This window comes from Falco rusticolus, chromosome 4 (assembly GCF_015220075.1).
Source record: "Falco rusticolus isolate bFalRus1 chromosome 4, bFalRus1.pri, whole genome shotgun sequence".
NCBI lineage: Eukaryota > Metazoa > Chordata > Aves > Falconiformes > Falconidae > Falco > Falco rusticolus.
Window position 1 is genome coordinate 48,897,788 of NC_051190.1, and position 104,325 is coordinate 49,002,112.

The 104,325-nt window shown below is 57.6% G+C and overlaps 9 protein-coding genes across 27 annotated transcripts in view; 3 read left to right on the forward strand and 6 right to left on the reverse strand.

Moving 5' to 3' along the window:
• The first annotated feature begins 292 nt into the window (after nucleotides 1-292).
• On the forward strand, nucleotides 293-5,977 carry MPND (MPN domain containing). Of its 3 annotated transcripts, none has more exons than XM_037385065.1 (13): nucleotides 293-357; nucleotides 1,099-1,325; nucleotides 1,593-1,823; nucleotides 1,908-2,070; nucleotides 2,142-2,226; nucleotides 2,322-2,418; nucleotides 2,569-2,641; nucleotides 2,720-2,796; nucleotides 2,870-3,038; nucleotides 3,116-3,186; nucleotides 3,282-3,371; nucleotides 3,611-3,703; nucleotides 3,813-5,977. In XM_037385065.1, the coding sequence occupies exons 1-13, from the start codon at nucleotides 351-353 to the stop codon at nucleotides 3,897-3,899; spliced, it is 1,470 nt and encodes a 489-aa protein (XP_037240962.1). In that variant the 5' UTR covers nucleotides 293-350; the 3' UTR covers nucleotides 3,900-5,977. The 3 variants fall into 3 exon arrangements, with proteins under 3 accessions (XP_037240962.1, XP_037240963.1, XP_037240964.1); XM_037385066.1 differs by having other exon boundaries at nucleotides 2,879-3,038; XM_037385067.1 differs by lacking the exons at nucleotides 3,611-3,703; nucleotides 3,813-5,977 and adding an exon at nucleotides 3,481-3,596.
• Nucleotides 4,388-34,221, reverse strand: SH3GL1 (SH3 domain containing GRB2 like 1, endophilin A2). 3 transcript variants are annotated; one of them, XM_037385068.1, is made up of 10 exons: nucleotides 34,020-34,221; nucleotides 15,210-15,278; nucleotides 15,027-15,099; nucleotides 14,216-14,359; nucleotides 12,321-12,454; nucleotides 10,905-11,063; nucleotides 10,242-10,345; nucleotides 8,549-8,673; nucleotides 8,019-8,075; nucleotides 4,388-6,364 (listed from the first exon to the last, which is right to left on the reverse strand). In XM_037385068.1, the coding sequence occupies exons 1-10, from the start codon at nucleotides 34,062-34,064 to the stop codon at nucleotides 6,168-6,170; spliced, it is 1,107 nt and encodes a 368-aa protein (XP_037240965.1). In that variant the 5' UTR covers nucleotides 34,065-34,221; the 3' UTR covers nucleotides 4,388-6,167. The 3 variants fall into 3 exon arrangements, with proteins under 3 accessions (XP_037240965.1, XP_037240966.1, XP_037240967.1); XM_037385069.1 differs by having other exon boundaries at nucleotides 8,019-8,072; nucleotides 34,020-34,220; XM_037385070.1 differs by lacking the exon at nucleotides 8,019-8,075 and having other exon boundaries at nucleotides 34,020-34,220.
• Nucleotides 34,222-35,346: 1,125 nt separating this feature from the next.
• CHAF1A (chromatin assembly factor 1 subunit A) lies at nucleotides 35,347-51,019 on the forward strand. Of its 2 annotated transcripts, XM_037384339.1 has the most exons (15): nucleotides 35,348-35,509; nucleotides 35,940-35,990; nucleotides 36,226-37,043; nucleotides 39,649-39,705; nucleotides 41,846-42,087; nucleotides 42,657-42,717; nucleotides 43,236-43,304; nucleotides 43,716-43,939; nucleotides 44,441-44,609; nucleotides 44,816-44,896; nucleotides 44,972-45,061; nucleotides 45,298-45,559; nucleotides 46,160-46,647; nucleotides 48,929-49,022; nucleotides 50,535-51,019. In XM_037384339.1, exons 2-15 carry the CDS (start codon nucleotides 35,942-35,944, stop codon nucleotides 50,630-50,632), a joined length of 2,802 nt encoding a protein of 933 aa, XP_037240236.1. In that variant the 5' UTR covers nucleotides 35,348-35,509; nucleotides 35,940-35,941; the 3' UTR covers nucleotides 50,633-51,019. The 2 variants fall into 2 exon arrangements, with proteins under 2 accessions (XP_037240237.1, XP_037240236.1); XM_037384340.1 differs by lacking the exons at nucleotides 48,929-49,022; nucleotides 50,535-51,019 and adding an exon at nucleotides 46,716-48,917 and having other exon boundaries at nucleotides 35,347-35,509.
• A 539-nt stretch (nucleotides 51,020-51,558) lies between these two features.
• Nucleotides 51,559-56,838, reverse strand: UBXN6 (UBX domain protein 6). The gene is made up of 11 exons (XM_037384341.1): nucleotides 56,661-56,838; nucleotides 56,127-56,281; nucleotides 55,745-55,806; nucleotides 55,480-55,611; nucleotides 54,847-54,944; nucleotides 54,380-54,455; nucleotides 54,209-54,293; nucleotides 53,742-53,961; nucleotides 53,508-53,638; nucleotides 52,710-52,855; nucleotides 51,559-52,175 (listed from the first exon to the last, which is right to left on the reverse strand). The coding sequence occupies exons 1-11, from the start codon at nucleotides 56,741-56,743 to the stop codon at nucleotides 52,047-52,049; spliced, it is 1,317 nt and encodes a 438-aa protein (XP_037240238.1). The 5' UTR covers nucleotides 56,744-56,838; the 3' UTR covers nucleotides 51,559-52,046.
• A 2,107-nt stretch (nucleotides 56,839-58,945) lies between these two features.
• Nucleotides 58,946-70,917, forward strand: HDGFL2 (HDGF like 2). Of its 7 annotated transcripts, none has more exons than XM_037386196.1 (16): nucleotides 58,946-59,099; nucleotides 62,215-62,291; nucleotides 62,373-62,511; nucleotides 64,414-64,593; nucleotides 65,008-65,124; nucleotides 65,299-65,370; nucleotides 65,579-65,750; nucleotides 65,961-66,036; nucleotides 66,133-66,418; nucleotides 67,138-67,232; nucleotides 67,741-67,811; nucleotides 68,202-68,272; nucleotides 68,504-68,605; nucleotides 68,701-68,914; nucleotides 69,627-69,750; nucleotides 69,970-70,917. In XM_037386196.1, the coding sequence occupies exons 1-16, from the start codon at nucleotides 59,028-59,030 to the stop codon at nucleotides 70,061-70,063; spliced, it is 1,962 nt and encodes a 653-aa protein (XP_037242093.1). In that variant the 5' UTR covers nucleotides 58,946-59,027; the 3' UTR covers nucleotides 70,064-70,917. The 7 variants fall into 7 exon arrangements, with proteins under 7 accessions (XP_037242093.1, XP_037242095.1, XP_037242098.1 ...); XM_037386198.1 differs by having other exon boundaries at nucleotides 58,947-59,099; nucleotides 65,603-65,750; XM_037386195.1 differs by having other exon boundaries at nucleotides 58,948-59,099; nucleotides 69,967-70,917.
• A 2,521-nt stretch (nucleotides 70,918-73,438) lies between these two features.
• Nucleotides 73,439-76,106, reverse strand: LOC119147223 (perilipin-3-like). 2 transcript variants are annotated; one of them, XM_037385896.1, is made up of 8 exons: nucleotides 76,055-76,106; nucleotides 75,847-75,945; nucleotides 75,425-75,620; nucleotides 75,088-75,170; nucleotides 74,698-74,995; nucleotides 74,367-74,557; nucleotides 74,162-74,284; nucleotides 73,439-74,086 (listed from the first exon to the last, which is right to left on the reverse strand). In XM_037385896.1, exons 2-8 carry the CDS (start codon nucleotides 75,895-75,897, stop codon nucleotides 73,742-73,744), a joined length of 1,287 nt encoding a protein of 428 aa, XP_037241793.1. In that variant the 5' UTR covers nucleotides 75,898-75,945; nucleotides 76,055-76,106; the 3' UTR covers nucleotides 73,439-73,741. The 2 variants fall into 2 exon arrangements, with proteins under 2 accessions (XP_037241793.1, XP_037241794.1); XM_037385897.1 differs by having other exon boundaries at nucleotides 75,847-75,904; nucleotides 76,055-76,095.
• Nucleotides 76,107-77,065: 959 nt separating this feature from the next.
• LOC119147222 (perilipin-3-like) lies at nucleotides 77,066-81,153 on the reverse strand. Of its 3 annotated transcripts, none has more exons than XM_037385895.1 (8): nucleotides 81,060-81,153; nucleotides 80,120-80,178; nucleotides 79,850-80,045; nucleotides 79,513-79,595; nucleotides 79,193-79,424; nucleotides 78,406-78,593; nucleotides 78,208-78,321; nucleotides 77,066-77,779 (listed from the first exon to the last, which is right to left on the reverse strand). In XM_037385895.1, the coding sequence occupies exons 1-8, from the start codon at nucleotides 81,148-81,150 to the stop codon at nucleotides 77,357-77,359; spliced, it is 1,386 nt and encodes a 461-aa protein (XP_037241792.1). In that variant the 5' UTR covers nucleotides 81,151-81,153; the 3' UTR covers nucleotides 77,066-77,356. The 3 variants fall into 3 exon arrangements, with proteins under 3 accessions (XP_037241792.1, XP_037241791.1, XP_037241790.1); XM_037385894.1 differs by lacking the exon at nucleotides 81,060-81,153 and adding an exon at nucleotides 80,324-80,556 and having other exon boundaries at nucleotides 79,850-79,964; XM_037385893.1 differs by lacking the exon at nucleotides 81,060-81,153 and adding an exon at nucleotides 80,324-80,554.
• Nucleotides 81,154-82,012: 859 nt separating this feature from the next.
• LRG1 (leucine rich alpha-2-glycoprotein 1) lies at nucleotides 82,013-83,679 on the reverse strand. 3 transcript variants are annotated; one of them, XM_037385899.1, is made up of 2 exons: nucleotides 83,568-83,679; nucleotides 82,013-83,407 (listed from the first exon to the last, which is right to left on the reverse strand). In XM_037385899.1, exon 2 carries the CDS (start codon nucleotides 83,396-83,398, stop codon nucleotides 82,388-82,390), a length of 1,011 nt encoding a protein of 336 aa, XP_037241796.1. In that variant the 5' UTR covers nucleotides 83,399-83,407; nucleotides 83,568-83,679; the 3' UTR covers nucleotides 82,013-82,387. The 3 variants fall into 3 exon arrangements, with proteins under 3 accessions (XP_037241796.1, XP_037241795.1, XP_037241797.1); XM_037385898.1 differs by having other exon boundaries at nucleotides 82,013-83,490; nucleotides 83,568-83,649; XM_037385900.1 differs by having other exon boundaries at nucleotides 82,013-83,402; nucleotides 83,568-83,643.
• A 1,531-nt stretch (nucleotides 83,680-85,210) lies between these two features.
• The window catches only part of SEMA6B (semaphorin 6B), a 20,991-nt gene continuing 1,876 nt past the window's right edge, over nucleotides 85,211-104,325 (reverse strand). Inside the window, exons 1-17 of one of the 3 annotated variants that reach the window (XM_037386821.1) lie at nucleotides 95,945-96,384; nucleotides 92,289-92,437; nucleotides 91,887-92,016; nucleotides 91,519-91,579; nucleotides 91,364-91,426; nucleotides 90,867-90,968; nucleotides 90,638-90,728; nucleotides 90,435-90,554; nucleotides 90,241-90,329; nucleotides 89,917-90,134; nucleotides 89,660-89,791; nucleotides 88,827-88,976; nucleotides 87,817-88,011; nucleotides 87,013-87,153; nucleotides 86,672-86,749; nucleotides 86,408-86,466; nucleotides 85,211-86,307 (exon numbers count right to left, since the gene is read on the reverse strand). In XM_037386821.1, coding sequence (XP_037242718.1) covers nucleotides 85,319-86,307; nucleotides 86,408-86,466; nucleotides 86,672-86,749; nucleotides 87,013-87,153; nucleotides 87,817-88,011; nucleotides 88,827-88,976; nucleotides 89,660-89,791; nucleotides 89,917-90,134; nucleotides 90,241-90,329; nucleotides 90,435-90,554; nucleotides 90,638-90,728; nucleotides 90,867-90,968; nucleotides 91,364-91,426; nucleotides 91,519-91,579; nucleotides 91,887-92,016; nucleotides 92,289-92,437; nucleotides 95,945-96,039 — 2,862 coding nt within the window. In that variant the 5' untranslated portion in view covers nucleotides 96,040-96,384 and the 3' untranslated portion in view covers nucleotides 85,211-85,318. Of the gene's footprint in view, nucleotides 86,308-86,407; nucleotides 86,467-86,671; nucleotides 86,750-87,012; nucleotides 87,154-87,816; nucleotides 88,012-88,826; nucleotides 88,977-89,659; nucleotides 89,792-89,916; nucleotides 90,135-90,240; nucleotides 90,330-90,434; nucleotides 90,555-90,637; nucleotides 90,729-90,866; nucleotides 90,969-91,363; nucleotides 91,427-91,518; nucleotides 91,580-91,886; nucleotides 92,017-92,288; nucleotides 92,438-93,853; nucleotides 94,092-95,944; nucleotides 96,385-104,325 lie in introns of those variants that run through there. The other 2 variants (XM_037386823.1, XM_037386822.1) reach the window with 2 other exon arrangements.

The window sequence follows — 104,325 nt, forward strand, 5'->3', positions numbered from 1 at the left end:
GTGTGTGTGTCGCCTCCCCCGGTGCCGGTCCACCCCCCCAACATGTGTGTGTGCCCACTCCCCCCCGGCCCCCGGTGCCGGGTCCCTCCCCCCCCCCCCCCCGTGTGTGTGTGTCGCCCCCCCGATACCGGTGTCCCCCCCCGCTCCGATGTGCGTGTGTGTCGCCCCCCCGGTTCCGGTGTGCCGCCCCCCTCGATTCCGGTGTCCCCCGTCCCCCCCCCCCCGATGTGTGTGTGTGTCGCCCCCCCGGTGCCGGTGTCGCTCCCCCAGGCGGGGCGGGGCGCGCGGGGCCGCCCCATCACGTGGCGCCGCCGCGCGCACCGGGGAGGCGGGAGCGGCGCGAGCGCAGCATGGCAGGTAGGGGCGGGGGGCACCGGGCACGCACGGGCACCCCCCGGCCGGGGACGCGCGCACCGTGCGCGCACACGCACACATGCGCGCGCACCGCGCCCCCGCCGCCCCCCCGGGGTACGCGCCCCCGCGCACATGCACCTGCGCGCGCGCGCCTCCCGCACACACGTGTGGCCCCGCGCGTGCTCACAGCCACGCGCACGCGGGGCACGGGCACGCGGGACCCTGGGCGCGCGCCGGGCCCGGGACCCCGCGGGTGGGGACAGCCCCGCCCCCCCGCCCCCCCCCCCCGCCCCCCCCCCCCCCCCGGGCTCCCGGCGTCGGGGGACACGCGGGGCTGGGGGGACGAGCCCCTGTCCTCTGTGTGCCCTGGCCCCCAGCCGTGGCCCCACGGCCCCATGTCTCACAGCCCCCATGTCCCACACCCATGTCCCCTTGTCCTTTGTCATCATGTCCCTGTGTCCTCACACCGCTGCATCTCCCCCCCGCCCCTGGCAGTGTACCCCATCCCCCTGTCCCTGTGCTCACCCCCTGCTGTGACCCTGTGTCCCCTCTGTGTCCCTGCATGCTTGTGCCCCAACATCCCCATGGCATCATCTTCATGCCCCCGTGTCCCTGTGCAGCCCTGTCCCGGTGTCCCCACCTGCAGGCAGACATGAGGGGGACACACCCAAGGGTGCTCTTGGGGGGACACCCAGGGGTGCTGCCCCCAGGGAGGACCCCACATGGCATGTGTCCCCCCCGCAGCGCTGGTGGCCACGTCCCCCGGCGGGGATGAGTGCCTGGAGGAGGACGAGGACGAGCTGGAGCCGGGGCTGGACGAGGCGGAGGCCGAGCCGGAGGCCGGGAGTGGGGCCAAGGTGGCAGGGGACACCCGGGGCGCCGTGCTCACCCGCCGCGGCATCACCCTCCGCGTCCTGCTCCGCGACGGGCTCCTCGAGCCGGCCCGTGGCGTCCTCTCCATCTACTACCTGGTGAGCCTGACCGGCGCGGGGACACAGCGTGGGGATTGGGTTGGGGGACAGCGCACAGGGGACAGGGATGGGGGACAGGGCACAGGGGTGGGGGACATGGGACAGGGAGGGGGGACAGGGCACAGGGATGGGGGACAGGGATGGGGAAGAGAGATGGAGGACAGGGTGCAGGGACAGGGGACGGGGGACAGGGGTGGGGCATAGGGCATGGGGACGGGGCACAGGGCACTGGTGGGTGCCCCCCCCGGCTCACCCCACACTCCCCAGGGCAAGAAGTTCGTGGGGGACCTGGGGGCGGACGGGACCATCACGTGGCAGGAGACGGGGCAGGTCTTCAACTCGCCCAGCGCCTGGGCCACCCACTGCAAGCGCCTGGTGAACCCCGCCAAGAAGTCGGGGTGCGGGTGGGCGTCCGTGCGCTACAAGGGCCAGAAGCTGGACCAGTACAAAGCTGCGTGGCTGCGCAAGCACCAGCCCAACGTGCCGCCTGCCGAGGAGGTGGGTGGGCTGCCCCCCCCAGCCCCCTGCCAGGGACCCCCAGTGTGGGTGGCAGGATGGGTGCCAGCCCTGTGCTGCCGGCAGAGCCTGGCCAGTGAGGGCGAGGAGGAGGAGATGCCTGAGGATGAAGAGGAGGAGGCGACGAGGGAGGGTCGGGCGCCTGTGCCGGAGCTGGCGGTTACCAAAAAGCTGGAGGAGAGGAGCAAGAAACAACAATGCAAGAGCCTGGCGGAGCCGGCGGGGATGGGTAAGGTGGCACGGGGGTCCCGCGGGACCCCAGGCAGCTCGGCGGCGGTGACGGGGCATTGTGCTTCGCAGATCACGGCCCCCCGGCGAAGCGGTTGGAGAGCAAACCCCGGGTGCCCGTCCGCTACTGCACCCTGGGCACCCGTGACTCGGCCAGGTAGGGTGTGACAGGGACCCCAGCCCCACGGGTGCCACCCACAGGCACAGGAGGGGCTGGGGGCAGCGGTGGCAGAGGGGTTGCGGCTCTTCCAGGAGCCCCCAGACCCTGGTGGAGGTGACATCGTTCGCCGCCATCAACAAGTTCCAGCCCTTCAACGTGGCCATTTCCAGCAACGTCCTGCTGCTCCTGGTGCGTCCCCTCCCCGGGGAGGGGAGGACAGGCTGGGACAGCTCTAATGGCACTGGGGACACCTGCAGGGAGGGGGAGTCATCCTGTGCCCCCCCCCCCGTCCCCGTGTCACTTCGGGGCCAAACTGTTGATTTTAACCTTTTCCTTTAGGACTTCCATAGCCACCTGACGCGGAGCGAAGTGGTGGGCTACCTGGGGGGGCGGTGGGACACCAACACACAATGTAGGTAGCGGGGTGGGGGGGTCCCCCCTTGCCCAGCCCACAGCAGAGCCACCCACCCCTGTGCCCGCCCCCCCGCAGTGCTGACGGTGCTGCGAGCCTTCCCGTGCCGGACCCGCCTGGGCGATGCCGAAGCTGCCGGTGCCGTGGAGGAGGAGGTAAAGCAGCGCCGGGGGGTGTGGGGTGTGGGGGTCCCGGGGGACCCGTCCCCACGGCACCTGCCCACCCCAGATCTGCCAGAGCCTGTTCCTGCGGGGGCTGTCGCTGGTGGGCTGGTACCACAGCCACCCCTTCGGCCCCGCACTGCCCTCCCTGCACGACATCGACGCGCAGATGGATTACCAGCTCAAGCTGCAGGGCAGCGGCAACAGCTTCCAGCCCTGCCTGGCTCTCATCTGCGGTAAGCGCCCGGTCCCCACCATGCCGGGGGTGCTGGGGCTGCGGCCCCCCTGTGTCAGCCCCACCTCTCCCTCCCAGGACCCTACTATCATGGCAACCCCGGCGTGGAGTCCAAAATCGCACCCTTCTGGGTGATGCCGCCGCCAGAGGTGGGTGGCTGCCGGTCCCGCGGGGCAGGTATTTGGGGTGGGGGTGGCCCCAGTGCCGTGGGGTGACCCCTCTGCGCCGCTCCTCTGTCCTCCAGCAACGGCCCAACGACTACGGCATCCCCATGGATGTGGAGGTGGCTTACATCCAGGATGGATTCCTCACCAACGACGTCCTGCAGGAGATGGTGAGTGTGGGGTGGGGGCCCCGAAAACCCCGTCCAGCCCAGCAAGGACCCCGGCCCCATTGGGGGCTGGCTGAGCTTCTGCCACCCATCATCCCCCTCCTGCCCTTAGCCCCAGTGACGGTGACAATCCCTCCTCCATCCCCACGGTGCTGCCGAGGTCTGGGTGCCGGGCGGGAGGCACGTGCCCAGGCTCGGGGCAGCCCCGGTGCCTGCAGCCCCTCTCTTCCCCCCCACCCCAGACGCTGCTGGTGGAGTTTTATAAGGGAGCCCCCGACCTGGTGAAGTTCCAGGAGCTGTGGAGTCAGGATCAAACCTACCTGGACAAGCTAAAGGTGAGCAGGGGTCTTCCTCCGCTGGGCTTGGGGGGAGGGGGGCTGGAGCTGGAGCTTGAGCTGTGGCCACCCCGGTGTGTTAATTAACCGGGCTGCGTCCCCATCTCAGGGCTCCCTGGCATCCCGCACCCCCAAAGACCAGAGCTTCACCCACGTCCTGGAGCAGATCTACAGCCTCCTCAAGCTCAGCAGCTGAGGGGCTGGGAGCCCCCCCTTCGGTTCGGACCAGGTGCCTTCCCAGCAGCCAGGGCTCGGCTCGGCAGCCCCCCCCCCCAGCCCCAGGGGCTCACCCAGCCCTGGCGTGGGGCAGCACTGCGGGGACACCGCATCGCCTGCTGCTACAGGGGACTCGCCCGAGGGGTCCCGGGACCCCGCTGGCTCCTGCCCTGCCCCCACGGGGCAGCGGTGGAGGGGAGGGTGGTGGTGGTGGTGGGAGTCTCGGCTGTTAAGTTGTTTGTGGAAGTGGTAGTTGATTAAAGAGCAGTTCCTGAGAGGCGGCCGGCGTGCGGCTCTGCTGGCTCGGGGACATCTTGCTGGGATGGTGCCAGTGGCCTCATGGGCTGCAGTCACCATCCAGCTGCCTGTTCTGGGGGGCTGAACCAGGGGGACATTGATCCAGGGCTGCTCCTCCAGCCCACTGTGCCCCCCCGCAGCCCCGTCTCGCAGCCACAGAGGACGCAGTCATTAGAAAGAAGAAAACATTTAATACTTTCATTCAGAGATACAAGTCGAGATTTGTGGGTCATCTTTTTTTTCCCCTAAAAACCAGGAGAAACCATTACAAAAACCCCAAACCATCTAGCAGGTTGTCCCAACTGACAAAACGCATTTCAATCCACCTGAGCAGGAGCCAGTGTTCCCAGGATGTGACCCCTGTCCCCACTGGGAAGGGGACAAAGGTGAGGGCCCTGGGGGCACTGGTCCCTTGGGCTCCCTGTGCTGTTGGGATCAAGGGGGGAGCTGCCTTGTGCCCCCCCCAGTCTGGGACTGGGGTCACTGGTCAGCCCGCTCGGAGCACAGTGTGGCAGGGGACTGGACACACATTGACATGCACGGTTAAAATCATTAAAAAAGGGCTGTGGAACTGTGACGGGAGCCGGGAACAGCAGGGACAGGGATGTGCTGCAGCATGGGCCTGGTGCGGAGCTGGGGCTCAGCCCCCGGCCAGGTGAGGAGGAGGAGAGATGCTGGAGCCCGGCCAAGGCTGAGGAAGAGGGAAAGAAACCACTTTTCTAGCAAGGAAAACCACGGAGTCAAGAGAGATGGGGCGAGCGCTGCTGCTGCTGGACCCCACCCTGACCCTCACAATAAGGAAGATGCAGGGATGCTTGGGGCTGGCAGAAGTGGTGCTGAGATGTATGATACCTTTTCCCACCAAACACAGTGGCCGAGGGGCACGTTGCCCACCCCCCCCAGGAGGGTGGCTGTGGGGCAGAGACAGGGGGCACAGCAAAGGCACGTGAGGATCAGCCGAGCTCCAGTCCCACAGCCACGATCCCTGGTCCTGTGGCACGGGGTGCTGGTGGCTCCCTGGGGATGGTGCAGAGCCTCAGAGAGGAGACACAACCTACTGTGCCCCATGGTGGGCAGACCCTGGGCTGCGGCCCAGCTCCCACCACCCCCAAATTATCCCCCAACTCTGACAGACTCGGTGTAGAGTTTGTAGTAGGAAAAGCCCAAGGTCCAGATGCAACCTGGCCTAAAATACTTAAAAATCAAGGGCAGAAGGGAGCAGCCACCCCCTGTGGAGCTGAGCTCTGCAGGGAGGGGGCACAGGGCCAACAGCAGGCAGGGGACATCCTTGCTGTGTCCCTCTGGGGCAGGCAGGGACTGCACAGAGCCCCCGACAGGGCTCAGCACCCGCACCGCGGGGCTGGCTTAGTGTTTGATGGGTGGTGTAGTGTTGCTGTGCCACAGCATCCCTCCCTGGAGCCCCCAGGAGCGAAAGAGCCAGGTCCTGCATCGGTGCTGGGCTGTAGGGAGGCTGGGCACCCGTGGGGGAGGGGTAGTGTCAAGGTCTCACCCCTTGGTGATGCTGGGGGTTGCTTTGTCCCCTGCCACTGTGCCACATGTCTCCGTGCGCTGATGCTCAGCGTGAAGGACGCATCCTGGCTCTCCCACCTGGCTCATCCGGATGCTTGACCCAAAGGAAAAACAAAAACTGGACAGGGAGAGGCCTGTGACAATCGTACAGCCCGGGGGGGGGGGACACCTGGCAGGGCGCGCAAAGTACCGAAGTTCAAGCACCAGAAGGACAAAAAAAAAAAAAAAAAATTAATTAAAATAACCAAATTCAAGGGGCTGGGGGGGGCCATTTGACCCTTCTGGCTTGTTCCCTGGTGGCAATCTCGCCCCGAGGTGATGCAGAGATAGCACGGCCCCACTGCCGAGGGCGGGCCGGTGTCGGGATGGAGGTGGAATGGAGCTCGGCCCGCGCCGGGAGCGGGGACAGAAGCCATGCCGTTCACTGAGGTAGCGGAACCAGCACTTCCACGTAGTTGAGGGGGAAGAAGCCCGACTGGCCATTGATCATGCCCTCGTACCAGTTCTCGTCGATCTGGTTGGTGAGGGTGATGACGTCCCCTTCCTTGAAGCCCAGCTCACCGTCGTTCTCAGGTTCGAAGTCGTAGAGAGCCTTGCAGCAGGGCTGGTCCAGGGGGGCTGTGGGGAGAGGCGAGGGGCAGAGGTGAGCCGGACCCCCACACACCATCCCCTCAAGCCCCCAGCTCCGCCGATGCCAGGGATTCCTGCCGGGGATCAGCGGCTCCGCCAGGGCCGGGCTCCCACAGCTGGTTTCACAGCCCAGCTCTGCCCTGCGCGGGGAAACTGCCCCTTCGCCCTGCCCGGCGCTGCTAGAGCACTAACTCAGCACGAACCCCTCACCGGCTTTCAGCCCACAAGCTCCTCTGCTGTCTTGCTCCAACCACCTCCTTCGTGACCTTCTCCCAGAGCAGCCCCCTGCCCCCAGCCCCCCATCCTGCCTGCTCCTGCTCCGAGCTGTTCCCACCGCCACGAGACCACCACGCTGGAAACCAGGCGGCGAAAAGCCGTGTTTGTCCCCAGAGATGAGGGAAGCTGCTGGGTCAGACATGAGGACATGGAGGACCACCCCGGGGGTCCCTCTGCTTTACAGGGGTCACCTTGACTCTGTGGGCGACGGGAGGGAGAGGACTACCCCTGCCTCCCTGAGCACAGAGCTTCAATTAGCAGCCCCCCTGCCCCCCCCCCCAAAAAAATGGGGAGAAACCCAGTCTTCTTCCCCCATCTCAGCTCCACGATTTAAGCATCAGACTTTCTGACTGCAAAAGGGATTTTTTTGTAGCCGGGAAAGCTGCTGCTTGCTCTGTCTTTGTGCTAACGTTTTGGGATGAGCAGGCACTCGGCTTTGCACCTGCAGGGATCCTGCTGGAAGGGGACCAGGCGAATACAGACCACCAGGGTCTGCAGGGCCCCCGCTCCCCTCCCCGTTGCCCTGTGGCTCTGCACTAGCACTCTCCCAACCAGGGCAAGGGGAACGGCACGACCAGCAGCCAGCACATCTGCTCTGCTGAATACCCACAGCAAGAAAGGACCAAGCATGAGAAGAGAACTCTGAAAACACCGAAAGCGGCAGCCAAGCAGATTCACGGTTTTGAAACAACTCCCCAAAATACCAGGCTGGTCCCACCACTGTGGCTCTTTCCCTATACCAGGCTCCTCAAGTCCTCCTGCCTCCTTGCTGCGCCACCACGAGCTTTCCCCACCGCAACGGCTCTGAGCCACAGACCCAGCCTGGCCTTGGGACCCCAAGGGGTCCCTTCAGCAGGAACGCTGACCCACGGACCCCACGTCATCCCAGGAACCCATCCGAGGCTCCCTGCTGCCCAGCTGGGACCACCAAACCTGCTCAGCATGCTGAGGCTCTGCCTGCTCCCCCCAGCCCTCAGCAGCAGGGTATGAGGGGCAGCACGAGTAGGGGTGGGAGAGATCCAGGCTGGGTGCTTGGAACAAGAGTGGGGTAATCCTCAAGGTGTCTGATGCCTCATGGAAAAGCATCTGATCACTGTGGCCTCACGCAGGACATGCCTGTGTGATGGTAGCTGCTACAGCTCCTCCGGGTGAGTGACGACCCCAGCTTTGGCGTGGTAAATACCAGTATAGCGTGGCTGTTTTAATTTGGGGCTTAGCTTAAGGCTTAGCTTAGCTTAGCTGTTCTGCTGGCCAGGCTCAGCACGGAGGTATTAGCGGCTCCAAGCAGCAGCATCACGGAAGGAGAAGCGAGGAGGGATGGGGAGAGATGGTCACACATCATGCAGTGCAGAGGGAGGAAACTCACGGATACTCCTGACGGAGGCCCGGGACGGCTTGTCGGATCGGAAAGAGGAGGAAGCTGCTTCCAAACAAAAAGAGACATGCTTAAACCAACGTGAACTGGAGAGAGGGAAAGGTAGGGCCCAAAGGGAGGATCTGTGAGGAGAAACAGGGCAGCCCACATGCTGTGTTAGAAACCTGCCTGCCTCGCTGGGACCAGGGAGGGACAAATGCAGCATGATGGAAGACAGGGAGGGAGCGAGAGATGATTCATTTTTGCTGTCTGCCACTGCTGGCACTGACCGGGCACCACACGCCAAGTGGCCTGGGCTGCAGACCCCGCTGGGACATCCCCAAGCCAATATAACAAAGGCTGCTGAGCCCCAAGAGAAAACAGCCCAAGTCTAGAGGCATTTCTGACGTTTTTCAGAGCCACCAGCTCGTGCAGGCACATCCAGCACACCAGAAACATCACTTCCAGGCAGAGCAGCTCCCCTCCAGCCCCAAGAGGCTGCTCCAGAGGCACCCGTGTGCGCACGCAGGGGACAACTTTACCTGAGACTTTGGGGGTAGGATTGCAAGAGAAGCCCCCGTTAGATTGGTCAGTGTCTCCAAAGTCGTATGTCTCCCTGGGTTTGGGCTTGTACTCCCGCTTGGGACGTGAGGAGGCCTCCCTCATTCTGGAGGAAGGAAAAGAAATGTGGATAAAGTGAAATGTGAAACAGAATATGATATCAACGTGGTATCTATCCTCCTCAGTGGCCATGCAAAGTTGCAAATTGGTTTGTTGCCAAGAATCTGCACAACACACTGCACTGGGGTGTTCTGAAGATGGATCTTGCCCAGGGTTTGGGACCTTGCCCTTGGAGAGGGCCACATGCCCCAGGCTTCGCTAAGGCATCCCAGGCAGTTCAGGCCAGCAGAGGACACCCGTGCTGCAGTTTGAAAGCTCACACTTGGCAGGATCCTCCCAGTTCTTCTTAATTCAAACCAGACCCAGCACCCACTCAGCAGTTTCTTCCACAAGGGAAGAACAGCAGTGCAGCATTGCCAAATTGCCCCAAGAAGCGGAGAGGCTGCCCTGGCTCTGTCCAAGCCACCCTGTGCCAGGTTGAGGAAAGCACGTCCCCGGCTCTGCAGGGCAGCCCCAGATGCAACAAAGCCATCTCTCCTTCCTTGGCCGGGGCTTGGGAAGACGCTTGCTCAGGTTTGACAGAGCAGCAAGAAGAACGACTGTGCGAGTCATGGCAGTCGTGTGAAACAGCTCACTCGGTATTTCAACAGCACCCCTGTGTTTCTTGGCACCTTGGCAGCAACCACACATTCCCCACGGCTGCTGCAGAGGTCAGGCACTCGAGGAGAGGCAGGGAGAGGAGCAAGACCGGGCAGCTCTCTGGCTCTCCCTGCTCTGGTGTGCCAGACGCCTGTCTGCCTTTCACCAACTCCTGTGGCTCAGAACTCCAGAGCACAGGTGGCGGGATCTGCCAGGAGACCACCATGCAGGGAGGAGGGAGAGCAGGGCTTGCTGGAAAACAAGGGTTCTGGTGGGGAGCTCACAGAGCCTGCCTTTAACAAGGTGATGGAGGTGTTCTTCCACTGGCCTGTGGCCACCACATCGTCCCACCACGTTACATTCACCTCCTGGTCTTCAGAACTACTGGGAGCCCTGGACAGGGCCACGACCACGGCCACTGCCCAGGTACGCTCCTTAACCACAGCTGAAGCTCATGGCACAGAGACTCTAGGCTAGGCAGTTCCAGGTGACACAGGGTGACAGCTGAGCCATCTGCTCCAATAGCACGATGCAACTTCTGACTCGATCCCGGGTCTGGCCACGAGGCACTTCGTGGGGGGCACTCCCACGCTCAGCACCCCCAGTGCCAGGAGCTGTGAGCCCTGCCATGAAGGGGATCCCACCCTCCTTCAGCCCTGCCGAATTCACCTCCAGCCGCGCCGGGAGCAGCGCCCCCGGATTCAGGCAGGGCTCAGCCCAGCAGAGGCGAGCTGCCCGTGGTGCAAGCACGGAGGTTTTGTTTCAAATGCCAGAATGTGCCCATCACTGAAAGCACGTTGTGCAGCTGGCATCGCTCCCTCCAGCCCAGAGGAGGTCTGTATTGAAGCTCTAGCGACTGCAGCTTTACCACCAGAGGACTGATTGAGGGGGAGAGTCAGGTATTTACAGACAAGCGTCACAGGGAGAGCTTGTGGCTGTGAAAACTGAGAGTGCCTTCAGCACCCTGGGACTCACCTGCGTTTGAGTTTTTCCGCAAGCTCATCCAGGATCTGCACTGCCTGCCTGTGGTAGTCCAGCTGGGCGTCCACCAAGGCTGAGAGCTGGCTCACCTGCTCGATCTGCGAGAATCACACCAAGGTGGGATGAATGGCTCTCCCCAGCTGAGAACAGGAGACTCCTGCATTGCGCATGGGGGCTGAGACCATACCGGGGAATGTGTACGAAGGGCAACTTCCCTGGGGAGATGAGGAGAAGGCTTGGGATTTCAGACACCAGAGGTCGGGCACTGGCTGAGCTCAGCAGGACAGAGGGCACCTCCTACCGCACTCTGGGCTTTGCTAGCTGTTCAAATCCTCCCCAAGTAAGCTGCATTACCTGCCCAAACTCTCTCGCACCAACACACTGAGAAGAGACCCACCTGGTACAAGCCACAGCCTCTCCTCTGGCCAAGGGCTTGATCAGGAATGAGAGACTACAGAAAGGATAAGAGGCCTGCCAAGCCACGTGCTGGGCGCTCAGATCTGGGTTTTCAGAGAGCAAAACCACACTTGCAAGAACAAGAGTGGAAATCAGCGTCTAACTTCTGCGTCCCTCAAGAGATTCCACCCTCGTGTACACAGGAACATGCAACCCACCCGGCAGCTCGCAGCCCGGGGCAGAGGAGCCCCATGCACTCACATCAGTTTCTAGGAGGTTGTGCATACTGGTCTCTGCTACTTCCTTGGACTCTTCAAATTTCTCCATGGCCTGTCGAAGTTCCTCATCGGGGATTTTGCCCTGTCGTTTCTTCTTGTAGTCAAAGTCCAAGCGTCTGCCTTCCAGCTTCTTGAGATGGTGCTGGGAAGAAGACGGTTATGAACAGTAAAGGAAAAGAAGGAAAAGCCAGAGACTGGCAGCAGCCAAGCTCTCCCGCTGGGAAGGCAGCTCTAGTTACAGGCCAACTTCATTCGCTTCAGAAACCTGATCTCGGAGCACACACGTCTGTGGCTCCCACCTTTGTTCAGACTCCGGAGAGGCTCCAGGATGTGATGGAGAGCTGCATGGCAGGGCTGCTGCGAGGCGGCAGGGAGGAGTGGACCATCCGGACTCAGTCTGGCAGAGGATTACTGCTGCAGAGGCTTATTACTAAGAAAAAACCCTCAACAAATTGGCACGGTGATGTGACTTCACCCCCTTCTAGCCAAGAGCTGGAGGAAAACACTGCAGGAAGCAGCCTGGGTCTGTTCCCCTACGCAAGCCTTTCGGCAAGATGAAGAGCTGGCCCACTACTTTCAGCTCCCCAGGAGCAACAGGGATCTCTGGAAATCAGGAACTGGGATGCAGGTTCTGCACACTGCATCCCCTGACTGCTTAGGGCAGAGCTGCTTAAATCAGCGCTATGGCAGCCTGCAGAATTGGAGTACAGGTAAGTACTAGTACTTAACAGCAGTTGGCGGTTATTTTATCTGGGCCACCACTGTAAGGAAAACTCAGTCGAGAGTGCTGCCTTGGGAATTAACAGCTTGGGATGGATCCTATTGCAAAGCCTGGCCCTACTTTGCAGTCTTGTCCCTACAACAGCACACGGGAGTTACCAAGCTCCATGTCTCCCCAGCGAGGCACCGAAGGGCCTTCCTGAGATGCTGCATAAGAGACCTAGAAGGAAGCTTGCTCACAGCTTGGAAGTTATAAAACCCAGGCTACTAACAGAACAGAGCCGACAGCTGTAAAGTTTAATGCCAGGCAGCCCAAATGTAACAGGGCTGGGAGCTCACAGCACAATGAACCAAACCCAGCAAGGCCAGAAGGCACATTGGGATGTACTCCCACAGCATCCTCCATAAAACGTGGCAAACGGAGAACCACTGAAACCTGCGTCCAGCCTTATGAGCTGCTCAGGAGCAGCAGCAGCAGCAGTGCTGAGCAGGGAGGAAATACTAGTGACCCCAGCGAGTCCCAGCGAGAGAAGGCACGCACAGGGCAGGCGAACAGACGTGATACTTACACGAGTCCTTGGTTCCCACCATGACAGAGCAAGCAGTTACATGCACTAGTAGCCAGAAGAGGCCAGAAATGAAAGAGATGATGAGGAGAGAAAACCACTGAGGTATTTACCTGGATCTCTTTCAGGTCTTTGTCACACAGGTTCTGAAGGGGATCGATAAAATTTTGTTTGACTTCAATATCCAGCGAGTCCTTCACTTCAGCCAACCGCTTCATAGATTCACCAGCATCAAGAAGCGCATCGCCTTCGAGTGAGAAAAGGAAGGGAAGAGAAGAGGAGAAGGGAGAAGGGGCCAGCCAGTTAAACAGAGCTGAAGTCTGTGGCGGCTGCATGCAGGGCCGTTCTGCCAAGACACCCAGCGAGTGCAAGCTCCGTCCCCTGTCCAACGCCCCCGTATTTTTCTATCTGGAGCAAATCCCCGAGCCTGGCACAGAGTGAGTGGTGCCCAGCGTGAGAGCAGGCAATTGCCTGTTGGTATTGACTCCACACAAGACACTTCACTAACACGCTTCATTTTTTAACTCTGAAAAACAGGAACAATCTCTACGACTAGAAGAAGGAAAAGGTAAAAATATTTTCAAAAGCAGTATTTTTAAGCTCCATGTTAGCTCAGGGAGTCACTGAACTGCTAATTGGCCATGCAGTGCTTTAACCTTGCTTTGCTCCTTGGCCACTGCTGGCAAGAGAAGCCCAGGGCAGAGGCGCATTCAGTCTGATCCAGCCTGGCTATCCTTATGTTCAGACAATTTTAAGCCCAGAGTGCTCTGACCAACTTTTCAGGTTTCCCCAGATGCTGGCAGCAAACCTGCAGCCTTTTCTTCCTTTTAGACACTAACCTGCACCTGGCCAACCTCATCCCTTCTCCTCCTCTCTCAATTAGAGAGCTCAAAGTTGCTCATTGAAACCTATTTAGTTTCATGCTTTTCTAAGGCTCCTGCCACAATGACAGTTAAGCCAGATGGACTTGAAGCAAAGCATATTTCGTCTTGGCTTTTTATTCCACTGGAAACCATTTATAGATTAAATTATTCCTGTGCAGCTCTGGCGAACCAGCCATTTCAGCACTACATCAGCACAGGGGAATACACCAGCGAAACAGAGGGTAAAGTGAAAACATCACTCTACTGTCCAGCTGGAAAAAAAATATAAAAGAAGAGTTATTTCAATTGTGATAACCCTAGATAACCTGTCCTAGGGAGGGATGCGGTACTAGCACAGAAATTTATCAAGTTAAGTGTTCCTTATAAGAGAGGCTATTAAAGGAAATCAGGTTTGGTGTGTTCTAAAAACTTCCTTCCCCCTTGCTCTCTGTAACAACTGCGGTTCCTACAAGCCAAGAGAGATATGCAGGGCTCTGAGTTGGCCAGAGGCATTCTCAAGAATCCTTCGTCACTCCTACAAAGTGGCCAGAGCTTTTTAATTTTCCTAAGGCAAGGCGGCTCCTCCCTGCGCTGGAAGCCATCAGACAGCTGTGCACTGTACCAGGTCTGTCACGTGCACAGGCTGATGTTTCAGTAGATTAAAATTGATGTCACTGAAGAACTTCACCCCCCTCCTCCCTGCAAGTCACACGTGGTTATGAGAAATTGCCACGCAAAAAAAGATTTCTTGGCTACCGCCTCCCTATAGCAGAGCTCTAGCTGGAAACTGCACCATAAAACTTGAAATCTCGCTTGATCTACTTTCCACATCACCATTGTTCAATTTACAAGCAAGGAAGCATTTTTTCCTACATGCAAATTTATCTCAGTGTTTAATAAGAAAGTATTAAGAGGTGGTTTTGCACATAATGCCATGGATCGGACACCTGGGCTCTGCTCGCCTCTTCCCTGCCGCCCTGGGTGGAAGTCTTTGAACGTCTTTTAAGAGCCCTCAGTACCGTTAGGTGATGCAAAGGGTCACACAGCCCTTCCAGAATTTAGAGTAACAGCTTGGAAATCTGGCAGCAGCCTTTGCCACCTCATCTGCACGCTCCTAGGGGGAGCTGGCCTGACAGGACACTCACCGAAGTTGGAGTCCTCACCCAGCTCCTTGCCGTATCGGATCATGCTCTCCCCCAGCAGCCCTTCCGATTGCGGGTAGCCGGGGTTCTTCACCTGCCCGCGGATCTTCGACATCGTGTTGAGCATGGTTAGCTTGGCTCTGGAAGCTGGCACAGAAACAGCCACAGCCGTGTTTGCAATTACTTGGACTTGCCAGCAGCAGCTGGCCACTGCCAGCTTTTTTTTTTCTTCAAGCTACACCCAAAGCCAAGAAGCCCTATTGTCTTCATCTACCAGAAATATCATTCACTACAAAAGGAGAAGTTTCTTTTCCAAGACAGCAAGCAAAAATAGTTCCCCAAACTCGCCAGTGAAGGCCAAAGGAGTTTCCCCAGCCCTCCCATAGTCCCTGGAGCGCTCTCTGAACGAGCTGCTTGGAAGCATGCAGGACAGCAGGCTTCAGAGGTGATGCCTACAAGCCAGCCACCCCTTCCTGGCCCAGAGACACCATTTTTTCCAGATATCCTGAGAAAAATGGGTCTCCTTCAGGGCCTCTGAAGGCAACTGAACTGAGCCTCTCTAGGTCCAAGGCAGAACATGTGTCTGTTCTTTCACTGCTCAACAGCAACAGCAGCGTTGTACAGCCCAGAACACGGCACAGGGCAAGAGGGGTATCTGAGCCTGCACCCGAGCCTCCTGGCCTCGGAAGTGGGCTGGTAACCAGTATCTCAGGGCCACAAAGGTTCTCTCTGACATCTCTTTGTCCCCTCTGCCTCTTTTCCCTGGAAAATGGTGGGGCAGAGGGAAGGGGACAGGGGAAGTTCAGGCACTCACCTGGGTTCGGCTGGAGGTACTCTATTGTTCTGGTCAATACTTCTGTAACTGCCTTGCTGGTCAGGTCCACTTTCTGTAGGTAAGACAAGATGACCCAGCAGCAGTGAAGCTCAGCTCAGGGCTTCGGCAAGGTCACAGAGGCATTGTATGGGCAGTTTTAGATTTCTCTTGTTCCTTACTCACCTTTTCCATTTCCTTGAAGTCATCGTCTAGCTTGGTCCCTTCAGCCCCTCCAACCTTCTCGCTGACCAGCTGCAGAAAAAGAACAAGAGAATAGGAATCAGGCATTGAACTAACTGCTTAAAGCTCCTTATACCTCGTGGAGTAAGTCTCTGGGACAGAAAGGGAAGGTCCAGACAGCATCTGCAGGAGAAAGGAGGTGGCAGGAACAACCCAAAGCACATCAGAAAGAGGTAGCTCTTTGCTAACACTGCCCACTGAAAATCTACGCATCTCCTACCCTCCCCAAAGCTTGGCTCAGCCAGGATATTCCTCACCCAACAGAAGCTACACAGCTCCTTAAATCACACCACACGGCTCCAACTCCAACGCTTGCTGGAAAAACCAAGCAGCAGAATTGTCTCTCGACTCCATTTTGAGCCAAGGCTTCAGTTTCACACATGGCAAAATGCAAGTAAACAGGGAACGAACACACTCTGCTCACAGCAGCCAGCACAAGAACAGAGTCTCGAGAGAGCAGAGACTTCTCAAAGCCCTAAATCATCACTCTTAGGGGAAATACTGGAGGAGCTCAGGATCTGGGGCACGGGGGTTTTGAATTCTTTGTAAGCAGAGGATAAAGAGATCTGCAAAAGCTACAGTAAAGTTTTCAAATCCATTTATCAAAGCATCTCTGACGCCTGTTCTAGAACTAGTGAAAAGGTGAGATGTTCGACAAGCTGTAAAGACAGGGCTGCTTTTGGCTGTTTGTGTGAAGGCTTATCAACTTAGTTCTAAATAGCACTAGGTCTAAGAAAAGACCCCTGCTCCCTAAACCTTGCCATTCAACTGCCAGAGCTGAAAGACAATAAGTGCCTTATTAAATCCACCTAAAAAGTGTCCTTTCCTGTAGCCCAAATGGAGAGGAACGCTTCCTTCCCAGCTCCACACCAGTGTGGCAAGGCAAGTGACAGTGCCTGGGGATGCAGGACAGATGGATTGGCCAAAATTAGTCATTATCTTGCCCCGAACTGGTCTAAACGGATAGCAAATTACCTACACAGACATCAAAGGCGGTCTAGGAAACAGGCGCTGACTCCCAAGTGCTTGATGCCTGCGGCAGGGCATCGCCAGGATTTCACATGTTTGTAGTCAAAACTCCAGTTCTGGATGAACAATACAGGTTTGTTTACTTCAACATCAAATACTTGATTTTATCAAGTCTTTCTTCCTCTGAACCCTCCTGCTCCCGTGGGGATTCAAAACGGTTCCTTACTTTTTTTGAGGAAGATGGGGGGAGAACACTTCAGCAAAAGCACTCGGAGGCACCGGGCCAGGCACTCTGCCCTGCCTGCTTGCACCGACCATGCGGGCGCTCAGCCCCCAGAAATGAAGTTATCAGGCAGGACATGCAGAAGTAATGCTTGTTATTACAAAGAACAAGATCTTCAGTGTTTCAGCAAAAATCCCATTTCCAGGCTCCAAAATAGAAAGGAGGAAAAAAAAAATACAGTACAGCAAGTGCCCAGCTTTGCTTCTGAGGACAAACATTGCTGCTCAGAGCACAGCCACAGCTGATAAGCTTCTTGCATCTTGGTGGGGAGACATCAGCAACCGCTCAACACTGCCGAGCAGCACGGACATTACGGAGGAGAGGCTGGGGAGCACGGAGAGCTCTTCCAACCGACCGCTCGGCACGGAGCTGTGCAAGGTCAGTCACTGCAGGGCCAAAACAAGGGTTCAACGAGGCTGACAAATGAGGCACAAGCCTCTCGGAGCCTTGCTGCACCAAGGGAAACTTTTTTCCTCTTTGGGAGGAAGCATGGCTCAGCAGAGGACCTGAGATGCCCAACAAAGAGGGGTGGCTGTAGTTCACCCGTGACATTTAGACACTGTGGGAAAGGAGAGGGTTGCTGCTCCCCTGGCTGGCCCAGCACAGCTCTGGATTTCATTCTCCGGTTTAACCCTCAGGTAAGGGCTTCACCAGTCCACAGGACCCAGCAAGAGCACGCCAGGATGTCCCAGCCCTGCCTGCCCCTGCCATGCTGCATCTGGCTAGCACACGAAGAGGCTCGAAGGGATATCATCACCCCCCCAGCTGCCCGCAGGCAGGCAGCCGATCCAAGCATGATTTTTTCGCTTTTTTTGGACCCCTGCTCCACGCCTGGGGTGCCAGCACACACCCCTGCAAGCCGGCTCCGAGATGGGGAGGCACACATTCCTCTCCAGACACACTGAGTCTAGAAAAAAAATCCCCACCAAGCAGTTGCTCTGCCTGCCAGGGCAAGCTCAGCGGAGCAAAGCTCGCTCCCAGCTGCCATTGCCTGTCCCCTGCCAAAAGTCCCACAGCCTCCACAGACAGAAGGGGGCATGGATCGCTTTCGCAAAGGTTGCACCTCTGGAAACCTCCTTTATTTTTTAATACACCTGGGAAGGGTGCAATTATCCCAAGCGATTCCATTCCTGCTTTTCTCCACCCACCCACCCACAAATTTGCAGCCCAGAAAGCTGCAAATAACCCTTCCGGCAGGGAGCTGGGCTGTCATCAGGGACTGCATGCCATGTCACAGGCATTGATCACCACAGTGATCTGGGAGGCTTAACACCCACCCAGAGAGCCCAGAGACGTGAAGGAGGTAAAAACCCCCTCACTCGCAGACTAATTTAATCCTCCTTTTGACGTCCAAGAAATGCTACTGCTGCCCTGCTGCGAAGGAATAATACAATTGAGGTTCTCTCCCTGCCGGCTCTAATTAAACTGGGAGGCTTCATCACAGGAGGAAAGGAGGTGGGATCATGTGCCATCCGCAGCAGCTCCATCCCTATCCCCACGCTCCCAAATCTGTCAGTCAGGAAGACAAACTAATGCTGATTCCACCATGGCGCTAGCCGAGACACGAGCCAGGAGAAGCCCTCGCCAGCTCCTTGTTTAACCTAGAGCTTCACGATGGAACTGGGAGCCAAGTTTCCAAGCGCCCATCGTGCGTCTCATCGTGCCGCCTATGGAGCTGGCGAGGGTTGGCAAGTAGGCGGCCGCCTTTCTCAGGGGAGCATGAAGTCCACAGGAAAGCTCGCCCCTTGCTTGCCGGACAGGAGGGGAAGGAAGCATCCACGTGCTGCTCGTAGCATGTGGCTTGGTGTAAGTGAACTGTAAGATGGTCAGTGAAATGCTGCCGGTGCACATCCCAGCACAGCTTCCTCCAGGGAGCAGCTCGGTGGCTTTTTTGAGGATGTGGTGACAATTTTCTGCATTTTTATTTCTTGAGCAGCCAAGAGAAGACTTGGGATACATCCATCTTGCCCTGGTCGGGGATCTAACCTCCTGTGAACATTGCAACCAAGACATATGTGAAGCCAGGGAAGGGACGGTGCAAGGCAAGATATGCAAATCGCTAATCAAATTCAGTGGCCTAAATACTCTCTTGCAGCCTTATGCTGAAGCACATCAGCTGGCTTGGAGTGAAAGATGAGAACAAGTCTATTGTCTCTGGTTTCTTTAATCTCCCAGCCCTACCAGGATGGGACACATACTAAAAGGTTAAACCCGAAGCAAGCCCTGCCACGGCTCAGAGAGAGGGGCAGGGTGCAGCCACTGGGCAGAAGCCCTCAGCCGCACCACTGCAGCAGCCGAAGCTGAATGCTTCCTAGAGCAAATATTAGCACAAGGCAATACAGTTGGGCGTCACTGCTTCAAAACGGGACGGCTGTTTACCTGGCATCGCAACCAAACCATGCCGCAGGGCGGGGGAAGAGGGCTGAAGCAGACAGTGCACGCAAATTCCAACAGAGAAGCCGGGAATCAATCCCTCGCTTCCCATCCATGTTTAATTAAAAGGATACTGGCAGTTAAAATATGCCCTAGATAGCTCCAACCTGAGATCAGAGTAGGGAGGTGCACTTAATTGAAGGCTGGTGCAGGGCTCCTGAGCTGTGCCGGGGTGCAGTAGCCCCCACCTCAGCGAGCATCACGTAGAGCACAGCATCCAGCCCGCTTCATCCACAGGAGAGCTGATCCAGAGGAATGAGATATGACCACTTCCCACCACCAAAGGGCTGCTCCCAACCACACTTTGCAGTTTCTGCAGCTTCATTTTAAAGAGCATCAGCTCACGGGGACTTCCGTCGGCTTCCTTCCCAGGGGCGTGGGAACGCGAACAATCCCGACTTCCCCTCGCTGTTCAAAACCCACCGGAGGGCTGCGTGTGGTGGAAGATTTTCAGAAATGAAAGACCTATTATTTAAACTAACTACTGCAGCAGGAGGTTGGCTACGGGGAGAGGCAGGAATGGTATGTGTACACAGAGAGGGAAGAAAGGCGTGATGAAGAGGGCTTCTCTTTTACAGCTGGGAGTGGGAGAGAAACAAGGGAGGGCTGCGCAGCCGCTCCCAACTTACTACACAAAATCCATGCACTACTCCTCAAAAATCCATCCTTCCTTCATCTCATCCACTCAGCTCCGGGACAACGTCAGCAGATCAAGAAATCTGAGTGTCCACCCCTTGCTGTACTGCATTGGGCATCCTTACATGGACCAGATGGATCAGACAGGTATCAATCAGTCTTATCAGTCTGCTCACGCCGTCACTGACGCCCAGACAGATCCCAAAAGCTTGGAGAAGGAACGTGAAACACCCACTCCCACCCCAAACCCGCATTTCTCTCATTGCTGGATGCAGCATCACCCCCATTAACATTCCTGCCAGGAGCATGAGGCCATGCCCAGCACGCTTTGCCATGCGGCAGGTGTGTGTGGCCAGGATGTGCCTGGATAAATTTAGGAGCGCAGAAGATCAGGAGAGGTTTTGTGAGCAGTAGACGAGGCTATACCCCAAGAAGAGATGGGCAGCCCCAGCTCGGAGCAGTGGCATGGGCTGTTCTGCCTGGCTGCATCGCTCCCAGGGGGTGCTGTTGGCAGAGGTGTGAAAGATGCCCAACACAAGAAAAAGGTTTTTGTACAGCATCAGCAGCAAAATTCAGGACGAGCCGAGAGGGAGGATGCCATCTGCCAAACTTCCCCCAGTCGAGAAGCACCTGCAAGGCCCCTTGACACCTGGAGGAGAGCAGGTTTGCAGCGCGTGCCACCCTGAAAGTCCTCGTCTGCCCAGCCCATGGATGTGGGAGACATAACTCGGTGCCATTTTCTGCTAATAAGCAGTTTTTCCATGTGACTTTACATGCCGGATTTTGATGTTCGGCGCTTTAGCCTTTAGATACTTTAAAATGGGAAATTATCGCTTGCTCAGCCTCAGACAAGCAAAACACAAAACTTTTTTTTTTTTTAAACTTGCTTTTTCCATAGCAGTCAGCCCTATTTATAACATATCAAACATGCCATCCTCACATTCAAAACAGCTGCCCACAGTAGAATGAAAACTTTATCCCTCCAGATAATGCTGTATCAAAGCTTTCCTCTTCCTCTCCGCTGCCCTCTGCCTCTCAATAGAAAGTTCCCTTCAAGAAATAATAAAAAAAACCCACAGACAAGCAAACACACAAGCAGCTCCACCCTGGCTCCCTTCACCAGGAAAGAGCAAGTCCACAATGGAAAAAGCCAGCCCACAAAATAATTAAAAAAGGTGCTGTAAATGTTTTGAACCCCAGACGAAAAGGGCTTGAGTGCAACACAACAGCCTGGTAGAGACATGAAGAAGCAGCAGTGAAGGAAAACCAGGGCTGACCGGGATCGCTGGTGCCCAGTTTCAATTGTGCCCAGCAGCACAGATCTGTGGGATGCTCTGTAAAACCTAGATAAAGCCATCACCACTGCTCCGGCTCAGCAAGGCGTGACTCCCTGGCAAGTGTGGTGTTTGGTCATCTTCACTGGTAGCTTCATCATCACAGTGCAAGAGGCAGCTGGGCGGTTGCAGCTCCACGGAGCCAACGTGACAATTTATTCTGTCGCTGCCTGTGTATTTAAGCTTTAAAATTGCTGGGTAGTGAATGGGTTTAGTCACTCAGCTGCAGCCAGCGGGACATGGCAATGGCAGGGCTGCAGAGCCCCCAAAAAGCCTCCTTGAAACACACTCCACCTCAAACAGCGTGCTCGGGAGAGGCAGGAGCTCAGCAGCACCACAGTCCAGCTGCAGCTCCTGGAAAACACCCGGGGGGGCTCCTCCCCGAGCACCCCACACGTCTCTGCCACCGCAGAGGCTCCTTGCAGAACCAGCTTGTACTGGGAAGTGTCTCAAGGCCAATGGCAATCCCTCGCAGATGTCTGAGCTCTGATGTGCTGCCTGTCTGTGCCACAGTGTCTCATTAAAAGTTAATTGTCACCTTCCTGGCATAATCCTTGGAAAAGAGGCAAGACTAGAAGGTGCTGGTCCAACAGCAGACACCAGTTGGGATCTGGAGCACATGTACGTTGTGTCAAGGCCTCGCTGCTGTGGACACGTCTCCGGCTCCCAGCCACAAAGGCAGCAAGCACACAGGGCTGGGAACTGGGACGAGACAACAAGACTCCCGTGGAGCAGCAGCGACTGATGAAAACCCACCGAGAGCTTTAACACTGCGCACACCCCTTTTCTCCCCAGCCAGCCTGCAGTTCTGTCTGTTCATGTTACCTTTGTAGGTCTAACTGTATTCTGCCTCTGTAGAAGCTTTTATGTTTTGGGTTTGGTGGTGTGTTTTTTTTTAATTAAAAATGGAAGGCATCCTTTCTTAAGGAATGACGCTGCTGAGAGGCAGCGGACACCCCAGTTTAAGGAGAGATCGGCATGCCCACAGCAAAGTGCACACTAATCTGAGCAACTTCTGACCTACTTTAAGGAGAAGAAAACAGATCAAAGTGTTCATTGTGCGGAACAGGGGATGAACAGTTACCACTAGACTTGTAACGAAGAGGAAGGCACATTTCCCTAGCAGATCCTCATGCTCCGAACCGCTGCAGGACTGGAGGCACCCAGCAGCTCATGCCCCTCATCATGCTAAGCACCATTGCACCAACTGGACTCTCTCACCCCAAAAGCTGCCACTCTAACGAGAGAAAACCAACAAGTGCTAGAAGAGGAAAGAGTGCGAGAGGAAGCGATTTGCCTACTGTCAAGGGCAGGTTATCAGCAGAGCTAAAAACAGAAGGTGGATGTCTGTCTCACCACTTCTCACATCCCCGTTGGGCTGTGGGGCAAACCAGAGAAGGAGGAACAGCAGCTGAAGCTCTCGCCCTCCAGAGCAAGACTTTGCTGCTTGGTCCTAACATCAGCCCTGCCATTGATCTAACCTGTCTTGGGGCACCTGACACTTCTACTGGCCACCAAAGTAATCTAATCTGCAATCTGCCCACCAAATAGCTCACAGGAGCATTTTTACTCTGTTAGCCAACTCTCAGTCTTCTCCTGAACTTTCTTTCCCTTATTTTTCATTAAAATGGCCAGTCCTATCCGAGACTCGCCACGCAAGCACCGGCGATGTACTTGTGCAAAGACACATAGAGGTGCTCTGCTGCCTCCAGACACGTGCAGCGGGAAAACGTGTCTAGAAACAAAACCGAGCACTCCACCCCCTCACCATCTGAGATGGGGATCTGGCCTCTCTCCACCCAGTGCCGGAGGAATTGCCTTGATTTTGAGCAGGAAGGTCAGCCCAGAACAATGAAGAGCTCCTTCTCTTCCCTTCCAACAAGGTAGAAAGCCTTCAAAGTGACCTCAGGTTGTAATCTTATTATACAGAAATCGCAAAGAAACAGCGGCTACATGCAAAGACAGCTTTCTAGGGAGCCACCTGTCAAATCACCTACTCAAAGCACTATCAAATGACTCATCTCCATCCAGCAGATGCACTCAGAGGAATGAGGACAGCATGATTTTTTTTTTTTTTTTAAAAAGTAACTTCAGCAGCAGCCAGCAGGTCACACTCGCAGAGCTCAGGCCAGAGAAGGGCATACGTATGCACTGCAATGCAGCCGCTCCCTGTGTCCTTGGGGGATTCATCCTTTCCTTGTCCGCAGCATGACAGCGTTTAAAATCCTGGTTGCGATCCCTGTTTACGAGGCTATGTGCTCGTCTTGATGCTCTCCAAGCTAACTCCTCCAGGAGGAGAAAAACGGTGCCTCCTTCCCTCCCCGAGCAGAAGCCAGCAGCTCAGCTTGCCCCAGCTAACACCCAGGCAGGAACGGGCCAGCCTGCTGGAAGGGCACAACGCTGCCTCAAAACCAGACTCACCCCAGAGGAGAAAGGTTTCGACATGCAGCTCTCACCACGGGGAGACCCTTGAAATGTTCTTGCTACAGGGAAGGGGGCACCTCCCAACAGTCGGCAACGGCCATTTGCATCATGAACATTTTCTCCTATTATTAGTCACCTCTCGCATGCTCTGTACCAAATGAGACATAATTTCTATTCAGCTGGAAAAAAAAAAATTGGGTCAAGTGAACAGGGAAAACAAAAACACGTAAGGAAGAAAGCAGCAGCTCTCCTCCCTCCCCCAGCAATGCCTTTCTCCTCACCCACTTGCAGTGACTACAGCAATTCAGAGGAAGCCCACTAAACCGAGGGGAAACGTGGAATATTTGCCTTGTATCCAGATTTCCTGCCCAACCTCCCTACGTCCTATCTCAGACGAGCCTCAGTGAATCACAGCCTGACTTTTACAAAGCTGCTGAGACATCATTCCTCAGCAACTCCACCTGACCTTTGCGGGCCCAGGGGAAAAAGACAAGCAGCTCCTCGCATTTGAGACTTGGAACTGCTCATTAAATGAGATATAAAAGTACAAAGCACTAGAAGTGCCTCCTAGTAATTGTGAACCTTGGTCTCCTCTTCTGCAAAGCTTCAATGACAAACCCAGGCAGGGCACCCAGCAGTCCTGTCCTCTGGTCGGCGTACAGATCAGCCCCAACTGCCTGCCTGCATGCCGCTCCTAGTGATTTCACAAAAAGGAAAAAAAAAAAAAAAAAGAAAAAAAGGGAACAGGGGGGCTTACAACACCTGCATATCCCTGGGGAAAACACCATGGCCACAGGACAGCTTGCAAAAAAGCAGCAGATGGGATTTCTGCTCCCCATGCAAACTGAGACAGATGAAAAAACACCTCCCCGAGGTGCATGACACTAACTGGCATCACCCAGAGAAAAATCTTGGACAACAACAGAGCCCAGGGACTACCAAAGAACTGGGAAGGAGGCAGAACCACCTGTGGATGTGCAGCATGAGGAGACCAAGTCAGACTGATGGGGCATGTAGAGCAATTACCTAAACAGTATAGTCATGGCTGCATTCAGTGTTGGGTGGCAGACAGTGCTAATGAGTTCAGGGAAGAGTCAAGGTGAGTTCCCAGGCAGGTTTACAGACAGAAGGGAGATCAAAAAAGGTGCTGAGCTCAGGCAGCAGCTCAACTCCATCAAAGGGAAGGCAAAACCTCCTCTTCCTGGCTTAACAAGGACAGTGTTGGCCAAGCAAAAACTCCAGGACAGACCTAGTGATATCTCAGTATATACAAACATCAAAGAGGGAAAGAAATAATTGAGAACACTATAAACACACGTTTTCCTTGTTAATTTGAATACTAGGAAAAGCTTAGCAGCTATCAGACCACAGCACGGCATCCTAAGGAAAAGGCGAGTGGGAACAAGTGAACAGATGAACGTAAGACTTCCAGGAGCGATCCAGCAGCAGGTGTTGGACCAGGTCAGACTCCTGCATCAGTTCCACCAAGAGCTCTGCACGGGGGCCTTCCCTACATCCAGGTACTCTGTCCTGCTTCCAGCCCACGCGAGATGATGCCGAACCCTTTTTTTTTTCTTGCTGCACATCCTTAACACTGGCTACAACTCATTTCAGACTGGTTTAAATGTGAACAAATCCCTCCCATCGCTCTGCAGTTTGCTTTTTACTCTGCAGACGATGCTATCGATGCATCACTAGCACCTTTCTGCCCTGCAGCCAGAGCAATAGGTGCAGCAGAAATCCTGGCTGATAACCTTTGGATTATGTTACCCCTGACAAGCACAAAAGTGCAGACTCCCTTGGTCTTTAAAATTCACCCAATACAATCAGAAGGAGCTTTACTATGAGAATAGCTACACCAACATTTGGCACTCCAGATTTGTGCCTGCCCAGTGCCCCCTAAGTCCACCCAAAAGCATGTGCACAGACACGTGTCACCAACAAACAAGATTATTTTCCAAATGCTCCACCATGGGGCTTACAGCGAGAAAACTGGGGGGGGAACAACTCCAGCAAGAACAGCACCTTCTTACACAGTGGATTTGCTTTGTATGTAGATGATTGTTCACCATTTTTCTGCCTTTTAAGTCACGAAAGTGGCAAGATCAAGTTTAAATATAGCTAGTCCTGTAAAGCCAAAACATATTTGGTCAAGAACGTGGTTAATAAATTATCATTGATTAATAAAGTCTGGGCCAAATGAGAAGATACAGCCTGGTTTTCAAGCTCTAGGATGAATTATGAAGCACTTTCTCAATTAGAAAAAGCCCTTTAAACCTTTAATCATGCAAATTTTATCTTCCATCTGAAAGACAGAATTTCATTATGGATATGCATTTAACTTGTCTTTTTTTTTTTTTTGAGCAGAAAAGCAATCTAATTAGTGACAGTATCATGCACTTCATTAATAGCCAGATATTAGGAGATAGGAAGATTCTAGAATTCCCAGTGGCTTTAAAAGAAAAAAAAAAAAAGACTACTTCTATTAATAAGGTATTGACAACGAAGGTAATTACACATGCCATGGGCTAGAAGGCTTTTCTTGGAAGCATGAGCAGCCCAGACTCTCCTTGATGGGCCTTATGTGCTGCAAGAGGAGTGGCAGGGCAGGTCCAGGAGCTCAGGGGGACCAGGAGTCCCCCCAGGAACAGCCCCAGTGCAACGGGGACACCCCTGCCTGTGCTCCAGCAGGTTGAAGGACTCACCAGCACACCCCCAGGCACTACGGGCAAAGCCACATCCAGCAACGAAACCACACAGCCACTGGAGAGGATCCCCAAAACAGCTTGTTTATCCCTCCAGCTCAGGCCAAACGTGACCCTTTCCCGTCAATGGGAAGTTGTTCCTGAAAGTCACAGGATTGCGGACCAAAGGGATGGGGGAGCTGAGGGGAAGAGGAAAAGGAAACATTGGGGAAAAAAAAAAATTCATTATCGCTTTTATAATCACAGGCTGAGGCCAAGAGGGGCTGAATACTGCACTAAGTCACGTCACACAGCAGCTTATGAAAAGAGAAGCTACGTGCTGCTGCGGGGCTTTCCCAGCCCAGTGAGCCCAAATCCTGCCCCATCCACTTCGGCTCTGCACAGAGCCTCAGCTGCTCCCTGGGGGAAGGCCGAGACACAGCCCTGGCAGTGCTGGGGGGACACAGCTCAGCAGGGTGCAGATCCACAGGAAAAAGTCACCCCCATTGACAGGAGCAACCTCCCACACGCTCCGGCTCCAGGCCCCTGACCTCATGGCTCCGGCTGATGATTTAATCAGTGCAATTAAGAAGATGGAAAGGACCACAAGTGCAGTCCTCTGGAACACGGGAGTCTTATGAAACAGCATCAGTATCTAGATACATCACCGAGTTTCCATGTGAATGAGTTCAGCTGGCATTACACACTCAAGACCTTCTGGATTATGGATTTATTTTATTTCTGGTCTTATTGGTAGTCTGATATCCTGCTTGGGAACAGTGCAAACCACCTTCTCCAGAAGGGACACCAACATCAACGCAGGCTGCAGCAGGCTCAGGTCTTGCAATAACCCCTCATACCCCACAGCACACAAATTCCCTCCCCGAGGGGCTCCGAGCCTGCTGAGGCAGCTCGCAGATTTGATTTTTTACATTGGTATTTCTGCAATCTCAGGCAGGAGGAGCTGCCCTGCTCCCAGCACAGGCTGCAGTCCCTCCGGTTTTACCACCTAGAGCTTGGATGGGGCTGCGAGCCCTGGCAAAAGGCACTGGCATATGTAGGGATGGGGGAAGAGAAGGAAGAAGGAAAAAAAAATATGTGCTGAAGAAATGAATCAGCTTTTACAAGCCAGCCTGCCTGATCTCATCCCTATTTTGCTCTTTCCCAGGAGGAAAGTATTGGCAGGGAGAAGGGGGAGGAAGGATTTCCTTCCACAGCATCCAGAAACCATCCCCCTTGGCATCGTCCACTTTCAACAGTTCACCCATAACCTGTGAAAACAGATAGATAAACAGACAATTTTAGACAGAGAGCCCCAAGGCAGATGGGCAGGCATCACTGCGCAGAGCGAGATGACGAGGAGGAATCAGCGCTCCTAATGCCGCATAATCCCCCCCCCAGCCCTGAGTCACGTATCCTTCCTGCGTCCCAGATTCCCCCAGCTGCAAACACAGGATAACACTTTCCCCGTTTGACGTTAGAAATGAGAAGGGGAGCAAATGGAGCAGGGTACAGAGAGCTGGAGTTTCCCACCTCTGTTTTCTGTCTTTGCCTTTCAAGAATCCCGAGTTCTCATTGCTATTGGAGCCCAATGGCTGCGAAAGCAATCTTAAAAGGGGGGGGGAAGCCAAGTTTAACTGATGCAGAGACATGAGCCATCCCCTGCCTGTGACTCCAGACAGGCTGAACAATACTGAGAAGAGCTGAAAACTGCTCCGTTATGGGGCTGCTCAGCTCAGCTCCATCAATGATTAACCAGCTGAACAATGTTGCTGTGGCAGGTGTTTCACCGACGACAAATCATGCAGGAAAAGGAGAGGGAGTTAATACGAAAAAATCCTGCACACAGTCATTTTAGCTAGATTGGGTAGAAGGAATCTCTACAAGTATTCAGTCATCATTGCCTAGGCTAGAAAAGGGATATGCTGAAGTCTCATCCCCTCCGCTAAGAGGTTTGTTGACATGTACCCTCCTTCACTTGTTCATCTGCTATACATGGATCTGCAAACACACCACACCAAAACACCCATCTCCAGCGACAGCAAGCTGTTGGGGGCTTGGGGTGTCAGGCTGGGATGCTCAGGCTGACTGCTGAGTACGACTCCCTCCTGGACAGACCCCGGCTGGCAAACCGAGTGGACGGGAGTCACGCTGCACTCGAGCAAATCCAGCTTTTCTCCAGCCTCGGGAGCAGATTAATATTGAAAGATAAAGTAGGGAGGCTACAGGGGACTCCGGCCCAGGTTAATATTAATAGAACAAACATCAGGTGCTGTGGGAGGGAAGGGCCAGGCTGGCAGGAATCAGCAAAATCCCTTGACTCCTCGATACAAATGCCCACTTATAGATAAGGAACTTAAGAGCCCGACACTGCCAACTACCTCCGCCAGGAATTACCTGCTCGCCGTGCCACAGCAGCACACAGTCCTCATTCTGCCTTCATCATCAAAGCACAGCCACTGCCACAGTAGAAAAGCCAAGGAGTGACCTGCTCCCAGGATCTCCTCCTGCTCCTCAGACCCTGCTGCTGAGGGACAGGCTGACTTGCTTGCTGGTGGCACAGCACAGTTATGCGAAATTCAGCAGAACAGCTCAAAAAAGAACACATGAGCCCAAAACAGCACCTCAACCCCCCCACCCCAGGTGCCTGGTTCCTCCACTGACAGCTCTGGGTGCTCTCCTGGGTGAAGTCTTGGTCCCAGTGGCCCAGCATGGGCTTCCCCAGGACTTCCCCCCACAGACGGGGCAGGTAGCCCCACTCCCTGCATATGCTCACACCTCTCGCCTCGGCTTTCTGGGAAAGCAGAAAAGCCACCACACAGAGCATCTCAGGTCCACCCTTGGCTTTACTAATTGCTGGAGGATTCGAGACAAGTCAGCATGAAGTTCTGATGCCACTGCAGAGCAGAGCCTGGCCTTTTAAAGGGGGGAGCTGTGCCCCCCCTTTAATGTCTCTGGGCACTGGTACTGTCCTAAGAGCTTCAACTGGCATCCACTGGCCAAAAAGCTGCAGCAAGTGAAGATCTAATAGATCTAGAAGACCCTAGATATAAGGAAGAAATTTTTTTATGCTGAGGGTGGTGAAGCACAGGCACAGAGTGCCCAGAGAGGTGGTGGATGCCCCATCCCTGGAAACATTCAAGGCCAGGTTAGACAGGGCTCTGGGCAACCTGGTCTGGTTGAAGATGTCCCTGCTCATGGCAGGGGGCTGGACCAGGTGGCCTTTAAAGGTCCCTTTCCACACAAACCATTCTGTGATCTCTGTCGCTGCGATAACTGCCCTGCCCCACAGTCGGCAGCAGGAGCTCAACCCTCTGCTCTCCCAGCTCAGCAGCTCCTCTCCAGCCTGACACCATCCACGGTTTAAACTTTGGCAGCAGTGAGTTTGAGTGAAAATGTGCAGATGAACTCGGGGTGTGTCAGTCTCTACTAGAGCAGGAACAAGTTAGAGCTGGAGGGCAGGCACGATCAAAACCATCTGCAGCAAGACAGTGCACCAGCTGACAAGCTCTGGCCAGGGAAAGGAGCCTTGTGGGTTTGGGTTTCCATGTGGAAGGTTATTCTGCATCCTACACTTTCCGTTTCTCTTCTGTGCCGCACAGTGCATCTACGATGTCCTGAACCCCCCCTGCCCAGCCACACACAGAGCAAAGGCCCTGAGTGGAAAGGCATCTCATGCCTACAAGAGAAAGCCCCAGAAAGCCAGACACTAGAGGGACTGACTGAACCTCAAAAATACCCCACCCCAAAACCATAGCTTTAAAAGGTATCATCTGGGAAAGGGAGGAGTTAAAACATTTGAAAGCACAGCGCAAAGCCACCGCAGAATGAACCTCACCCAAAGAGAAATACAGGAAACCTCAATCCAGTATGGGCCAGAGCAAATGACCACGAAGGCCAAAACAAAAAAGGAGAAAAGCCATCCCTGCCCACCGGCTGCACTCTGTCCCCCATCACCAAACGGTCCCTGTGCAGCGCGTCTAGGAGCAGGTTCCTCTGCCTCAGCCTTCCGAGCAGATGCCATCAAATCGTAGCACCTGGGAGTCAAGCTGCGGGGAAGGAAGCTCTTAGGACTCATTAACAACTGGCCGGAAAGCGCACATTGCCGACGTACAGAGCTTGGGAATGTGTGGTCCTTCTGGGCTGAAATGGCTGTCGGAGGCTACAGAGCACACCCCCAGCTCTCGGGCCCAGCGGAAAGTAAGCAGTAGCTATTCACGTTCAAAAATATCTTCAGAAGCCTTGAGAGTAGTCATCAAACTCAGGAAAGAGCGTGCATGTCAAGGGCTTGCTAGTCTTAATTAGCACTTGCCTCTCCCCCTCTCAGAAAATGGCTTTTGTACTTTGCCTGTGGAGGAGGCGGCTGCTGGTCTGTGTCTGGGGCCAGGGCTCGCCAGCCACGGCAGGGCACGAGCCGCCACTCACTACCCTGGCTCCGAAGCCCAGGCAGGCCTAGCAGGGATCAGCCTTGGACCACACAGGCTTTGGGAGCGCGTTAATTCTGTTCGGGATGACAGTGGTGCCCAGGGCTGAACACCAGCCCGGTTTGAAAAAAGTGATGCTGTCTTCCTCGACTGGGCTGAGTCCACTCCCCAAGCCAAACCGCTGGCATAGAACATCGTGTGTCCCCAGAAGGGCTCTGTCATACCCAAAATGACTCCTCACAGCTGCAGGGCAGCACCCAAAGTAGCCACACCAGGAGCCATGGCCATACCACATCAACATGGGCTACAGGTGAAGGCACTGCACCCCGCTGCCAGGATTAGACCTGGCGGTGCTGCTTCTCCTGCCTCCTCGATGCCAGGTGGCATACAACCCCAGGCAGGACAGTCCTGCTGTCACAGAGGGAGGGGACGTGTCTATCACCACCTTATCACTACAGCGCTGCCTCCACCCTAGGGCTTGTCCCTTCAAACCAGTAGGTGACAAGCTTGCCAGGGCCAGGCAGGGCTGCTGCTGCATGTGCCAGTGGTGACAAACCCACTAACACCCAGGCAGCATCAGATTTGCCCCGGAACGGCACAGGCAGGCGCCCTGCTTGCGCAGCCTGCCCTGTCCAGTGGTTAATGGAAAGTTTTGGAGGCTTTTAGGATGTACATGCATCCATATAAAAAGCAAACTATGCAAACAAAGCCATTTCTCCAGCACAAAGGTTCCTGCAAATTCTTGTGTGTCCGAGTGGCTGCTGATGGATCAAGGCTCGATGGAGCTCCAGGACCAGATGGTCTCGTACCTGCTGGCAGGGACTTCCCACCCTGCTCCCAGCTTGTGATGCTGGAGCTCAAAGCTGCCACTGTTGTTTCTCCTCCTTCCTTTTGTGAGAATGTTTTCTACAGTTGGGTTTTTTTAAAAGAACATTTTGCTGTGAACTAGCAGAACCTGTTCTGGAGCACACACAGAACTGCTCACCATCTGCAGTATTTGCCAGCGTGACTTTTTTTTTTTCAGGATACTATCTCAGCTCTCTTCTGAGTGTGGGCGCCTGGCTGCCTCACCCAGAGAAGATGTGGGCCTGCAGGAATCAGACAGCAGTAGCCCACAAGCCATGCCCTGCTCCCTCCAGCTACGAGCCTCCTCGTCGCACAGGGAGCATCCCAAACCTGCTGCTCCAGTGGTGCCGAGGTCCTTGCAGACCTTGGTCCTGGCTCCGTTTTCCTTCAATTAACAACAGACGTGGAATGAAACATAACATTTTAGGAAAGATCTTCCACATGTTTGGTTTTGGCAGCGTCCGATAGCTTTAAGGGAGCCAAAAAATAACTAATCCTCCTCTCCTTCAGCCAAGGGGCGGCTGAGGAGTGGGACCTGTGGAGGGAAAGGGAAAGAAGGTGGAAGGGGAAGGGAGAGGAGGAGAAGGCAGAAAAATGGCCACACTGGAATCAGCCACTCCCAATTTCCAGTCAGAGCATCTCTAAAATGTAGATAACTGTGTCCCCATCACCAGGGCACTGCAAAGGGGGTGGCAGCGCCTCCGAGAGAGGACTGCATCCCTCTTGGCCCTGCAAAGCATGTTGCTTCACAGACATTGGTGGCAAACCTCATACCAAACCCAGCTTCTTCGGATTAAATCAGCTCCCAAAACCCTGCAGCAACAAGAGCCACAAAAGAACTCACGATGCAGCTACAAATACACACGATGCAATTGCAAATACACCTTCTCTCCCAGTTTAGTATGCCACCAAACGCAGTCTAAGTGCTCAAGTGATGTACGTGCATGCACGCACAAGAGGCAAGCAGGCCACCAAGTCTGTGTGTTGGGCAAGTTATTTCTCCCTGGACAGCTGTGCCAGGTTTAATATTTCCACAAGCAGCCAAAGTAGTTCCTTTTAAGAAAAAAAGGCCCCTGTAACAAAAAAAAAACCAAACCCCACCAAAGACTGCATATTACTTCACATTACAATAACGCCTCCCACGAAACGTTTCATCAGGTGTTTTAAAATGATGGTTTTAGATTTCAGAAACACACTACTCCTGACTCACCGATGAGCTTTCACCTCTAATTGCCCTGCCACACCACCACAGCACATCCACGCCAGCAAAATCCTCCTACACTGAGTTTTCAGCACAACCTTCCCTCATGGAAGTGATAAAAAAACCCCATGATGCAGGGGTTTGTGAGAAAGGGGGTGGGGAATGACTTAAAGAATCTGTTATTTTGCTTTGCTGTTTAAGCAAAATGCTTTTTTGTAAACACAGCCAAGAAAGGAGGCGACACACGTAGCAAACACGCTTGGGCTGAGCTTAAAGGGTTTGAAACTTTGTGCCTGGAAAACACGGTCTGGCGGTACATCTGTACAAAATTTACCTTAAATTTAAAACAGGGTCAGAAAAGCAGCAACCAGGGGAAGCAGAGGAGTATCTGCAATTCCCAAATCGTTCCAAAACTACATTAAAAAAACATCCTGTTATTTTCAGTGTTCAGAGGGAAGGATAACTCTGCTGGGGGGGTTTGGACCAGCCACCCCTTGTGCGGAGGGCACGGGAGAAGGTGTTTATAAAACCCACTAAAGCAGATTCCCAGGTGTGGGGGGGAAGAGCTGCAGCCCCCCGAGCTGCGAGGAGCCCCACTTCACCATCTTCACTTTATAATGACAGAAACTCCCTGCTTACCACCGGAACAATCAATTAACTACAGGATCAATCTTGCTCGGCTAAAAATCGCACATCTGCCAAGTTTTTTTCCAGCATCCCCAGCCGTTTCCCGTGCGAGCCGGGGCCCCGGGCTCCCTCGCCAGCCCCCAGATCCCTCCTGGCCCTGCCGCCAGCTGCTCTCCGGGAAGCGGGATCTTCCTGAGGTTGGGATGCAGCTGCCTCCGAGGTTAACGGGGTCGGTGAATCCCACCTACGACCTCGACCCTTTCCAGGGCTTTCCTCCCAAAATCCCGCTTCACTTAGCACATCCAAGGGTGCCCTTGGCTGTTGGGGGGGCTTCAAGCCATTGCCAGGCTGGCTGGACCCGCTCCCCGCCACAGGCAGTTGGCAGGGAAGGGGGGGCTGCACATCCCACCCGTGACACCCACCCGGGCCAGCACCCCCACCTGGGCCAGCACCTCCGGTTTCTCCGCGGATGCCCCTTCAACAGCCCCAGCCTGGGGGGCCAGGCCCAACCCCAGAACCACCCCCCCCCAGCTCCCGTGGGGAGCACTGGGGGGGCTGCAGCAGCTCCCACTCCCCACACAGGGCCGGGTCCTGCCCTGCCACGGCGGGAGACGAGACACCGAGCCCCGGGGTGGCCGGGAGCCCCCCGCGAGGGGACACACACTGGGGGGCACCCGGGGAACCGAACGCGGGCAGGGAGGTTCGGGCAGGAGGTGCCGGGCTGGACCACCGGGGGGCGATGCCGGGGGGAGATCACGGCGGGGATCACAGCACCGCTGAGCCGGGGCAAGTGGCTGAGGGCCGGGGCCAGTGGGGGGGGCCCCGCGTAAGGGCAGAGCGGCCACCCCCAGGCCGCGGCGGCGGGAGGGATGGAGGGGCCCTGGTACCTCACCTGGCTCGCCTTGTAGAACTGCTTCTTGAGCCCCGCTACCGACATGCTGCTGCTGCTGCTGCCGCCGCCGCCGCCGCCGCCGCTACTGCTGCTGCTGCTGCTGCCGCCGCCTGGGTACGCCTGGGGCGGCGGGACGCCTCGGCACGCACAGCCCAGCCCAGCCCGGCCCGGCCGCCGCCGCCGCCGCTTCCGCCGCCGCCGCCGCTTCCGCCGCCGCCGCCAGGAAGCGCCCGCCCCGCCCCGCCCCCTGGCGGCCCTGCGGAGCGCCGCCAGCCGCACCACCGAGACACGCCTTCCGGCCGCCCAGAGTGCCGCCGCGCCCGCCACGTGGTGACCCCGCGCCCCCTGCTGGCGGGGCGGCGTTGTGACCCAGGCGAGGCGCATGGCAGCCCTCTGTCGCAAGAATGTGGTGTTGCCGGGCTGTGTCGGTCTACGACAGTCAGTCACATCTTTCTCCCGTACGCTGGCGGCCGGCCGGGCACGCACGGGAGCGGGCTCACAGGGCCCTGCAGCGCCGACAGGCCCGAGGGAAAGCCCCGGTATCACCGGCCCATGTCACCGCGCGGGCCCGGCGTGAGGCGGCGGCGGGGTGGGGGTGAGAGGCACCGGTGGCAGCTCCGCAGCGGCAGCGCAATGAAGCTTTCCACAGGCAACGGGTAGAGGCCCCCAGCGCGGGGACGGCCTGCCCTCAACCCAGCCTCGGTGCGGCGAAGCGCTGAACCTGAGGGAGCGCTGTCCCTGAGGGGAGCTGAGAGGTGGGGGAAGGCGGCCGCGGCCCCGGGAGGCCCGGCACAACCGGAGCCAGGGGAGCGGGACCCGCCGGTGTCCCCCGGTGCCCGCCGCCGCGCCGCGGAGGAAATGGGGGCGAGTACAAGTGACAGCGGGCTACTCGTCGCCGCACTACGGCTCCCAGAATCCCTCGCGGTAGCCGCCGTCCCCTTCTGCGGCTGCGCGTCGCAGCGGCGGCCCCTCATTGGCTGCCGCCGCCGCCGCCATTTCGCGCCCTGGCTTTGGTCCCTCAGTAGAGCGGTGCTGTGAAACGGCTCCTCCGGTCTCTCCGGAGCTGTCCTTGTGGCCGCGCCGACCCTGTTCCGGCTTCCGCTGGCCAAGCAGGCAGGCCTCGGGGCACAGGCGTAAAGACCCAGCGGCCTCCCGCTGACCCTCACCCCGCTACGCAATCAGCGCCTCTAGCGCGGCAGACTGACACCCGCTACGGCCAGTCAGCGACGGTTGTTCTCAGTAGCCAATCGAGAGGCGGCGGTGGGGCCGGGCGGTGAGCCTCCCTCCCACCCTCCTCGCGAGACGCGGTCCGGTAGGGGGCGGAAGGGTGGGTCACGTGGGGCGCGCTCCGCCTATCAGCGCGGCAAGACGCAGGGTCGCCCCGGCTCCCGCCAAATACGAGCGGGAGCCCCCGGGGCGGGACCGGGCCGGGCCGGGCCGGTCGCCGCCGACCGCCGGAGGAGCGGTGGGAGCTGCGGCCGCTGTGTCAGGTAGGACGGCGCCGGGACCGCGGTGCGAGCGGAATGCGATGTGTTTCTCGGCGGCGGTTGAGGCCTCGGGGTGCTTGAGGCCTTCCCGGGGTTAACAAAGGAGGCCCGACCGCCGCGCCACGGAACCAGGCCTGGGCCTGAGCCTGCGCCTGCTGCGCCCCGCCGCCTTCCTCCTGCCCGGTCCCCTGGCACTCGGCCTGGCCCTGCGGCGGGGTTCGGGGCCCGGCCGCCAAGGTCTCGGTGAGTGCGGAGGCCCCCTCAGCCCGGGTGGTGCCGACGGGGCTCGGCCCGGGCCCTTTGTCCGGCCTGGCAGTGCCCGCGCTCCACCCGGGGAAGCGCTGCCGGCGCTGCCGCGGCTCGGAGGTGGCAGGGGAGCAGGCAGCTCGTTGGGACCTTGTCACGGGTGTTCATTTGTGTTTTTCCCTCACAGCCATGGAGTGCAGAGACAAAGCAGCTGTTCCCCCGCGGAAGCTCGTCCAAGGTGAGGCTGCAGAGGGAGTTTCTGTCACCCAGCGCAGCTTCAGCGCACTGAGGTGTCAGACTTGATTTTGTGAGATGTTTTGGCTTTGTGGTAATAAACTGGCCCCAACTGACTAATTAGTTTCAACTCTCATGCTTAAGAGCTACTAAAATATCTTGATGTTCGATTCCCCCCCTTCCCCCTACTCCAGTGACTTGTATGATGCGACCAAGTAAATCAAATGTTGTTGTTTCAGCTCGGTTGCCGTTCAAACGCTTGAATCCTGTACCCAAGGAAAAATATGATACAGATTCAGAAGTTAAAAAAGTAAAGAGCTCACAAAGTGGGTTTGGTCCGAGTAAGGATTCCTCCGTAGATGTATCGTGTGCATCCCTGGACAATGTGGAGAATGACTGCCAGTTGGATTCAGATGTGAATTTTGCTCCAAAATTTGTTAACGGAAAGGGTCCATTAGACCATTTTATACAGAAAAACACAAAAGATAACACAGATGAAACTATAATTATTATTGATCTGACAAAGGGCTCTAGCCATAGACTAAGTGATGACGTAGACCAAACTGATTTTGATTCAAAAGCATCTTCATCCATAGCTATAACTAATGGCATGTTAGGAAAAGAGATGAACCAGTTGAGTTGCCTGGATTCCACTTGGAGCAGCCAAACACATGATTTAATGGAGACTGATGCACCATGTGAAACTGTAGCAAATAGAGATGAAGGTTTGGTAGATGGAATTCAGGTGCGTTCCAGGTTAACAGAGTGTAATAACGATGACATGATGGTCAACCAGAGCAAACTGAAGGATATCATCTTTGAGGGCAAGATGCCTGTAGTGCTCCTGGAGGATATTATGACTGCAAAATCTCCCCAAGTCGCTTCTCTTAGAAGCGTCACGTCAGAAAACGAGACCATGGAATCGTCTCATGAAGAAGACTCTGGACTTACCAATTCCTCACTAAGCTCTCACTCGGTCAGCTCACCCGAGGTGCAGCCTGCTGCAGAAACAAAGAGAAATACTAGCCCTTTAGCTGCCTCGACACCTGTTAGGAAGGTTGGTCTCCTTTTCTTTTTTTTTTTTTTAATAAAGCTGTTGTGTTGCAGATAGATTTTATGGTTTCCTGTACTTGTAGTGCAAAGGATAAATAGGATATTCACAAGCATCATGAGAAGCATATGGAAGGTGTTGTTGATTTATTAGTAACACAGCTGAATTCTTGCCCTTTTAAATCTTCCTTTAAATCCTGTAGCTAAAGGTTTTAAACCTTGGCTGGTTTTTTGCTGCTGGTGTATTTGCATTCTGTGAGTGTAGCTTTAAACTCTGTTACAGGTTTGGTTGGGGTTTTTTTGGGTTTTTTTTTTTAATGAACTGTTCATGAAGTGTATGCCTTGGGACTTAGTGTTTTGGTAATTGGGATAAGGACTGTGTCCAAAAGCGGTTTTGTTTGGTAGGTGTTATTTTACAACCTGTATTCTATCCTTGATGAAGCTGCTGTAATTATTGTGAGAGGGTGTTACCTCAGCGAGTGCAGGTACTTTATCAGCTCTGAATTTGTGCAACTGTGGCATAGAAAATGCTTCAAGTTGAAACTAAAGTGCCTCAGCAGAACTGCAGGTCTGTGTGTGAGGATGGAGGGACAAGTAAGATGAGCTTCTGTCTCATCACTGAGCATACAGAGCTTGTGCTCTCAGCCATCTTGTTACAGGCATACTTTTGAGTGCGGGGCGCTGCTTTGGGGAAAAGTCTCTGCACGTATAGCGCTCCTGGGGACGTGTGATGTTGTCAGGCAGCGAAGGCTGGAGCACAGGAGGAGGCAACACCTCAAAATGAGCTCTAACTGAGCTGGTTTATTGTGCTCTTAATTTCAGTTTAGTAGCTATGCTCCAGCAACACTGGAAACTGATTTTTGGTGCTGTGTTGAAGGGGAAGCTTCTAAAGGCAACAGTATCTGCACAGGTGTCTGAAACGTTCACACGGCCCAAATGCCTGTTTACCACTTACCATTTTGGGGAAGAGATCAGTGCGGATTTCTCTTGAGGGGCACGCACAGTTGTGCGTGGTGAAACCTGTGGAGCAGAGCAGTCCTGGTGGATGTGCTTGAGCACTGTAGCTAAGCCTCACCTAAGGTTAGGCTGGACTACCTGGCCCGTGCATTGTTTTGCTCAACTCTATTATTAGAGGGGAAAATGAGGAAGGTATTGAGGAGTGAGTTGATGTTGTGCTGCCAGAGGTGGAGAATTAAGTATGTGGATCAGGTAAATGAGGGTGAAGCAGCTGGTAGCCTTCCTGCTTATGCCATCTTGAGCCTTTCTTAAGAAAGACTTTTCACCAGCTCTCACCCCAGGGGTTAAGGAGAAGCTGCCCCACACCTCACTGGCCTGAAGGAGGTATGGATGAATTAGCTGGGGCTTGGAGCTTGTGATGCAATGGGTCTTCTGTTTCTTCTGCTGTGTGCTTATCAAGAAAATTGATCGATTCTTACACTGTTAAAGCTCGCAATCTAAAATAAATACATAAACTCAAGCAGAGCAGGCATCGAGTATTTCCAGGGTTGAAGAACAAACCAAAAAAAGTACTTGACTCTGATGTAATACAATAAAGCAAACAAGTTACTGGTTTCCCATGGCGTAAGGTAAGGCTGGAGCAGCTCATGTGCTCTCACCGAAATGACAGGTCTGCACCTTGACCTGTACGGTTGTCTGTCCTGGCACGTTTGTCTTCCTAGGTGGAAAAAAATCTGATAATCTAAAGCTCTCAGGTAAAGAACTCTTATTTTGTGTCAAATAAATACAGACTGGCCTGATACAGCTTTGCACTGTGTGAACTTAAATGTTTGTGGGTACAGAAAATAAAGGAGTTGGTCTGTGTTAGTCTTTTAATTGCAGAGTTTAAACTTTGTACCTTATACTGCAAATGGCAAGCTGAGGAAGAGGGGGATACAAGAAACCAAGCTGCAGTATGCTGAAATACTGACAAATTAAGCCTTTGACTTAAGTCTATGAGCAATGCTCTTAAACATAAATTATGGGTTTTTTCCCCTAAAAATAACAGTTTTAAAGGAAGTAAGTGTGACCTGTTGGGAACTTAGGGTTGGTGTGCTGGTACCAGTGGAAGAGCAAGAGGGATATGATGACAAGGAGAAACAGCATTAAGATACGGATAATAGTCCTTGTATTGAGGAAATTCTATCTAAACATCATAGCAAGAGAAAGTGGTAGGATGCAAAAAAACCCCAAAACAACAAACCAAACGAACAACACAAGTTTAACTCTAAGGAAGTGACTTTGCTATAATTAAATGTCCTCTGTTGTGCTCCTGTGATTTGGAGCAGCTTTAGCTTCTGTTTGTTTTTCTGCACATGATATTCCTTGCAAATGATACTGTAGAACTGGGTACACCAGAGGGACTTGTTTATGCAAAACTTGGTAACGTGAGGACTTAATGTAAACTGAAGCGTTTAGATGTATTCAGGCTCAAATGTAAATCAGTGAGATTAGATATGCTTGAACTGTATTCTTATATCCTATACTGAAGGAATACTTGAGTTGCTGAATATACTAATCTGCAAGAACAATGTTAATGTAATTCAGACTAAGCTTGCTGCTCTTCTCATAAGGGAATGATGCGGATCTCTAAAACTTGTGTTTTGTAATTCCAGGTGTCTCAAAAATTCCACAAAAGTTCGGCAGAGAAGGAGAAGCTGAGATTGCAAAGAGTAAGGCACTTTCACTGACATAGAAAGTTAACCTGCTGTGCTTTTGCATTGAATAGTAAGCAAAGCCCTTTGCGTTTCATCTTAGTCCACTTGAAACCTCTCTTTTCCTGGTTTTCCTCACTGATGAATATGGAAGAATCTTAATGTGCGCAGTTAAAATACTTGGCTCGATACAGAGCTTCTTAATGCATACGTAATGCGGTGTGGGTGGCCTGCACTGCATTTCTGTGCACTTTGGAAGGTATTAAGAAACTGTAAATGTTGCTGACTGCTTGTCAAAATGCTTTTGAGAATTTTTTCTGAACCCTTCCTGAGAGGATAGGTACAGCCTGCTAAGTGGACAGATAGATAGGAACTTTTCCAAGAGCCTTCTATTTAGGGTTGGTTCCTGCTTCGTTGTTCTCACCCTTCCTCCAGTTAAGCCAGAAAATGTAGGGTCTGTTCTTCATTAATATGTGAGGCAAATGGGCCACTGTGTCTGTGGGTTGCTGAAGAAGCCGTTGGATGTCACTGCTGGAAATGCTCAAGCTCCGGTCTCTGTTTGCTTGAATGCAGCTAGTCAGCAAAAGTGTTCTGTAACAAAACGGCGGTGTGGTAATTTTGCTGTCCATTCTGCTTTCAGTCATGAAGTGCTAAATATAAAGGAGGCTGATGGATCACATGGAGTTCTTGAACAGTCAGTGCTGTATGAGTGGGCTTTGCTGGCTGGAAAACTGGGTGTTATTTTAACTGCAGTTAGGAAGGCCTGGGCTTATGAATACTTACTGTGTTTCTTAGTAACTAGTTTATAAAGTTGGTAGGGGGCTGTTGTGTGTTTTATTTAAGCTATATGTGGCCCAGCCTGCTCCCAAGATGCTTGCTTTTTACAGTACCCATATAGAAGTCCAATCTGTTGTTTTCTTCCCTTCTATATGTATGTTAAAAATAGCGGTGATGTGAGGGAGAGATGAGAATGGAAGCTTTATTATACTAAAAATTAAATAGACCCGCCAATCCTGCTGTTAACTTCACACCATTTTCCAAACTATCCAGTAGGTTTTCACTGATTACCATGACTCCATTCTGACAATATTGTGTTTTTACCATTGGCACCATTTTGCATGTCAGTTGCCTTCCACAGTTATTTGTACGTGGTGACACTGTTCAGTAAGTCTTGATGTTGCCAAGAAGAGATGTGAAATAAATAAAATGAAACTGAAAATACACAGTGAGGATATTTGTATGTCTGAGCTCAGACATCCCCTTCTTTCCTGGTGAAGTCACCAATGCCTACAATGTAGGGAAGCTATCTTTCTTTAATTTGTCATTTTTTTCATAAGCGTGCTGCATTCTCCTTTGTGTCAGTAGACCCAAACAAGAATTTCAGTTGTTTTGGGATGAAATGCTGTGAAGGGTGACACTTCCAATGTAATCTTCCCCTCCTTGTTCCCATAGTACCCCTTAAATAAGCTTAGGGTGCCTAGTGTTCTCTGGTGATCTGAAATGTACGACACAAGTGACAGTGATTTTGCAAGCTCCAGGGTTTATAAAGCAGAGGCACAATCCAGAGTTCAGAGGCTTGTTGCTGCCTGAGATGGTGAAAAACATCGTCAGAAAATCCTTACGGGTTTATAATGCAAAATTGGGTCAAATTCACTTTTCAAATTTATACCATGGTAGCCCTGCATTGATATAAAAGCATGAAAGCTTAGCTCATGAGCTCTGTATTTCCAAAGTAAGTAATTTGGAAGCAATCTGAAATCTTATATTAAATTAAAATTAATTTATTTTTTTAATTGCCACATAATTTTCTGTAATGCTACAGTGGTAATGAAGGTGACTCTGATATAAAAAAAATGGAATACAAAGCTTTCCTTGATGCTTAGAAAATGGAAATGCCTCCATTTGTTAGAGGAAAAGAGCAATTAATGCCTTCAGAGAGACAGTACTGGGTAGCTCGGCTGCGGCAACAGCTGGCTGTGGTTAATAACCTTGTGTCCTCTGTCAGCTAGAAATGATGCTGCAGGTCAAGCGCTGGGTGGGCAAAGAATTTAGTATCCTGGCTGAAGAAGTGAAGTCCTTAATTTACTGGAGTTTTAATGCCAGCAGCTATTGCTGTGCACAAGAAGACAACTTGCTTAATGGTGTGTTTCTGAACCAGGATCAGGAGCGTGCAGACAAGCTGCAGAAGTTGCAAGCAGAAAGGGAGGCAAAGGGAAGGCTGAAAGAAGAAGCAAAAGCTGCAAAAGAGCGAGCCAAGGAGGAGGCAAAGAAGAAGAAAGAGGAGGAGAAAGAGTTGAAAGAGAAAGAAAGGAGAGAAAAGAAAGAAAAAGAAGAAAAGGAAAAAGCAGAGAAGCTGAGAGTGAAGGAGGAGAAACGCAAGGAGAGGCAGGAAGCTTTAGAGTAAGTGGGTTGGTTTATGCATGTCCTGGGGAATAACATGTAATGATGTGAGCACCTTTCCATACCCTTCTAGAGGCCATACGGGTCAATCAACAGATGCCTGTTTGTCACAGGATAGATTTGAAGTGCTTGAAAGACTTGCATACACCAGACCCTAGGGTCAGCGGTACTTTCTGCTTGCAGGCTGACCTGGGTTTCTGATGTGAAATGGCTGAAAAGAGCTGTCATGCTCTGCTGAGTTCTCCGTTCCTGACCTGTCTTGCTTGTACTTTGCAACTTTCTGGCACGGGTGCCCTGTTTGCTGAGGAAGTTGCTTGTAGCTTGGTAATATAAATGCCTTTTCCTGGTGTTGAGGGGAACTTGAAGCAGCCTAGCTGCTTCGTGGCTAAACTCTAGAAGGAATGAAGAGAGTGTTCTGTATCCTTAGCTTTATCCTTGGCTGAATTAAGAGACTATCTTCTTGCCCAGCATAATGGGGTCATAGTCAAGGTCTGGGGCTTCTCACCTCTTCGTCAGTGCAAATAAACACTTCATGATTTGTGGCAATTAAAATAAACTTTATATTAAAGGGCAAAACTGGAGGAGAAGAGAAAGAAAGAAGAGGAGAAACGGTTAAGAGAGGAGGAAAAGGTAAGTGCTTTCTCTAGCTTGTCTCTGAATTCTTCTGCTAGGGTGAAATGGTGTTAAGGGGCTCCCTGGGACCCTGCCGTCAGCCGCTGAGCTGTTCTCAACAGGGTTGCCACAGCTACTGTGGTTCTCCAGCCAGTGTACCCTGCTATGGTGCCACCTGGGAGGGAGCATGTCCATTTGGGATGTGGCCTGTCCGATCTGACCTGGTGGTGCTGCTCCACCAGTTATATCTTGCAGGTTCACATGTGTTGGTGTCTTTGCTTTTACCTGTTAAAGTCTTTGCTGTGTTTTTTCAATGCCCATGAGTGAACTCTATCCTCTGTCTTAGCAATGACTTTGGAATCCATGTAGCTATGTTAGAGAAGAAAATTAGTTTTTTGTTGAGTCATAGGAGCTGGTAAATGACTGAAATTTGCTTTATACCTCACTAGATTTGAAGTTGGGTCGTGCATGAGCTCATTTTGAATTTATAAGGCCTTGTCCTACCTTTATAATTTGCATTTTGATTCTGATTTCAGCGTATTAATGCACAGAAAGCAGAAATTACAAGGTTCTTCCAGAAACCAAAGACTCCACAAGCCCCAAAGGTGAAGTATTGCTGTTTCTGTGTTTTGCTGGTCTTTCATTAGTTATTGTCTAACAAATACACAGATTTCCTTCTAATCTGTCCCTTAGAGCTTCTTAGGGGGGGCAAAGCGTTAGTATTTCTTATTTCCTAATTTCAAAAGTGTAAAGGATTTTTAAAGAAGTCTGTGCCCGGAGCAGAGACTACAGAAGAAGTTTGTAGTTACTTTAGCCAAAGACAGAGCTGAGATTTTTACTGCGTTGGCTGTGAAGACCTAGATGCCCTTGAAGTTCTGTTGGAATCTCAGATAGTAAGGGCGTAGCCTAAATTTTTGCTCAGATCTCAGCACCCAGTATTGTTGTAAGTCTTGAATGTTTTGGTACTGTAGTTCCTCAGGTGTTCAGACCCTAACCATCCTCACTTAATATTTCAGATTCTTGCTGGCTCTTGTGGAAAGTTTGCTCCTTTTGAAATTAAGGAGAACATGGTCTTAGCTCCCCTCTGTCGTATTGCCCTGGATCCAGACTTCTTAGAACAGCTGGATAAGCTCCTGCGTGCTCAGGATAGTGAAGTTTCTTTTTTGAGGGATTTAAAGTGTCGTAAACCACGTAAAACTGGACCTACTTTTGTCAATAACAGCACTGACATAGTGAACAGGTTAGTCTGTGTTTTGGGGTTTTTCTTCACTTCCTTGTGTAATGAACTGCAGAATGGTTCTGAGGTAGTATTGCTCTAATATTGGAGATGATGGGAAGATGGAGCTTTTCTTTGAATACTCATTATTTTGTATAACAATTGTTTCCATGGGGCGCAGTACGTTATGATGTAGATTTCCTTTGTTCTGTACAGTGCCTCTCAAATCCTTCCCTGCAGGAAATCTTGTGCTTCAGGCAGCTGCCTTTCAGCACTGGACCCTACGGGCCTTTAGTGGTGTTCATCTTGGATAGTTTTAAAAAGGAAACCTGCCGATAGCTAAAATAGAGGAGGGAGGTGGCTTGTCTGGAACCCATGTTCTCACAGGAGGATTGGGAGAGCCTGTTCTAATGAACTCAAGCTCTGGGTTGGGATTGTGGCTGAACTGAAGCTTTCTATAAGATGCTTTCCTGAGCAGCAGGGGAGTCTTCTGTAAGTACTGAAGATGGTCTCTTGTTCTAACAGTGACGTGGTGGTAGTGGATAACTGCAAAACAGATGCTGTTCCTGAAAGGGGGAAATTTGGTAGAATGAAGCTTCTGCAGTTTTGTGAGAATCACCGTCCTGCATACTGGGGCACATGGAACAAGAAAACCACTGTGATCCGTCCCAGGAATCCTTGGTCTAAGGACAGTGTAAGCACCTCACGGGCAGTGTAGTTGGATTCTTTCTTTCTTTATGCTCTTGAACTGAATATGTGGTTGGTCAAGTTCACTTGTTCTCTGGGATTTCTGATCCACTTGCATGTTCCATCTTGCTGCTGGGTTTTGAAACCCTGAATGGGGTCTGGTGACTTGCTCTGAAATCATTTACAGAAATGGCATGTTGACATTTCTTCTAGAAACTACTGGACTACGAGGTAGATAGTGATGAAGAATGGGAAGAGGAGGAACCTGGAGAAAGTCTTTCCCATAGTGAAGGGGTAAGGATTCTGCACAGCTTTCTGAACAGATTACACTTGTCAGTGTAATTTCTAATAAGCAGAGTTTATTTTTAGGATGATGAAGAGGAGGGAGAGGATGAAGATGATGATGATGGTTTTTTTGTACCCCATGGGTACCTATCTGAAGATGAAGGAGTGACAGAAGTAAGTGAACTGGGTGTCACTGGATTTCCATCTCTGTTCCCAATGAATTGTGTAGTAAATATTAGTGGAAGAAGAAAGCACATAGTCTTGGCAGTGACGTAACCCATCTCAGATCTGCATAGTTCAGGAGCAGATTTCTGTAGCTCAGAGAGCATGGTAAAAAGCTGGGTTTAAAAAGCTTTTGTTTTTCCTGGAACGGATGGATGTATAGAGTTCTTTCTTGCCTGTGGCTTTAGGAGTGTGATCCAGAGAATCAGAAAGTTCGTCAAAAACTGAAAGCAAAGGAGTGGGACGAACTGATGGCCAAGGGGAAGAGGTTCCATGTTCTACAGCCTGTGAAAATCGGCTGCATCTGGGAAAGTGCAGAAAATGACAGCAGCGCAAACGCAGACCTAAAGGTTCTCCAGCAATTCACAGCGTGTATCCTGGAGTCACCTGTTGCAGAGGAAGAACAGCAGATACAGAAATGTAGCAAAAAAAGAGAAAAAGATCAGCAAAGTAAGACCTGAAGGGTAAATAGTTGTATGCACTGTGGTACTCTGCTTTCAAGAGAATAGACTTTTGTATGAGTGTCAAATTCAGAATGACCTGTTTATGACATGTCTGAAATCCAAGCAATCTCTACAAGAGCTCTTGGAAGGGAGTTTTCTGGGATTGCATCTAGTATGGCCATAGTTACGTTCTCCAAAAACTCTTGCTCTAGATAATCCAGGAAGTGAAGCCAACGAGACTTCAGCAGACTCAGGTTTAAGTTTGCTTGCTGGAAGTGCTTGAGCCCGCTGACCTGTTCAGGGTGGGAGGATTCAGTTTGTGTGTTGGGTTTCGGTAATGAGTATCTGCTGCACCCAATTAACATAAGGATGTGAATAATGCACATAAAGGCTAGAACAGGGCTCAAAGCTTTCACTTCAGGGTGCCGTTATTATTGGGGGTGAATTTTTCTACATCAAATTCAGCTCCTGTTACAATCCTGTATCTAAAAATTAATCTCAGCCTGTTTGTCTTCTTTCTGGAAATACTGATAGGTTATGTCAGCCTAGCTTTTCTCAGCCTTTAAATAGTTCTGCCCCACAATCTTTGTGCATCCTTTCTTTGCAGTTCTTGGCCAGCTTCTGCCGCTGCTGCATGGCAATGTGAACGGGAGCAAAGTCATTATCCAGGAATTCCAGGAGTGTTGCCGGCAAGGACTGTTCAGTGATGTGACTGCAGCCGCCGACTGTAGCGACACAAGCCCTGTGAGCCCCCACACCTCCTGGCTGCAGACGCCTGTTGGCGAGGACAGCGGGGTCCCTTCCAAAGCCAGGCTAAAGCGAATCATTTCTGAGAACTCTGTGTATGAGAAGAGACCTGAATATAGGATGTGCTGGTATGTCCACTCAGAGGTGCTGAAGAGTTTTGATCAAGAGAATCTCCCCGTCCCTTGTCAATGGAACTACGTCACTCAGGTCCCTTCCTCAGGGAAGGAGGAGGCTGGCAGTGTGCCAGGCATGGCTGTCCTGCAGACCACCCCCATGTCGGTGAAGAGGAGGTCCACCGGGAGCATGTCCATCACTAAATTCATGAAAAGACCTCGGGATGCTGAACAGGTGAGTGCCAATCATGGTGCTTTTCCCCAGTAAAGAATGATGGGAATTTAACTGTGCGTCTTCAGTAGGTGAGCATCCCTGGCATGCCTCCCAGATCAGCCTAGATGAGCAGAGTCAAAATATTAAGCTACAGACACCGTTCTCCACACAAAAAAACCCTTTTTGTGGGGAAAGGAGTGAAATTACGTGACTCTCAAGAGATGGATTTCTTTTGTGTGTCTCCAGCTTGGACTGTCTGTTCAGTTTGAAATGTTGCTCTCCTGCTGTTCTTCCATTTTCTGCTGTTTGGCAGTGATTGCATCCAAGCTGTGAATAGTTTCTGAGTGCTTGCCCTTGGTTTTACAGCTGTATATAATTTGTATGCAGGTTTTTATGTGTGTGTGTATGGCTGCCAGATGTATAGCCTGAGCTGGTGACTTACATCAGTTGCATATGTGCTGATTAAATGTGGTTCCTAAGTGCTGCAACTCAGCCCGTAATAGTCTGTAAAGCCTCTGGTTTATGTTGTCATATGTAAAGCTAAATTTCAAGAGCTGGTTTAATAAAACTATAATAATTCATAGGAACAAAATGAGAAGGATTTGGAGTAGTTGCTACTCCAGCTCTAAGCTTTGTTGTGGTCTTCCTGCTGTTTGCACCTGCTTTTCTGGGTAACCACAGGTAGTATTAAGAGTTAATAATCTGAAAGGATGACTGAAAAGTATGCAATGGATGCTTTAGCAGTGTGATGCTGTGTCGTGCATTTAAGACTGTAAGGATTTAGGTCCTGAAGCTTGGTGTTATCAACTGTTTGCTGCCGAACGTACAGATAGGACAGGGTTTGCACTGTCGGTGGATTTATTCTTCAACCCCTGTGGACAGGGGGGTTAGGAAGGAAGCCACAGACAAGGCTTATACTTTTCCTTCCCACTTTATTCTTGGCTGCTTTGGCTATTCTACTGAGAAAGCTCTACATTCAAGTATTGATAGGGATCAGATACTTGTGAGAAGCTGTTCAGCCCCCAAGCTCCATCTGCTTGGGTTTTTTCTTATACACTAAATAAAGGCAGAGATAAAAATCTCTGCTTGGCACCCACTGGAAATTCTGCTTATAACTGACTACTTGAGCAGAAAAAATACCAAAACAAAGGCTTTTAGTAGAATTAAGTCACCAGCCTGAATTCTTCAAAGCTCTTGAAAGCGTCTTAACAGCTGCCCTTGTGAGTTGCGGTGCCGCACAGCTCAGAGCAAAGGTGTCGGAGTCCTGAACGCCTTTCATGCCTGACGTCTAAATCAGCGCTGCTCAGGTATTAAGATCCCATCCTTCTTGTTGAGCAAGGCTGGGGCTTAGGGAGAGCCTAGGAACGATTGTAGGTCAAGGCTGCCAGGTTCCTTACCCCTGGCACGTGTTACTCTGCCATGAAGCTTCTGACAGGACTCGTGTGAGTATAAAGGTGCTCTTACATAAGCTGCAGAGAGAAGAACTCGGTGTTGAAGGGGGCAGTACCTGTACGCATGTAGGAGGGGAATACTTAATCTGAGAACTGTGACTTTAATGAAAGATGTAAATTTTAAAATTTCTCTTGGAACAGCTTGTAGGGGGCGGGCACCAGGTTCTAGGTCTGAGATTTTCATTCCATGGTTCCAATTGAGGGGAAAAAACCACCAAACTACTCACAGCTGTCCAATGCTGGGCAGCTTCAGTTTGTATCACCCCTTTCATTGATCCTCTCAATTCAAACTGAGTTGTTTGTGCTGCTCCCATAGCAGAAAATAGGGTCACCAAGAGAAGAACTGTCACCCCTCCCTAATTAAAAGCTAATAGGCAAAGGTGAGGAGGAGTCGCAGGGAGAACACACTTCAAACTTGACAAGCAAAAGTAATTTTCCATCTTCAGAAGGAAGAAAGCATCCAAAATAATCAGCAGAGTGAGGAGAGATTTCCCTTCCAAAAACCCAACAAAACTGAGTCAGATTTCAATTAAGGTTTGAACTGACTTTTCGATGTGTAGGCTGTTCATCGCATTGTGTAATAGCAAAATATCTTGGAGCAGAAGCTTGGCGTGCTTCCTGCTGAATGTGCCATTGCAGATGAGGCCTTTTATCAGAAGTCAGTGTCTGTTGGAGCCAGGGGTTGCTTATTTTTCTTCCCTACAAATACACCCAACTGATCAGACTGTGCTGCGAGTCCCAATCATGAGGAGTGCCCACTGTTAGTCCTTTACAGCACCAGCTGCGCTTGGTCTTGCACGTTAGCACCATCACCTTGCTGTTACACAGCTGGTACCTTTTTTTTCCTTAAGGCTGAAGCTGTGGAGATGGATGGCTTTCAGGCAGACACCGAGGAAGATGAGGAAGATGAGGACTGCATGATTGTGGATATACAGCCAGGCAAAGGTGGGAAAATAAAAATGGATAGTAGTCTCTTGGCAGACTCTCGCTCCCACAAGGGAGAGTATAACAGAGTGGGAACAGTGTGTAGTTAAACCTGTTGCAGTTTTTCTGCTACTTTCTCACCAAGCCTTGCGCTCTTCTCTCTAGATGTCTTATTCTAGGTGCTTCTCTGCTTATTATATTTTATTCCAGGTGCTTCTTTGGTATTTACAGTCTTCTCTAACTTGCTCTTGCCTTTTCTTCCCTTCTCCCTCTGACTGAAAGGCACAAAGTGCTTGTAACTAGCATTTGGCTGCCAGTGTTACCTTGGGTATTTTTTTTTTCCTGGTAAGGAAAGTGAATGCTGGGGTCAGTATCAGCAAATCCACTAACTATTGGCAAAATGCAGAGCAGGGCTGGCCTCCGAGGCATGCATACTTACGTTCAGAGCCCTTCAAGGACTGATGAGGTCTGGACCATAATTCCCCTCTGCTGCCTTCTTGAAGTTTTAGGTGCACACTGAATTGTCTGAAGGAAATAAGATGGGATAATAACCCAGCTCTCAGATGTTTGACAGGTGAGGGCTCTGATCAACACTCTGCAGCTTTGCTCTAGAATCTAAGCAGTTGCTTATATTTGTGTCCCAGTTACCCCTTGGAAAATGGCTTTCAAAGCTCTGCCGCTGTAGCGTATCCTTTCAGGCTGTGGATTCAGAAACTGTGGGATGAGGATATGGAGCAGCTTCTTTCATCTCCGTGAGGTTTTAACTATACATACTTGATCATACAGATCAATGACTTAACACCAACCGCATGATGTGCATTCAGCTCCTCTAAACCGCTTTCAAAACCTCCCAGCCCTTTCTTTACTGCTCTCACAATAGAGCTCTTTCACAATGCTACTGGCAGAACCTGAATTAAGGAAAGTGGGGGTTTTGTGTTGGGCAGCTCCACTAATTGATAGATAAGGGCTCGTGCATATTCCCGAAGCCTGAAATTCTATAGTGTTTGACCTATTCTAGACATATTGGGGTTCTCCTTTCTCTCTCAGCTGGTGCTACGTTCCTCCTCTTGCCTGCCGTAACAGACAATACAACTGTTTGACAAGAAGCTTTGCATTTAATCTTAAGCTGCTTTGGCTTATTACAAGGCTGCAGTGAGATGAAAGCCTTGTTCTGAGGACGGGGATGCTATTGAGTAGCTTGCCTTCCTCAGGCTCTGTTGCCATGCACGCAGCTGTATTTGTTTAACTCTGCCCGAGTCTAAAGCACTGCAAAGATTATGAAGATCCTTTTTATGGTTGAAGTGACTTTATTCTGGATTGATGTTAACCCAATACTAAAACCAATTTTTAAATAGTATGAAAAAGGAGACTTGCAACAGATGCGGGCAGACAAGCCAAGACAGATAAAGCATATAGTAGTCAAAGTCTGCTGGATTAATGAGGATATTAAAAACAAAAACCCCACCAAAACCACAAAAAACACCAACCAAACAACAACAAGACCCCAAGCCCAACATATTTTCTGCTTTGCAGGTTCTACGTTGGCAGTTACTGAAACAGCTCCAGAATCCAGTGGCACAAGAGCCACTCACCAGGACACCAGCATGGTCAGCCCATCTAATACCATTTGAGACTTAAATGCCTACTAACTTCTCTTGTATGTATGTAGAATGAGTTAGAAAATTTTAAACCATGCATATCTTTGAACAAGATACTTGAAAGTATTCCATATTTCTTGTAAAGAGAAGACAGCACTTTGTTCTGCTTTGGACCAGATGGAAGCTTAAATTTTTAGTTCTAGTTTTTAGCTTTAAAAAAACACTGCATATTAATCTGTCCTTAATAAAGCATTATTGAAATTTTGATACTTCTTTGTAATGGAAGGTATCGTAAGTTATCTCTAAAACTAGTGGAGGTATTTTGAAATAAGCTTATTGTGATGCCACTGGGGGAATTGCTCTGTTCATAATGTTGTATAGCATGGACTTGGGTATAAATGATGTACAATTATATTTGAATTTATGCTATCTGTATCATCCTGTTTGTGGTCTTACTCGCTACAGAGAACAGCAGCAGGGCTTTACCTTTGGAGGAGGAAAAAAAACCCCAAAACCAACCCACCTTGTTTCTCCTGTTTTGGGATAAGCCAGTATTAATTACATACTGGGGGTAGATTATTGGTCTCCTGTACACATTGCTGCAACAGCAGCAGTATACATAAAAGCTGGTCTCCACCCCACAGTGAAACTTTAAGATTTGAAGTACAAAGGACTTGAACTAGCATCAAACTTTTTTCATGTATGTAACAAACTGACTGGGGCTTTTAACTTCACATGGCTTGTGAGTTGATGAATCAGTTTTCTAAAATACTAGCTGTAGTTTGAGGCTTAATCTCTCATCAGGGGGCAGCATATGCCAGTCTCCTGGTGCATGCCATGAAGTGAAAAGGTGGGTAATGCCACAGCTGCGCCAGTAACACCAGTGCCAGCACTGACTGGAGCTTGTCTGTGTTACAAGCCTGTAAGAGCAATGCAATTCAAATAACTTTAAACAGAACTAAGTCTTTAAATACTCCATTTAATCAGACTAAGCATAATTTTATCTAAATATATTCTCTCCAATAGGAGTTACAGTGCACACAAAAGCAGAAGGAAAAGCTGAGTTTAAGCCCAGCCCAATATCCCAGCTCAATCAATTGCTAATCCAGCCTTGTACTAGCACCCACTGTCCCTCCTCCAGGGGAGGAGAGTGGTGCTTCATCACCATCTTTGAAACACTTCAAGCAGTCACTGCTCAAACTTGGTTTTTAAAGCTATGCAGAGCTGTCCTGCAACTGTCTTACCAGGCAAGACTGCTTTAGTGTCTGGCTGCTGGAGTTGTGGAGGGTGACCACGAGGTTGGTGTCACGTGGCAGAATCTAGACTCCCACTGCAGTGCTAAAACAAAGTCAGGTCTGAGGTCACATAGGTGGAAGCCCCAACAGTCTGTATGGGAAAATGAGGGAACAGTCTAAAACCACCAGCACTGAACCCACTGCCCTTTATTTCATGACAGTGTCTGGACTCTGGAGAGAATTTCTGGTTTCAGGGAGTTTGCTGGCTGCTCCTCTCCTGACGCTTCGATGTCTGCCATGACTGCCGCGTCCCAGGCGAGAGTCAGGAGGGCTGAGGGCACCTGGGACAGAAGAGGCAGAGTTACTAAGCTATAGCAATGTTATGCTTTGATGTTGTAACACTCTGTGTATGTTCACAGACTGGGAAGAACTTCAAGAGTACTTCAGCTGAAAAGAATGAGTGGATTTCTGCAAGAAGCCCCTGTTAGGGGATGCTGCCTTGGGCTTCCTGGTGGTCGCCCTGTGCTAGAGCCACACTTGCCTCCCAGTTGCTGCCTTCCCTCTTTTCCCAGCGTGAATGCTAAGCCTCTGACAGAGCTACTGGAAACTACTGCAGCCTGCATTTGCTACAGGAGGTTGGTCCTTGCTGTTCCTTCCAGTCAGACCTCCTAGCCTTGAGCCAGGAGCCTTCAAGCAGTTACTTGTTTGTGCTTAAAAAGAACGGGCCAAAGCACAACTTAAGGCACTGAAAGCAGAAGACATGAACTCCTCTAAGTTATGAGCTGCAGCTGAATTCTTGACAACTTGAAGATGCTTGTGAAAGTACCAGCTATGTGGTTTTTGGCATTTTGTTTGGTTTGGTGGTTTTTACTCACCAGCCCACATTCATTGAATGCCAAGTTCTCATCAGTCAGTTTGAGGCCTCCAGGTCCCAAGAGCTCAAAGGGCAGCCAGTCATCTCTGAGTGCTTCTCTCACAAAGTTGTAGAGCGCAGATAGTGACTCTCGTGCATAAAAAGTCCCTGCCATGAGAAAACAAGGTGAGATATTAAGAGAGAGAGTCTGGCATTTACCAAATCTAACCTTTTGTGGTAGGTTTCATGGGGCTCACGTACTGATACTAACTTTATGAACTACTTCAGTGACACAGAAACAGCCTGATTCAACTGAAGTATAAAAGCAGAATCCCCAAAGAAAAATATTAATTCAATTGTTGCAAGCCCCTGCCAGACTGTAACAAAGAGTTGGGAAAGCCAGAAATGAATTCCAGAGTTCTACTGCAAAATGTGAAGAGGATTTATACTGTTGTACAGCCTGACACCACGCAGGCAGCTTCATGCTGGTTGCTGTAACAAACTGATCTAATGAGTCCAGCTTGCTTGCAGTAGCCTGGGAAGAGCACGCTTTAATTAACAGCGCCTTGAGATTCTTCCCTCTCCACTCAACCCTGCATACAGTCCCAACCCTGCCTGTGCAGGTAAGGCAGGTGGAGGGCTCAGAGATGGGAAGAGTTATTAGAGAAATGTTACCCCACTCTGGTTTTTTTGGAGCTTTATTCTACCAGCTGTGTTCAGCACACCTCAAGCCTGCTTATGATTCAAGCTCTTGCATTACAAGTATTCTCAGAAGCTTTTGGAGGTGTACAAAGAAAGGGTGAGAAGTCTTTTTTTTTACCTTGGAGGATGTATCCATCGGGAAACCGGACTCGTACCAGGGTGTAGTTGTACTTCCGCATTTCCCTTTGTTCTTCTTTCTCTCGCATGGCTCTCGTCCTCAGCATGGAAGCCTTCTCCACCGCTTCTGTCCTTTAGAGAGAAAGCAGTTTTTCGCATGAAGGAGAGGTACAAGACTCCAGGCTGGTATCATGTACCCCAGGGCAGCTGGGGCCCTCCATCTCAGCCTACTCACCGGAGTCGCTGCTCTCGTTTGATCTCTTCTGCAGTGAGGTTGTAAAAGTCATTTGGTAGCTCAAACCGAGCAGCTTCAGGTGATGGTTTAAATACACAGAGCTGGCGATCCAGCTGTGCTCTCACAGGCTCAGAGCTTAAAAGCTGCTCTTTGTAATCCTTGAGTTCTTCCAGCTTGGTCAGCATTTCTTCCTTCAGTACATAGTACTCCTCTGTGGTCTCTACAACCAGAAGGACAGCGTGTGAGTCTCTTGTTCTGTACATGACTAACATATGAAAAATAAGGGCAAGGATCTCCAGAAAATGTAATGCCTTAACAGGGTAACCACAGGGTGAGTGGCTGTTTCTGTTACAGCCTGGGAGTAACAGCCTTTGTTACAGCTGTGGAGTGCTCTCCAGCCTCCCCTGGGATGTCCTACCACCACCACCCGACTCCTGACTCCAGTTTAATACACTTTGATTTCTTGCCTTGTCCTGGAACAGGCAGTGTTTTTGTCTCAAACCCGACAGCCTGGAAAAATCTGTGTATCCCTTCCAGACAGCTTATCCTTTCCTGGAAGAAAAGGAAAGAATTTAGATGTAGTCTACTGCAGGCAAGGACTTTCCTAGGCAGAGCACCTGCAGGAGTCTTGACGTCACCTGAAACACTTTGTTCTGCAGCTTGATTTTTCGGTACTTCTCCTCCTCTGGGTGGAGACAGATATTATCCAAGTACCTGCAGAAAGAGGAACACACTGAATGGATCGAAGCAGGATGTGCTACCCCAAGATGTAGGAGACTGAGAGGCCTCACAGTATTTCTCACAGAGAAAAGAGCTGAAAAACTGAGGAAAGTACAATAATACATGGGTGTCTTGTGCCCAAGCCAGACAGAAGATGGGGGTGGCTGATCTCAACCTGCAGCTCCCAAACCTCTTGGACTCGTGGACTAACTCTTTAATAAAAAGACCTCTGAGATGCTGATCTTATTTCCACTGACACTTAAGATGGTTCAGATGTTCAGCTTTGGTTTTCTTCAGACTTTGCCTGGAGCACAGCAAGAAAATCCACCCACCTGTCAGCCTTGCAGGGACAGGACAAGCTACCTGCGCCCTTGGTCCTGCTTACCTGGCCATGGTCTCCACACCCACTCGTACTTTCTCCCGGTCCTTATTGAAGGTGTGAATCTCCATGATCGAGGCAGCCACCGGGTCTACGGAGAAATACTGGGGGAGAAGGAGAGAAGCTGGTTGTGGGGGAGCTGATGCTGCTCTGCACAAAGTGCTGTGTGGGTCTGTTGTGGTTTAAACCTGACCAGCAGCTCAGCACCACGTTTGTTCCCCTCGCAGTGGGATGGGGGAGAGAACTGAAAGCCCCCATGGGTTGGGCTAAAAACAATTTAATAGGTAAAGCAGAAGTTCTGCACGCAAGCAAAGGAATTTATTCGGTACTTCCCAGTATAGCTGTTCCCAGTGTGTAATTAACATTTTTTCATCACTAGTCTGAGCTGGCATGAAGAAAATCAACTCTGTCCCAGCTAAAACCAGTACAGGGCCAGTTCCCAGTCCCAGCAAGCCGAAGGGAGGGTGCTGGGACAGGTGTTTGTATGGCTGCAGTGGAACAGAGCTGCCTGTCGGGAGATGGTGGGGACTTTACAGGGAGAAGGTGGAGGGCTGGAGAGGTCCAGCTCACGGGGACCTGTGCCACAAAACAAGTTGAAACAGGAAGGAAAGCTCTGCAGCCAGTGGCCGTGGTGCTTACCGACTGGATGGCTTCTCTGAGGTGCTTTTCCTTCTTGTCTTTCTTTACAACTGCACCGGTCAACGGGCAAATAAAATAAACCCCTGAAACAGAGGGGGCAGATGCCCCTTCCCTGGCTGGGGAGGCGAGGTCCTACAGGAGACAAAAGCAGGCACCGAACTGAACACAGGAGGGTTTCGGGGTGGGGGGTGGTGTTTTTAAATACAGGACAGTGACGGCAGCCCAAAGGGTGCTGGTCGGGGAGCAGCAGCAGCACCTCTTGTACCTTCTCCTCTGCGGAGACCCCTTTCTCGCTGGCAGCTGCCTCGGCCATCAGCTCTTTTCTCACTACAAGAGACAAATGCAGGTTATGCTGCGGCAGTCCAGCAGATTTCAGAGGGCTCCGGCACAGGCAGCGCTGCCCGGGGGAGCAAATGCCCACCCGGGTGCTCTGTCCCTGGCCTGAGAGCCCTCGGGCGAGTGACCATCATTTCCATGGTGCTGAAGCCACTGCTGAAGCCCGTTGTGCCCCAAAACGCCCTGTGAGCTGCACCCCAGCAGCTCCCAACCCGGGACCTGCCTCGGGGCTCCGCTCGGAGGTGCCACCACCCCCGCCTGCCCCCACGGTGGCCGCCCCGTCCCCACCCGTGACCTGCAGCAGCCCCTACCCTGGCTCCTGATGGCCTCCTGGGAGGAGGGCGCCTTGGTCTTGGGCCTCAGCTCCAGCCGGGCCAACGCCGCCGCCGCCGCCATCTGCGCTTCATCCGTGGGTCCCTGACGAGGCTTCGGGGCCACCTCGGCTCTCGGCTTCTCCTTGGGGGCCCTGGGCGGGACGAAGCAGCGGGGCTCGGGGGGAGACGGGCTCCGTGCCCCTGCCAACCGAGCCGGCCTGGGCCACGGCCACGGCCCGGCACCGCCTCCCCCAGGAGCCGGCCGCCCCGCTGCCCGGTGCGCGCGCTGGCCCCCGCGGGGCGGGTGGCTCGGCCACCGCGGTGAGCGCGGGGCCCGTGGCGCTACCAGCCCAGCACCCCCGGGGACCGGCGGCACTGCGGGCCATGGACACCGGGAGTGAAGCGGAGGGGGCCGGCTCTCACCCGGCCAGCCCCGCTCGCCGCCGGCTGCGCCCCGGCCCGGCCCGGCCCGCCCCACCATGGCGCCCACCCCCCCACCGCCCGTTACCGGAGGATTCCCCCACGCCGTACCGGGCCGGCTCCGACAGCTTCTGTCCGGGCCCTGCGGTCTTGAACTTCAGGTCGGCCTTGATCTCCTGGAAGAACTTCCGCATAGCGGCGGGACGGGGACCGGGACCGGGACCGGGACCGGGACCGGGACGGGGACCGGGACCGCCGCGCCCCGCCCGCGCTTCCGCCCCGCCCACGGCCCGCCACCGGAAGCGGCTCTAGTGCCACTCTAGGCTCCTGCCACTCTATTGTCTCCGCGGTCCTCCGGGCCTGAAGGGGAAGGAGTGGGCTGTGTGTGAGGCTGGGCCCGGGACCCCCACGGACCCCCCAGGGACCCTCACGGCCCCCAGGCCTGCACCCACAGGCCCCCAGAGACCCCTGGACCTGCACCCACAGCCCTCAGGCTCCCCCAGGCCTGCACCCACGGACACCAGAGACACGCAGGCCTGCACCCACAGCCCTCAGGCTCCTCCAGGCCTGCACCCACCACCTCTACTCTACAGCCTCAGCACCCTCAGGAGGAACCACCAGCCCCAGCACGACCAGTCCAGCCTGAAACAGGCTGCCTGCAGCACCGGAGCAGACCTGGGGTGCAAGCTGGGATGAGGGAGGCTAAAACACCAGAAGGTTCCCTGTGAGCTTTGCTTGGGCCCCACAACCCAGGCCTCTTACACCAGCCAGCCCCCCAGAACGGGCAGGGGTCTCACTGCCCACCCTGCCACCCTGCAGAACAGGTTTGAGATCAGCCAACGGGCTCAAAATCTGAGGACAAATGCACACCCCTGCGCATCAGGCAGTTTCATGAGGTTTATTTCCATGGCATGACTCCTCATGGGGCCACAGGACAGTCACTGCTGAGGAAGAGGCTGCCTCATCCCTGCCTCGGGGTGAGCGCGCAGTCGGTGGGATCAGGCAGACACCCACCCGTGCAGGCAGCAGCTGTGGAAGGAGCACCCTGGCATCGCACCTTCCATGGCACCAGCTCGGCTGACAGCCAGCATTCGCACTGGGACCGACACCTGAACCGCTGCAGCAGCACCGACAGCCAGAAACACACGGACAGAAGCCAGGCCCACGCCTGCATGGCCAGCAGGCACTCATGCACCGAGCCATGGCCCCACCAGCCACAAGGACCCCAGTGCCTATGGCACAGGAGATGCTGTGGTGAGCACAAGATCCCCCATTGTCCCAGCACCACTCGCAGGCTCTGCACCACCAGCAAGCAACGCACAGCCTGGGATATAGCACAGCCCAGCAGGAGGGAGTGCTTGCTTACAGGGTGACATGGAGAAACACAGACATTCCCCAACACCCCTTACTTCACAAATTCCTTTCCGAAAAGCCCAGAGGAGTTTCCCTTCGTTGTGCACATCCCCCTCGTGCTGCAGCCCACACACCAGACACCGTGGTTCATCCTTCCTCGCCTCCTCGCAGGGCCACAATCATCCTGTAAATAATTTCTCCCCTGAGCAGTTTGTGTTTTATAACTGCCTGGCTCTTGCCGGGGTGCTGGGTGCTCTGGCTGCCACCAAACCGCACGAAGCCACCTCAATGTCAGGCGAGGCCAGCGGCGAGCCCAGCACAGGCAGTGAACCATCTGCATTGCCGTGACCTTGCAGAGAAACCACATCGGGTTAAAACCAGGTTTAAAAACTGATCTGGCTTCCAGGTGGACGCCTCACACCGTTTTGCTCCGGCTTAGCTGGACTGAGATGAAGTTTTCGAACCAGAGGCAGGTAAAGCAGGTCTAACCCATCCCCCAACCTCGCCCCCAGCGGCTCTTGCAGGTGGGTTCCTCCTGTCCCGAGGACAATTCCCCCCAGCCCACCCCAGCCGGGACTCAGTCCGCCCAGGACGGGACGACACCCCGTGCGCTGGGGCTGAGAGCTGCGGCGCTTCAGCCAAGGTGGGGGCTGAGGTGGTGGCGCTGGATGGGGCAGGAGTGGTGCAAACCCCCCAGAGCCCCCCGGGTGCCCCCCTGCCCCAGGCCCTGCCCCGTCGTCCTCAGCCCTACAGCCCTAACCAGCTCCTCCGCCCGGCCCAGTCCCCGCCCTCTCCCTATGGCCCCCCCCGACGGCGCGGACCCATACCCTATGGCCGTGACCCCCTCCCCACTGCCCTGGCCCCCCAGCCCCGGCCCCCTCTGGCCACGCCCCTCAGCACCCCCCTCTTCGGCGCCTCTTGCTGGTGGACCCAATCCCGTTATCCCGCCGTGCCCTCTCCTCGCTCCCATTGGGCAAGACGACAGAGCGACGTTGCGGCGAGCCAACAGAAGGCGGTGTCGCGGGCGGAGGCGGGACATCCTGCGGGCCGGGCCGTCCCCGCCCCGCTGCCCGGTGCTGCCCGCGGCCTGGGCCTCCGCCGCCGCCGCCCCGCCCCGCGGCCGCCATGCCGCACAGCTTCAAGCCCGGAGACCTCGTCTTCGCCAAGATGAAGGGGTACCCGCACTGGCCGGCCCGGGTGAGACCGCGGGACCGCACCGGCGGCGGGGCGCACCGGAACGGGGCGGGGGGGGGGCCGGGCCGGGCATCCCGCAGCGGGATGGAGATATCGTCCCGCGGGGGGTGCCGGTACCGGGATGGGTACACGGACCGGTTCCTGTCCCGAGGTGGGGGCCTGTCCCGGGATGGAGATGCCATAGCGGTACCCGTACTGGCATGGGGACTCGATAACGGGTGTCCCGTGCAGGGATAGGGGACCCAGTGCCGGCACCTGTCCCGGGATGGGGACCCGGTACCGGCATGGGGTGTCCTGTCCCAGGACGGAGACCCAGTACCGGCATGAGGGACTTGTACCAGCACCCACACTAGGATGGAGATGCCATAACGGCACCCATTCTGGTATGGGGACCCGGTACTGGCATGGGGTGTCCTGTCCCAGGATGGGGGACCTGAGACGGGCACCTGTCCTGGCATAGGGGACCCAGTACTGGCATGAAGGGCTTGTACCAGTATCCATACTGGGATGAAGATGCCATAATGGCACCCATTCTGGGATGGGGACCTGGTACTGGCATGGGGTGCCCTGTGCTGGGATGGGGGGCCCGGTACTGGCATGGAGTGTTCCATCCTGGGATGGGTACCCAGTACCGGCATCTGTCCCAGGAGGGGGACCCAGTACCAGCATGGGGTGACCTGTCCCAGGATTAGGACCTGGTACCAGCATGAGGGACTTGTACCAGCACCCATACTGGGATGGGGACCCGGTACCAGCACCTGTTCCAGGATGGGAGACCCAGTACAAGCATGAGAGACTTGTACCAATACTCATACTGGGATGGAGATGCCATAATGACACCCATTCTGGGATGGGGAGCCAGAACTGGCATGGGGTGCCCTGCCCCAAGATGGGGGACCCGGTACCAGCACCTGTCCTGGGATGGGAGACCCAGTACCGGCATGAAGGACTTGTACCAGTATCCATACTGGGATGGAGATGCCATAACGGCACCCATTCTGGGATGGGGACCTGGTACTGGGATGGGGGACCCATACTGGTATCTGTTCTGGGAAGTGGACCCGGTACCAGCATGAGGGACCTGTACCAGCACCCATACTGGGGTTGGACATCCTGTACCAGGCTGGGAGGTCCTGTACTGGAATGGGGGACCCCATGTTGGCACCTGTACTGGGATGGGATGAGGGCTCAGTACTGGCACAGAGATCCCGTATGGGCACCCATGCTGGGATGGGAGCCCAGTACTGGGATGGGGTTCTGCACTGGGATGGGGGGGTGCCACACCAGCACCTGTACTGGAACTGGAGTTTGATCCCCAGAGGGGGGTGACATGTTGGCACCTGTACCAGGATGGAGAAACGCAGACAGGGACGGAGGTCCAGGACCGGAATGGGGGTCCCATACTGGCACCCACACTGAGGGAGGGGTCTCCCAGTGGTGCCTGTACCTGGCAAGGTATGGGGAGACCTGGGGGACCCCTCACCAGGAGGGTGGTTGAGAACCCCATGCAGGAGGACCCAGGACCCCTCTCCTGCCCTGATGGCACCCTGAGCCCTTCCTTTTCACCTGCACCCAGGGGAGACCCTGACCCCCTTGGGGTATGTGCATGGGGCCTCAGCCCTGTATCACCCACCAGGACCCCTGGCCTGGGGATCCTCTCTCCTGCCATGGTGACCACTAACACCCCTGCTGCACCACAGGACCCTGGTGCTTGAGGCACCCTGAGCCCATGGGGATGTCCCTCACAGCCCACCCCTGCCCCAGCATCCCAGAGGAGTCCTGCCCTTTGTCATCCATCCTCATCCTCCCACTGCCCAGCAGAGCCCTGCCCCTCCAGACCCCCCTTCCCAGCTCCCTGCCTGGACATCACCCACCCTGTGTCCCCCACTGAGGGGGGACAGAGCTGAGGTCTGGGGCTCTGTCCCTTGTTGGGGATGGGGGGGTGACACATGCTGGGGACAGCATATGTGATGCATGTGGGGGGCTGCTGCTGAGTGCTTGCCAGGTGCGGGGTTGGGGGGGTGCTGGTGCAGTTTCGGGGGTGCAGATGGAGCGTGCATGGTGAGGGATGGCTGGTCCCACCGGCCGGGTGACAGCGTTGTGCTGTGGTAGTGCCTGGAGGAGACCGGAGGAGCGGGCAGAGTGGGGGCCAGTGGAGGATGCGCTCACCGGGGCAGTGCGAGGCGGCGTGGGGGATCGGATGGGGGTCCGCGGTGGTCCCCGGTGGCAGCGGAGGGTGAGGCAGTTCGTCCGCTGAAGGTGTCTGATGGGAAGAGACTGGCAGGTGGAAACTGTGGGATCGGGGCCGGCAGGTACCGGGTAGGCTCAGGGTGCCGGAGACGACGATGCTTGGCTGCACCACGCCGTGAGATCTAGGATGCCGTCCCCGCGCTGTCATGGCTGGCCTGGCGCCGAGAGGACTCGGTCCTTCCAGGAGAGCCCTCGCGCTGCCGGCGTCTGCAGCCCCTCCTGCTTTAGCTCGCTTGCTCTTTTGGGGAAGGCTCCCCCCTGCCCCGAAGACCTCCCCAGCACGCGGGGCAGCCCCTGCGCTCCCCAAGGCTCCCACCTGCGGCTCTGCCCGCAGCCCAGACCACCTGGAGCAGACAGACGGGCGCTGGAGCCGGCGCGTGGGAAGAAGACAGGGTGGCCCGCGCGTCCCGCTGGCAGCGGGGCTTTTCCTGCGGCCGGTCTCCAGCCAGGAAGGACCCTCAGGCCACCCCGTTGGAGCAATCGCCCCCCACCCCAGGCTGGAGGGGGCTTCCCTCGGGCATCCCCCCCCGAGGCAGCTCGTGCGATGGATCTCTGGGGAGTAGCACAAGGCCCGCGTTTCCCCGGGCGTTGAGCCCGGTGGTGGAGAGATGACCTCGCGCCAAGCTCTAGCCATAGAGCATCCGTACCGGATCCCTTCTGTTACTCTTCTAGAGATCCTGCCGGGCCCTGACGCCGCAGTGGGACCCTTGTGCATAGCAAGGTCCCCGTCCGGGTGCTTTCTTGCCATGCTTGCCTCCAAGTGGGTGCGGGTGCCGGAGGCCGACGCTGCTAGCCGGGGCTGATGTGCCTCACAGAGGACGTGCTCAAGCCGCTCTCTGACCACCTCCTGCTTTGGGTTTCCTTTCAGATTGATGACATCGCGGACGGCGCTGTGAAACCCCCACCGAACAAGTACCCCATCTTCTTCTTCGGCACCCACGAGACGTAAGCGCTGCCTCGCTCCCCTCTCTGGGCTTTGTCCCACTGCCTGTGCTCCGGGCTCACCTCTGCTTTGTTTCTCTCCAGCGCCTTCTTGGGCCCTAAAGATCTCTTCCTTTATGAAAAATATAAAGACAAATATGGGAAACCAAACAAGAGAAAAGGCTTCAACGAGGGATTGTGGGAAATCCAGAACAACCCTCACGCCAGTTACAGTGCCCCTCCGGTGAGTGTGGCCTCGCGTGGCGGGGGGGCAGCGAGGACGTGGGCTGCCGGCGCCTCCATCTCTCCTTTCCTCCGAGTCGCTCTCCTCCTTTTTCTGCTTCTCATTGCTACGGTGCCTATGCACTTCCAGCTCGCAAATCGGCTTTCTCGGGGTTGAAGTAGTTTCCCTTCCCTGCCCTCTCCCTTCCTGAGGGAGTCAGCTCTCCTCCTTCTCTGGAGGAAGATGCCTTTGCCCCATCTTTGAGGTGGAACTGGGGATGTGCTTTGTGCTGCTTGCCCAAAGCCATGGAGGATTTCTTTGTCAGAGAGAGAACTTGAGGCTTGCTTGTCCCTGGCTCCCGGACATGCGCGCGGACTGTTGGGCAGTCCCCCTCTTCATCGGTTTCTGAGGTCATGAGCCAAAAGCCACTGGGCTGCTCCTTCAGCGGGCTTCGGAGCTGGCCAGGAGCTGGCTCTTTGCTGTCGATTGCTTGCGTGGGCATTTTGTAACCATAATTGTGTGATACAATTTATTGTATAGCGATCTTCAAAGAAGGCGTCCAAAGCAGCTTCATAGGCAGTTGGTCTGAAGAGGCAGAGGAAGGTTTTTAAGGTGAGCTACAAAGACAAGGTGGCCTAGAGGTAGGCAGGCTCAGGGAACGAGCCCCCTCGGCTGTGCTGCTGCCAGTGCAGGAGAGAGGATGTGGTTTGAGTAGCTGCGGGAGATGGTCGGACCTGAGACTGCAGATAGAGGGTGAGGTGAGCCCGTGGAGATGCTTGAGAACCTGGAGAACAACTTCAGCTCATTGGGTGGGAGATTGGTGGTGGTGAGGGAGGCAGCACGCACTTTGTCCAGGGACTCCACCGTCAACTCCCAGCAGGGGTAGGAAACCTGCTGGTGAGGGACCTGCTGTGACTGAGGGACCGAGGTGACACTAGCCACCCCAGCAAGGCTGAGGGTTCACCAACGTCAACTGCGTCTTGTGGCCAAAATGCCTGGAGGAGCAGAAGAAGAGATTGAAGCAGAGGTCTATCTTGTTTTTGAAACCTAAATAAAGTGAGGTGCCAGGAACAGTCAAGGACAAGGAGAGGCTTTCCAGCACTGGAAGAATCCTGGCTCTAGGGAATGCTGGTCCTGCCGTGCGCAAAGAGAGTGAAACAGCCCAGAAGATGGGAGCTCGGTTGCCTTCCCCTTGCGTGCCATGTCCTTGCATGGGGAACCTCCTGATGGACTGGTGAGAAGCCAGGAGACCTTCCCTGTGTGGGAGTGAGGGAACAGGACATGGGAGATCCCAACTGGAAAGAGTGGTGGCTACCACGCTGGACTCCTCGTGTGAACCTTTCCCATGGGGAAGGTGTGCAACATGCTGTGGGGTGAAGCCATCTGAGAAGGAAGAGGCCTGACCTGAGCTGAGGGCAGGCGGCCAGCACGCCGGGGGAGAGGCTGCACCGAGCCACCCAGCCCCACTTGTCTGGCGCCGTCAGGGCAGAGGAGGGCTGGGGTCTGCTCTCCCAGGGGGCTGTCAGGTCTGGGCTTTTCCGGGGGTCTTTGGCAGAACATGAGGATGGGGGGAAGAGGGGAGCGAGGTGGCAGCAGTGGGTGAAAGCCGAGCCGGGGGATCCAGAGGGAAGGTGTCGCTGGTGGTCTCGAGGTGGTGTGTCAGGGGCCTTGGGAAGGGGGTGCAGGGGAATTAGAAGGGGGTCGACTGAGCGTTCTCGTTGAAGGGCTGCTCACGTTGTGCAGAGCCATGCGGCAGGGTTCTGTGCCGGGAGGGAAGGCTGCCCCACGCTCCTCTGCACACACCCCTCTGCTCAGCGCTGCCATCCATTGCTTGTCACCCTTTTGTGCCCCTTCTCTTGTCCCCTGCAATGTGCCACAGGCCCCTCGGGGCGATAACATGGCTCTTGTCCCCACTGTCTTTAGCCTGCGAGCTCCTCTGACAGTGACGTTCCCGAGAATGACCCGATGGGGGGAAGCGATGCAGGTGATGATGAGGAAGATGCTGCCATGGCTGCAGTCGCTACGGAGAAAATGGAAAGTGATGAGGACTCAGATCGAGGCAGCGACCACAGCGGGCTAAAGCGAAAATCGCTGGCTATGAAAGTGAGTGTGGGCTGAGGTGGTTCCATGCCGTGAGGATGGGAGGGTGTCCTGGGCAGGAGGACACGGCCGTTGGGTCCACCACTGAGCTTTCATCCACCATGCAGCATGTCAAACCCACTGAGGCAGGAGGGGATGGAGAAACCAACTCCCTCTGGATCCACCAGTGGGAAATGGGGTTCAGCATGTGGCTGGGGGTCTTGCAGCTGTCTGTGAGGTGGTGGGATGTCCGAGTCCTGGTGCAGGTTGCAGCCCGGAGGAGAGGCCAGAGTTGCAGGTCTCTTCTCAGTGCACGTGGCTGCTCCTGCAGGGCCAGTCGAGAAGAGCTGGGCAAAGCCCCTTCCCACAAGCGCTGGCTTTCTGTTCTGGGTGGAGGGGGTGTGGGCTTCTCTCACATTGTCACTTCTCACATATCAGATGCCGATGGCAAAACGGCCTCGGAAATCCTCCAGTGACCTGGATCAGGGCAGCCCCTCCCTGACGGAAGAGGAGAACTCGGAAACATCTTCTGAGTCGGAAAAAAACAGTGATCAGGTGAGAGGGTTTTGCGATATGCTTGCAGGGAGGCTGGCAGGGTGGTGGGGAAAGGGCTAGAGGAAAAGCATCACCATCTGAGGGGGGCAGTGGCTTGAGGGAACCTGACTGGCTTCTGAAACCATCAAGAGACTTCTTGTTCCCCACTTCTTCATATTTTGTGTTTTCCTCCAGGACTTCACTCCTGAAAAGAAGCCAGTGGCCAGGGCTCCACGGAGGATGCCAGCAGGGGGGAGGAAGAAGAAGGTAAGACACCTCATCTGCAGTGCTGCATGAAGGAGGCTGGAGAGGAGTCTAGGGTCTGTACCGCTGGGAACAGGGGGTGGCAGGGCTCTGCTGTGGCCCGGAAGTAGGTTCAGCACCGGGAGGGACCTTGCTGATGCCTCAGTGACCTGGGTGGGCTCTCTGCCACTGTGGTTTGGGGCACGCTGCTGAGCTGCTGCCACCCCCCCAGTCCAGCCCTGCTCTGTGCCTGCAGAAAGTGGAGTCCGGCTCCGACTCAGACTCCAAAGTGGACTCAGATTCGGAAATGGGAAACGCAACTGTGGACATGACCAAGTCGGACTCCAATTCCAATTCAGACTCAGATATGTCTGTGAAGAAGGCTCCACGGGGCAGGAAGCCAGGTAACGCCAAGGAAGCTTCTTCTACCACTGGTGGCTTCCTCAGGGGACTGGAGAGCATGTGAGGCTGGGGGCTTCTGAGGCGCTGGGGTCTCCTTCTGTTGTGGACACATCCCAACCCATATCTGAGCAGCCCTGTGCCCCCTGATTTGGGGCTGTTTTAACAGAGGGACAACCAGGGCTCCTGCTGAACATCTCCCCGTTGTCTTGCAGCTGAGAAACCCCCGCCCAAGCCCCGTGGCAGGAAGCCGAAGCCCGAGCGTGTCCCCACCAGCTCCAGCAGTGACAGGTGAGATCAGCTGGAACACTGTCACCCTCGGGGCTGGGCTGGAGGGTCACCCACCGCCCCTGCGCAAGGGGTCCAAGCCTGCTCTGTCCTTCACAGTGATAGCGATAGCGATGTGGACCGCATCAGTGAGTGGAAGAGGCGGGATGAAGAGCGACGGCGGGAGCTGGAGGAGAAGAGGAAGAGGGAGCAGGAGGAAGAGATCCGTCGGCTCCGGGAGCAGGAGAAGGAGGAGAAAGAGAAGAGGAAGGAGAAAGTGGAGAAGGGTGAGGAGGTACACTCGGACTCGGACAGCAGCGCAGAGGATGAAGTAGCCAAAAAGGGCCGGAAAGGCCGGGCCAAGGCCCCATCCTCCTCAGACTCTGAACTGGAGCTGGAGAAAGAGGTGAGTGTGGAGCCATGGGGAGCTGGGGACAGCCAGCCAGCCCATCATCTTCCTGTCGGGTGGCCAGAGACCTCCAGGAGCAGCAGGGACCTGCTGTCTTGGTCTTGTGTTACCTGGGGTTGCTCACACAGCACCAGGAAGGGTTGTGTCTGTAGGCACATCCACACCTTGCAAATGGGAGCTCTTCCTCTGTCCCAGGATGCCCCATCCCCATGTGGGTCTTGCAGCTCTGTGGTGCTGTCCCTCCCACCACTGTCACTGGGTTTGCTCTGCTGTCCTCCCCAGAGCCTGGGGGACCAGCAGCCAGACTTGGCTGAAGCACAGGGAGGGCTTGCAGAGGACTCTTAGGTGCCACACTGCCTGTGGTCAGAGGCAGGTCTCCCTTTTAGCCTGGCGAGTCCCTCCCTGTGGAGGGGGCCCGGGAAAGCAGCACGAAGATGTTGAGGTCTGGAAGGGACGTGTGGGTCTGCCGGTTGGGTCCTGCAGGCTGGGTGGGCCACTGGAGGTACCAGGGTATTTACTTCGGGAGCAGCACACTGCTGCGCTGCAGCCCGAGTCCTTTTTGTCCCATGCCAGGGATGCCCCTGCAGCCAAACCCACTGACGGCACTGGTGTGACCGCTTGCATTACTGGAGTGTGCCCAGCCGTGGCTGTGGCACTGTCCCTCCTGCAGCTGGGAGGGCTCTGCCGCTCTCACTCGCATTGTTCTCTCCTCCAAGGTAAAGAAGCCAGCGAAGAAGCAGCCCTCAGAGTTGTCAAGGAAACCAAATCAGAAGGAGAAGAAGGGCCGAGCAGAGGAGAAACCACGGAACAAGTCAGCATCTCCCCTCCCCGCATTGGTGCTTTCTTTCCTTTGGGGACCGGGCCATTCCTCTGCTGCTGCCCAGCTGCCCCCGGCTGACACCCCAGGGTGGGATGGGGCTCCCACGGATCTGCCCCCGAGCCAGCAGCGCCCATGGAGAAGCCAGGCTCTTACCTCCCCTCCTGTCTCCTAGAGCTGAAGGGGCAGGAGGAGGTGCTGGGGGGCACCAGGCTGAGCTCCCCTGGTGTTCTGTGTCTCACAGGGGAAGATGTCTGGGGTATCGCTTTGGGGCTTTGCCTTTCTGCAATCCTGGAAAGCTGGGGTGTGAGGGAGCTGCTGTCTCAGGGCTCCTGTCTGCCTGTGAGCTGGGAGATGTGTGAAGGCGTGGGTGGAGCGTGGCAGGGCTCTGCTGCCTGGCTCACACTAGCGGGCAGGCTGGGGGGGTGCACTGGCGTGTGCCATCGCCCTTCTTGTTAGCCCAGCCAGAACAATCTTAACCTCTCTCCTTGTCCTCCTGCAGACCTTTGAAGGTGGAACGAGGCCGGAAGAAGTCTGACCTGATCCCTGAAAGGAGGATGGAGAAGAAAAAGGGTGAGAGTGCTGTTGCTTGCCATCACAGAGGGGAAGAGAGGGAGAGAAGGGAGCCAGGGTTGGTTGCCCCATCCCAGGGAAAGGGAGGAATCTTTCCCACAGGGATTGGTGGTGTGCTGGGACCCTGCCCAGCACCACTGTGATTCCCACATCATGTTGGAAAGTATTTACAGGGTGTGCAGAGACAGTGAGATTCCCTAATATCCATCCCCTCCTGATCTTGGCACACCCCAACCCATCCTCTTCAGAGAGGCCTCTGGGGCTGTGATTGACCTTGGAGATGCAGGAGGAAACCAAACCCTTTGCTGGGGGAGAGGTCCCAAGCTCCAGGCAGGGCCATGCTCTCTGCCGGTGGCCTGATGCCTCGGCCTGTCTCTCTTGCTGCTCCAGAGCCCACAGTCGAAGAGAAACTCCAGAAACTTCACAGTGAAATCAAGTTTGCCCTGAAAGTGGATAACCCGGTGAGTGCCCGAGAGCGTTGGCCTGGCCTGGGAGGTCCCTGCTCGTTGTGTCCTTGCCCACCACATGAGCCTTGCCCATCTGCGATACCTGGGAGTGCTGCGCCTGGCTGAGCCTCCTCTTGCCTTTCTGGGTGCTGGGTGCCATTAGGGGACTGTGCTCCACACAGCACTGCCCCAGGTGCCCACAGGGAGACTTCCAGGCAGCTTCTGATCTTGGTGCTGTCCTTGCAGGACATCAAGCGTTGTCTGAATGCACTAGAGGAGCTGGGCACACTCCAGGTCACCTCTCACATCCTCCAGAAGCACACCGATGTGGTGGCTACGCTGAAAAAGGTAGGGCAGAGGGCTGAGTCCCTGCCTGGAGGGGGCGAGGAGCCTGCTTGGGCCACCTCAGCTCTCAGGGCATCCCTCCTCTCTTTCTGGTGCAGATCCGTCGCTATAAAGCAAACAAGGACGTGATGGAGAAAGCTGCTGAAGTCTACACCCGGTTGAAGTCGCGTGTCCTGGGACCAAAGATGGAGGCGATCCAGAAAGCCAACAAAGCCGGGCCTGAGAAGGACAAGGGGGAGGTGGAGAAGGGCCAGGAGAAGCTGTCGGGAGGGGAGATGCGGAGTGAGAAGGGGGAAGAAGAGACAAACGCTGGTAATGCTCCCTGCACATCTCGGGGTGGTTCCTTGCTCTGTCTGCGCGCACAGTGATCCTGGGGCCCTTCTCAGGGCACATCCCATCCCGCTGGGGACCGGGGACACAACCAGGGGTGGCTCTTGGCCTCGGTGGTGGAGGGGATCAGCAGCCACACATGGCACGGCTGGTCCCTTGTTTGCTGGGGTGCCAGGAGTGAGAAAGCACTGCGTACTGGACACTTGCAGCAGTGAGAGCAGAGGGCAAACCTCGCCGCCCACACCCTGGCTGTGGTGCCTCTGGCTGATCTTTGGCTCAGGATGGCTCCTGGCTGCCAGTCCAAGGCACAGGGGAGAGGGAGGAATGCGGAGACATCCTTGGACACTGGCTCAGGCTCTTGCGCAGGCAGCTGGTGACTGGGATCTTCCACCCTCGTAGCCAGGTCCCTGCTTGGGGATGTACTGGTGATGCTGCAAGAGCTTTCCCGGAGGAGCTGGTGGGGAAAATCCACTGTGATGCCTGCCTCTGGGCGTGGGGGATGGAGTCTTTGGGGCCCTTCTCGTAGCTGTCGGGGGTCAGGCCAGACCTGGAGTCCCCTCGGTCTCGGCTGGATGTCCCTTGCTTGAATGGGGACAACCTGTGGCTGTGGGTCCTTGGCTTGCCCAGCCCCTTGTGGGTTGGGATGAGGCCCACCATGGGGACCTGGCTGGCTGAGCCTCCCTCTTCCCTTTAGACTTGTCAGGTCCTGTGAATGGTGAATCCCTGTCCCAAAAAGCAGAGGGCACAGAGGAGAAGGACAAAAGCCAAGGGCCAGGAGCTGGAGAGATGGAGGCATCCGCCGAGGAGACCCACAACAAGTGAGCGTGAGGGGCAGAGCTGGGGGCCAAGGAGCTTCCCTCCATCTGCTACATGTCCACACTGGGCCCTCGCATGGATGCTGTGGGGGGCTTGTGGGCTGTGTTGGGCTTTTCCTGGCTTGGGAAGGCACTGGGGCTGTGGGAGAGGGGCTGCCGCCGGCAGGGGAAGGCAGACGGGTAGGAGAGCGGCTGGCTGAGATGTTTACTCTCCCACAGCAGCGTGCAGGACTATCCCAAGGTCGAGCGAGCCGGGCCGGAGCGGGAGAGGGCTCACGGGGAGTCAGAGGCTGTGGATGACGTGGAGGAGAGCTGAGGAAGCAGCTCCCACCCAGAGGAGGAGGAGGTGGAGGGGCTGCAAAGGGAGACCAGCCTCTGCCTCGTCCCCTGCTTGAGTTACTTCACGAAGTCACGCAGTAGCTGATGTCCTAGGTCTTGTCCTGTGCCCCCAGCCCCGCAAGAGCACCGGCCGCAGGGGGGCTGTGCTGGTTGTCTGTATTTGTTCCCTCTTTTTTTTTTTTTTTTTGTTTTTTTCGTTTGTTTGTTTGTTTTTTGTTTTGTTTTTCCTTCCTACTTAATTTCTTGTGATTCCAACCGACATGAAATGAATATAAAGGGTTTTTTAATGAAAAATACAAGGAGCCCTAGTGTCTGTTTCTTGAGGCATCGCTGACTGTGACGAGGGGAGTGCAGGGAGCATGGAAAATGCCCCACAGGTCCCTTCCCTCTGGCCCTGGCCCCCCCTACAAGCCAGGACCAGGCACCCATGGGTGCCCTTGGTCCTGCCAGGCCCCAGCAAGGGGAGCAGAATAGCCAAACTGGGCTGCTGCTTGCTTTGATTTTCCAGCGCCTGTGCTGGGCTCTGCCTCAGCCACCGGGGCTTCTCCCTGCTGCTCCAAGCCCCGTTCCCCACCATCATCTCCCCTCCAGCTGGAGGCGGCTGCTGAGGCCAGGTCCCTCTGCCCTGGGGAGGCAGCAGGGCTGGGCACCAGCTTTTGTGTTAAAAACATAAAAAGTGTGTATTCTCGCCTAATTCTGCCAGGCAGGGACTGAACCGTGGCAGCCACTTGCCTTGTGCTGGGCAGCGTCTTTGCCTGTTCGTCTGTCTGCTCTTTTACAAAGATCTGAAGCTTTTGTACATGTAAAATAAAGATGTTCCCAGCTCAACCAGCTGCTGCGTCCTTGAGTCCTGTTTGTGTGGTGGCAGAGGGAGGATGCCCCCCCGACCCCCCCCTTTGAGACTGCTGTTGCTGTAACTCTGCCCTGGAGAAGAGGGTTTTTTTGTTTGTTTCCAGGGCTGATTTCATGCTCCAGCCCTCTGTAAACAAAACCCAAATAAAACCCAAAAAAAGCCCAGCGTGCCTCTTGCCCAACTGCCGGGAAGCAGGAGGCAGGGGGAGAGCTGTGGTGAGGTGGGTGCTGCTGGTGGGGGCACGCTCAGCCCCATCCTGGGGCTGGGGAGACATGGGGGCACCCAGGCCCCCGACGCTGGGGAAGGTGGATGGGGACACAGAGACATGTCGCCATTCCCCAGGGGAGGCTGGTTAAGCCCTGCGCTGCCCCAGCAAGGGGCTTGTGTGAGCCGTCACCCCGGGTCTGGGGGTGTTAAAGGCAGCTACAAGGTCTGTCCCACCCCCAATCTCCCCCATTGCCTTTGTTGCAGCTCCAGTCATCACAGGTGGCAGCGCCAAGGGAGGGAATAACACCAAGACTTGGACGTGAACTTGAGTAGAGCCATGTTGGTGCCACAGAGGCCACAGCACAGTTTCAGACACACACACACACACACATGGTGCAGGGGGGTGGCCCGTGGCTGGTTGAATTTGGTGCACCCCCTAGGTTTGGGGTGCTGCTGTGCCAGCATCCTCAGCAGCATCCTCCAGTGGCACTGTCAGGTGCTGGCGCAGGAACTGCACCAGTGCCTCCCAGGCCTGGGCCAACACCCGCTGTCCTTGGGCCACCACGGTCCCCAGCAGCCTCCGCAGGGACCTGGCCCAGCTGAAGGCACCGCGGAGCTCAGCCATGCCGCGCTGGGCTCTCCGCAGTGGGGCCTGCAGCTGCCCCACCTGAGCCCACAGCTGTGCCAAGGTGTCCTGCAGCCGCTGCACCAGCATCGTGGGGGTCCTGCGCCCCCCGGCCGGCCTCGCCTGGGTGCCAGGACAGGCAGAGCGCGGGCAGGGGGATGCCTGCACCTGATTCCTGTGTCTGCACATCTCCTGGCTGCGGTGGAATGGCTCTTCCAAGCCTTGCTGCACAGCTGCTGTCTGCAAGAGGGATGGGTGGGTATGGGGGTCCCAGGCATCGGGGGATCCCTGCTCCCAGCCCCATGAACTGGCAGCTCTTACCCCTCTGAGGATGTGCTGAACCTGGAAGAGGTGTCAGGGGGTGTCCTGCTGCTTCTGCTTCACCATGACTATGGCTTGGCTTCTGACATTGCCGGAGAGGGAGCTTAGGGGATGGAGGCGGCTGCGCCAGAGACCCCCAGCCGAGGCCAAATCCAGCCTCTCCACAGCCCTGTCTGCTGTGGGGGAAGAGGGGCTGGAAACATGGTGCTGGGGGGGGCCTGGACCGCAGCATCATCCCAGGGCGAGGGGTGACACAGAGACCACAGCAGCATCCCAGGGCAGGGGGACACATGGGGACACCCAGCAGTATCCCAGGGTCTCTTACCCACCTGCCTCTGGCCCAGGGGCAGGTAACGGTTCAGGCACTGCTGGGACGTAGCCAGTGCCTGTGCCACGTCATGGGGCACAGCAAGGCATGGAGGATGGTGGCCGTGACTGAGGGGATGCTGGTACCAATGTCCTTGGGGAATCTTGGCTGCATGCGGGGACCCCTTGGGGCAGAGCCTGTGACAGCCTGGGGCACACAGGGGCTGCTGTGAGACTGGGACACTGACACAGACCCCTCCAGGGACCCACGGGAGCCCAAGCAGGGGCACAGCCCCTGGGGATGGGGTAGCATCCACAGGGTCCCAGGCAGCTCAGCCTGGGAGAGGGTGCACAGCGCTGACACCGGGGTGCGGGCAGGTGCCATGGAGTCCCAGTGCCACCTCTGGGGCCAGCCGCAGCTGGGGGGCTGCCCAAGACAGGGCCCTCAGCACCTGTCTCCTCTGGTGCTGCTGGCAGGAGGGGTGGGCAGCCAGCCCATGGCAAGCAGTGTGGGGCTCGGGGCTGACCTGCTGCTGCCCTGCACCCGGGGATTGTGCCCCCTGGCCATCGTCACTGGAGCGGGGTGGGAGTGACACCCTGGTCTGGAGGGACACAGCAGGGTGCCACTGCATGGGATGGGGGACGTGGGGTGCTGCCTGCTGTTCCTAGTGGGATGAGCAGGCCTGACCCTGCACCCCCCCACTGCCAGACCCCGCAGGATGGGCCTGACTGGCCCCTGGGGCTGAGGGCATCCTGCTCTTGTCCTCCCACCCATGCAGGGGACAGGCCAGGGGTCTTCCTGGGCTGTGGCACGGACCTAGGACATGGGGGGGCCCCAGGTCTTGGAGGGACTGTTCCTCCACTTTCCCCCTTCACTCACCCTCAGCCATGGGATCTGCTCAGGGAAAGAGGCTGGTCTCCTGTAGGGTCAGCACCAGCTTGTCCCCTCCAGTGACCCCACTGGAAGCCCCAGCCCCTGAGAGGTCACACAAGGCCGTGACATCATCACTCCCCCATCCCCACAGAAGCCTCAGTCCAAGTGCAAAACTAACCAGAGTTTATTGCTTGGCGAGCTGCCCCCAACCCTACAAGACCAGGGGCCTGGAGACACCAAGGACATGGGGATCCAGCCAGGAGCTGGAGGTGACCCCAACAGGCACTTGGGGGAACCAAGGCACATTATGGCACAGTCCTGGCACAGGTGACAAGGGACAGAGCAGGCAGGTGTCCGCTATACAGGCGGGCACTAAGGTTACAGGCAAGGTGGGCAGGCAGGGGTTAGTAGATGCTCCTATTGAGGCTTGGGGAGGGGACACACCAACATCACCCCACCCCAGAGGATGCTACTTCATCTGCTGGTCCACCACTTGCTGGCCCGAGGGGGTGAATGGTCCCACGAGCCAGGTCAGGGGGGTGTTGTGGGCCACATGCTCCACCAGCTCATCCAGCAGCTGGCGAGCTTTGGTGGCATGGGCACGGGCTTGGGCCAGCACGCTGCCCGTCACGTCCTGGAGGGAGGTGGCAGAAGCAAGGGCTGTCCGTAGCTCCTCCACGTTGTGCCGGACCTGCCCTGCCATGTCCTGGATGCTGGTGGGGAGGCCCTGGAGGCTGGACATCAAGGGCTGGCAGGAGCTCTGGAGCTGCTGCGTCAAGCTCTGCAGCAGGGCCAGCGTGCCCAACTCCACTGGCTGTGTGGGGACAAGAGGGTGGTGAGGGGCAAGGGGACACCAGGTGACCCCAGGGCCCCCTTGCCATCCACCTACCTCTGGTGGCACCAGGTCCTTGCCACCTCCGGGTTGCTTCTTGCTCCACTCCAGCCACTTTTGCTGCAGCTTCTCCTGCCCTCCCTGCAGCTTCTGGTCCATGCCCTGCTTGAGGTGCTCCACCTGGGAGGGGAGGCAGAGCCTGGGGTGGGTGGTCTGCTGCAGCCCTGGGCTGGCACGGGCAAAACATGGGAATGGGTCCTACCAGGTCAAGGGTGCGCTGGAGCTGGGCCAGCACGTCCTGGCTGCTGCGGCGGGCACTCTGCAGCTTGCCCAGCGAGTGCTGGAGGGCTCGATGCTGCAGCTTGGTCGAGAGGGAGCCCAGGCGCACAAAATAGCTCTGTTGCTGCTTCTGCTGCTCTGTTTCGAAGCCCTCCACGGCCGTGGCCAGCTTGGCTGGGCAAGAGAAGCTGCTGAGGTGGCCCCACCAACAACCCCATGTAGAGCCAGCATTGCTCTGCCCAGGCTCTACCCACCCCTCTCCAAGGGGACCCCCAGCCCATGACATCTCCAGGGGGTTGCGATCAGCTCCTTACCCAGCTCCTCATCTGTCATGGGCAGGTAATGGTCCACCAGCTCCTCAGACTTCTCCAGCATGGAGCCCATCCCGCTCACCACCATCTGGCCCACAGTGGAACCCATGACGGTGCTGACACCACTGCTCACCGCTGACTTGGTCAGCTCCACGCTGCCCTGCACGGCCCCTTTGGTCATGTCCATCACACCTGTCACCCGGCTGGTCACCGCGTCCTTGGCCCCAGCCATTGTGCTAGTCAGGACATCCTTGGCCCCCGTCATCGTGGAGGTCACCAGCTGCTTGGTGTCTGAGATGAGCTGGTGGTGGTGGGGGACACACAACCCTCTGTTAAGCAGTGCTGGGGCGGGGGGACAGACCTTGAATGTGTTCATCCACCCCACCACACTACCTTCTCCGGGGGCTGCTGCAGGATGGGCAGCTTCTCCTCCAGCTTATCCAGCCCCTTGCAGGCGTATTCATTGGCGGTGGAAACTACAGACGTGAAAATAGACGGTGTTTGATGCCCTGCTCTGCTCCGGCTGGGTTTTGGGATACCCCAAACCCATGGGGTGCTGCCCACCTCCCCCAGATTCTCCTCCAGCCCTTTGCTGCTGTATTCAGTGGTGGTGGAAACCAGGGATGAGAGTACAGCTCTTCCCCGCCCTGCTGCCTTGCGAGAGCTCTGCAAGGGCTGGTTTGGGGGGTACCCCGAGCCCATGGGGTGCTGCCCCCCCACCCCTACTCACTCTGCGGCTCCAGCCTGGTGAGGATGGGCTGTGCCCCACTGACCGCCGCTGCCGTCAGCGTCTTCACCCCCTTCTCGGCGGCGTCGCAGACGGACCTGACGTAGGGGTGGCTCTCCTTGGTGGAGGCATAGGCGGTGGAGACCATGCCGTAGGCAGAGCTCACCAGGGGCAGGTTGGCCACCCGCATCCCGATGCTCTGGAGGCACAAAGGGGTCAGGATAAGTGCGTGGGGGGTGATGGAGCCCCAGATACAAGGGGGGCATGGGGGTCATGTGGCCTCACCCCCCTGAGGGTGCCTTTGGCGTACTGTGAGGACTCTCCAAGCTCACCCAAGGGTAGGATAACCCAAAGCCCCGTCCCCAAGAAAGGACCCCTTGGACATCCCTGCCCCAGACCCACCCCCCACCTTTGCTCCCACTGACCTGCTGCTCCTCTGCCTTGGGCTCCGCTGTCTCGGGCTCGTTGGCGGCCATGGCTGAGCTGGGGGGAGCGGGGAGTGGGGTTAGAGCCCCCCTCCGTACCTGCGGTAGGGGGGACCCCCAGTTACTCCCCTCCTAGGGCAGGGGGCCCCCACCCGGTTGGGGCCCCGCAGGACGGGGGTGGGGGGGTGTCTCAGGGAACCGGGCTTACCTACGGCGACCAGACTGAGCTCCGGACTCGCCCCGCTCCCGCCCCACCCGCCTTTATAGCCCCGGAGCCCGGCCCCGAGCGCATGTGACCGGGGCCCGCCCTGCCGGGGCCGGCCCGGGGCGGTCCGGGAGCACCGACCAGCGGGGAGCAGCGCGGCACCGGCACCGGGACCCCCCGCACCGGGCTCCACCGGCACCGGGATGCTCCCCGGGACCAGGCTGCACCGAACCTCCCAGCACCGGGACCCCTCGGACAGGGCTGCACCGATCGCCGGGACCAGGACCCCCCGGACCGGGACCCCCCAGACCGGGCAGCACTGACCCCTCCGGGACCGGATCCCCCGCAGACCGGGCTGCACCGATCCACTCGGGACCGGACTGCAGTGATACGCCCAGGACCGGATCCTCCTTGGCACTGGATCTCCCGGGAACGGGTTGCACCGACACCCCCTCAGCACCCGATCCCCTGCAACTGGGCTGCCCTGACCCCTCCAGGACTGGATCCCACCCGGGCCCGGATCCCCCAAGCCAGGCCGCACACACCACCACCCCCCGACAGAGCTCAGGCACTGACCCCCTCAACCCCGCATCCCCCCCGAGGGCCCTCAGCACCCGGCTCCTGCTGTTCCCCCCACCTGGCACAGTGGAGGCAGTCAGACTGGTCCCAGTGGGTGCTAGTGGCAGGAGGACGAGCGGCTCTGGGGACCCGGTGCCACCTTGCTGGTGCTGTGACCACGCTGCGCCTGCAACATCGGGGCTCCCCCGGCCCAGCCCCGTGCCCGCGATAACCAGGACGAAGTCCAGTGCCACACAGCCGCGGTTCACAGTCCAGCTGCCCCGGCACCCCACCAGCACCCTCCATCCCAGCACCCCACCAGCACCCGCCCTGCTCCCCCCACCCCGGCACCCCACCAGTGACACCTTCCCCACGGGGTCACCCCGTGCCCCCAGCTCTGCCACCCTACTGAGCCCCCCGGCGAGCCTGGCGCAACGCGGTGGCTCTGCTGAGTCATTTTAGGGCCTAAAAAGTTGTTTATTTTTTTAAAGTGCTTTGAAGCAGCTAAGACAAGAAATCCCAAGGGTCCCTGGGCTTGGGGACACTGCAGGAACCCCTGGACCCCCGCCGGGCAGGGCTGGGCACCACATCCTCTTCGTGCCACCGTCCCCTCCCTCCCTGAATGCATCCCTGGCTGTGGCATCAGAGGTCCCACGTTGGGTCACCGAGTCCATCGTCACCTCGTCCCCAGCGGGGATGGGGTTCGCTGCAGTGGGCGGGCACTCCCCGTTTGGCGTTGCCAGTGGCTCAGCGCTGGCTGCAGAGCTGCGTGGCAGCGGGTACCTGGTGCGTCCCCCCAACGGTGACACATCCTTCCCACTTGGCCATCTCCACCGGGACATCCTCCGGGTACTCCACCAGTGCAGGAGCGAAGGGTCCCACCAGCCAGGGCAGGGGCGCATGCTGCCCCACGTATTCCAGCAGCTCATCGATGCTCAGCTGTGCCCGCAGCACCGTCTCCCGGCTCTGCGCCAGCACCAAACCCGACAGGTCGTGGAAGGAGCGGGCGTGGGAGAGAGAAGCCTGCACGCCCTCCATGCTGTGCCGGACATGTCCTGCTGTCTCCTGCACGCTGCTGGGTAAACCCCGGGCACTGGCGGCCAGGCGGGTGCAGGCGGCATGGAGCTGGTGCAGGAGCCCGCGCAGCATGGCCAGCGTCCGCATCTCCACCTGCAAGGCAGCCAGCGGTGGCCCTGGGGTGGGAGGCTCCCCCTGCCCAGCTCAGACCCCCCACCTTGGTATCTTCCATGGGGACAGCCTCCCATCCTGTACATCGTGTCCTCCATGGGGACAGCCTCCCACCTCGTACCTTGGTCCTCCATGGCGACAGCCTCCTATCCCATACCTTGGTGTCCTCAATGAGCACAGCCTCTCACCTCATACCTTGGTCTCCTCCACCAGCACAGTCCCCCAACCTGCACCTTGGTGTCCTCTACAGGCAAGGCCCCCACCCTATACTGCAGTATCTTCCATGGGTACCCCCACCCCACACCTTGGTGTCCTCCATGGGCACCTCTGCCCCATACCCTGGTCTCCTCCATGGGCACAGCCCCCCACCCCACACCTCAGTGTCCTCCATGGGTACCCCCACCCCGTACCTTGCTCTCCTCCATGGGCATGGCGTACTGCTGGCTCCACTCCAGCCACATGCGGTGGAGATGCTGCCGGGCGCTAACCAGGGACCCATCCATGCCCTGACGCCCCTGCTCGATCTAGGGGAAGGGACAGTGAGGTGGGAGCACACTGGAGAGTGCCGGGCTGGCACGGGGCCGGTACAATCCCCACCACATCCTTACCAGCTCGATGATGTGGTGGAGCTGGGCCAGGACCTGCTGGGCGCTGTGCCGTGCCCGCTGCAGCTCACCCAGCGAGCGCTGCAGGGCTCGGTGCCGCAGCTTGGCTGAGAGCGAGCCCACGCGGACAAAGTAGCTCTGCCACCGCCTCTGCCGCTCTGGCGGTGCCACCTCCACACCTGCCGCCACCACTGCGGGGACATGGGGTGAGAAACACGTGGCTGGACCATCCCGCACCAGGCACCAGAGCATCCCACGCCAGGAACTGAGGCATCCCACCACCAGTGTTGGGATGAACCCCCAAAGCTCTACATCCCCTCAAAGGGACATGGGGTGCCCACCCACGGGATGCTTGGCCACCGGGTCATGTGGAAGTGTCACCAAAAAGCCAGGTGGCCTCTCCAGTCACATCTGCCGTGACATGGGGCCAACTCTGCCCACCGCTACCCCATGCCGAGCTATAAATACCCGGGGTGGGTGGTGCCGAGGGCTATATTTGCTTTCTGGTTTCCAGGTGAGAGTTCACGCACTGCCGCACAGCATTCCCTGGCTTTGGGTTCCCGCCAGGTGGGGACTGTCCCCTGCACAGTGTCACAGTGGCCACGGGCACCGCAGGGGGCACGGTGCTGCCCTGGCATGGCAGAGCTGCCCAGGCTCCCCACGGGAGGGTAAGCAGGAGCACCAGTGCAAGTGATGCCAGGGTGGTGCTGAGCAATGGGGTGGGAGTTCCAGGGGGAAGCTTGGCACCCCCAGATTTGGGAGATGGGTTTCTGGTGTGGTCAGCACTCACCCCGCTCCTCGTCCGTCCCCGGCAGGTATCGCTCCACCAGCTCCTCTGATTTCCCCAGCACCGTGTCCACACCGGTGGCCAGCAGCTGGCCCATGCGGGAGCCCACCACAGTGCTGACGCCGGTGCTCAGTGCCAAGCATGTCCTCTCCACGCCACCCTGCACCGCGCCGCGGGCCATGCCCACCGCACCGCTCACGGTGGACGACACCAGCTCCCTGGTCTCTGCCACCACCTGGGAGAGGACAATGAAGGGACGGCTTGTCCCACAGCCTCACCCAGCGCTGGCCGCCCCGCACCGTGTCCCCCAGGGGAGACCTTACCCTCTCCGGGGGCTGCTGCAGGATGGGCAGCTTCTCCTCCAGCTTATCCAGCCCCTTGCAGGCGTATTCATTGGCGGTGGAAACTACAGACGTGAAAATAGACGGTGTTTGATGCCCTGCTCTGCTCCGGCTGGGTTTTGGGATACCCCAAACCCATGGGGTGCTGCCCACCTCCCCCAGATTCTCCTCCAGCCCTTTGCTGCTGTATTCAGTGGTGGTGGAAACCAGGGATGAGAGTACAGCTCTTCCCCGCCCTGCTGCCTTGCGAGAGCTCTGCAAGGGCTGGTTTGGGGGGTACCCCGAGCCCATGGGGTGCTGCCCCCCCACCCCTACTCACTCTGCGGCTCCAGCCTGGTGAGGATGGGCTGTGCCCCACTGACCGCCGCTGCCGTCAGCGTCTTCACCCCCTTCTCGGCGGCGTCGCAGACGGACCTGACGTAGGGGTGGCTCTCCTTGGTGGAGGCATAGGCAGTGGAGACGGCACCACAGGCACAGCTCACCAGGGCCAGGCTGGCCACCCGGCTCACCACGCTCTGCCGGGGGATGGCAGTGAGCCAGGGACCCCCCAGTGCCCACAGCCCCCTCCCAGCCCTCCTTGCACCCCTACCTTCAGCTCCTGCCCATCCTCTGCCAGCACGGTGTTTTCGGCTGACATGGCGGTGGCAGCTGCAGTGGGAAGAGGAAGACTATGGGGTGCTGGGTGTGGGGGACCCCGGTGTGGCCCCCCTAGGGTGGCCGAGTCCCACAGCTGCCCCTCGCCATAGCACACGGTGGCGCTGCGCCCCACAGCCCCCCCCTCCACAGCCCCTACCCTTCTCAGGGCTGAGACCCAGCAACTCATGGCATGGGTGGGAGGCAGCTGGGGGCCTCCGAGCCGCTGGAGGGGGCCTCACGGGGGTCTGGAAAGGGTTTGGGAGGGGTGGGCTGGCCCCCTGCCCTGCCGGGATGCGGTGGGGTTGGGTCCCCCTACCCCCCCTCGGGTCCCCCATCCCCGTAGGGGGGGGGTGTGGGGGTGATTCAGCGGAAGCCCGGCTGGGTTCGCCTTTCGCAAGCACGCGCTGGGGACGTGCCACCGGTCACCGGCCCCTCGGCCAGGGCAGCCCTCCCGGCCCCCCGCCCCCCCCGGCCAGGGCAGCCCCCCCCCCCCCCCCAGCAAGGGCAGCCTCCCCCCGGCAGCGTCTCAGCCCTTTGGGGTGTCCCACCGCCACGCGGCTGTGCCCCCCGTCCCACGGGGGAAGGGCAGTGTCCCTGCCCTGCTGCCCCCCCCCCGGCTTGGCCCTGGGCACCCTGGGGGTCACGTCCTGGGCGGGGTTGCGGGGGGGGGGGGGAGGGGGGCTGCAGGCAGGTCCTGGGGGGCAGGTCCCGTTGGGTGTCTGGGGGTGTCCCTTTGGGTCCCTGGGGGCAGGTCCCGGGGGGACGGAGCTGAGGGGGGGAGCTTGGGAGGGCCGCAGCTGGGACCCCCACCCCCCACCCCACGACCCCCTAGAGCCCCCCCCGGCTGGTTTTCCACCCTCCAACTACGGCGAAGTCCCGGTGACAGTACTTACGGGGGGGTGTGTGTGAGGGTCTGTCGCGACCCCCGGTCGTGATTGCGATCCCCGGTCGCGATCTCTGGCCCCCGCCCAGCACCGGATTCATAGTTGGCGGCGGAAGCCAATCAGAGAAGGGGCGGGCCGCGCCGCCACCAATTAGGAGTGAGGGGCGGGGCGGAGCGGAGCGGGCTTTGGGCTGTGCCGCCACGTGGGGCCGCGGGGGCCCGATCCTGCACCACACACACCCCCTCTCCCTGTCTCCGCAACGTCCTGCGGGCCCGGGGACACGGCGGCGACACCCCGTCCCGGGTGGGCGCCAGGGGCTCCGGGCCACCGGCCCATGCCAAGTGTCCCCAGCCCAAGAGTTCCCCTGCCACGTGTCCCCACACCAAGGGACACAATGGCAAGTGTTCCCTCCGCCTGGTGTCCCCTCCCCGGTGTCCCCATGCCAAACAGCTCCATACCAAGTGTCCCCTTGACACGTCTCCATGCCAAGTGTTCCCAAGCTAGGTGTCCCAATGTCAAGTGTCCCCATGACAAGCATCTCCATACCAAATGTCCCCGAGCCAGGTGTCCCCATACCAAGTGGTCCTAAGCCAAGTGTCCCTGTGCCAAGCAGAGCCCCACAGGGTCCCAGGCCTCCCCCAGCCCCTGTGGGTGCTCAGGCCAGGGGACAGCAGTGTCACTCAGCAGTGTCACCCAGCAGTCAGGGTCCCAGGCCTCTCCCAGCCCCTGTGGGTGCTCAGGCCAGGGGACAGCAGTGTCATCCAGCACTGTCACCCAGCAGTGAGCAATGTCTGAGGGTGGTGGGCAGTTGCAGGGGGCGGCCCTGTAGCAGAGCAGGCTGGCTTGGATGGGAAGGGGCATGGGCAGGGGAACAGAAGGTATGGGATGGGCACAGCTGGGGGACATGGTGCCTGTCACTGCACCTGGTGGACTTCACAGGACAAAACATAGGAGAAAGTGTGATGGCTCCAAGTGACAGTGTTTAATGTGCTCTTGCGGGGTGGGGACAGGGACATGTGCCAGGCAGGATGGGGATGGGGATGCGGGACAGCTTGAGCCAGGTGGGATGGGGATGGGGGCCACTGGGGTGGGCATCACAGCATGGGGACACTGGTGTGGGGGTGGGATGGAGACAGGCCATTGGGATGGAATGGCAGGATGGGGACGAGACACTGGGATGGGGATGGTGGGATGGGGACAGGTCACTGGGCCAGGGCCAGCTGCAACTCGACTCTCCCTGCCTCAGTTTCCCCAGGAGAGCTCATCTCAGCTGGGGACAGAGTGGCAGGGAGGGAGGGGACACTCCTGGACATGTGGGGTGGCACCAAGCCCTCTGCCTAGGGGTCTGGCAGGTGCTGCTCGTCCCCCTTGGGCTCACAGCCGGTGTCCCCAGTCTGGCTGAGGACAGCCACCTCCTGTCCCCAGCGATGCGGGGGGCTGGCGCAGAGGGTGTCGCTGGTGGCAGTGAGCCGCGGGGCCACCTGCCGCAGCAGTGCCAGCAGCCGGCACTCACAAGCCCAGGGGTTGCCCGAGATGTCGAGGTCCAACGCGGGGCCGGGGGGCCGGGGCGGCAGCGCCAGTGCCCGCAGCCGGTTACGCGCCAGGTCAAGGACGTGGAGATGATGCAGGGGGTGGAAGATGCCGGTGGGCAGCTCCTGCAGCTCGTTGTCCTGGAGGAAGAGGAGGCGCAGGGCGGGAGTGGGCGCGAAGGCGGCGGGCGGCAGCGTGCCCAGCCGGTTGCCCTCCAGGTCAAGCTGCTCCAGTGCCTGCAGCCCAGCCAGCGCGCCCGGTGCCAGCGATGCCAGGCGGTTCTTGGACAGATCCAGGCTGCGCAGGGAACGCAGCCGCTGGAAAACCGCTGGCGGCACCTCTGCCAACGCATTGGCAGCCAGGTCGAGCCAGCGCAGGTGGGGAAGGTGCTGGAACCAGCTGGGCTGCAGCACCTGCAGCCGGTTCCCCCGCAGCACCAAGTGCTGGAGGTGGCCAGCGCTGGTGAAGATGTTGGCAGGGAGGTCGGCCAGGAGGTTGTTGGTCAGGTCGAGGATGCGCAGGGTGGGCACGGGCCGCAGGAGGGCTTCAGGGAGGGTGGCGAGGCGGTTGGAGGAGAGGTGAAGCTCTTGCAGCCAGGGCAGCCCAGCCAGCGCGGTGGGGGGGAGAGTGGCCAGCGCTGTGAACTCCACCGAGATGGCCAGGGTGGTGGTGGGCAGCCTGCTGGGGAAGGTGCTCAGGGTGGGCTCCGTGCAGACGAACCGGGTGGCATTGGGTTGGGGGGAGCATGGCGCAGCAGGGCTGAGCGGCAGCAGCAGCAGCAGCAGCAGCGGTGGCAGGATCTGACCCGGTGGCATCATGGTGCTGGGCTGCGGGCAGGCGGCCATCATCAGCCGAGGGTTGTGCAAGCCTTGTTGCCACCAGCTCTCCGCCCCGGGCGGGCAGGCCATGGCTGCAGGCAGGAAGGTGCTCAGACCCCCATGTCCCCCCAGCCCTGACCCCAGTGGAGCCCCCCAGCCCTCCCCTCACCTTTCCCAACGAGCCGGCGAGGCCTCCTTGGGGACCGTCCCGTCCGTCTTCCCGGTGTCTGTCACACCCAGGGCGGTTGGTGGCTTGGCATCACGTGCCAGTTGGGAAATCACAGCTCACAGGGTGCCAGCATCCGGGGCGTCCCCGTGTTCCCATGGCACACATGGCTCCTGGGGGGGACAGCACTGACACCCCACTTCCACCCTCACCCCTCTCAGGGACGTTATGGGACCCCAGCACACACCACACCATGGGCAGCACACGGTGCTGCACACCCACTTGGGGGAAACTGAGGCACGGCGCGTCACGGGGAGCGGTGGGACCCTGTGTCACACCCGCAGCCTCACGGCAAAGCCCCACGAGTGGCCCCGTGTCATGGTGAGCCGTGGCCAGCGGGGGCTGCGGGCTGAGCACCGAGGAACTCAGTGCATGGGAGAGGGGCTGCGAGTCGGTGGGTGTGGGTGCTGGGGGGTGGGTGCTAGGGGAGGGAGCTTGGGGGGGGGGTCAGCACACGGGTGGGTGGGTGCAGAGGGAGGTGTAAGCACAGGGGGTGGGTGCACGGTGGGTGCCCAGCAGCGTGTGAGCACGGGTGGGTGCACGTGTGTGTGCAGCGGGATGCATGTGTGCCCATGGCAGGGGGTGCATGGCATGGGGGGGATGCGTGCATGCAGGGGGGCTTTGCACACCGGCAATCCCCAGGCCCCCTAGCCCTGTGGCCCCCACCCACCAGCAGCACCCCAGTGCCCAGCCCCGGTCTGTGCTGCCCCCAAGGCTGGGGGTCCCAGGGTGGGGGGGTAAGAAGGCGCCGAGGCAGTGGTGGGGGAGTCGCCTCTGGTAAACGGGCGTTTATTGGGGCCGCGGGGTACAGACCGCGGGCGGCCGCATGCATGGCCGCGGGGAGGGGGGGGCACCCGCCGCCCCCCACCCTATTTACAGCCTGCCACCCCCCTGGGGACCTGCCACCCCCTGGGGACCTGCCACCCCAGGGCCAGGCAGGGATGGCACCGAAAGGGCACCCTTTGCCAGCAGAGAGTGGGTTCGGTGGGGAGCCCCCCCAGCCCCAGTGGTGCCCCCACACCCCTGCTGTGCTTTCCAGGAGGGGGGGGTGCCTGTAGGGGGGGATGGATGAGCCCCCCTCCCCCCCCAAGCTGGCACTGGGCAGGGGTTGACCCCCATCCAGGGGCAGGGGTGTGAGTGTGACCCGTCGCCAGATAACACACACATTTGGGGGCCCGGGCCCCCCCACCCCATGCACCCCAAACGTTTACCATGTCCCACCACCACAACCAACGCACTCTGGTGGCACTCCCTGGCCAGGTGTCCCCAGGGTGCCGGCAGCACCCACAAGCCCCCCTGGGTGCCGCTGACAGGGCGGAGGGGCTGTGGGCTGGGGGGAACAGCCCTGCTCTGCCTCGGCCGTGCCCGTGTCCGTGCGTCCATCCTGCTGCCTCCCAGGGATCCCCCTCCCAGGGTGCTGCGGTCCCTGGGTCCAGCCTGGGGAGAGGATGGGATGGACGGACCCCCCCTCCCCAGGACCAAGAATCCAGAGCGTGGGGCACTGCCCCATGCCGGCTGGGGACACCCCCAAACCCCATCCAGGGGCACCCAGGGGGTGCCTGTCCCCCCCACCCACCCACGCAGCATCTCACCCCCTGCCCACAGCTGCTGCCCCGGCCACCCTTCCCTGTCCCCAGGGAGCCGGGGGACCCCATCAGTGTCTTGGGACCGGGGGACACACGCAGGGTGGGACCCTATTTTCCCGAGGGAGTCCGCTCCACGCCATAGCGCAGGAGGTGGTGCAGGTCCGTCAGCGCCCGGGGGGGCCCAGCACCGGGTGCCCGTGGTGCTGTGCCATGTCGCCCATAACCCCCCGCTGGCACCTCGCCGCTGTTGAACGTGTGGTTCCTCTTGAGGTGGACGCCGGGGCGGCCTGTGCCATTGTTGGCATTGAAGTTCAGCTGCTCAGGGTGCCAGGGTGGCCCCTCAGTAAAGTCTCCCCCCTCCCCACCGGGTGCCGAAACGACCCGCCGGCGATCGGGGCTGGGGTGCGGTGTGCTGGTGAAGTCACCGTAGGAGCTGCGGGGTGGGCGGCGGGCACCGGTGGGTGGGTGTTGCCGGGTGCGGGGACCCTCCTGGGGGTCCAGACCCCAATGCCCATCACCCGAGGAGTCGCTGAGTTCGGCCTCCAGCTCCTGGTCCACCAGGATGGTGTGGCAGGAGAGGGGGATGCCGCGAGCCGGGCGGCCGGAGCCGGCGTGCAGCCGCCCAGCACCAGTGCCGGTTGTGCCAGATCCACCAGGGTCCCGCAACGCGGCGTTGATGATGTTGTGACTCTGCTCCCAGGTGCAGTTTTGGAGGGTGCCGGGGCAGCGTTTCTGCTGCAACGGGGTCTGCTCCGGTGTGGGCAGGACCCCTGAGTCCAGGTCGTGTTGGGTGACCTTCCCCAACTCCTTGGGCCACCCGTTGGGCATGAGCGGGGCCAGCAAGGCGCCGGGTTGCCCGCCGCGTGCCCGCCGCTCGCCCAGCCGGCTGACGCTCACCACCGACTCACTGTGCGCCAGGATGGTCTCCTTGTCCTTGCGGCGCGCCAGCTCCTTGCGGTCCCGGTGGCCAATGAACCAGCAGACGCTGAAGCCAGAGATGACGGCACCGATGACGAAGGCGGCTACGGAGGAGATCACCAACAGGTTCACCGATACCAGCCCATCTGGCTCGTCCACAAAGCTCTCTGTCACCAGCCCTGGGGGGTGGCAGGGGGGACACGTGTCAGGGGACAGCCGTGGCACGGACCTGGTAGTGCCACCGCCATGCCCCCATCCCCATCCCTGCCCACTACTCACCGTCGCACTCGCCCAGGTGGGATGTGCTGCCACCAGCGATGTCCTGCTCAAAGGCCACCCTAGGGGGGTGCAAATTGGGGGGGGGGGGGGGTGTGTGTCAGCTGGTCCCAAATCACCTGGCAGAGGGCTCTCAGCTCGCTTCAGCAAGCCATGATTTTGCTGGGTCTCAGCAGTAGGGGGTTGCAGGAGCTCCTGAGACCCTTCTGTCCCCACCTCCTGTGTCCCCCTGTGCCCCCCCGCCCCCACCGGGCCTGACAGCATTACCTGGGGCTGGGCTCCAGGAAGATGCAGGAGCCCTCAGGTGTCCAGCCACAGTAGGGGTCCCGGCTCCCGAGGCAGTTCCTGGCAGGGAGCAGAGAGTCAGGATGAGCCCCGACACGGGGGTGGGGGGGGCAGCACCCTGGCCCCCACAAGGGCCCCGGGCCCCACACTGTGCCGTGCCTCAGTTTCCCCGGCTGTGTTCCCAGCCATGCTGAGCCCTTCCCAGCCAGATCCCGGCGCAGGGCAAATTCCTGGGATATGGAGGTAGCCCCCCCCTGCTCCTCGCACGCCCCCCGCAGCGATCCCTGCCCACCCCGGGGGGTGGCTGAGGCGGGCGCACTCACTTCATGCAGCCTGAGTGCTGCTGGCAGCGAGCCACGGGCACCCTGGCCACGCAGGGCGGGAAGGCCAGCAGCAGCGACCCCGCCGCCTTGTCCAGCTCCAGCCCCAGGAGCCGCCGCTCATCCTCCGTGTCCCGACCACACCTGGGGACAGGGCAGAGCTCAGCATGGTCCTGGCCCTGCCCCACGCCTGCCACCATGGAGCTGGTTCCAGTGTAGACTGGTTCACAGGAGGGCATCTTACCCATTCACCCGCTCACCCCTCGGCATCCCTCTGACCCATCCCCTCCAACCACCCATCTATCCATCCATCTCACCCACTTATCCCCAACCACCTCATCCATCCTTCCCTGTCATCTTGCAACTGTCAGTTAATTCCCCCCTAAACATCTCACCCATCCACCTATCTCATCATGCCCCCACCCATTCAACCACCCCCATCCATCCAGCTCTCCAACCACTCACCCAATCACTCATCCAACCACCCATCCAACACCCACCCACCCATTTACCTGCCCGCCCATCCATCCATGCACCTACCCACCCATCCACCCACTCAATCCTCCTCCATCCATCCATCACCCACCCACCCATCCATCCATCCAACACCCACCCACCCATGCAACCACTCAATCCTCCTCCATCCATCCAACACCCACCCACCCATTCATTCACCCACCCATCTACCCAAACACCCACCCAACCATCTACCCAAACATGCATGCACCCAGCCACCCACCCACCCATCTGACCAACCTCACCCACGCACTCCTCCCCTCCCCTCCCTCCCAGCACCCAAGCACCCACCTCCCAGGGTGGTAGGTCTCAAACTCCTCCAGGAAGATGCTCTGGCTGCCGGGGGGCATGGGCGCGGGGTTGGTGCTGGCGTTGGGCTGGATGAGGAACTTGAGGACGGTGCCGGTGCTGGAGCCCAGGAAGACCACGGTGTGGTTGCCCCACGGCCCTGCTGCATTGTCCACCACGATCTTGCGGAGCTGGTACCTGTGTGACGTGAATGGGGCAGGTGTTGGGGGCCATAGGAGCCTGTGTGTCCCCCGGGAGGGGGTAACTGAGGCGGGGGTGAGGGGTTGGGACCTTCCCCAGGGATGGACAGGCTGTGCTGTGGCTGGCCCAGAGCAGGGAGTCCCCAAGAAGCATGGCAGATCCCAAAGGGAAACTAGTCCAGATTCTGGCCAGGACCCAGCCAGACCCATCCCAGATCCCACCCACGACTCATCCCAGATCCCACTCAGGATCCTGCCCACATCCTGCCTGAGGCCAGCCTGGATTCCACCCCAATCCCAGCTGGGATCCAGTTCAGACCCCACTAAGGAGCCAGCCTGATCCCGTGGTAGGATCCCAGCTGGTCCCCAGGCCCCATTCCCATCCCCAGCCTCATATCCCCATCCCAGCCTTGTGTCCCTGTCCCCAGCCCACAGGCCTGTCTGCAGACTTGTGCCCCAGATTCGCATCCCCAGCCCCACGTCCCTGTCCCCAGCCTTGTGTCCCCATCCCCACATGCCCACTCTCAGCCTCACGTCCCCAGCCCCAGCCCCGTGTCCCTGTCCCCCATGTGCGCTCTGGCTGCCCTGCTGGCAGGAGGCTGCGGCCTGAGAGTGCCGCTTGATTAATTCCCCATCAAGCAGCAATTAAGGCAGATTTAATTAGGACGAGACAATCTTGACTGCAAAGTGTATGAGATTTATCAGGTCTCCCAGCGCTCTCATGCATGTGCAAGGGCAGTGCAAGAGGCTCCGGCCAGCACCCACCGCCACCACCGCCCCTCCCTGGGCCACATCCTGCCCTGGGGTGCTCACCGGCTCATGGTGCGGAGGATCCAGGGTGCATTGCCCAGGGACGGCACCGCCTCGTCCATCAGCGGGTGCGTCTTGACGAAGTTGAGGATCTCGTCGGGGAAGGTGCTGGAGGAGTTGTAGCGCATCCCCGGGGACGCGCAGCACCCAGGCCTGCAGCCACAGCACGGCTCAGCATCCCCACGGCCACGCTGGCCCTGTCCCCAGCCCAGCTGGTACTGGCCCTGGCTGTCACCGTCCCTGTCCCCCCACCCCCATCCCCACTACCCTTCCTGCTGGTGTCAGCCCTGACTGTCCCTGTCCCCATCCCTGTTCCTACTCCACCCCCGCCACCGTCCCTGCCAGTACCAGCCCTTGCCAACCCTATCCCTGTCCCCATCACCATCCCTTGTCCCCATCACCCCCCCCATCCCCACCACGCTCCCTGTGGGTACCCATCCTGATCATTCCTGCCCCCATCCCTGTCCCCGTCCCCATCCCTGACCCTCCTATCACTGTCCCTGCAGGTACCAGTGCTAGCTGTCCCTGTTCCCATCCCCATCCCTGTCCCCATCATCATCCCCATCCCATCATCCCCCCCATCCCCACCACACTCCCTGTGGGTACCAGCCCTGATAATTCCTGTCCCCAGCCCTGTCCCTGTCCCCATCCCTGACCCTATACCCACTTCCATCAATGCCTGTGGGTACCCGCCCTGGCTGTCCCTGTCCCCATCACAATTCCCATGCCCCTTCCTGCCAATCCAAGCCTTGCTGTCCCTGTCCCCATCACAATTCCCATGCCCCTTCCTGGCAGTCCCAGCCTGGCTGTCCCTGTCCCTGCAGCGTGTCACTCACCGGGGCTTTGGCACCATGTCCTCTGGCACGGGTGTCCAGATGGACTCGGGCGATTTCTGCTCCCGGAAACGTCCCTCAAAGACTGCGGCCACTTGGGTCATGTCAAAGGCGCAGACAGCCGAGCCGGGGATGCTGGGGGGATGCGGGCACGGGGTGAACACCTCAACCCACCCCCCATGTCCCCCATGGGCACTGGGGCACACCGGGGGATCCTAGCCCAGGCCCAGGGGTCTTGGCAGGGTACAAGAGGGTCCAACCTGTTAGCAGGTGTGGAGAAGACAGCCAGGACCACAGGGCGGCCGTCCAGCTCCAGGATGTCTGTCACAGCTTGGATGACGTTGAAGTAGAAATGTGAGTCGCCCGGCACAGAGCAGTTGAGCCGGGCCTTGAGGAAGGAGGTCCACTGCTTCTCCAGCACCCGCTGCGAGCCCCCCATGTCGTTCTTGCACACCCGGGCCACCCGGGACACCACCACCTGTGGGGTGGACACCCATCATCACCTGGTACCCAACCCTGATGACCGTCCCCTTGTCCCTGTCCCCACTTTGGGTGTCTCGGGCCACCATGGGGATGTCTCCCACCTTCTCCAGGTAGTTGAACTCCATGGCGATCTCCCGGAAGAAGAAGTAGACGTGGCTCCTCCATTCCACGGCATGCACGAAGTAGGGCTCTGCAGGGACAGTGGCAGGGTCAGGGATGTCCTAGGGTGGTGTGAAAAGGGGACATGTGCCACGTCTTGGCATGGCACATGGTGGCATCACGCCGGAGGAGGCACCTTTGAACCATTTGGAGTCATGTTTGACAGTGCGGAGGGTCGGGCTGTCCCCTAGGCTGCGGTAGATGACGGCGTCGATGGCCAGGAAATCTGTCACCGTGGCGGTGAAGAGCATCCCCCCTGCACGGGAGAGGGGCATCAGCCAAGCACGGGGGGGCAGCACGCAGAGCACCCGGCATGGCACCGGTGATGCCAGCACTGACCTGTGAAAAGGGCCACGTTGGCGTGCTTGGGGTCGTAGGGACACCGGGCCATGCCACTGATGTTGTCCCCAACGGGCTCCAGTGTGTCCATCTACAGGGGGTAAGACGGGGCTGGGAGCAATGCCACGCAGCAGCAGGGTCCGGGCTGCCTCGGTGGCACCCAGACACGGTGGGGGACATACGTGGGGTCCCAAGTGTCCCCATCCTGGTGAGGGTGGGGGGCACTCACGCTGTAGTTGGCGCAGACGGGGTTGAAGGCATTGGTGCCGCAGATGAAGAGCAGGCTCTCGTTGCGCACCAGCAGCACCTTGATGAAGTTACGGCACTCTGCCTGTGCCGGGGAGAGGGGACCGTCATCCCTCGGCACCTGGACCCCCCCACCCCACCCCTGGGTGCTCCCACTCAGGCCTCCATCACTGCAAGGGTCTGGCTTGGGGGGGGGGGGCTGTTTTCACCCCCAAAATGGCATTTATATGGAAATTGGATTTCTGGCAGATGCTGGGCTGCGCCTGCTCCGATCCACGGGCCCGAAAGAATTAATTACAAACCCAATTATCCAAGCGGCCAATAAATCACAGAGCCACAGCCACTGGCAGGGAGTGGGGAGGTGGCGGGTGACACTTTGGGGGGAAAACAGGGTGGCCTTGTCCCTGTGACAGTGGATGCAGAGGGTGCTCGGCCACCACCTGGGGGGGTCCCACGGAATGCGGACCCCCTACCCCATACCTCGTGTTTCCCCTTCATCCGGCAGATGCTGATGTCGTGCTGGTTCGAGCGCCAGGTCAGCTTCTGCAGGGGGGGCAGAAATCCCAGCATGGGGCCGGGAAGAAGCTGGCAGCACCCCCTGGCACCCCACAGCACCTGGGGGGCTCGGCACTTACCCGGTGGTAGCGCATCTCACCAGCACCAGTGGTCTCCAGGCTGACGCGGTAGACGTTGTCCCTGGGGAGGGGGACACGGGTGTTACCACCCTGCAGGGCTCCCAGCTGCGATGCTGGGGGCACCCCAGGAATGTGCCCCCCAGTGAGGTATGTTGGGGGTGTGTGGGATCCGCCACCATCCCCCAAAAAGGTTTGGGGTGCTGGGGTGAGCAGTGAACATCACCGCCCCCCCCCCCCAAGTGCCCCACAGCAGATTTTGGGGTGCCTAGGGCAGGTAGTGAGGTCCCTCCCCAGCAAAGAGGGTTGGAGGTGGGTGTTGGGTGCCCACCCCTTGCGGGGGGACTTTGGGGGCTGCGGGCGGTTCAGACCTGTCCCCGATGAAGAGGGTCCGGTTGACCTTGAGGATACGCTGGATGTTGAGGCGCTGGGTCCCCCCACCCTCGGAGCTGGCCAGGTGGCTTGTCCCATGGCCCACAAAAACGGCATAGTGCTTCAGATCTGGGGGAGACACCGGGGGGGTCACAGACTGCTTGGGGGACCCCTACCCACACTGGTTGCCCCAGGGCCAGCCAGGGCAACCTCCTTCACCCAGCCCTGCCATAGATGCCCCCTCCTGCCTTCACACCAAAACCCCTCCCCATGGGTGACCCCCTCCTGCCTTCACCCCAAAGCACCCCAAAACCCCATCCCATCTCTGCGTCGAGCTGTGTCCCCCCCTTGCGCAGCAATGCAGCACCCTGCCCCCCCCGCCCCCCCAGGTGGGCACTCACAGTCCTCGGGGGCCACGGCAATGGGGCCAGGCTCCTCGGGGAAGGTGCCATGAGCCGTCCTCTCCGCCACGAGCAGGAGCAGCAGGACGAGGGGGACGAAAGGTGGTGGCCCCATGGTGGCCCCCAGCACGGGTGGGCACCCACCGCACCTGTGGGCATGGGGAGAGGTGGGAGGGGGGCAGCACCCACCCAGTCACCTGGGTTCCCTCCCCATTCCCTGCCGCTGACCCCCCCCCACCCCAAACCCATCACCAGTGCTGGGGTCCTGGGGGGGTCTCTGGGCGCGGGTGGGGGATTAAGGCTCCAGCAGGCACTGGGCCAGTGCCAGCGATGAGGGGCCAGCACAGGATGCGGCTGGGGTTGGTGATGGGGAAGCCAGTCCTTCCTCGGCTGAAGAATTTCAAATATGCTGGGAAAAGCAGCCCCCGCGCCCCCGCCGAGCCACTCCCAGCGCCTGCGCTCCTCCACACTGGGGCTACTGGGCCCAAACTGGGGCTTTGCTGGCAGGCTGACCACCAACAACCCATGGGGGAATTAAACCAGTGTGTGCTGGCATGGCAGGGCTGGGGACATGGGGACACAGGGGTGTGGGGACATAGGGACATGGGGGAAGCCAGTGAGACTCTTCCCTATCCAAAATGCCATTGGGATGGCTTGGAAAATCCCTGCAGACACATTGAAGCACCATGTGCCATGGCACCCCCGCAGCCGGACAGCCCCAAGGCCACCACCACCATCCCTGCACTGCACCAGGCCACTGTCACTGTCCTGCCACCCTTCCCCGTGGGGCAGTGGGGATGGGGGAAGGCTGGCTAATTAGCAGCCAGGCGAGGATTTAATTGATTATCAATTCCATGAGAGCATGGAGCGGGTGTGATCGAACTGTCGCCCTCCTGCCGCCATGTCCCCTGTGGGGACCAAGGACGAGTGACATTGTGTGGGCTGGGGGTCATGGTGCCTGGACGTGGGGCAGCACCAGTGGGGAGACTCATCCTCATCCCCGTCCCCTCTGTGGTGTGACCTGGCACTGTTCCCACCCTGGTCCCCTCTGCGGTGTCGTAGCCTCTGGGGCATCTGACCCCGACCCTGCTGTGCCACAGCCCCTGCCCCAGTGGGAATTGACCCTGGTGTCACAGTTCCTGGGGACAGCTGACCCCATCCCCATGGTGTCACAGACCCCATGGACACCTGACCTGGTCCCTGCAGTGACCCAGCCCTCAGGGACAACAGACCCCATCCTCAGGATGTCACATCCCCAAGGACACCCAGCTCTGTCCCCACGGTGTCATGGACCCCAGGGACATCCAACAAGATCCCCACATGGTCACAGCCCCTGGGGACACCCAATGCCATCCGCATGGTGTCACGGCCCCTGGGGACAACTGACCCTACCCCCATGGTGTCATAGCCCCTGGGGACAACTGACCCCATCCCCACATGGTCACAGCCCTATGGGGACATCCAACACCACCCCCACAGTGTCACAGTCCCCCAGGGACAACTGACCCTGTCCCCATTGTGTCACAGCCCCTCTGGGGCAGTGAGCCAGGCACAGATGGACTCACCTCCCTGGTGGCCTCCTGGGCACGGCCACAGCCAGGCAGGGCTGGGATAACCAGCCGTGGAACGGGTCTGTGCCTCAGTTTCCCCACCTGCCCAAGGAGCAAATGGCATCGCCCCTTATTATTTTTTTTATATATTTCTATTAAAAATAACTAACGAGTGCCTGCAAGAGCAAACAGTGCCTCAAAGCCCAATGCGGCTGAGCCGGCAGCGCAACCGTGGCACTACCGCAGCAAACACCAAAAGCAACCCAGAGGTTCGGTGGTGCCGGTGACTTCATGCCAAGGAGTGGGATAAAGGGGATTTTTTCCCCAAAAAGAGGGAAACGAGCTGGGTTTGGCACAGGGAGCTGCCGGTTTGTCACCCATGGCACCTGCGGTGCAGCCAGGCTGGTGGCAGTGTGCCATGGGTGACAACCCGGCCAGGATGGGCCCCAGCTTGGAAATTCCTATTTTTTAATATATTTTTTTATGCCTCAGCTATTTTATAAAAGCCATTAACAACTTTATTGCTGTAATTAAAGCCTCAGAGGCTTTTACCACTGCTGCTGAACTAGGGGGCTCCCCCAGAGCCACCCGCCCCCATCCCCCAGCCTCCCCTTAGGGGCTCCTCACCCAGCCTTGTTGCCCAAAGAAGCCATCGTGCTTGGATAACGATGTCCCCACGTCACAACTGTCCCCCCATGGCTGACACCAGCAGCATCCAAAACCCACCACATTTAAGCATCCCTGCAGGTCCCCAGGCACCGGAGGGACCCCAAAAAGCAGCCTAAGAAAAGGGCTCAGCGTATATCAGACACATGAGAATCCACCCATGCCGGGTGGGATTTGGGGTGGGGGGAGGTCGTGTCACTGCCTCGGGTGCCTGTAACCCCAAGCTGGGGGTCTGGTGTCACTGTCCCCTCCAGCCTGCATGGTGACAGGAGCGGGCGCAGGGTAACCAGAGCCTCCGGCACCATAAATGCCTGCGATTGTGTGGGCAAAGAAAAGGCACCGAAGGCAGCGGGGAGGAGGGGGCTGCTGGGGAGGGGGCTGCCAGGGAGGGGGGCGCGGCAGGGAGGGGGTTGGCAAACAGGGACCCATTCACAGCGGTGCCAGGGGAGAGGGGACAGTCACCATGGGTGTCCCCAGCATATGGCTGGGGGGAAACTGAGGCAGCGTGGGGGGACAGGGCGGCTGTGCCAGGGGTGTGCTGGGGACTCCGGGGGGAACCGGGGTCTCCAGCCTGGATGGTTCTGACACCGCACAGCTGAACAGCCTTGGGCATGTCCCTTGTCCCTGTCCTTCCTGCAGCCCCCAGCTCCGTGCCTCAGTTTCCCCATCTGAAAGCGCACTCAGCCCTCGTGCTCTGCACACAAAGGTTTGGAAGGGGTGGGTTGTGTGCACAAGCTGCTTGCTCTGTCCTCCCCCCCAACCCCCGCAGCATCTCCCCAGCCCCCATCACAAGGGTGAGGGGGAAGGAAGGAGGGGAAGCCCTCCAGTTTCTCCCCCCCTCCATGCTGCCATTCCTTGGGGGCTGCTGCAATCTCCCAAGCCACCTCCCCCCAACCCTCGGCCTGCTGCGGGGGGGTATGCTGTCCCCCTTTCCCAGGGATGGGAGCCCCTCCCCATGGCATCTGGGCACGCCTCATGCCCCCCCCCTCCCAGTACCCCGCTCTGCCCCCCCAAGACCCCCGATCTGCCCACCTGAGCTCCGCCGGCCACTGCCTATGGCACCGCCACCACTGTCCCCACCACTCGGAGGGGGGGTCCCGGACGGCTGGGTCCCATAGCTGGGGGTGGGTCCCCCCCACCCCAGGACGCCCCGACGGCGCTAGGGGCTCCGGCGTCCCGAAAGCAGCCCAGCTGTCACAGACCCCCCCCGAGGACCCCCAGGGGAGGGGGGCCCGCGCCCCCCACCCGCGCCAGGTGGGAAGGTAGGGCTGATGTCACCGTAACCGGAGCCACCCCCCACCCCCCCCCACCCCAGCACCTGTCACTACAGCCGGGAAGCTGGGGGGGGGGGGGGGGGGGGCACCCATGGGACCCCCCAGGCGGCACCACGGCATCCCTTCCCAAAGCATCACCCACCCGGTTGTCACCCCCCATCCTCACCGGCCATCGCCGCACCCGGAGCTGATCCCGGTTCGGCTCATTCCCTGGGATCCCGGATTCCATCCAGCTGGCTCAGCCTCAGGACATAAACCCATCAGAAAGGCACCGGGAAAGGCGCGGGGGGGGACACACACCGGGAAAAGGGGGGAACGCTGGGAAAAAGGGGGGGACACCAGCCCTGAAATCCCTTAAAATACAACTTCGGGGGGATAATGGCAGCAGCGGCCCAGCACGAGCCGACACCAGCCCCTAATTAACCAGGGTTCGTTAGCAGCCATCTGACAAGGGGTGCGTTATTGACACTCCCCCCCGCCCGCGCATAATCTCGGTATCTAAATCCTTTCCCTTTTCACAGGGCTAATGCCAGATTTTATATAGTATCTGGGGTAATTTCCTTTAGAAAGTACCCAGCGCCAATAAGCAATCAGCAATTAGATATGCTAATGAGGTCCTTATAAGCAGTGTTAAGGAAAATGCCCCCCCAGCCCCCTGAAACGTAGCAGCTGGTCCCCAGAGCATCCCTTGCTCGGCGGAGTGACACAGGAGGTCACCCCCCACTGCCACAGAGGGGGTTTGGGGGTCACCAGCAGCAGACCCCCTCCCCGAAATAATCGTGGGGACCCCCCCCAACCCAGCTGCTGCTGCTGCTGCCGCTGGGGCTGGGGGGCTCAGCCCCCCCCCCCCGGGTTTCCGTTCCGGGCCGGTTCAGATGGCAGAGCCAGGAAGCAGCTGTCCCCACGGCGGGGACGGAGCAAATGTCACCCCGGCCACCTGGCACCGCGGGCTGGCCCTGGCCCTGGCCCCTGCCATGTGTCCCCCCCCCGCCTCTGCCAAGCAGCACCTCCCGAGGGGGGTCCGGGGGGGGCTGCAGGCAGTTAGCACCCCCAGAGCTGGGGGGGGGGCCATGAAGATGGGGCGGACCCAGCATCGGTGAGATCCCCCTGCGGGTGACAGGGACTGGGGGGGGGGGGCACCGGCGTGGCGAGGGGGACACACACAGCACCCACCATTTACCTTGACGCTTCTGTGGCCCCGCCGGCGGCTCAAATGTCCCCCCGGGCCTCCTGCTCCGGTTACCAGCTCTGCTTACAGCTGCCGTTTATAGCCCCCGTCCCTGTCCCTTGTCCCCTCCCCATCATCCACGACCCCCCTGGGTGGGGACCCAGGCGCCTGAGTCCCCCCGGGACAGCCCGGTACCCCGGCACATCCTGGACCCCCAGACACCAAGGGGGTCTTATCCCTTGACATGGGCTCTGGGATGGTAAAGACACCCCCAACCCCCCCCCCCCCGTCACTTTGGGTGGCTTTGTCCTCGCACCTGTCACCTACCGTGGGTGCCCAGGGTGACATGAGCTGCTGGGTGCTGTCAGCACCTTCAGTACCCGCCGGGTGACACCCATGGGTGCTGGGTGCCCCTGGCATGTCCCTTCCACCGTGCCAGGGCAGTGCTGGTGGCTGGCCAGAGCTGCACGGTAATTTGCGTATTAAATACATACTAATCTGCATATTAAGCACGGTTTCCTACCGAGGAGGCATCACGCTTCACGCCAAAATAAACCCCATGGAGGGGACAGGGGGGTGGTAGGTGGGGTGCTGTCCCCCCCAGTTCACAGCCCTTCTCCCCCCAGGGCACATGGACCCTCCTGTCCTGCTGGTTCCCCCAGGGCACTTGTCCCTGCAGACACACATGTCCTCATGTCCCCCCCAAGGACTGTCACCCCCCTTGTCCCCAGGGGCACTCATTACCTTGTCCCCCAAAGTGCTCATCCCCCCTTGTCCCCAAAGGGGCACATCCCCCCATGTCCCTCCTGTCCCTCCAAGACAGCCATCCCCCTTGTCCCCCTTGGCCCCAGAGGCACTCACCCCCCTCATCCTCCCTGGTCTCCCCAGGGGCTCTGCACCCTTGCTGGGTCCCCTTGGCTGCCAAGCCTCACCCTGGCACCCACATGGCCCCAGGGCCACCACAGCCATGGGTGGCCACAGACAGGTCCCACCGGTGACAGCAGGTCTGAGTCACTGCTTCCAGCCTTGTGCCTCAGTTTCCCCTTGGTGTGGGAAGGGGGAACCTGCTGCTCCTGCCCCAAGCCTGGCCACTGCTCCTGGGAGCCCCCTCCCAAGGTCCTGCCAGTCCCTTGGACCACACCTCCTCTGTGCACCCCAGGGTGCCCCATCCCCAGGGTGCCCACATCCCCAAGGAACCATGTCCCCAGGAAGCCCACATCCCCAAGGAGCCCATGTCCCCAAGGAACCATATCCCCAGGGTACCCCATCCCCAGGGTGCCCACATCCCCAAGGAACCCTGTTTCCAGGGTGCCCCATCCTCAGGGAGCCTTGTCCCCCAGGTGCCCTCATCCCCAGGGATCCCCATACTAAGGGATCCCCATTCCCAGGGACCCCATGTGCCCAGGTGCCCCCATCCCTATGGAGCCCATGTCACCAGGGTACCCTGTCCCCAGGGAGCCCCATCCCCAGGGATTCCCATCCCTAGGGTGCCCTCATCCCCAGGGATCGGCATCCACAGGGGTCTCTGTCCCCATGGAGCCCATGTCCCCAGGATGCCCTGTCCCCAAGTGGGCGCAGGAACACGCAGCTCCTGGCTCCATCACCACAGGCAAACCCAGCTCCATGCAGGAGACCCCCCAGTCACCACCCCCACCCCGACCCCAGTGGCTGGGAGAGCCAAGGAGGTGCCGGCGAGGCAGGAGCAGGCGCTCAGCCCCTCAGCCCGCTCATTTTTTAAGCCTTAATAAAGTCGAGGTGTTGTTTTTGGTGGTTTGATTTCCATTTCGGCCTCCCCCGCGCTGGCTGCGCTCAGCTGCTCTGCTCTGGCCGGGAAAATAGGGCTTTTAATTGCTCCCAGCCCAGGAGCCCGCGCCACCAGTTCAGATTTCTACGCTTCAAAACACTTATTTAGAGTTAAATAAGATTAAATATCTACTTGGTCAAACAGCGCAGAGAGGGGCAAGGGGTGCGGGTGAGCACTGCGGGATGACAGCCCCTGGGGTGTCACCATCCCCAGCATCACGCTCTCCCCTTGGTGATGGAGATCTCAGATCCACTGTGTCACTGTCCCCAGCATCACACTGTCCCCTCGGTGATGGAGGTCTCAGACCCGCTGTGTCACTGTCCCCAGCATCACACTGTCCCCTCAGTGATGGAGGTCCCAGGGCTGCCACCCAGGGCACCTCCTCTGCAGACCCCCCTTCTCCTGCCTCTGAGCCACCCACCTTCTGGGGACACCAGGGGATGGGGACTCCAGTGGGGACAGGGACCATGGCCACCCCCGGTGAACCCGCTCTGGCCAGTGGCTCCCAGTATGGCTGGTGTGCCAGGAGGGTGGGAGGTGGCTGCCGGGGTGCACGCCACAGCACGTGAACCCAGCCTTCACCCAGCCACCCCCTCCTCCTCCTCACGGTGAGGCCGCAGGCTGTGACCCCGCTGATCCTGCTCTCTGCTCTGCAAATGCCAAGTTCAAAGGCTTCAGTGGTGGCACCCGCATTGGCGGGTCCTGCTCCCGCGGTGGCCGGGGACAGACGGGATCTGTCCCGCACCGCGAGCCAGTGGCACCCCGGCACCGGGGCACCAGGAGCCCCAGCTGAGCTGCGGGGTGTGCAGGAGCCCAGCTAGCGTGGGTGCTGCCACTGCGGCACTACCGGGGCACGGGATGGGATGTGGCGTGGGATGCAGGATGTGGGATGGAGGGCGGGATGTGAGATGTCGGATTTGGAGTGGGATGTGGTGTGGGATGCAGGATGTGGAGTGGGATGCAGGATGCGATAAGGGATGCAGGACGGGATGCAGAGTGGGGTGCAAGATGCAGGCTGGAATGCAGGCTGTGATGTGGGATGCAGGGCAGGATGCTGGATGGGATGCGGAATGCTGGATGGGGTGCAGAATGCAGGATGGGATGCAGGCTGGGATGCAGGATGCAGGCTGGGATGCAGGATGAAGGCTGGAATATGGGATGTGGGATGCAGGATGCAGGCTGGGATGCGGGATGCAGGATGCTGGATGGGATGCAGGCTGGGATGTGGGATGCCAGTGGCGGCACGGAACAAAGGGCCATTGTTCACGGGTGCGCGCCCAGCGCCACCGCCTCCGCGCTCGCCGCCTCGCCGGAAGGTCAGGTGTTTCCTCGCTGCCCTCGAAACAGCTCCTTGTTCTCCTACCAGCGCCAGCAAAGCCTGCTCGGCCACCGGCACCCACCAGGCCGGCACGGGCCCAGCCCCCACTCCACCACCACCATGTGCTCCCAGCCACCAGCACTGGAAAGCTCATGGCAGGATGGGTGACAAAGGTCCCTGTCGCCTGGGTGGCTCTGTCGGATGTGCAGAGTGTCATCTGTGTGCGGGTGTGTGTGCACGGGATGTCACATGTGTGCGGGTGTGTGTGTGTGCACCACGGGTCACATGTGTGTGTGCAGTGGGTGTCACATGCACAGGTGCCAGCATATGAGCCGGCTGACACACGTGTGCAGGCATGTGGCTACCAGAGGTGTGATGTGTGTGTGCACACTGGGTGTCATGTGTGTGCAGGTATGTGTGCAGAGGTGTTGGTGTGTGCACCAGCTGGCACATGTGTCTGGCACACGTGTGCCGGTGTGTGTGCACCGTCATGTGTGTGCAGGTGTCAGCATGTGCACCGAGTGTTGTGTGTATGCACACCACATGTCATGTGTGCAGATGCTGGTGTGCACACCGGCTGCCACATAAGTGTGCAGATGTATGTGCACCAGGTGTCATCTGTGTGCAGGTCGTGGTGTGTGCACCAGTTGTCACATGTATGCAGGTGACTGTGCACGGCGCATCACATGTGTGCTGGTGCCCACACACCAGCTGTCATGTATGTGAGGGGTGTGCAGGGATGGGTGTGCACAGGAGTGCTGTGCATGTCTGTGCACACAGGGCTGGGGTGTGTGTGCTGTTGTGCACGTGTGAGGGTACACACACATCTGTGCACAGGGCTGGTGAATGGGCACACGCGTGTGCATGAGACTCTCACGTGCACGTATGGTGCATGTAAGCAGCAGGGGCTGTGCAGTGCACATGCGTGTGCACCGTGGCTCTGACCAGGGTGCTTGGGGTCGGGGGCGCGGAGTACCCCCATACCAGGCAGCCCCTCTCCACCCAGCTGGGCAGGATCAGGCCCTGGGCCATGCTCCTGGGCTATTCCCAGCACTGACCTCATGCCACACCAGCTTGCTTCCCAAAAGGTGACATGAAGGATAGGGCGCAGGCGGTGCTGGGGCAGCTGCTGGCGTTATTTGCAGCTCCACGCTCCCTACCTGCTGCCCTGGGCAGGATCCGGCCCCAAGCAGGGCAAGGACAGATCCCAGCTCCCAGCCTCCCAAATCGCCTTCTTAACGCTTCCTGATTTCCCAGCGCTTTATCTAACATCCCCCGGCAGGAGATGATGGATGGGGCTGATAATCAAAGCCAGTTACGCTCCCACCACCCAAACCAGGGCCGCCCTCTGTGGGGGCACGTGGGTGCTGCCACCCCTGCCTCTCCCCAGCCTGCTCTCCTCCATCTCCTTGGGTTCGTTTTCGGTGCTGGGATGGAGTGGCTGCCACCCCCTGTCCTGGTGTCCCCCCCGGCTACTGCAAAGCCACATGCTGACCCCTGCTCTGTGCCTCAGTTTCCCCACCTGATGCGCAAGCGCCCCACGGGCATCCGCAGCCCCACATCGCCCCGCTGAGGGTGCACCTGCAGCCGCCGCTCCCCCAGGGTCCCCACGTCCCCCCCACCTCCCCCAGATCCACCCGGCACCAAACCCGGCACTGAGCTCAGCCACGGTGCTGCTGGGTTTGATGAGATTATCCCAGTGGGCAGGATTACACAGGGAAGAGCCGGGGATTAGCCACGGCACATCGGCACACCACTGCCACGACTATGGCTGGCCTTGCTGCCAGCGGGCTGAACTGGGCTGAACTGGGAGGAACTGGAACCAAGGGGTGACTGCCAAGCTCTGGGGCTGAGGTCCCTTGGGACCTTCTCTGGGGACGAGTGGCTTCACCAGCCACTGTTTAATTAACTGGCTGCCAGGAACCACCACAAAGAGATGAGAGGGATCTTTTCTCGCCCCCCCCTCCCCTCTTTTTTTTTTTTAATTTGACAAAATTGTAATTAAATAGGGAGTAAAATCCTGTTAGCACAAGGCAGCCCCGCTGGGATCTCCTTCCGCACCAGACGATTGCTCTTCCTCTCTCTCCTGCCTTCGTGAAGGGAACCGAAACCTCCGTCACCCCTTTCGGGGGGCACAACTGCAGCCCAAAGGTCCCCAGGGACTAATTGCAGGGTGTCCCCAGGGCCATTGGGTCCCCTCCATGGTGGGGTTGGGTGCTGCCGGGGATACGGCAGCATCCTTTTGGGTACCACGCTCGGGTAGCCACCTCCATTACCATCCTGGGGATGGAGGGATGGGAAGAGCCCCCAGAACCCCCCCGGGACACAGCTCCCATGCTGCCAGGAGTGATGGGGTGATGCTGGTGGCAATCAGGCACAGATGGGTTAAGCAGGCACTGTGGCACAGCCCAGATGGAGCCAGGCTCCTTGGTTTTCTTTACTACTGTTTATATTGCTGAACACCAGCTGGATGCCACCTCACCAGCACCACCGCGAAACCATCCTGCCCAGGCCGCTGGCAACCCGCTCGCCTGGCACAGCCAGAGATGCCGGCACGGAGAAAGCTGCTCTGGTTAACACCGCGGTCCATGCTGGTAGGAAAATCTCAGCAAAGGCAACACCGGGAAATAGATATGGCTGGAGCGGCCCCGGTGCAGGAGATGCACCAAGGGGCCGGCGCAGCTCAGCCCACTGAAAAATTAAATCGCATCCCAACTGGCAGGTTTAATTAAAAATATTCGAGCTTGTCTAAGGATACAAACTGCATCCGGCACTGCAGCAGGGATCTGCATCCAGCGCCGGTAGCCGGCGAGCATCATGCCGGCACGGGCCTCACGGCCAGGCTGAGCCCCCCCAGCACCGGTACGGCAGAGCTGGTGGGAAAAGCTCTCCCAGGAGCCACTGGTTTAACTGGGAGCCAAACCAACCATCACGTGGCATGTAGAGCTCAAGCTGCAAGGGATGCCGGCTCCAAGGACCGAGGGGGCGTGAGAAGGGGACAGTGACACCCAACCCCGGCACGTCACCACCCTGCCCCATGACTTGGGGCTCCTGGCAGGGCTCGGAGCTCCAAAACCACTGAAAACCTCCTGGTTTAGGGCAAGGACCAGGACCCCGATAACCCCTCAGCAGCTGAGGGCAGCTCTGTCCCAGGGAGCGTGCAGCCACACGTGTGTGCACACATGCACACACATGCACACGCGTGCATGGCCACCTCTAGACCGCTGCGGTCACTGGGGTTTGCCAGGGGCTTTGCCACTGCCGGGGGGGTGGGGGCGGTAAATTTGGTTATTTCCCTTTGTTTATAAGAACGGCAGCAAAAACATGTTGGGAAGCGGCTCCCGGGGGGGGGGAGAAATGAGCCGCCTCCCCCGCAGCTGAAACACCGGCGGCACTGGCGGCGCTGGTGGGGGCTGAGCTGCCCCCCAACATCCTCAGAACCTGAATGCGACCCCCGCAGGGACCACCTCCAGCCCCCCGCCCCATGCACAAAACCTCCCCACTGCAGCCACGTGCCCCGGTGACAGCAGTGACCCAATTCCCGTGTCACCCCGGGGATGCTGCAAAAGGGGCGTCTCGGTGGGGCAGGCAGAGCATCACTGCCCAGGCTCAGCACCCGCCCAGATCGGGCTCTCATCACCCAGCGGGGACACGCACCTGCAAACGCCACCCCCATGGCTGGGTGCTGGGGGGGGAAGACAGTGCGATGCCAGGGCCCGGGCATCCAGGGCCGGATCCTGCACCGGCCGGCTGTGCTGTGCGCGGAGCCGGGAGCTGCCCTCTAGTGTCACCAGTTCAGGCCCTAAATTGTGGCTAAAATTGCCAGGGGGGACACAGAGGGCCCCCCCCCAAGCTAATGCACTCCTTCCTCGCGATTGTCTCGGCAGGACGAGGGGCTCAGCTGCGACCCCCCCCCAGTGCATTCCCAGAGCAGGATGCGGCTCCGCTGGGGCCAAACCCAGACCCAACCAGACTGGGGTGCGGGGGCCCGGCGGGGGGGCCAGGGGTGGCACATGTGCCACCCCTGTGTGTCCCTCCCCCAGGCACTGGGGGCAAGCAGAGGTGGGTGTCCCCAAGGGGTGGTTGGTCGTGGCAGGTGTCCCCCCGCCCCAACTGCTCCGCAGGGTGGGTGGAGTGGTTGTGCAGCACCCAACACCGAGGGCAGGGGGGCTCCCCACTGCACGACTCCCCCGCTCATGGCCTCATTTGGCAGAGGGGAAACTGAGGCACAACAGGAGGCAGCGCTCACCCAAGGTC

What these genes read in the sequence shown, in the direction of transcription:
- MPND (XM_037385065.1), top strand. An exon ending in GGGTGATGCCGCCGCCAGAG is followed by an intron (nt 3,187 to 3,281) that starts GTGGGTGGCTGC and finishes TCTGTCCTCCAG; the next exon opens with CAACGGCCCAACGACTACGG. An exon ending in ACGACGTCCTGCAGGAGATG is followed by an intron (nt 3,372 to 3,610) that starts GTGAGTGTGGGG and finishes CCCCCACCCCAG; the next exon opens with ACGCTGCTGGTGGAGTTTTA.
- SH3GL1 (XM_037385068.1), bottom strand. Translation starts at nt 34,064, where the DNA reads ATGTCGGTAGCGGGGCTCAAGAAGCAGTTCTACAAGGCGAGCCAG. An exon ending in GTACCTCCAGCCGAACCCAG is followed by an intron (nt 14,360 to 15,026) that starts GTGAGTGCCTGA and finishes TTTCTGTGCCAG; the next exon opens with CTTCCAGAGCCAAGCTAACC. An exon ending in GGGTGAGGACTCCAACTTCG is followed by an intron (nt 12,455 to 14,215) that starts GTGAGTGTCCTG and finishes TCTCACTCGAAG; the next exon opens with GCGATGCGCTTCTTGATGCT.
- CHAF1A (XM_037384339.1), top strand. Translation starts at nt 35,942, where the DNA reads ATGGAGTGCAGAGACAAAGCAGCTGTTCCCCCGCGGAAGCTCGTCCAA. An exon ending in GGTTAAGAGAGGAGGAAAAG is followed by an intron (nt 42,718 to 43,235) that starts GTAAGTGCTTTC and finishes TTCTGATTTCAG; the next exon opens with CGTATTAATGCACAGAAAGC. An exon ending in AGACTCCACAAGCCCCAAAG is followed by an intron (nt 43,305 to 43,715) that starts GTGAAGTATTGC and finishes TTAATATTTCAG; the next exon opens with ATTCTTGCTGGCTCTTGTGG.
- UBXN6 (XM_037384341.1), bottom strand. Translation starts at nt 56,743, where the DNA reads ATGCGGAAGTTCTTCCAGGAGATCAAGGCCGACCTGAAGTTCAAGACC. An exon ending in AAACGAGAGCAGCGACTCCG is followed by an intron (nt 53,639 to 53,741) that starts GTGAGTAGGCTG and finishes TTCTCTCTAAAG; the next exon opens with GACAGAAGCGGTGGAGAAGG. An exon ending in CGATGGATACATCCTCCAAG is followed by an intron (nt 52,856 to 53,507) that starts GTAAAAAAAAAG and finishes TTCTCATGGCAG; the next exon opens with GGACTTTTTATGCACGAGAG.
- HDGFL2 (XM_037386195.1), top strand. Translation starts at nt 59,028, where the DNA reads ATGCCGCACAGCTTCAAGCCCGGAGACCTCGTCTTCGCCAAGATGAAG. An exon ending in TTCTTCGGCACCCACGAGAC is followed by an intron (nt 62,292 to 62,372) that starts GTAAGCGCTGCC and finishes GTTTCTCTCCAG; the next exon opens with CGCCTTCTTGGGCCCTAAAG. An exon ending in GCCGAGGAGACCCACAACAA is followed by an intron (nt 69,751 to 69,966) that starts GTGAGCGTGAGG and finishes ACTCTCCCACAG; the next exon opens with CAGCGTGCAGGACTATCCCA.
- LOC119147223 (XM_037385896.1), bottom strand. Translation starts at nt 75,897, where the DNA reads ATGGCCGCCAACGAGCCCGAGACAGCGGAGCCCAAGGCAGAGGAGCAG. An exon ending in CACCAGGCTGGAGCCGCAGA is followed by an intron (nt 75,171 to 75,424) that starts GTGAGTAGGGGT and finishes TCACGTCTGTAG; the next exon opens with TTTCCACCGCCAATGAATAC. An exon ending in CATGACAGATGAGGAGCTGG is followed by an intron (nt 74,558 to 74,697) that starts GTAAGGAGCTGA and finishes TCTCTTGCCCAG; the next exon opens with CCAAGCTGGCCACGGCCGTG.
- LOC119147222 (XM_037385893.1), bottom strand. Translation starts at nt 80,501, where the DNA reads ATGGGGGACCCGAGGGGGGGTAGGGGGACCCAACCCCACCGCATCCCG. An exon ending in AGGATGGGCAGGAGCTGAAG is followed by an intron (nt 80,046 to 80,119) that starts GTAGGGGTGCAA and finishes ATCCCCCGGCAG; the next exon opens with AGCGTGGTGAGCCGGGTGGC. An exon ending in TGCAGCAGCCCCCGGAGAGG is followed by an intron (nt 79,425 to 79,512) that starts GTAAGGTCTCCC and finishes GTCCTCTCCCAG; the next exon opens with GTGGTGGCAGAGACCAGGGA.
- LRG1 (XM_037385898.1), bottom strand. Translation starts at nt 83,488, where the DNA reads ATGGCCTGCCCGCCCGGGGCGGAGAGCTGGTGGCAACAAGGCTTGCAC.